Here is a 133,823-nt window from a genome sequence, read left to right as displayed (position 1 = left end):
GATGAGGTCTTCTTTCTTGACGTCATATTGCTCCAAGATTTGGTTCATAATTAATTTGGAATCCCCAAAGATCTCAAGCTGCGCTATGCCCATCTCAATGGCCATTTGTAGACCAATAATCAATGCTTGATATTCAGCTACATTGTTAGAGCAAAGTTCGCTTAATGAGAACGAGTACAGAAGTATCTGCCTTTGTGGAGAAACAAACACTACACCTGCCCCCGCTCCTTCTCGACGTGCAGCCCCATCGAAAAACATAATCCATGGTGGCATTTCTTCAATGTAAAACACATCTTCATCCGGGAAATCATCGGAGAACTCCCAATCAGATGGAACTGGGTGATCAGCTAAGAAATCTGCCAATGCTTGTCCTTTGACAGCTTTCTGTGGAATGTATGCAAGGTCATATTGTTGTAGCAAGACTGCCCATCGAGCTATACGACCCGAAACCACTGGCCTGGAGAGGACATATTTGATCGGATCCGCCTTTGCTATCAAACGGACTATATATGCTTACAGGTAGTGCTCCAGTTTGTCTATGGCAAAGAAAAGAGCGAGGCACATCTTTTCGATGGGAGAATAATTTAATTCAGCCCCATTGAGAGTTCGACTTAGATAATAAAGGGCTCTTTCTTTCCCTTCTTTATTTTCCTGCGCCATAAGAGCACCTAGAGACTTTTCTTGGGCCGCAATATACAACACCAAAGGCTTTCCTGGGATAGGAGCACCTAAAACTGGAGGATTAAGCAAGTACCTTTTGATGAGCGCAAAAGCATTGCTACAAGCCTCATCCCATTCAAAGTGCACATCCTTTTTCATCAATCTATTGAAAGGTTGACATCGACCGGCCAAGTTCGAGATAAATCGGCGTATGTAGGCCAGTTTTCCTTGCAAGCCTCTAAGTTCTCGCAGATTCTTGGGTTCTGGCATTTTCTGGATAGCTTCAATTTTGGACTGGTCAATTTCAATACCGCGGTGCCTTACAATGAAACCAAGAAATTTTCCAGATGTTACGCCAAAAGCGCATTTGCGGGGGTTCATTTTAAGCTGATACTTTCTCAGGCGGATGAACACGGATCGTAGATCTGCCAGATGGTCTTCCCTCTTTTTTGTTTTAACCACCAAATCATCGACATAACACTCCACGTATTTATGAAGTACATTGTCAAAAATCTTTTGCATGGCCCGTTGATAAGTAGCACCAGCATTCTTTAGTCCAAAGGGCATCACTTTGTAACAGTAAATTCCCTTAGGGGTACGGAAAGCTGTAAGCTGCTCATCCTTAGGATTCATTCAAATTTGGTTGTAACCCGAAGATCCATCCATGAAAGATAAAGCTTCATGACCAGTAGTGGCATCAACCATGACCTCAGTGATGGGTAATGGAAAATCATCCTTGGGACATGCATTGTTCAAATCACGAAAATCAACGCACACTCGGATTTGTCCATTCTTCTTTTTGACAGGGACGATGTTAGCGATCCATTCCGGGTACTGTACTTCACGAATGAAGCCTGCTTCAATGAGCTTATTGACCTCGGTTTCTATTTGAGGGATAAGCTCTGGCCGAAAGCGTCTTTGAGCTTGTTTGACTAGGCGCACGCCTTTCTTTACTGCCAAATGGTGTAGAGCAATACTCGGATTGAGCCCAGGCATTTCCTTGTAAGTCCAAGCGAATACATCTTTGTACTCTACTAGGAGCTTGAGGTATCCTTCTTCTTCTTCAGGGGTAAGAAGCGCACTGATGAAAGTTGGCCGGGGTTCTTCAACAGTTCCTAAATTGATCTCTTTAAGTTCATCAACTGTAGCTTGTCCTCCATCTTCCAAGGCTGGAGGAGCTTCATCGACCTCTTCATTGGTTGCTTCAGCATCTGACAGTGTACCTTCTTCTATTGTAATATGAAACGAGGATGATACCTCTTCAATTTCCTCATCATGGACGAGTGACTGACTTGTATGTACAATCGTTCGTCTTTTGACTTTGAGCGATCCTTCAGTGTTGATCTCCAAGGTAAAGTTACGTTTCATGCGTGAAGGAATGCTACTGCGGATCTCATCATTAGCTTTCTGCTTCCCTTGAACGTCAAAGTTTATTGAACTTTGAGACTGACTATCAATAGGCCTTTTCGTTGCCCCCAGTCGATCAAAAACTGATTTATAAGCAAGAGTGCCCCGATTTGGTGTTAAACAAGTTGTATTTAACCTATCAAACACTGTGATTCGTGATGACGAGGTCTCGATGCGATCAAACACTGAGACATGGGGTGAAGAATGATCTTTTCTTTGATTTGAACTTTCGCCAACCTCCACCGTTATGTATTGGGAACTTGAAGGATCGCTTCTTTTCTTGATCCATATCTGAGCTGGTTGTTCGGGAGTATAACCTAATCCGGTCTTTGGGATATGAATTTCATGCCCTTCAAGCCGCATTTTCCTTTGTGTTTTGCTAAGGCCATGCATCTTTTCTCCGGTGGCTTCTGGAATTAGCTTTCCTAAGTCTTCTTGTTTTGAGAAATCGTAGCCTGCTTTGGCTAACAGCCTATATGCCTTTGGGTCGAACCATTCTTTCGTCCGCTCACTTGGTAGAATACCATGCTCTATCGGACTTTGCGAAGACCTCACGAATCCGTTTAACGGCTTCGAAGGCAAAGGGTTTGTGGATGAAGTTAAAGGCATGACATGATTTTCTTTCAATATGGCTACATCCTCCATCGTGAGCTTTGCAGGTCTCCCCATGTCTTTTGTAGGTTGAAGGCATTCCGCGAATGGTGATTGTCCATTCTTGCGATGTGATAATGGTATATACCGGAGGAAGGGTTCTGGGCCTTTCTTTGGGGAAGAAATGTCCTTTTTGGCGATGAATTTAACATGCTCCTTTTCATCCTGTTTACTTTTCATAGACGGGATCTCAATTGGAAGAACTTCACTAAAAATGTCTTCTTTTGCATAAAATTTTGCATCAGCAAAATGAGCTTCGGTTTCTGCAAAAGGCTTTAAATCGGTATTGACCTTTTTTATTCCATTTTGAAAGAACTTGAAGCATTGATGCAAGGTCGATGGCACTATTCCATTTTCATGGATCCAAGGACGTCCTAACAACATGTTGTAGGTCGTCTTAGCGTCAATGACGTGGAACAAGACGTTGCTTTTCAATTCTCCAATGGATAATTCCAGGTGGATCAGGCCGATTGCACGTTGTCCTCCTTGATTAAAACCTTGGATGACCAAACGACTGTGTGATAATTCTTCCATAGTAAAACCCAGTCGTTTCATGGTCATTTTTGGAAGTATGTTAACGGCTGAACCTCCATCAACAAGGATACGCTCGATCCTTTGTTCACGAGCGTAACCAGAGACATAGAATGGGCGATTGTGGGGTTTAGAGCCTAACAATAGATCCTCATCAGTGAAAGTCAAGTTTGGAGAGCATGCGTAACATCCCTGTGTTTGTTGAAGCATATTGGTATGAGGGGCGTATATCTCTGGCTCCTCAAGAGCTTGGGTGAGCACTTCTTTTGGTGATGTGGAGGATTGCAAGGGTTCAACTTCATCGACCTGAGATTGGAGTTCCTCCAAAGATGTCAAGGTTTCTTTTGGATCATCATGGTTAACGTCCTCCTTTTCGTCCTGGATTTCGCAACGAGAAATTGTGTGGACGGCCTCGGCTGAGTCATTTTGAAAGAATTTTCTAGGGAAGAATTCTTCCAATGTGATGAGCTTTCGAGATTTTCGGGTTTGTGTTGAATCTTCATACACTTTTGTTCCTAGTCTCCCTTGCCCCTTATAACTTATTCTTTTTGACCAAGGCTGAATCTGCTTTTGTGCTCTTTTGGACTCTTGGGTGATCAAATGAAGAGGGAATGCTCGTTTCTTCTTCCATCTCTTGCGAACAACCATCGTCCAGCCTTCTTCCTCATCCATCATTGATCTTTTATCATCATTTGAATTATAATGAGGTGCTTTTTGTGAGAGCTGAACTTGAACTGGTTTCAGAGAACCAAACTGGATGAGAGTGGTATTTGCCCTTTGCTTAGTAGTCGGAGACAGAGAACTAGGTAACCCACAAGAAAATGTGACCAGGTTTGACTGAGCAACATCATTAAAATCCAAGTCGATTTTCCTTTCCTTGGCTAGCTTCATGATGAGTTCTTTAAGAACAAAGCATTTTTGGATTGGATGACTTATGATGCGATGATACTTACAATAGTTCGGGTCATCAACTTTTCTCATCTCTTCCGGTCGTTTGCATTCTGGCAATTCAATTAATTTCAACTTGAGCAGTTGTTCTAGCATTTCAGGCATATTGGCGTCTAGGAAAGGATAGACCTTTTGTTCCCATTCCTTAAGTGATGAGCGACGCGTTTCACGCTGTTGACCTCCTTCGGGCCTCTTTTCATTGGCCTTCACATTTTTTGTTGAAATTTTGACTGGGGCAGGATTGACATTCATTGAGTCTTTGATATTACTTTTCGCATTCCTGTCATTTTTCTTTATTTCCCGCCTTTCTTTCCTTTCCTCAGGTACGGGAGGTTTCGTATTTCCATGGCTGGAAATACTTAATTCCATGTCGTGTGCACGAGTTGCCAACTCTTCAAATGTTCGAGGCTTTACTCCTTGGAGGATGTAAAGAAGTCCCCAATGCATGCCTTGGATGCACATCTCTATAGCAGATATTTCAGTAAGTCTATCCTTGCAGTCTAGACTCAAAGAACGCCACCGGTTGATATAATCAACGACGGGCTCATCCTTCCACTGTTTAGTATTGGTAAGCTCCATCATGCTTACTGTGCGTCGTGTGCTGTAGAATCGGTTGAGAAACTCCCTTTCAAGTTGTTCCCAGCTATCGATTGACTCGGGCTCTAAGTCTGTATACCAATCAAAGGCATTCCCCTTTAGGGAACGGACAAACTGCTTTACAAAGAGGCCTCCTTGAGTCCCTGCATTCTCGCAAGTTTCTACAAAGTGAGCAATGTGTTGCTTAGGGTTTCCTTTGCCATCGAATTGCAAGAACTTGGGAGGTTGATACCCATTTGGCATTCTCATGTTATCAATGCGCTTTGTATAGGGTTTGGAATATATGAGAGAACTTGTGGAAGAACCTCCATATTGTGCTCGAATGGTATTTGTAATCATATCCTGCAGTTGTTGGACAGATATTGAGGCCATTGGGGTGGAATGTCCATGTTGAGAAGTGCCTTCACCTCCTTTTTCTTTATCATCCTTGGCATTTTCTCCTTTGAAGGTAAAGCCCGGTGGCTGCTCAGGGCCAAGACTTGATTCACCCAAATCTTGTACCTCCAGCTTGTTCATTAAGGTTGCAATTTTAACGTCCTTTTCTTCAAGTGCCTTTGTGAGAAGGATGACCCTTTGTTCCATTTCAGCCATCTTTTCTTCCATGGTAGAGGTATTAGTCATCATTACTGGCATGACCTCTATAGATGATGGAGAAAATGATGAAATAGGATGAGTTAGAGGTACTTCACTCCTTAAGTTTCTCATCACAGGTGAAGAGTTGATAGAAAAGGTCTTTGTTGGGGATGACTCATTACTGGTCTCCAAATCTTTCGAGGTAGATGAATCTTCAGTGGTAGCTTTCCTATTTGCAAGAAAGTCCAAAGAGATGACAGCAGGAGATTGGTTTTCTTGGGTTGGTTGAGGTTGGAGTCGATCAAAAGCTTTGGATCGACTGCGAGTGATTGGGCCGACATACTCATCAGCACTGGAATCATCAACCACTGATTTTCGGACATTCTTGCTAGAGGCCATTGAAGCTAGTAGCAAAATGATGTCAAATTTCTTTTCTTTTGAAGGAGAAAGAGATGAGAGGCAGAGATGTCCCACTGGGCGTGCCAGAATTTGTAAGCGACTAAATTTCTAGTTTGAAATTAATCAAACAAGCAAAATAGTTTCACAAATGCGAATTTATATTGATGATTGTGTGGTACAATTCTCTGGAATTACAAAAGAGTGATCCTCTGATTCGATCTCCTTGCAAAACTTATTGATTAGATTTATGGTAATGTGGATTTGACTTGAACACAAAATATTCTTCAATTTGGTTGATGGATAGATCGAAGATTACTGAAACGGAATTACAATGAATCTCTGGCTATGAGCTTGTTTAGAAATCCTTTGTTCTTCGCGTTCTTCATGTTCTTCGTGCGTTCTTCGTCTTCGAAGGTTTGTGGTGGAAGTTCTTCGGAGCTTTAGAGGCTTGAATCCGTTGAGCTTCAATGATTTGTGAGTTGTTGATGTTTTCGGACACTTTTGGCTTGATTCCCGTGAACTTTAGGATCTAGGCAGATGATCTGGACGATTCTGCTTCGAATGTTCTTCGATTTTGGGGTTGAAGTTCTTGAAGTTCTTGAAGGCTTTGAGGCTTAATCTTCACAGAGCTTTTTCACTTCTGAATTCTGGTCCTCTAAATGTCTCAGGAAGGCTTCTATTTATAGGAGTTTTGGGGTGGGTGAGTGACACGTGGCGGAGCTTGATTGGTGACACATGTCACAGCTTGATTGGTCCGCTTAAGTCATCGCTTACACGTGCGAGATTGCTTGAGTCATCGCTTACACGTGCGAGGCTGCTTGAGTCATCGCTTACACGTGCGAGGCTGCTTGAGTCATCGCTTACATGTGCGCTGATGCGTGATTGGCTCTTGCATGACACTTGGCAAATTTCTGTTGGCTTCTGAATAGTGGTAGCAAAACCTAGCAGCAATACATGGTGTTCTGTAATTGGCTGTATTTTGTGGACTTGGTAATGTGACGTGTCAGCTTGTGATAGGTCGGGAATTTTCCCTCTCTACAATTGCTACTGTTGTATTTCTTTTGCAAGTTTAGTGTGAAGTTTTTTTTAACCCTTAACTACAATCTTGTTTTAGTAATTTAATTTTACCAATTATTTAGTTTTTATTTGTTGATTGTTTTTCAGGAAGAAGAGGTAAAATTGAAGCCTGTTATTGCATTCGATTGTGGTATGGTCTTCTTATAAGAGTTCTTTCAATGATTTTTAGTTACATCTTGATGTAATTGAGATGTGAAAAGGCTAATGCATTCAGTACTAATAACTGAACGGTTTTATGATTTTGGTCCTTTCATTTCATGGCCTAAAATGTGGCCGTTTCTTTTATTAGTAGATTTTTAGGTTATGGGTCAAATGTCCTTGTCTCACCATCCTTATTGAGTATCTAGACTTGGCTACGTTATATATATATATATATTCCCCCCCCCCCTCTTTTTTGCCAACATGGTACTTTGCAAGGCATTTCTGTCAAACTGAAGGCTTTCATTCATCTATGTCAATTCATGTCTGGTTTCTTAGCCAACCATTTCGTCTGAAGTGGACCCAACTCATTGAATTTTATTTTTTGAGTGCTTAATGTAGCATTGACCAAGTATACTAGTACTAAAAATATAGCTAACATTTGCAAACAGCTAGTTCCAAATAACAATCTAAATTGACCTGAATGACAATAATGTATAAATACTATTATTTAATATGTAACATGCCTTTGCAATTTGACAATTAAATAATTTCTACCATTTTTATTCCTTTTGAATTGATGAGTGAGTTTTGCTCTTGACTTCTTGCAATCTTTTTTTTTTTTTTTTTTTATACTAAAAATACTTGCATAGTGTAAGAGAGTGCAAGATTTTAGATACATCATCTATCAATATATATCCCAAGAGAGAAAGAGAGAGAGAGCTACAACTAGAACTAGAACTACAAGTCTGTTATGGCACGTCTAATTTATCAATATTTCAAACATGAATAAAGCAAGTGCCTTTAACAATGCTTCTATGCATTAGTCTTTCCACTCAATTTAATTGATAATTTTATTTTACTTTGTCATTGTATTTTTTATTAAAAGAAAAAACAACTCAATTCTGACTGTTGGATTTGTTAAATTGCTAGATTAAACATTTGGTGGCTACTGCAATATCTTTAGCATCCCCTGTGGAGCAAAGCAAGGTAGCAACTAGTAAGTTAACCTCTCATCCTCTGACTACGTATGATTAAATTATTAAATAGCTCATGTTTACTGTGGAACAAATGAAAACTAGCAAAATATTGGAGCTTATCTTCTGGTTTGTATATCTTTGTACACCTCTCCCCATTTTAGTTTATAGTTTGTTCTCTTAATGTACTTAGTTTAGTAGTTTCTTCTCTTTTTACATGATTTTGGACGTGAAGTCACCTAATTTACGTCTTTTAAGTGATCTTAGTAGTCTATAATTTAGACTTAGATTTTGTAAGATTAGCAACTCATTGTAAGTTTGAGTTCCTCTTTCTGGGAGTAAACCAATGAATTGCTCAAGGGAGAGTAAAATCTACTTCAAAATACCCTATTAGTATATAATTATATGTCAAATTTTTTGTTGTGGTGAGTTGTTGATTTGGAGCAAGTGGGTGGCTTGCACGGTGATATAAGGTGGTTTACTTTTCATTATTGGGAGTGTTGATTGTCTTGTGAATATTGTGATATTATTGTTCAACTATGTGTGAATTTATTTTATCTCCTCTTAGTAAATTCAAATATTCTACTGTGGTAGGTTGTTGATTTGGAGCAAGCGGGTTGTTTGCACGAAGATATAAGATAGTGTATTTTATTTTGGGAGTGTTGATTGTGTTGTTCCTATTGTGCTATAATTATTGATAATGAACTTAGTCATTCTTGCTGGAATTTCCTTAATAATTCTACCTTTTATGTGATCATCTAAGTTTACTTTTTATCTATTGCTACTTGAGTAATACTCATGCATTGGTGTGTTCAGTGATTAGCCCTAGGCAAACCAAGTATGGATCTAACTTGACTTAGACTAATATTTTTTAGTTTCGTGAACACTAGGTTCCTAGGTGATTGGAGTGGTCTAGCATCTTAAAGCTTTTTCAACATAAGCTATGGAGTCAAATTCAATGCATTCTTGATTATTACCCATGATTAAGTTCAGATTTTTCATCATCGATAAGTATATGTATGGCTTCTTTGAAAGAATGGGCATGGCAATTTATGGTACAAGGACAACTACTTAATGCCCTTGATGAGAGATTGAGGGCTAGAGGTGGGTTTGATGAGGGGAAGATTGAGTTGGATGAGTTAGAAAGTGAGGACATGGATATATATTTGCTCCAAAAAATGAAATCCAAGGATATGTGGTCTGAGTTTGAACAAAATTATGGCTCTTCATTATAGCCAACATTTGAAGATATTCTTGATTATTACCCATGATTAAGTTCAGATTTTTCAACATTTGAAGATTTTTCATCATTAATAAGTATTGTATTTGCTATTGTAAATAATTATAAGTAGATATATTTAATTTGTTGGTTTAATGTGGTATTGTATTTGCTATTGGAAAATATGAATTATGATTCATTACAGGTGTTATAAAATAAGTATTGAAAAATATGTATTTTAGGTACATTACAGGTGCTAAAATTTTTTTTTTAAAAAAAGGACCTATACCAGCGCTTTTGAAAGCACTGGCATAGGTCCTTTTAAATTATACTGATTCACGACCTATACCAGCGCTTTTGTGAGCGCTGGAATAGGTATAGTCTATGCCAGCACTTTCAAAAGCGCTGGTATAGGGCATATGCCTTTCCCAGCGCTTTTGAAAAGCGTCGGGACAGGTCCGTCGACCCTATACCCACATTCACTGCCCAGCGGTTTGAAGCGCCGAGAAAAAAAACGCCGGGATAGGTATTTTGACCCTATCCCAACGCTTTCTAGGGCTATCCCAGCGTTTTTGAAAACGCTGGGATAGCCTTGTTTTTTTGTAGTGTTATGAGGAGACCTTTAGCCTAGTGGTGAAGCCTACAACTGTTAGAATTATTTTGGCCCTAGTTGTTCACTTTGGTTGGTCTTTGAGGCAATTAGATGTGCCTGATGCCTTTCTGTGTGGTGTATTGGAAGAGGAGGTGTACATAAGTCAACTTCCTGGTTATAGAGACCATTCCAAACTTGATCATGTTTGTCTACTTCATAAAGCCATTTATGGTCTTAAGTAAGCTCCAAGTGCTTGGTTTGACAGTTTTACAACTCAGTTGTTCCATCTAGGTTTTCATACTTCTGCTGCAGAAAGTAATTTGTTTATTCTCATTCACTCCTCTTGTGTGGTTTATCTTCTTCTTTATGTTGATGATATTATCATCATTGGCAGCAGTCCTTCCTTTATCACTGGCATCATTAATTAGCTTAGTGCCACCTTTGCTCTTAAGGATCCTGGTCCTTTGAGTTATTTTCTTGGCCTACAACTTGAATACATTCTTAGTGGTATATTTGTTCATCAATCTAAGTATGCTCAAGATCTTCTCATCAAGTTCAAGATGCTTGATTGTAAACCCTGCTCCAATCCATGTTCATCTAATCATCACTTAGTTCCTGCTAATAGTCTAGTTTTGCCCGATCCTACAGTCTATAGGTGTATGGTTGGGGCTCTTCAATATATGACTTTCACTAGACCTGATCTTTCATATGCTGTTCAACAAGCTTGTCAGTTTATGAGTTAGCTCACTTCTCATCATCTTGTTGCAGCCAAAAGAATTTTATGGTACATTAAAGGTTCTTTACAAATGGGGTTTCATTTTCAAAAAGGCTCTCTTGCTTTGTCTGCATATTATGACCTATTGACAGAAAGTCAATTATAGGAATGGTTGTTTTCTTGGGCAATTCTCCAATTACTTGGTCAGCTAAGAAACAACATACTGTTTCTAGATTTTCCACAAAGGCAAGGTATAAAGCACTTGCTGTTACAGTAGTTGAACTCTATTAGTTAAGAATGCAATTGAAGGATTTGGGGGTTTACTTACATCATCCCCCAATCTTATGGTGTGATAATGTGTCAGCTATTTTTTTGGCTTCCAATCTTATTTTTCATGCTAGGACAAAGCATATAGAGGTTGATTATCATTTTATAAGGGAAAAGTGCTGAATCTAGACATGCTTGTTAAGTTTATTTCTACTCATGACCAATTGGCAGACTTGTTCACTAAGGGCCTTCCTACTCCTAGATTTCATGCTTTGCTCACCAATCTAATGGGAGTTCCTCCCCTTAGCTTGAGGGGGGATGTAAAGCTATAGTAGATATGACACTTAGCATTCTGCAAATAGTATTCATTTTGCAGATAACACTTTGGTCAAGTAGTGCAGTATTCAGTGTTGCTAAACGACTTGCAGTTTGCTTGAGGAGTTGAGTCACACGACATGTAGTTCAATAAGAGATGATTAGTGTTAATTCTGTTAAGAGTGAGAAGCCATGTGTCCTATATTAATTGGAGCTTAGAAAATCTATTAGTCTTGATGCGATGGTCATTCCATAAGTATAAGTGCTTGTGGGGTGGGGGGTAAGGGCCGAGGTTTAAGTCTCTAGGAGGGAGTTTCACACACATATACACTTAGATTAGGCTATAGTAGAAATTCTATCTTGTATAAAAAAAAAAAAAAAAAAAATTATCGTTTATTTTACCACACAAAATGCGGGTCTGTACGTAGCTAGTTACATACTATTATATAAAGTAAAAGTAGTTATTTTTAACTACTATATGTTATTTACCAAAAAATAATGCTTGCATTGTTTTTAGTTTTTCTGGTTTTTTTTTTTTTTTTTTGTGAATAACCATGGGTATTGATATAAAAAAAAAAAAAGAAAAAAAAAAAAAAGAAAAAAAAAAAAGGAGAACGAGAATATTTTCTAGATCTCCTAAAAAAAAAAAAATCTTTTTTTTTTTTTTTTTCCCCTAGATCCCTTAAAAATTGTATAGGCCCATCTGTATTACATGAGGCCTAATTGGCTAGGTAGTGTAGAAGAATATTATATTTTCTGGATCACTTAAAAAAGATCTACATTGAGCTCGAAAGTGTCAAAGGTAATTAACAATATGTTTTGAGAGAGAGAGAGAGAGAGAGCATTTTCTTAAAGATTTTAGCTAAATTACACTTGGATTTTCTTAAAGATTTTAGGTAAATTACACTTTAAACCCATAATTTAGGAGTGTAATCATATATATAGTTTTAAAAATAAAAAATTAAATCCCAACTTTTTTTTTTTTTTTTTTTATACAAGATAGAGTTTCTAGTATAACCTAATTTAAAATGTATATGTGTGTGGAGCTCCCTCTTGGAGACTTGAACTTCGGTCTTTGCCCCCAACACCCCACAAGTATTTATACTTGTAGAGTGACCATCATATCAAGGGTGTGCGGTGGTCCAACATTTTAAAAAGTAAAAAATTAAACTTGTCCATTTATGTGGAATTGTGATGTGTTTTGAGTTTAATATGAATTAGAGATTAATTTGTTACTTTTTGAAATCTCAATGTATAATTTATTACTTTTGTAGATATAAGGTTCAATTTGTTACTTTTAAAATTATAAGGTTTGATTTGTTTTACTAAGCATAGACTTTAAAATGTAATTCTCTTCAGGTTTTCTGTTATCATTCCAATTTTATTGGATATCTCCAATGGGTAAGATTAGTCACGGTGATGAGAATCATGAGATTCATCTACATTCAAGGTCAATTTTTGGAACTTGATCGATTTTTCTTTTCTAATTAAAGAAAAACGAGTTGAAAAAAAGCTAGTTGGCCAATTTTTTTGGGGGAAGTTAAGAGCCTGTTTGGCCAACAAAATTTGATCACTCAATTTCCATTACTCAATTTCCATCACTCATAACTCATCACTCATAACTCATCACTCATCACTTATCACTCAATTTTTCACATCTGTTTGCCTTCATCACTCAGTTTCCATCACTCACTATTTTTCACATTATTTGGGGGGCCCACGCCTGTCACGGTGCAGCTTTTTTTTTTTTTTTTTTTTTTTTTTTTTTTTTTTTTTTTTTTCAGTACCCAGAAACCCGAACCCAGTAAAAGAAAAAAAAAAAAAAACCCAGTGAAGAAGACCGAACCCAGTGAAGAAGAAAGGAAAAAAAAAAAAAAAAAAAAACCCAGTGAAGACCGAACCCAATGAAAAAAAAAAAAAACCCAGTGAAGACCGAACCCAGTGAGGAAGAAAGGAAAAAAAAAAAAAGTCAGTTGGTCAAAAGTTGCCGCTGAGTGAGTCCCTCATGTGTGTTTAATTACAAAAGTGTCATTGAGTTATGAGTTATGAGTTATGGAAACTAAAAACACCTTTCCAAAAGGTGTTTTCAGTTTTCATAATTCATAACTCAAAAATCAGAGAATTGAGTGATGGAAACAAAAAATTGGAAACTGAGTTATGGCTTGCCAAACAAACTTTTTTTTTTAGAATTGAGATGGGTCCCACCATTTTTGAGAATTGAGTTATGAAAACTGAGAATTGAGTGATGAGAATTACCAATCCAAACAGCCCCTAAGAGTCAATATTGTCAAATACATTTCTTCTCAAAAAAAAAAAAAACAAAGGTCAAATACCGTACGTATATGACATGCATTTTAGGTTTAAACTAGAGCATTGCCTGAATTGGCCGGCCAATTTCTTTGTCAAATACCGTATACGGCCTTTTATTATTATTATTATTATTATTATTATTATTATACAAATGAATGTAAAGGACTTAATTGAACAGAAGCATGGCTTGAAATTTTCAGTTAAGTGAATATTTTATACATGATAACAAGTAAGGTTGTAACCGTCGGACCAAGTATTAAAAATTCGAGATTGTTATTTTAATTTTATTTTGAAGAAGAGTCAAGTTCAAGCTATTCAAAAAATTAGATTACATATTCAAGATTGGTTCATTATCTTATAAAAAAATGAATTTGTTTACAAGTTACTTGATTAATTTATTCTTTTCTCATATATAGTAAACACTACATCTATAATTTTATACCCTTTCACAAATCTATTCTAAGACTTAATTACTCAATCATAGTTGATATTATATAATTTGAGTTAATTAGAATGATTTTCTTTTATGAATTTATAAAGCTAGATTCACTAATATTACATTGTGTAAAGTTATATATAATTTTTACTATTAAATAGACTATTTATATATTTTCAATATATTACAAATAATAATTTATTATCTTTTAACTTATTTACAAACTTACATTTTTTTGAGAAAAATTTACAAACTTACATAATCTAATATTAAGCACATAAAAGTATATTTTTATACAAGTATACTAAGCTTATTTACGAAAACGTACTATGGTTGATTTTTTTTTTTTCTTTCTATTTCATAATTGAGCATAAACTTTGACTTGGACTTATCTAATTGGAAAATTATTGAATACTCTAAGAGTACTATAAATTCGTATTCCCCCCCTCTCACATGAATTGTGGATCATATCATAAATTTAATTAGTGGAACTTATAATTATGTGAGAGGGTAGAATATGCAATTATAGTACTCTGAGAGTACCCAATAATTACCCTAACTAATTTACTAAATAAGCAAATATAAATACATTTCTCCTAAGCGGAATGCAAATTATCCTTAAACATTTTGATTCATTTATGGCCGTAATAACAATTTGGGCAATTATTCAATTATTGCATCAAACATTCAAACTCCCCCAATTTCACTTGTTAAACTTCACTACCAATGCAGAAAATCCTCCAATTTTAACCAAAAAAGAAAAAAAAAAAAACGGGTAAGCCCTCCAAATGTGAAATGTCACGTCAGTACCAAGGAAATGAATGGGTTTACTAGATTCCATATAGCTTTGATGTTAGTTGTGAGAAAGAAAGTCAATACAAATAGTAAATTAACCAGCAAACAAACAAAAAGTTCAGAAAAACAAGCTGATATATATATTATATATTAATTGGGAGATTGATATTTGAGCAAGGTTTGTCAAAGTCGACCCTTAGTTTTCATATCTTGGCATATATATGAACTTAGCAGTCATGATGGAAACTGGAACCTGTAAGTCAGGCCTTGCCAACTTGATTTTATTTTTGGACTAAGACGTGGTAATTGGACTTTAGGAGGTTAGACGCGAGTCACCATTCAAATCACAGGCTTTTTCAGGAACAAATTTCCTATTGGTCCAGCTCAGCAATCTAGAAACAAGATGAACTTGTTTCTAGATTGCTGAGTTGGATCAATAGGGAAATTTCACATCACAGGCTCTTTCGGAGCATTAATTGTTCAAATTTTAATATCGTCCAAGCTCCTCTATTGACAAATGACAATACCAAAATTCTCATATTCAACACGGCCAATATGTAAGAAAAGTATTGCACATTAATTATGTTCACTTTCCATGAATATCAAAGACATGTGGAAGTCATTGGTTCCTCAAGTTGCTATATATAATAAGAGAAACTAAACCCGTTACATCAATCCAACTACAAACATAAAAAGGAACCACCTAGCTAGACCCTTGAAATTATAGACCAATCCCATTGGCCATTTCAGGTTTGATAATACCACTACTAATGTGACTTATGGGGATGTGATAGTGGATGATGGTGATATTATTAAGGGACGTGCCAATGCTAGGAAGACCAAGAGGTTTAATGTCACAATTGACATTAGCTCCAATGGGGCCACAGATAGTGCAAAACTGAGCAATGAGCTAAAATCTGGGAATTTGACACTGACTGGTCTTGCGAGTTTGAGAGGTAAGGTGACACTTATGAAGGTGATGAAGAAGCGCAAGACTGCAAAGATGAACTGTACAATGACTGTTCAATTGGAAACCAGGGCTGTTCACAATTTGGATTGCGAATGACATGTCTGGTCCTTGAATATATTTTCCTTTTTTTAATAATTTAAATGGCCCTTGGATTCGTGTTGACATAGTCTGGGGTTAATTACTTATTTCTTATAATTTATTTCTTCATTGTAATAAATAGAGCTTAAGTCTCCTAAACTAAACTTCATATTATTTCACTATATATACTTCCCTGTATTATCTCATGTGATGGATTAATTGGCATTTTGAATTGAAGGAAAGTTATTTTCTTACTAGAAAAATCGTACCAAATGTGATGGAGAGTGCTGTTGAATTCTTATCACAATTCACGCCCCCACTTTGACACACAGTAACATAACTCAGTATAGCACTTTGACTGTATGGAAATAAAATTTGCATAGAATCTACACTCTCTAATGAACTACACTAGTCCATGCAATATTAAATTGAAGGAGTATCTTGTGCATCCAATCTGGATAAGGTAGAAGAAACTCAAAGCTCAAATAGTGTAAAATACTACTGCTTGTTTAGACCTATAATTTTAAATAAATGGCTAGATTGCTTTTACCTTACTTAACTAAGTATGGAATAAGAGTAAGTGTAACGCAATAAGGCCGGAACTACTCTAAAGCAAATGCATTTACAATAAACAATGAGAATAAAGTATAAAGAGTAAGGGAAGAGAGATGCAAACAATGAGATAACACCGAGACATGTTATCGAAGAAGAAACTGAAATACTCAGCAAAAAACCTCTCTGTGGCCCTCCAAGCCGAAATGATCCAATAGTAAATAAAGTTGGAGTATAAGGATATCAAAAAGACTTTCCGAGCCTAATCAACTCAATGTACTTGAACCCTTTGAGTTCCAGCTCCCAATGGACTTCACCGAGTCTTGTCTTCACTAGTTATTTGAATCCCGCAATTAGCTCCAAATTGCATCTGCCAATCAATGGCTTCTTTCAATGCTTCCCACATGCACCAAAACTTCTTTTAACACTCAGATTGGGTGAGGTAAGTATTTGGACTAAGAACCTCTCAAGGATTTGTAATTGGAGAGGTAGGAGTAGAGGAAAACTAAAAGAAATTGTGTAGATGATTGTGGGTTTATAATCTCTACCTCTCAAGTGTATTAGGGTTTTTTCTTTAAAAGTCTTCTTACAATTTCGTGAGTAATGAAAGTTTATATAGTGTGAGTAAAGAAATGAGGAAAGCACAATTAAAATCATCCAGACATAGAGTTTCGCAGGTTATTCGCGAGTTGGCCAAGTCACGAAGTGACTCATGAAAATTAGCTTGGCATAAGTCTATTCAGCTTCCAACATGTGCTTCTCACGTGGCCTTTCGTGGGTTGTCCACTAGCGAGCCATTTGTGAGCAAGTTGCAAACTTCACTGTCTTCATAATTCTTCACTAAACTCTCACACTCAACCCTTTACATTAAATCCCACAAACATACAAGGAAATGATTGAACAAAATACAATTAAATTTGACATGGAATTAAAGCTAACAAAAAAATATTTGTAAATTATAACTTTATAATCTCCCCCTTTGGCTATTCCATGACAAAACCCCTAAATAGACTCTAGACTTAAAACGTGAGTTTGGGAACAGAGGCAAAACTCATTTGATCACACCTAAATCTAAAACTTGTACCATATATATCTGTAACCTGAAACACTTGTATATAACAAATAACTTCATTAAGCTTGAGACAAGTAGAAATCAAGGCTTGTATATAGAACAAGTAAAGTGTGATAAAGTAAAACGAATTAAGATATAAACATAAAGCATAGCTTGATCAAACATGAACAACCATTAAGAAATGACTACAATGAACATCTGGACATGCAAGCAATTAAGTGCAATGCAAAAACTAATTGCATGTCCAAAAAGTATATGATGCAATAAAGAGAAACTAAAGCACGAAGGCAATAGATAAACTAAATGCATCATAAAAGTTATAAAAACCAAGTACTAAAGTAAATTGAGCTTTTTAAACTAAAGGATTGAAAATATTTTAGGTTTCAATTACAATTAGCTGTTATCTATAACAGCTCACTGCAGCATCAAGTTAAACATAAAAATCAAATTTTTATTCCACCAATGTCTCTTCTTCTCTATCTCTTTTTTCCTCAAGTATTTTCTCTCTCCTCTCTCACTTCTCTCTTCTTTCTCTCCTGTGCCTTTGTCATAACTCTCTCCTCTCACATGGTGGCTCCGGCTCCAACTCTCTCTCTCTCTCTCTCTCTCTCTCTCTCTCTCTCTCTCTCTCTCTCTCTCTCTGGTGCTTCGTGGGTTTTGATGTTTTTGTTTTTTTGTTTTTGTTTTTGTTTTTGTTTTTTTTTGTTTTTTGTTTTTTTTTTTTCCATGGGTCTGATAGGATTTTGTTTTTGTTTGTTCTTGGTGGTTTGGTGGTTGTGGGTTTGAGTTTATGATTTATTGTGATTTGATTTTGGGTTTGTAATTTGGTTGTGATTTGGTTCTGGGATTGTGATATGGTTTTGGGTTTATGACTTGTTTGTGATTTTAGTAGTTGGGAGTGGTGGTGGCTGGAGGCAGTGGGTGTGGGCAATGGCAGTGGGTTTCAGTTTTGCAGTGGGTTTGGTTTTCTGATGGTGGTGGTGGCTGTGAGTGGTGGGTTGGTTGTTTTTGTTTGGTATAAGAGAGATACACATAGAGAAAGAGAGAGGAAGAGATGCAAATTGAGAATAAAAAAGAATTAAAAATAATAAAGAAATAATATTTTAACGACATGGTAAAAAATATAAAACTTTTAATGTTGGGTATATTATAAAGTGAGTTGTTAAAATAGATAAAGTAGTGTTTTGAGTTGCTAAAAGCTATATGTTTTAGCAATCTTGCTGGAAATGCTTTAAGAAAATGTTCAAAGGTTTTCCTTTTTGTTTAACTTACAACACTTTAATACTGTAAATAAACAGTAAGATTTTTCATATTTTTAATCCACAATACTTATGGAAAACTAAAAGTATGGGTACGTCCAGGGATGGAGCCAAGACTTAGAGTTAGGGGTGGCGATTCTACTGCTAGCTGTGTACGGTGTTTCCGACCTTTGAATCTATCGTTTTACTACTAAGGATTTTTGCTTAAAATTTTTTAAATGGCCAAGTTGTTTGTTTTGGGTAAAATAAATTAATTGGACTTAATTTTTTTATTTTTATAATTGGTAATTTTTGTTGTTGGACTAATTTTTTCGGGCTTGTATATTTTGTTTTAGATTTAATCTATTAATTTTTTATGTTCTTTAAAAGGTGAAAAATGTTAAAACTACAAAATTTTTACAAATTGCTAATGTGGTGAGTGGTTATTGATAAGTAAAAAATGATGCAAGTGTATGAACCAATAAGAATTTACTATCTCAATAGTTTGCATAAACGTTGTAAAAATGTTTGTGACTATAATATTACTCTCAAAAGAATTGATAGCATTATTAAAAGGGGGGAAAGTATAATTTTTTTTAACAAAATTGCTAAATTTAATACCTATTAATATGGTAATATTTTTTTAAAAAAATTTAGGGGGGGCCAATGCCCCCCTAGTCCAATAACAGCTCCACCCATGGGTACGTCAATAGAGAAGCAAATATAGGACAAGCTCTTTATGGTCTTTAGCGAATTCCTTTTACAGGTTCCTTTGATATTGGACATGGGCTCCTTTCTTTTGTAAATGCAATCTTTTTTATTTTTTTTTTAAAGTATTTTGTAAATGTAATCAGTGAAGAAGCTCAGCTGGATAGCTAGGCTTGCTCCTCATCTTGTATTTTTAGCTTTTTAGTTCAAAATGTGAGTAATTTTGTGTGTGACAAGTTGTACGTAATAAACACCATCTAATAATATTTTTCCGTTTCATTAAAAAAAAAAAAAAAAAGTCGTCTAATCAACAGATAGAATAGAAGTTTCTATATATATATATATATATATATATATTTATATAAAAATATCCACATATTTGTAAAGTAAGACCTCAAAAGCTATACGCCAAAGTCGTGCTGATGGGAGAAGACCCTCTAGAAGTCAGAAATTCCAACCTGTGACGACTGACGCGTTCGGTAATAGGCATAGAGTAATGTTAACATCAGTTGAGACTTTATGCACTTGTATCACACTTTCCTGGAAGCTTGTCCCCACAAAAACATGTATTAACATATTTCACTACATATAGTCTCTAACATATAGCTCTCCAACCACAGCCACCAAAAACTCCATTCCTTTCGATTCATACATTATCCTAGAGAAATATTTTTCATATTTTCTTTTTACAAATTAAATTTCTAATCAGTGAAGAAAATGGCTGAGAAGACAAATCAGCAAGTGTACCCTTTGGCACCATCAAATGGGAATCCCAGAAGTGATGAAGAATCCAACACTTTGCAATCCAAGGAGCTCAAGAAAAAGAAAAGGATCAAGTTGGCTATATATATTGCTGCTTTTGCTGTGTTTCAGACCATTTTCATCTTGGTCTTTGCTCTCACTGTGATGCGTGTTAGGACCCCTAAGGTCAGGTTGGGCACTGATGTCACGTTCAGCAAATTGAACACTGACAATAATGAGACATCGCCTTCCTTTGACATAACCTTCATAGCCCAAGTTAGGGTGAAGAACACAAATTTTGGTCCCTACAAGTATGATAGCACCACTGCCAATTTCAAATTCCAGGACGTGAACGTGGGGCGAGTCACTATTCCAGAGGGAAAAGCTGGTCTACGTTCCACCAAAAAAGTTAGTGTCACGGTAAATGTGAATTCAGATGCATTGAAAATCACGTCAAGTAATCTTGGAAATGACTTTAAAAATGAGGTCTTGACTTTGAATGGCCAGGCCAAGTTTACTGGGAAAGTTGAATTGATGTTTGTGATGAAGAAGAAGAAGGCCACAGAAATGAATTGCACGATGGTTATCAATTTGACCTCCAAGGCACTCAAAGATTTGATCTGCGAATGATGACATAATTAAGCTGCTTTTGTTTTGCCAGAAGAAATACAATATGGGACACCTTTTTTATTGCTACTCTCTGATATAGTTTTTTTTTTGAGAATGGACTCTCTGATATAGTGGTTTACCGCTTTTTTTATTATTATTATATATGTGGAGTCCGTGTGAATTTTTAATAATTTGGTATTTAGTTGTATATATAATATATTGATCACGATCTCATGTCATGTGTTCATTTGTAAAATAAATAATTAAAAAAATAAAGTCAAGAAAAAATAAAATAGTGCAAGGGTGAACACCCAAACACCTTGTTCTCAGCTAGTCACGGACTGGCCCCTCGCCTGACGCAATGACTAGCTGAGAACAAGGTGTTTGGGTGTTCTGAGCAAATTGAGTCTTTTATTATCAAATTTGAAAAAGAGAGATTTTCAAAATATTGGGAGGATTCTCCACTTTTGTTTGCCTTGTCAAGTGTCACCATCACTATTACAGTTGCAGTCACCACCACCATAATAGTTTGTGTCATCATTATATGTGGTGTAACTTATAATAGTATTACATCACTTAATAATTTTTTATTGTTAAATTATGTTACATTTTTTTACTTTCTATGATTGTTAGATATCAAAATGATTAGAGATCAATAACTACTTTATATATAAAAATGTTTAAATTTTAAATTTCTAAAATTATATTCTATTAAAAAGTTGTTTAAGAGGCGTAATGTTAATATATATATATATATATATATTATTAATGAATAAGCTCTTCAACGAAGAAATTAGATTCAAACTTTGTCCGCTTTCCCGGCCGCAATATATATCGGCGGTTCATAAATTAAGATAAATAAATAAGTCTCCTGGCAGCCCATGTGTCAACAGAAGCTAAATACTATATTATTTGTGAAACCTAAAATAAGTAGGCTTCATTATGAAGTATGAACTGGTTCCGATTTTGTCAACAAAAATTGCTTTCAAGCATACCGTGCGTTCTCTCTCTCTCTCTCTCTCAAAAAAAAAAAAAAAAAAAAAAAAAAAAAAAAAAGAAAAGAAAAAGGGCATACCATTGCGTATCATGTAATGCAAGAATCACTCTGGACAATTGCAATAAATTGTTTGACCACTTAATTTGCGCACTAACTTTTCTACAGCCTTTCCAATCAATTGGGTCGAAATCCAAAAACTAGCTAGTGCCATCATTGGTTCCTCCAAAAAAAAAAAAAAAAAAAAAAAAAAAAAAAAAACGAGCTAGTGCCATCATTCTTTCAAGCTGTTTCTACTAATTATTCTGCTTAGTTGCCTGCAGTTGTAGAGATGAATTGATCAATGGTGGTGCCCATAGTCGGTTAGGATGACATTTGAATTCTTTCTTATCAATAAAGTGATGTTAAAGATATTATATAGTATTTTACTATGTAGACTTCATAAACTAGTGTGTCAAATTTTAAATATAAAAGAAAAAACGTAATTAAGAATTTAATTTTTTTATATTATATTATTGATTTGATACCCATTAGAGTTACTGCCAGTTTCAATTTATAAGTTTTGAGAGATGTTAAAGATATTACAAATTTTGTCCTAAAAATTATGCAAACTATGTGTCATTGATGGTGTGCATGGGAGATTTCATCTCTAAGCTTTTAGGACAAAAATGTTGACAAGGGATTTTTTAGTTAGAACACTTCATGCAATGTCCAAATACTAAATATTCTCTGCATTTTAAGGACTTTCTTCTCTCAAATGATAAAACATCCGGTTGCTTTTTTTTTTTCCAACACTCACCAAACACAAAAAAGTAATGTAGCCGTTTATTCAATATGTTGTTCAAACAACACCAATCATAATCATTGTTATGCTAATTTGCAATTTTTTATTTAGTTGATAACAATTTTAATATTATATATATATTAAGTGGTTTTAGAAAGTTAGTTATGATTTCAAAAAATGTAAAAAATGCTCCAATCTAATTTGATTTTTTATTTATTTTTATACTAGATAAAAATTCTACTATAACTTAATTTAAGTGTATATGTGTGTGAAGTTATATCCTAGAGACTTGAACTCTGGTTCTTGCCCTCCATACCTCACAAGTACTTATAATTAGATAACCTTTATTCAAAAAAAAAAAAAGGTTAAAATTGTAATTCAACAAAATTCAAAAACAAAAAATTATCAAATAAACTTTTTTCCTAAAAATTAGCATACACTAAACCAAGCAGTTTACTAATTTTCAAAATATTAAATTTTAGCTTCTTAAAAATCCCTTCCCATATAACCTCACTAATAATAGATAAATTCAAACTGAAAGATTAAGGCATCAAACTAAAAAAAAAAAAAAAAAAAAAAGCCTCATTGCACGTGTGGAATGCGTGTGATGAGGCTAGTATATATATATGGCAGGTAAAATATTCTGATCAAATAATCTAGAACTTATTTTTGAAATACAAATTCTCTGTGTCACTTTTTGTGTACCACTCCCCATGGAGTGGTACACAAAAAGTGGTACAAAGGATTTATATTCTATTTTTGTATAATTTTTATTTTATTTTTTTATTTTGTCTTCTTATAAGACAACTACATTTGTCAATAGGTTGTAATATTTATAGATAACCATTTTGTAAGTAAGAACACATATTGTTCTTAGCATTTCATTCTTTCTTTTAGTCTGTTAGGTGGAGGGCGGGTGGGGGGAGTGCACTAGCGAGGTAAATTGAGTTCTAACAAATTTATTGCTAAAAAAATATAATATGAAGTTATGAACAACCAAAAAAAAAATCCAGCTACAATGAATCTGAAAAATAAAAACTAATTAAGGAAGATAAACAGCTTTATGGTCACTCGCAAATCATAGAATGGATCTCCTTTGATGATAAATTGATAGTCATGGTGCAGTTCATTTCGACAGACTTCTTCTTTTTCATTATAAACATCAATTCCACTTTCCCACTAAGCTTGGCATGGCTGTTTAGCATCAACAACCCACTTTTTAAGTCACCTGCAAGATTGGCAGAACTTGGCAAGTCCTTTGAATTCACATTTAGTGTGACACCAACTTTTTTGGTCGAACGCAGCCCAGCCTTACCCTTAGGAATAGTGACTTGCCCTGCAGTCACACCCTTGTACATGAATGTGGCAATGGTGCTATCATATTTATAAGGACCAAAGTTTGCATTCTTAACCCTCAATTGGGTTGTGAAGTTTATATCAAAGGAAGGTGATGTTGAGTTGCCAGTGGTCACGTTGTGGAATGTAGCATCATTGCCCAACCTGACTTTTGGAGTCTTAACACGCATTACAATGAGTGCAAAAACCAAGATGACTATGGTTTGAAACACAGCAAAAGCAGCAATATATATGGCCAATTTGATCCTTTTCTTTCGCTTGAGCTCCTCTGCAGATGTTTTAGAGCCAGACTCTTCATCACTTCTAGGCTCCTTACTTTCTGGTCCCAAAGGGTTCACTTGTTGGTTTGTTTTCTGCGCCATTTTCTAATTCTCTTGGAAACAGTGAACTATCAAGAGTGTTTTTTTTGTCTCTTTGTGTTATAGTTCCCTTTTGTGACAGGAATTTAAAATGAAAAGGATTTTTTTTTTTTGGTGTGGAAATTGTGGGGAGACATGTCTGCCATATATAGGTTAGGACAATGTATGTGATGGAGTGAATTATGGGTTGAGTACTTCCTGTTTAAGTTTACTTAACAAGGTATATTTTTCTCAGTCATAAAACGCGTGTTGGTTGTTATATTTGACTTCTAGATGGTCTAGCAAGTAAGAATTTACTTATTAAAAATTTGAAAGAGGACACGATTCTATTCTTTTTGCTAAAAAACGTGTCGTTTTGCTTCTACAGGATAGAATTGAAGTCTAGGTCTTTTTAATTAATGGAACAACATACGGTATGTGGCACTCTTTACACGGTAACCATGAAATACAGACCTAGCAAACGCTATTAGTCAGGTCGGATTATGGGTAACCTGAATTTTTTCACATGTAAAATAAATAAAAATAGAAATAAGACTAAACGCCAAAAATAACAAAATTCTCAAAAATAGAAGTTAAATATACAGATATTTTCAAAGTTCACATTATCATCATAAAAGAAAAGAAAAGAAAAAAAAAAACACTAAATATTAGGTAAAGAATCCGTCTTAAGTGCATCTGTTTCTATTGAATGTAAACGGTAAAGTAATAATAAATTTATATTACCTAGAAAGATAACTAAAAAAATAAAACTTTAAAAATAAAACATAACATATTATGTAAAGAAGAATAAATGTATATTAATATGAATTGCACTCCAATCTATTCAATGTTAATAATAGATCTAGCGCTAGAAATATTCATATTTGAAATTTGCTATTTGCCATATATATTTTCCCATACCATTTATCCATAGCGCTACATATCCCATTATCCTTAAAAAAAAGTTTAAGAAAAAAGGCATCAAGTTGGGTTGGGTCAACCTGTGTTTACTCCAAGTTAAAAATCTAATTTGTCAGGTCTAATGAAATATTTGACAAGTCCTAAAGCTCGCTACATAGTTATTCATATTTGACATTTGCTATATAAATTTTCCCACACCATTTACCCATAGCCCTTCATATGTTATCCAAAAATATTTTGATGATCTTAAGCTTTTCTAAAGTCCAACAGGAGACCCATATAGTGAGTTTTGAACTAGCTGTAGGCGTATCACATAACTGCTACCTCACTTATTTCCATTCTTTTGAACTTTAAATTGTCTGTGGTTTTCAATGTGTTGTTCACTGATGAAGCATAATTGAGATTATATAACCAAAAGTTGCATCCTAGACCCCAAATCCTGTTTCATCACAAAATCTAATATGAGACTACTAGATTGAAAAAGAAGTTCTATAAACTCATACAGATTAAAATGAATCCATACCAAGAAATGGCTACAAGACGCTACTATTTTTGTCCTTTTGAGCTATAGGTTCTCTCAACTTCAATTCTTATGCAATTTTTCAGTGTGTATATATATATATATATATATAGTCAAATTTTGCGCCATGTGTTCCATTTAAGTTTTTAAATTTTTGTACCAAGTAAGTTAATTTTATGTAGAAAACTAGAAGTCCAATATAAATAAACCATAAAAAATCTAATCATATATATAACCCTATATATAAAATTAGAAGAAGAGAGAGTTTGAATGATTTTACTTTTATGAGCAATTTTTTTGTGTAAATAAAAATAATTCAAATTTATAAATCATTTATGTAATACTATAAGGACAAGACTTAGATACAATACTTAAATGCTGTTCCTTAGATTGTCCTATATTGATTAAGAGAATGTGTTGTGTGTAGTATAACTTGCCCCACTATCCCTTAAAAGTTACTATGACTTTTAAGTGGAGTTGTGGTGTGCCTTTGTGTTATAACCCATTTCTTTCTCCCTTGTGTGTGTGTGTTTGTTTCTCAAAAAAAAAAAAAAAAAAAAAAAAAGATGTAGGCTCCCTTTTTAAGATTCTGTCATGTGTATTTTTTCTCATGGGATGGAAGTATATTTTTTAATTAAGTAGCCACATGATTGAGTTTAAGGAACAACATTTAAACTACTATATCTAAGTTTTGTCCATACTATAAATATGTATGGTCCATTAATAACTAGTTAGAAACATATATATATATATATATATATATATATATATTATATATGATGTGTGTATGTTAACTGCGGTTATTTTTAATCGTACAACATCACGAGTTATATAAAAGAAATGCCTTTTGTGCCTGCAAATTAAAATTCTGAGCATGAGTGTATGACTATTGTCTCTCCCTTTATTCTGGTGACTATCAGTGACAGTTATCTCAAGTTCACAACTTATAAAACTTCTGTATTAAATGAAAGACCTATATTTTGGTTGGCTTAAACTTCAAGTTCGTCTTTAACTACATTCGAGTAATTAATTTCCTAGAGGCTTGGAGGACCCTTTATGAAATGCTATGTTATATAGTGTAGGTACTCAGCCAGCATCATATTCTATATAAAAAAAGAGATTATCAAAAAGATTCTATAAAAAAATATTTTGATTATCATATTCTATAAAATACTATCTTAGTTTCTAAATCATTACTATATTGTGCGTCCTTGGGGTTTGTTATCTTTGAGAATCGTTATTCAAGTACCACATTGATTGGAAACAAGAGAGGAGAGCCCAACGCATTGTATAAAGCAGGCGCAAGGCACACGGAGTAACATACTTACCTGGACGGGGTCAATGGGTGATCAAAAAGGCTCATGGCCTAGGTTGGTGACCTCCATTGCACCTAAAGGAGGGGTGCCCGCCTAAGGTCTTCCCAAGTGGAAGATCCTACGTTATTATTTGTTGCACTGGGGGCCTGCGTTCGCGCGGCCCCTGCCTAATTTTAAACTAAAATTTGATCTCAAGTTAGTATTCGGATGAGTTTGGGTAGTTCAGTATCTAACAAATGGATGAGCCAGGAAGCAAGGGATTTGGTGACACACCTCATCTGGGGTGCACAAATGAATTGCCGTAAATGGACATGGTCATGGTCATGGTCAAGTCATTTGATGATTTTATTTTTTAGAAATTGCTTGCGTGATGTTATAATTTTAATTTTTAGACAATGGTGTTATAACTTTTCTAAAATTGCTATTTATATAATTTTTCAGAAATTGCCCACATTGCACTTGTTGTTTGTATCCCCGGTACATTTGTCCGTGTGTGCTTCTGAGCATTTGCAGTAGTCAATATAGGGGAAATGAAATTACTAAATTAGTGTTTCAAATTTTAATTTCAGGGAAGGACCGGAATTGTACTTATCCAGTTATCCCATTATCCCAAATTTACCCTTGTCAACTAAATTATTGTGTACTCCTGGAGTACCATAAATGCATACTCCCTCCTTTCACATGAATGGTGGGTCTCACTGATTAAATTCATGGTGGGACCCATCATTCATGTGAGAGGAGGGAGTACGCATTTATGGTATTCTGGGAGTAGCTAATAATTTTCCGTCAACTAATACATGTAATAATGTAAAGGATCCAAAAGTAAACAGTACTTCTGACATTCGAACTCTTATGCCACAATTACGCATTTCTATATCATTTCAATCTAAATTAGGCTTGAAATTTAATAGTTTTAAACCTTTAACAGCAGTAGTTTTTCCTTTTCCTATTCGGATAAAAGAGAACCTGTGGTGGGCAATGTGCATCGTAATATAAGCTTCAGCGCTTGATTACATTTCTATATCAACCGCGTTAGAACAAGTGCTAAGGTAAGCTAGATCGAATAAGATGCTTTGAGCTAAATTCGAAATGACCTTGGTATAACTCATCCTGGCCCAGTCTGCTTCCCTTTTAGATGGACAGTGCTTGTTAAACACAATGTTGGACCCTTTCAAATAAGCAGAACTGACCCAATTATGTTGATTTTATAATAAAACAAAAATATCTGTCCAAGTTTTCTATAGTAAACTAATTGGGCCATATTTCAAAGCTTTTGTTACCGCTGTTGCTGTCCATGGACCTAGAACCCACTTGATTAAACCAACACAACACTTTGTGTTTTGTTTTTCATGGGTTGATGATGGATTGAGTAGTTTTGTTTATTTTATTATTATTATTTTTTAAAGCGTAGGTTGACTCAAAGAGCTTGTGTTGAGAAAGTGCTAACCCATTATTGACATTCTACTCACGCTAAATTATGATATGATATAAATATAACTAACATAGGATCAAATTACACCAGGCCAAACTTAGCTCGAGGAGCACACACTTATAATAGCAGAGCTAGACCTTAGCTTTACCATGACGATGGTCAACTTAAATGTGAGAGTAATAGACATGCTTCCTAAAAGGCTAAAATCTTGTCATTACAACCATTACCCTATAATATATATATATATATATATATATATAGACAAAATTGAAAGAAAATTCAATTAGATTTTAAATTGGAATTTAATTAGAGTCTAATTTTGCGTCATGTGTCTTATCTAAACAAAATTTTAAAATTTTTGTGCTAAGTGAGTTAATTTAGTGTAAAAATTGGATTTTAATTAGAGTTTAATTTTGTGCCACGTGTCCCATCTAATCTAATCTAATTTTTTTTTTTTTTTAATTTTTTGTGTCAAGTGAGTTAATTTAGTGTAGAAAACAAAGAGTCCAATATAAATAAACCTAGGTAATATATATATATATATATATATATATATAACCAAAACTTAGAGAAAATTGGATTAGAATCAAAATTAGATTTTGCCTTTGTTAGCTTTTCATACAAATTACATTGTTTAGATTTTTACTGTTATTTATTTATATATTTTTTCTAAACTAATGACTATATTTTTTATACCGTTTATATTTAGATATTTTGTATGTGAAGATTGTAACAAAATATAATTAAACTAAACGATTCTATGCACCCATTCCGATTCAATTTAGGAGATACTATTGAACCATTTTATTCTTTTATTATGTGTTGTATTCAGTAGAATTTCATGAACATTGATAGTGAATTGATATTTATATGTAGTGTTCAATAATGATTTTCAAAATTATATATATATATATATATATATATATATATATATAACAACAATGCAATAAGAAATTTGGTGTAACCAATATTGATAAGGTGCAAACTCGTCAGTCTCAAGAGGCAGATGGAACTTCCCGTTGGCGTCTGATTTTCTTCAAGAAGGATGGTCACCGGTGTGGTGCCTGCCACAACGTCTCCGATGCCAAAGTTAGAGTAATCAAGATGTTTATAAAATTGGCAGTAAGAAGTATATTTTCAGGATTGTAATCTCATACCTTATGCTGCGAAATGTGAGAGTCTTATACCTGTGAGCTAGATTGCTAGCCGTTGGAGTGTAAATGCTCTTCTTTCATAACGCTTCAAGCCTAATTATGGGGCTTTTATTAGTCCTCAACGGTCTGCTTTACTGGCTTCGTAACTGCCCAGGCTATTTACTAGCACCATTGAATGGCTTTCATTTCCTCGTCGATGACGGTTTGTTCGTCATCAAGGGGTATCCTCGTCATTGCTGTGTCCTCGTCACTACAACGTGTTCTCGTCGATCCCATCAATTGCCCCCGGGTTCTATGGTCGTCAGTGTCGTGTCGTGAGGACCATAGAAGGTGAAAAGTTTTGTTCGTTGAGTTGTCTGTGACGCTTGGGGTTCCGCTTCGAATTTAATAAGGGATGGCGGCGTGGCCACGTGGCATCTGCTAATTGGGGGTATTAATGGCATGCCTCTTAGGTTTCCCGCTGCTTTTCAGTTTCCTTGAGTTTTTGGGTTTTAAAAAAAAAACTTTTCCTTTCCTTTATTCCAATTTTTCCCTTTTGTTTTGTTTCTGCTATCACCCCGATCTCCTTCCGGTGCCTCTGCCTTTGTTCCGGCGACAAATTTCTCCGGTGACATATCTTTCTCCGCCTTTCGACTGTTCCTTTTTCCAAGGTACGTTGTTTCTTCGATCCCTTGGTTTATTTTCTTCACGAGCTCTTTATAAATTCCTGATTTTTCTTTTGTCTTTTGTTGTTTTTGGGTTTGGGCGTTTTAGGATTGGGTTCCTTTTTCATGGTTAGTTCTTCTGAGGTTTGGGTAGCTTGCCCCTCAGTTTCTTTCTTTTTCGCTCGCTTAGGGGCGGCCTTGGGTGTTTCCGGGGACTTTTTTCCTTTGATAGGGGATTTTCTTTTTGAAGGTAGTGGGTTGAGTGTGGTTCTGGGGGAGCTGTCTCCAATTTTAGGCCGGTCATTGGCTTGGTTTGAAAAAGAGACGAGGAGAATGTCGGAAGTGAGGTCTAGTGAGTTAGACACCGGGCTGTCGTCTAGCGGTGGTCTGATCGAGGGTGATACAGCCGTCTCTACCCCTCGTCAAGTTAGGGCTTTTTATGCCCTCCACGAAGAGTGTGGGCTGGACGCTGATACAGTGGCCAGGTTTAGAGATAGGTTCCAATTCCCTGCACGGGTCCAGGTTCGTCGGCCTGGTCCTGAGGATCGAGCTTGCCATTTCTTCCCAGGTGAAGTGTGCTTCTACGAGGCTGCTTTTACCTCCGGGTTTAGATTTCCCGTCCATCCCTTGGTGATGGAGTTACTGGATTACTTTGGCATTGCCCCCGGGCAGCTCATACCGAACTCCTGGAGGATAGTCATTAATTGTATGGAGATTTGGCTGGCTGCCAACGAGGATTTGATCAAAGTGAGTGAGCTCGTCCATATCTATCGTTTGAAAGAGTCAAAGGAGTTCGGGTATTACGAACTAGTCCCTTGGACGAGGAGGACTAGAATCGTTAAGGGTCTAGCCTCGTCATTCAGGTATTGGAAGTCCCGTTTCGTTTTCGTGTCAGGGGATGACTTTGAGACCCCTTCCAGTGAGGCTTGGGGTGACATCCCAAGGTTACTTCGTCGGTGGGGAACCCCAAATTTAGGTGCGTCTATGTTCCTTCTCGTCTGTTTATATATATATATATATATTTTTTTTTGTCTTGCATGTTTGGTCGTCATTAACCACTTACTCATTTCTTTGTGCAGTAAAAAGGCGTCCCAAGTTGAAGAGCAAATACCAGGAACGTCTTCAAAAGTCAATCGAATACTCCCAATCGATTGAGAGTTGGGACGACCTTCTGGACCCGCGGACACTTGCCTTCTACTGTTTGGGCGCGGATCCGTCTCCCTACGTTTTGCGCAGCATCAGCATTGAGGAGAAGAAGAGTAAGTGATTTGCTTCGTTCAGCCTTTAATCACGTATTTTTGGATTTCTTAACGCCCTTTTTTTTTTTTTAGAGATGACTACCAAATTCAACAAGGACATGTATGCCAAAATGAGAGCGAAGAAGGACGAACCCTTGGCCAGCATTGGCAAGAAAGTAGTTCGCGTGACGGGGAAGGGTTCGTCCGCCGTGGATGCTACTCCGATTGCCCCGGGGGTAGAGGGTGTCCGAGTAGCTTCTCCTGCCAATTATGTCGAGGAAATCCCCACTCCGTCATCAAAGAGGCCGAGGATATCAGCCAAGGACAAAGAGAAGGAGAAAACAGGCTCTTCCATATTTGATGACGAGGGTGTGGCCGTAGAGCGGGCACACAACATTGTGAAAGCAGAGGAACTGAAGGTCTTCTCTGGGGTTCCTGTCAATGTCGTCGCGAGTCAGCATGTCCACAAGATAATGCAGGGAAGGCTGTTCACAATTTTTTTCTTGGTCTCTACTTTTTCTTTTTCTTTTTTTTTACTGACGTTCTTATCTTGCTTCGTCAGGTGTTGGGGGAGAGCCTCCATCTGGCTTCTGAGTGTCTCACTTAGGAGGCTAAGGTGGCCTCCTTGACTTCTAGGATGGAGGCTCTGGAGAAGGAAAATTCAGCTTTGAAGAAGGACCTTATACAGTCGATGGACGAGTCTGCTACCTTGAAGGAGAAGGTCAAGGCTCTTAACTCTGACTTAAGGGTTGAGCGTCAGCTGAATCTGGAGAAGGACGATCAACTTCAGGCGACCAAGGAGAAACTGAAGACAGTTGCTGCCAGGTCCGTCGAGGCTTTTCAGCAGACGGAGGAGTATTCCACTGTACTTTTCAGTTGGTACTTCAAGGGATTCGAACTCCTCCGTCGGTACCTCGTCAAATACCCCACAGGGGTTGATCTGCCAAGTCTAGATCTAGAAGTGGTGGATCAAGTGATGGCTGCTGACGAGGCTGCCCAACCTTCTGCTCCTGACAGTGATGCCCTTGCCGCTGACGATGCTCCTATCGCTGAAAACACTCCGGCTGCTGCTGATACTGTTACTGACGCCCCAGACGCCCGAGCTTGATCCTTAGGAAATTTATCACTTATATTTGCCTATTATGTTTTAGGCCCTTTTTTGGTGATGTATAAAATTTTTTCTTTTTGTTTCCCTTTTCAGAACAATATTTTTTTTTTGGTCCTGTTATGAGAACAAGGATAATTGCCCTATGTTTTTGGGCCTTAATGTTTTATCTGCTTCTGTTGTTACATTGCTATCTATGTTTGTGCACATGTGCTTGATTTAGTATAAACTTCTTGGCGTACCTTGTATTGAGCTGGTACTTAGTGCAAATTTCTTGTGATTCGCTTGTCATCCTTTATCTTTTGTTGTAGATGTTTTTCCTTCTTCTTTTTCTTTCTGCTCTTTTTCTTGCTGGTTCGTCAGTGTCCTTGGTTCGTTCAGTGGGACTTTGCTATTTGCGTGTCCCTCGTCTGTGATTTATATTCGTCTTGGCGAGATCTTATCACTTAGCCTTTTTTTTTTTTTTTGGCTTTCATCCTATTAAGGAATCTCGTCACTTATGGCTTCGTCAGTGATTTACATCCGTCTTGGCGGAATCTTATCACTTAGCCTTTTTTATGGTGACTTGCATCCTATTAAGGAATCTCGTCACTTATGGCTTCGTCAGTGATTTACATCCGTCTTGGCGGAATCTTATCACTTAGCCTTTTTTATGGTGACTTGCATCCTATTAAGGAATCTCGTCACTTATGGCTTCGTCAGTGATTTACATCCGTCTTGGCGGAATCTTATCACTTAGCCTTTTTTATGGTGACTTGCATCCTATTAAGGAATCTCGTCACTTATGGCTTCGTCAGTGATTTACATCCGTCTTGGCGGAATCTTATCACTTAGCCTTTTTTATGGTGACTTGCATCCTATTAAGGAATCTCGTCACTTATGGCTTCGTCAGTGATTTACATCCGTCTTGGCGGAATCTTATCACTTAACCTTTTTTATCTTATTCGTTGGTGTTGTCGTTAGTGACATACACTCGTCAAGGTGTGCTCTTGTTAGTTTGACTCACAATTAACTGGACCTGTCTGCATGAAGACATCAAGGGATAAGAAATTTTTATTGATTCAAGAGCGACTGCCTTGGTCTATTACATTTACTGGTGGTACTTTTTTAAATGCTCAATATTCGATGGTCGAGGGAGCCTTTGTCCGTCCATGGTTTCCAGGTGATAACTTCCTTATCTTGAGTAGTGAATGACTCGGTAGGGACCTTCCCACGTGGGACCTAGCTTTCCCTGGGTAGGGTCTTTAGTTGCCATGGTGGTCTGGCGTAGGATGAGGTCCCCTATCTCCAGGCGTCTCAATTTGACCCGTTTGTCATAGTATTCGGCCATTTTCCTTTGATTCTTAGTCATCTTGCTGGATGCGTTGACTCTTACTTCGTCTAGACAGTCTAGGTTCATTCGTAGTTCGTCGTCATTGATCTCTTTGTTGAAGGTTCCACGCCTGATACTTGTGACCCCTACTTCGACTGGGATTACTGCTTCTGTACCATAGGTAAGCCTGAAGGGGGTTTCTCCCGTTGGGGTTCTGGCGGTGGTTCTGTAAGCCCATAGGACATTTGGTAATTCTTCTGGCCAGGCACCTTTCGCATCGTCCAGTCTGGTCTTGATAATCTTGAGCAGCGTCCGGTTCGTCACCTCCGTCTGTCCGTTTGCCTGAGGATGCCCTGGGGATGAGAACTGATTCTTGATCCCAAGGTTTGAGCAGAATCCCCTGAAGCCTTGACTGTCGAACTGCCTTCCATTGTCTGATATGATCGTCGAGGGAATCCCGAACCTGCATACTATGTTTTTCCACATAAAGTTCTGGATCCGAGCCTCAGTGATCGTTGCTAGGGCCTCTACTTCAACCCATTTTGTAAAATAGTCAATATTAACAAGAAGGAATTTTACCTGACCTTTACCTTGGGGTAGAGGACCGACGATGTCGATTCCCCATTGTGCAAACGGCCACGGGGAAGCTATGGTCGTCATTCTCTCTGCTGGAAGCCGCTGCACATTCCCGTATCGTTGGCACTTGTCGCACCTTCTGACGATGTTAGCAGCATCCACCTGCATGGTTGGCCAAAAGTATCCTGCTCTTACCACTTTGTTTACCAGGGATTTGGAGCCGGCATGGTCGCCACAAATTCCTGCGTGTACCTCCTCCAAGATGTACTTGGCCTCTTCTTCGTCGACGCACTTCAAGTAGGGCATCGAGAAGCCCCTCTTGTACAAGACGTCATTCAGGATCGTGAATCTGGCTGCCCTCTTCTTGATCTTTCTGGCTTCTTCGGTGTCTTGAGGTAGGTGCCCATCCTGGAGGAAGGATATTATGGGCGTCATCCAGGTGTCTGTGCTTTGGATGGAGAACACCGCTACCTCTTCAATACTCGGGTGTTTCTGGATCTCTATTGCCATATCTGTGCTCGTCTCCCTTTCTTCTGATGACGCTATTTTTGATACTTCGTCGGCTCCAATATTTTGGCTTCTTGGTATATGGACGAACTCCACTGTGTCGAACTCTTGAGTTAGTTGCCTTGTCAGTTTAAGGTATTTCTGCATCCTTTCTTCCTTTGCCTCGTATTCTCCACTGACCTGTCCGACGACCAGCCTTGAATCACTCTGGATCAGCAATTTTTTGGCACCAAGAGCTTTCCCAAGCCTCAAGCCCGTCAATATTCCTTCATACTCGGCTTCGTTATTGGTGGCTGGGAACTTCAGTTGAACCCCATATTTCATCACTTTTCCGTCGGGGGTGGTTATGACAACCCCTACTCCCCTTTTCTTTTGGGCTGACGAACCATCTGTTTGTATCGTCCATTTATCAACTTCGTCTGTAATTCCATCTTCGTCTAGCAGAGTGAATTCAGCGATGAAGTCAGCCAGAGCTTGCGCCTTGATAGCTGCTCTTGGATGGTACTCGATATCAAATTGGCTGAGTTTGACTGCCCATTGGACCATTCTTCCTGCTGCTTCTGGCTTGTTCATTGATTTCTTAATTGGTTGATCCGTCATCACAAGGATAGGGTTTGACTGGAAATACGGTCTGAGCTTGCGCGAGGCTACTATAAGTGCAAACACGATCTTTTCAATCCTTGGGTACCTGAACTCAGCTCCTTGAAAGGCTTGGCTGACGTAGTACACCGGGAGTTGCTTCTTGCCTTCTTCTCTAATCAAGGCTGCGCTTACTGCCGAGGCTGACACTGCCAGGTATAAGTATAAGTTCTCCCCTCCTTTGGACGGGCTCAAGAGAGGTGGACTGCTCAGGTATCGCTTCAGCTCTTAGAACGCAGCTTCGCATTCGTCGGTCCAGGCAAAAGCCTGCTTGAGGGTTTTGAAGAAGGGCAGGCATTCTGTGGCCCTAGAGACGAACCTGTTCAGGGCTGCTATCCTTCCTGTAAGTTTTTGTACGTCCTTGACGGTCTTGGGTGAAGCCATGTCGATGATAGCTTGTACTTTCTCTGGATTTGCTTCTATTCCTTTCTGGGAAACCATGAATCCCAAGAATTTTCCCGAGGCTACTCCAAAAACACATTTGCTTGGATTCAGCTTCATCTGGTGTTTTCTCAGGGTTGCAAAAGTCTCCTCCAGGTCGTCCAGGTGAGCGAGCTCTTCCTTGCTCTTGACGAGCATATCGTCTACGTATACTTCCATGTTCCTGCCAATCTGTTGGCTGAACATTTTGTTTACCAATCTTTGGTACGTAGCTCCAGCATTTTTCAACCCAAAAGGCATCACCTTGTAGCAGTAGAGTCCTTGACTTGTGACGAAGGCAGTCTTCTCCTGGTCTTCTTCAGCCATCTTTATCTGATTGTACCCTGAGAAGGCGTCCATGAACGTCAGTAGCTTGTGTCCGGCGGTGGAGTCCACGAGCTGGTCTATCCTTGGTAGAGGGAAGCTGTCCTTTGGGCATGCTTTGTTCAGGTCGGTGAAGTCTACACACATCCTCCACTTTCCGTTTGCTTTCTTTATCAGGACGACGTTAGCGAGCCATTCTGGATAATATACCTCCCGGATGAATCCAGTCGTCAAGAGTTTGGTTACTTCCTCTGCTACTGCCTGATCTCGTTCTGGAGCGAAGGTTCTTCGTCGCTGCTGAACGGGCTTCCTGCTGGGGTCCACATTCAGCCTATGCTGGATGACTCCTGGAGATATGCCCGGCATGTCCTCGTGACTCCATGCAAAGACATCTAGATTCCCCTTAAGGAATTTTATGAGCTTCGTTCTCATCTCGGGGCTTAGCGTCGTCCCTATCCTGGTCGTCTTGTCCGCATTTCCTTCTACCAACTCTACTGTTTCCAGGGCTTCCATCCTGTTCTCCTCTTTTTCTTCAATCGTTCACGTGTGGTTCTCCTTTTTTGCCAGTACGGCCTGATAGCATTCTCTTGCCAGGACTTGGTCACCCTTCACTTCACCCACGCCGCTGTCTGTTGGGAATTTCACCTTCAAACAGTAGGTTGACGTCGCCGCCTTCCACTTGTTTAGGGTGGGCCTCCCAATGATGACATTGTAGGACGAGGGACAGTCTACCACCAGGAAGTCTACTTGTTTGGTCAACTGCAATGGGAAGGTCCCTGCCGTCACTGTTAAAGTCACTATTCCCCTGGGGTAGACCCTGTCTCCACTGAAGCTGACGAGCGGAGAGTCAAAAGGACGGAGCCTTTTTGGATCTAACCTCAACTGCTGGAAGGCTGGGAGGTAGATGATATCCGCGGAGCTCCCGTTATCAATAAGGATTCTTCTGGTATTGAACCCTTCAATATTCAGTACTATGACCAGGGGATCGTTGTGAGGCTGCTTTACTCCCCTGGCGTCCCCTTCATTAAATGACATGTCTTGGTATGTTCGTCGGTGCTTGGACGGAGGCATGGTGTGGACGCTGTTCACTTGTCTGTGGCATGCTTTTCTGAGTGATCTAAATGATCCTCCTGAGGATGGTCTGCCCGCGATCGTGTTTATCTCCTCGATCACTTTGCGTGGTGGCTGGGACGGATGGTCGTCATCCCGAGTGAAGGGTTCATGTTGGGTCCTGTTGTCGTCTCTGAACTTGCTATGTTCTCCTTTCTTTACATATTTCTGTAACTTTCCTTTCCGTATTAATTCCTCTATTTGTTCCTTCAGGTCTCTGCGGTCGTCTTCTCCTTTGGATTTGTCCCCTAGTCTGTCAGTATCTTTTATGGCAGCTAGAGCGTCTTCCGCGTTCATGTACTTTTGTGCCTTCAGGAGCATTTCAGCCATTGTCTTCGGGGGGTTTTTTGCAAGAGAGGCCACAAGATCTCTGGATCTCAACCCCGCCTTGAAGGTCGTCAGCTGCACCTTGTCATCAGCTTCGTCCACTTCCAGAGTTTCTCGAGTGAATCGCTTGACATATGACCTCAGGGTCTCCTTCTCTCCCTGTCTTATGGTGAGTAAGTAATCTACTGGTCTCCTTGGGCGTTGGTTCCCTATGAAGTGGCGCAAAAAAGCACTACTCAGCTGATCGAAGTTGTCTATGGACGAGTTTGGCAACTTAGTAAACCATTCCCTCGCAGCTCCTTTGAGAGTCGTAGGGAAGGCGACACAATATCTCGTCAGGTGGCTGCTGGAGACCCAGAGTCGTCTTAAAGGTATTAAGATGATCCTGAGGGTCCTTGAGTCCGTCGAATGGCTCTAATTGAGGCAGGCGAAACTTTGACGGCACAGGGCAATCAAGTACTGCTGCAGTGAAGGGCGAATCTGTAGCCCTTATCATTTTGTCTACACTCCGGTCCATCTTTTCTTTGATAGCGCTCCTTAGTTCGTCCATCTCTTTCCTCATTTCCCGAAGAAGATCTGAGTTCTGCTCGTCCGGAATGGTTGGTCTCCGGGGGTTTCCCTCTGCTGGCTGTCCCCCTCTCCCTCTGTGTTACCCTTGGACCGGTTTTCTTCCTGTTGAGCTTGTTGAACCTGCTGGAGCCGCAGCTTCATTTCCTGGTTCTGTTTGGTGAGTTCTTCAATGGTGGCTGCAAGGGCCTGGACTTGCTGGGCCAAGGCTGCTGAGTCTGGGTTGGATTCCATCTGAATGTATCGGGTAGATGGGAACTACGCTCTCAGATATGAACCTGAAAATATCGTTCCCACAGACGGCGCCAAACTGATAAGGTGCAAACTCGTCAGTCTCAAGAGGCAGATGGAACTTCCCGTTGGCGTCTGATTTTCTTCAAGAAGGATGGTCACCGGTGTGGTGCCTGCCACAACGTCTCCGATGCCAAAGTTAGAGTAATCAAGATGTTTATAAAATTGGCAGTAAGAAGTATATTTTCAGGATTGTAATCTCATACCTTATGCTGCGAAATGTGAGAGTCTTATACCTGTGAGCTAGATTGCTAGCCGTTGGAGTGTAAATGCTTTTCTTTCATAACGCTTCAAGCCTAATTATGGGGCTTTTATTAGTCCTCAACGGTCTGCTTTACTGGCTTCGTAACTGCCCAGGCTATTTACTAGCACCATTGAATGGCTTTCATTTCCTCGTCGATGACGGTTTGTTCGTCATCAAGGGGTATCCTCATCATTGCTGTGTCCTCGTCACTACAACGTGTTCTCGTCGATCCCATCAAATATCATTAAAATTACAAGGAAAAATCATTTTAATACATTCAAATGTCCTCGTCGAACTAATGTCCTGTATATTTAATAACTCAAACTAACATCAATGACACTACTACAATTCATTATTCTTATGCGTAAACATTAGTTTCATACTAGTTATCATAATAATAAAAATTAGTATAACAATCCCTCATAATTGAAAAATTATACAATATTCTGGAAGTACAATAATATTATATTTCCTCCACTCATTTGAATGGTGGGTTTCAACATGTAAAACACATGCGTGTTTGAAAAAAAGCTGGAATAACTCTTTAGTGGGTGAATGCATACATGGGTGTTTTCGAAAAATAATAACTATATTATGAAATGTGTGTATGCCGCTGCTAGCTCACATGGGTGAATGCATACAACCACTCTATGAGATATCCGGTCCTGTAAAAACTGCAATTGTGACAAGAACGAAGGTAAAACTATCTCAATTCTCAACCAATACTAGTGGCTTCATCAATTCCTTCTGAAATGAAGCATCTAATAGACTAGTTAAGAAATTAGACACGTATTTATAATGGTAATCTCAAAAATCACCAGTTCTGCCTTGGATCACACTATTAGATTGATAAGCATCAGTTATAAGCCCGATCATATATGAATAAATTTACGAATGATAAGCAAATAGAAAAGAAAAAATGTCCAAAACGTGGGATCCTCAGCAACTAGAGTCGCTAAACTTCAATGGTGCTGCATAATCATAGAAAAAGTTAATGCATAATAATGTTATACATGTTGGGTTTTGTGGAGCCTAGTTATATTTGATCCAGTTGACAACCCGACCCGATTCGAATAATGTTGCGTGGTTTTTTAATGGGAGATTTTTTGAGACTTAGTCCATGGGCCTCAAATCTACAAAAGATTGTTTACTTTGTCAACTATAAAAGTTGAGTATGTTGTAGCAACTGAAGCTGGAAAGGAGATGATTTGGTTACATGGCTTTTTAGATGAATTGGGTAAGAAGTAGGAGATGGGCATTCTACACAGTGACAGTCAGAGTGCAATTTTTCTTGCCAAAAATTTGGCTTTTCATTCACAGTCGAAGTATATACAGACAAAATACCACTTTATCCATTACCTTGTTGAAGATAAGCTGATAATACTTGAGAAGATTTGTGAATCTAAGAACTTGGTAGACATGTTGACTAAGGGTGTTACTATTGAGAAGCTAAAGCTGTGTGCAGCTTCAGTTGGTCTTCTAGCTGGAGGATAGGAGGATGAGTTGCAGGGATGAGGTATTGTTTTTGGAGGATTGCGGTTGATGTTGGTGATTGAACTAGTCTCCAAGTGGGAGATTTGTTGGGTTTTGTGGAGCCTAGTTATGTTTGATCCGATTGATGACCTGACCCGACCCGAATAATGTTGCGTGGTTTTTTAATGGGAGATTTTTTGAGGCTTAGTTCATGGAGCGAAGGTTTGGGCCAACAAGCCCAAGCCGTGAATATTTTTTGGCCCGTTTTATAGCTCATTGTGAATCCTGTGCTTAGGATGTAGAAAATGTTTTTGGTGATTAGGGTTTGTGGTTGCCGTTTTTTAGAATGAGAAAAACTGTATTGCCGCAGTTTGTATTTTTCCATGATAATAGTGAAATCCTTGTAACTTTGTGGATGGAGGCAAATTGCCGAATCACGTGAATACTATCTTGTACGTGTGATTATTTTTCCTTTAGCGTGTGTTTTCTCTATTTTGTTTCTCATAAGTTAGGGAATTTTGGGTTAATTCCCTACAATACACAATGGTGAAGCCATGAATTTTTATTAGGGGTGCCAAACTAGTTATAATAAAACTCTCAATTCTAACCCTTAACTATGTAAAGTTGTACCTTACATTCTTTCATAGTTCCAAATCATTAATAATTAATTTTGAATTATTTTTTTTAACAATCTTTCATGGTACTAAAATTTTCTCATAATCTATTATTAATACTTTGAAAACATAAATATTACTAAAATTTTTAATCTAAGTATATATCCTTTAATATTTTTTTTAAAGAGTACATCGGATGGTCTCAATATCTTTACAGTAAACTATTGTGAAATATAACTAAAGATTTTCTACCACTAAAACGTTTACCAATACTTGATGAAGTAGTTGATAATAAGTGACATAATGTCACTTTCACACGAACTAACTATATTTTCTCTACATACCACACGTGATAAATTTAGAGCTGTAATAAAAATTATGATACAAAAATTGTATCCCAAGACTTTTAGTATTATATAAACTAGTCGCTAACCCGTGCGATGCACGAGAAACTTAATAACTAAGTTCTAAAATAGTGTTATTTATTTATTTTTAAGAATGTTAAATAATACATGAGTATTTATAGAAGTTCAAATCTCTTAAAACACTATACCAATATGAGAAATACAATTGCTTTGTTCTACCCAAGTACAAAGTTAAAAACAACATCTAACTTTGTATAACTTATTTGTACCTTTAGTTAACAACCTCAAACTATTGGTAGGCATCCTATGTCTATTATCAATTGCATCCTTTCTTTCATGACTTTAAGGTCTCTATCATTTTTTTTTTAAAAAAAATCCCTTCTATTATTCAGCCTGTTTGCAAAATCTTGGTAATCCTAGTTGTTTATTCCTTGTTCTTGTCATCATCAATGTTGCTTAAAAAATCACATTTAGGAGTATCATTTGAAAAGTCATATATGGTGCAATTAGTAAACAGTAGAAAGGGAGCACAACATGCAAACACAAGAATACTTAACATATCTTTATATAAACTACATCCATTTAAATAAATAAGAAAACATATTAAAAGAAAAACATTGAGGACCTTGAACTTGGTGAACTAAGGTCACAATGTTATTACATATAATGTTATTCATCAGCCCTGTCTTAGTCTTGTGTGCACTGCAAGCATCTAATTGGTCATTAGTAGAAACTCCATCTCATGTAGACCAGGCATAATAAAAGTATACATCCTTAGTCTCGTGCCCTTTGAAAGGCAAGAGAAATACAAAAGAAGCTCACCAATGCAATCCCTTTCAGCTTAACTATCAAAAGAATAAAAGTTAGCCAACCTTAAGCTAAACTCTCTCAATTAAAATAGGGGAAACATCGATGTGATATTCCTTTTTGTTAAAAAGAGAATAAACAGAATAAATATTCCAAAGTAAAAACTAACCTCAAAGATTCCATGCCACTGGTGAGTAGTATAATTAGTCCAGTTCATCACCAATCAAAATGAAAAGCCGTTTTTCTCCTTAAAATTCATAAGCTGCAATAAAGTAGTTGTTATACATTCTCTAAACCCTGCATATTATAATCTATTGTAAATTGGAAAGAGATATATTCTCCTAGAGATTGAAGATATGATGAGAGGGAAAACTATTATCAAATTTGATGGAAATGAAAAAGAATATCATATCATTCTTAGGTAAAACTAAAATGTACAGTTTTTTGGATAGAAATTTCATGGTGTGAGCCTAAGAAGGGACAACTTGAATATGAAGAAAATAGTCCTCTTGCTAATACTAATTAGCCAAGAAGGTCATATCATCATATTTTAAATAACCCCTCCTTAGTCCTAATAAATCCAATTCTTAAGGCCTTTGTGCACAATAAAGCATTTTGAACTCTAAATGTAGGTTGTAGCTTCACCTCAAGTGAGAACTTGAGTTTAATATTGATCTTCAATAGCTTCTTTTCTTTAATTATTGTCATATTATGTAATTTATTTTTCTGTTTTTTTTTTAATTTTTTTTAAATTTTTTATCTTAATTTCATAAAATAGAGTAGCCATTGGGAGAACCCATGGTCTTAAAGAGACAGTGCAAAAATAGAAGAGAGTATATTATACCCTTTTTATACAATGCATATGAAAATTTGAGTAAGCATTGAGTATATATGTCCACTTATTAAACCTGAAAAATGGACATTGTACAAAATCAAATTGTGGAAAAAGAACAAAAAACTAATGTAATTCATCAAACAATTTGCATTTTCTTTTGATTTGCATAGAGGGTTTGAATCAACAACAAATTCGAACCAAAAACCTTCTAGATGATGGGAATAAAGTTGAGAATAATAATGTGTTAAGAGAGTTATAAATTGGATTAATTGAGCAAACAAATTCCAAAAAGAAATTTTAAAAAGAAAAGAGAAGAACATATTAGAATCTGTGCAGGGAAGACTTCCTGTTGTAGGCTTTCGTGAGAAGAGACCTATGTTTCTTGAAAAGCAAAAAAGAAAGAAATTCTGAAATAAAGAAAACATGGAAAACATATAGGGTTTCAAAATGAAGCACAAGAATGCCTTCATTTTGTTCCATTAACAAAGTAGTAAACTAATCGGAAAAGCCATTCTGAAGCTTCCATAGACATAAAACCATATTTATTAATTCAATTGACATCTGTAAGGTACAAAGTATATGTTCTTAGATGAATTAATTAGTATCAATATGCTATTAATAGTTCCCAAAACCATTCTTTGTTCTTAAAGGGAACAAATATGACAAAGAAATTGGACTTGAATAAAACAGGACACGTAATTTTTAAAAATCAATTAAATCTTTGAATCAGTTTCAATGCTTCATTACACATCACTAAAACTCTCAAAGTTCATAGTTTAATGCATAACTTAATAGGAGATTAGGAGAAAGAGAAACAATAAAATTTGATAAAACAATACCTGCAGTTGTGTTAAGACGTATATCATTGATTGAAAAATAGCCTTCCTCATCTGCTTTGCTCCATAATTGGTATTCCTAATAATTGGGAATTGACATGCAAAAGTAAAATCTCTTTCAAATCTGGTTTATTGATTTTTTTAACATTCGAATGGCAGATGAAGGAAGTTCAAAATTATGTCCTTGAAAATTGCAGGCCATATAGGGGGCGAGAGTGCAAGGGGCAACAAAGATAATTGGCATTGATACAAATGAGAGAAAAAAAAAAACAAAGGGAACAACTTTTGGAATGACTGATTTTATAAACCCTAATGATAATAATAAATATATTTCCTAGCTAATCAAAGAGTTAACAGGTGGATTGGGTGTGGATTATTGCTTTGAGTGCATTGGGGTTCCTCCCTTGATCAATGAAGCCTTCCAAGCCACAAAAATGGTTCGTATCTAAATTCAAATTTACATGTTCCACTAACCCGTGCTAAGCTAAATCAGATGTGCTAAAAAACCTAGATAGCAAAATAAAGCAAAACTTTTTTTTTTTGATAGGTATCAAAATAAAGCAAAACTTGAAGGTAAAGCAAAACCTATAGGATTGTTGTCAGATTTTGACGGTTGGGATTCAATACTATCACTTTCTTACAAAACCTGTAGAATTTGATTTTCTATGAGTGTTTCCTTGACTTCAACAAAAAAGAATAGAGAGAAAAAGGGGTTAGGAATTGAAATCCCTAAATTGATAGAAAAACCTAATTAAAAACGAAATCTTTAAATTGACAGAAAAACCTAATTGAAGACAATAGGAAAAGAGATTATTCATAGATTAATACAGAGATATCGAGAGAGAATGCTCTAATATGGGGGTCGGGTCAGAGATTGAAAACATTGGCTCCCGTGGTCGTGCCCTTGCAAGCTTTCTGTGAAATAGCTTGGATTTGCATTTGAGAGAGTGTAGAGGTTCTACATTTGGTAAGTCATTTCGAAAAGAGAGGTGTTGGCTTCGGTTTTGTTGAAAGGAGAGGTTCTATCCTTGCACTATTGCTTTAGTTTCAGAATTATATCGGGTTTGCTTCGAAGAACTAAGGGTGAGAGAGAAGGGAAGAGTATTTGGTTTGACAAAGGAGAGTATATATATTAAAAAAAAAAATCAAATTAAAAAATTAAAAAAAACAATGACGTGGAAAATTGTGGAGAGATTTAAGGCTTCGGTTATATATATATATATTGATAAAATAGAATAATTTAATATAAAATAAAATAACCTAAGTATGCGTGTGGGTTAGGATGAAAAATGAAAATTATTTAACTATTTAGTTAATTGTTGCTACTATTTATAGATCTCACTGCACTTTTTAGCATTATTTATGAGTTCTACTATACTATTTTAACTAATTTTTATTTTTATCTACAGTACTTTCAGCAATAATTTTTCAATTTCAACAAATTAAACGGTATCCAAACACACCCTAAGTTACTAGTACAAGCAAGTTGCAAACAATTAAATGCTTTTAATCAAAGAAAAGAAGGTGTTGGAAACCACTAGAGTGTAAAAGTAAAACATATAACACAAACACATGGAAGAGATACCAAAGGAGCCCAGCGGAGGCTAGATTTGCATCCTCATTTGCAGATTTCCAAGTATTGACCGGAGCTCATTGGATGGCAAGGACCAGCGGCAGAATTGAGCTAACAACAAGAGGCGGCGGTGTAAGGTTTTTTTTTTAGTAAACAGCAGCTATGAGAGGTATATAAGGATTTTCTTGTGTATTTGGATTTTGGAGGAGTGTTGGTTTACATTGAATAGAGTCCTAATTTTGAAGGGTCAAATACATATTTTTTTGGAATTTTTTTTCAAATTTGTTCTGAGTGTTTTCTAACCCAGTTTAAAAAGTTGAATTTTAGGAATAATAAATTAATAATCTAGTATTTATTTCCTAAAAAATCTTGGGGGGCAGGAAGTCAATTTTTTTGTAAAATTTTGGATTATTTATCATTTTTTTCCACTGTTAATGGAAATTTTCCAAAAATTGGAGCTGCCATTGCCCCCCTAGCCCCCTCCCTAGCTCCACCCCTCGTCGTACACCAAAAATCCCATTAGTGACCTCAAAGTCTACGAATACCTCTAGAAGCGTAACAAGTCTTTGCTTTCAATACAAAATTCATTCATCTTGTTCTTGAAGGGAGAGACCATCTAGAGAAGTCAACAATCCCACGCTGAGACACGTTTCCTGAAGAAATATATCTTTAACTTAGTCAGATTTTCCAGGAAGCTCTAGTTGAATTATTAATCACTCATCAGAGATCAGACATATATAAAAAGTACCTATTTGCTGCCATTTCCATAAACCACTCCAAGCATCCTAACGTTCCCCTTTTACACAAAGAACTGGCACAAAGAAATAGAAAAGAACATTTGTATTCACAAGTTGCAGAGCAGAAAAATGGCAGAGAAAATGAACCAGCAGGAGTACCCATTGGCACCAGCAACTAGGCAGTCCAGAAGTGATGAAGAGTCTGGCACTTTAAGATCAGAGGAGCTCAAGCGAAAGAAAAGGATCAAGTTGGCCATATATATTGCTGCTTTTGCTGTGTTTCAGACCATTGTCATCTTGGTGTTTGCACTCACTGTGATGCGTGTTAAGACCCCTAAGGTCAGATTGGGCACTGATGTCACGTTCCAGAACTTCAGCGCTGGTACCCAAGCATCACCTTCCTTTGACTTGAGCTTCACAACCCAAGTTGGAGTTAAGAACACAAACTTTGGTCCCTACAAATTTGATAGCACCATTGCCACGTTCATGTACCAGGGTGTGACAGTGGGGCAAGTCACTATTCCTAAGGGTAAAGCTGGGCTGCGTTCGACCAAAAAAGTTGGTGTCATAGTTAATGTGGATTCAAATACCCTGTCAAGCACTGCTGGCCTTGGAAGTGAGTTAGGTGCTGGTGTATTAACTCTGAACAGCCAGGCCAAGCTTAGCGGGAAAGTGGAATTGATGTTTGTGATGAAGAAGAAGAAGTCCGCCGAAATGAATTGCACGATGACCATTGAAGTGTCAACAAAGGCGATCCAATCTATGAGTTGCGAGTAAACATGTTTCTTTTTGTTAAATTCTATTTTCTTTTTCTTTTGATTTGCTGGATTTGTTGTTCTTATTATAAATTTATGATTTTTGGGAGTGCTGGCATTGTCACAATTTACTATTAGAGAATACATTTTTTCTTTCTTTTTTCCTTTGTGTAAAACACCAGAGCTTTATAAATATTTATAAATGATAGGAGCTATAAATCATATACCTTCGAAATATATACTTTCAAGATTGATGATATATCTCCACGAGAGATCCAAATTATCAAATGAGTGATAACAAAATCATCGTTAGAGTGAATCATATTTATAGAGTGAATATGATTCAAAAAATGAATCGCAAGCCATTTATAGAGTGAATCTCTCAATTTAGTATAATGTTCCAATCACAATTGACAAAGGAGGCAAAAAGCTTGATGTATAACTAACTAAACTGAAATGATTGGTGAATAACTTGAGTGAATCTAAGCCCAATAACTAATAAGTAGTATAGATAATAATGGGGTAAGACAAATGTAAGTTTCATGATAATAAATATTTTACAAAACATGTTATAATTGGGGAATTGACTATTAAACTCTACATTGTCATTTTTATTAATAATATGACAACAATAATTGAAATAATGTTGCACAGAGTTTCTCCAAATAATTCATTATGAAACTGCATAGTATGCATTGTGAGCCATAACATGACTAATTATAAACAGGAAAAGAAAACCCAATGCCACATGGTAAGTCATCACATAGCTAGATGGAACCAACGTCGCAAAGACACAATAACCACAGGAAGACGGAGTTCAATAATCGTCACATAGACGAGGTGATATCAAAAGGCTGAAGTATTAGGCTAGCTAATCACTAGGTACCATCATGACTCAAGTATTAGGCTAGGTAATCATTGGTTCAACATGGTCCTATAATCCAATGTGGAATTGTGGATTACGTTAATTTTCCGATCAAGATAAGTTAAGATTTAACATTTTTAGAATTTCCAAATAATCCAATAAATTCATGAAATCGATTATCCAAATTATTAAATAAAATATGCTCATATTTTACAAGATAATAAATCACGCATTTCTCCTTTTATATATATATATATATATATATATATATATATTAACATATTGCATTTTTTATATATCGATAAATAACAACAACAATACAACATTATATTTTTTTTAGAAGTCATGATATGAATGATGGTCCAAAATTTGTTTTAACTATCAATTCATCTTATGAACAATTCGTTGAAAGTGGAAGAGTGAAGAAGGAATTATGAAGGAGACTAATTTTGAGAATTTTGATGCAGTTCCCTCAAGTGAAACGATCACATGTGCAAATAACTCAAAGTACAGGCAAACATTCTATCTAATATGTTTTATGTGTATTGAAAAGTTAATTTGCTCAAGCAAAATTGCTGACAAATTAACTGTAATTTGCAAAATTATGTTAAAAAATTGGCCAAAATGATTGATTTCTATTCCTAACTTTCATCAAAAGTGCCTTTTAAAGGTACACTTTCACTGGGATCTCTTAATAGTTACCTCAAGTGGACAACACAAAAGGCACGGCCAATCAAGTTATTAGGACCATCACCATATACCTTGGAACCTAGAAACAAAAGGTTCAAGCAATCAAGTCTATTAAGAATGATGTATATAACAAGATTTTACCTATCACAATTATCTAACAGTTGAAAAGATCCACTAAACCAAATTAAATGTCTTAAAATCTAATCCCATTTGCTTGGGGTCAAGGACAGGCTCCCATTTGGGAGTCCTGACAATAACACTAGAACTGACAAAGAATATAGCACTAAATCAAAATGTCTTAAGGCACCACTTTTTTTTAATAAGCCATCTTAAGGCACCACTTTAAACAATTTACATTTTGTGAGAATAAACAATTTCAGACTTATTGACCTAATTAAGGGGGATACTTGTACGGCTTTCTTGGTCCCTCATGTCATGCCTATCACAATATTGTTAGGTGTTAACATTACAATGCGATCATAAAAATAAATAAATTGTTGAACTTTCTATGTTTACGCTATACAAAAATTATAAGAAATACTCCTAATCTTCATTTTAAATTATAATTAAACCTACAGTTCTACCCGTGATTTATTAACCTTCAGTCTAATCTTTATAACTATATTCAATCATATTTTTCTCTAGAAAAAAACTATATTCAATCATAATTAAGTAAGAATGATGTCATGGCAAGTTTTGAGACTATATTGTTATTATTATTTTTCACATTTGGCTCATGTTTATTGTTGAAGCCAATGATGAAGATCTTTGATGGTTGACTGAAATGCAAGTTGATAATAAACTTGCTTGTGTCGAAATTCATGAACTTGGACGGTCTGAGGCTTTTATTTATTTATTTATTTATTATTATTATTGTTGAAGAGTATCATTTGATTTCCCACATGGTACCCAAGGAATATGGCGACAAAAAGCCAACGTTTTCCTCTAAGCTTAATAAAATAATCTCCTTTTTTTTATATATTAAAATATATACTATACATTAGTAATAAAATACTCCTATAGAATGATGCCCCAAAACTTCAAAAGTCCTTTAGCAAAACGAATTACAGCATTTTCATTCAAAACAGTCTGCCAGTCTTCCCGAAACGAGAGGCTATCTAGATTCTACACGTCAAAAATCTCACGCTGACTCTGATCAGCCGCGTTTGATGGCTTCTCTTTAGTTGCCACACACAGTAAGCTCTAGTTTCATTATTAATTCACTCCATCAGAAAAATTGTTCGAGCCTTTTATCGATATATAAGCACCCACTCTGCTTCCATTTCTACAAACTACTCCAAGCATCCCAATTAACACCTTTCAGAGAAGGAAGTAGCATAAAGAAATAGAAACAAGCTTTTGCATTTGCTGTTCCTAGAGAAGAAAATGGCAGAGTATGGCACTTTGACATCAGATGAACTCAGGCGAAAGAAAAGGATCAAGTTGGCCATATATATTGCTGCTTTTGCTGTGTTTCAGACCATTGTCATCCTGGTATTTGCACTCACAGTGATGCGTGTTAAGACCCCTAAGGTCAGGTTGGGTACTAATATCACGTTCCAGAACTTCAACACTGGAACCCAAGCATCACCTTCCTTTGACTTAAGCTTCACAGCCCAAGTTGGAATTAAGAACACAAACTTTGGTCCTTACAAATATGATAGCACCATTGCCACGTTCATGTACCAGGGTGTGACAATAGGGCAAGTCACTATACCTAAAGGTAAGGCTGGGCTCCGCTCGACAAAAAAAGTTACTGTCACAGTTAATGTGAATTCAAATGCCCTGTCAAGCACTACTGGCCTTGGAAGTGAGTTAGGTGCTGGGGTGTTAACTCTGAACGGCCAGGCCAAGCTTAGTGGGAAAGTGGAATTGATGTTTGTGATGAAGAAGAAGAAATCTGCCGAAATGAACTGCTCCATGACAATCGATTTGTCATCAATGGCGATCCAATCTATGATTTGCGAGTGAACATAAAGCTGTTTTGCTTCATTTCTTTTAATTCTATTCTTTTGATGGATTTGTAATTTTTTCTTCTTCTTATAATTATTACCATTTTGTGGGAATACTTGTATTGACCACGATTTACTATATGAGAATATATTTTTTTTTTCTATGGAATGATTTAAGCATGAAGTAACCGGATTTGACAAATTTGGAAAATTATTAGGACTAGCAGAGTATATATAACAACATGCTAATCTCTCGTGATGAATTTCACCCTAAATTTAATAATATTGCAGCCTAATTGAGAGTTAGTCAGTTAGAGCATCTTGAGCATCCCTAAATTTTCACCCCAAATTTAACTGAAAGTTCAAAGTCCATTATTATTTTTTTTTTAAGCTTTCCACTTTAAAAAATAAAATAAAAAACTCAGCCACATCTTTATTATTTCTTAGGTGCGGTTTGGATTGGACTGAAAATGGCGTTTGCATTTTGTCTGCGTTTTCCTTTTTTTTTTTTTAGTCGCAGTTGTTGACTGAGTCAGCAGTGAACAGTGTATCTGTGCACTGTTCACAGATTCACAAATTCTACTTTTCAGCCACTTTTTCATTAAAAATGGGTCCCACGGCACTATTCACACATTTAAAAATTATTTTGCTACAGTGTTTTCAGTTTCAGCAAAAATAAGCTCAATCCAAACAGACCCTTAATTTTATTTAAATATTTATTATTGGTTAGATTCAAAATATATATATATATATATATTTATTATTGGTTTTTTTTTTCTTATTCTCCCAAATTTCTCATCCTCTCTCCCTTTTACTCTTGTTCACTCCCCCTTGTGCCAGTTCTCTTTTATCTCTTGTGGGTTATGTGTGTCTCTCACTCTCTCTCATCACTCCCTTTCCAAACCTTGACAATATTGGCAAGCTCAAGTCACCATTAATTAACACCACTTGAGGCCACCAAGATCTGAGTCAAAATCCCCAGTATAGAAATGGCGTTCTCATTGTCAACGTCAAACACCGAGGTTAGGGATCCTTCTTGTGGTCAATCTCCATCAACCATCATGGCGAAAACATCTCACCATTGCCAATGACCTCACTGCTTTTCAATAACCTCACCATTGCCATCCTCGCTCGCAATTAATATCGAAGAAGATCATTGGACAAGAACAAGGCCTCCATTAAGCTCGATGATGACGAAGATGTGAGTTTAATAAGGATCGACTCTTTGGTTAGGCCATTTCTTGTGACTGCTAAAAAATGCCCCAAAATTTTATGTCAATAAATAGTTATACTGAAAAAATAATTAATAAAAAAACTGCTTTGATGGATTTCTCTCTCTCTCTCTCTCTCTCAACCAAGTGTCCTAGAAGGCCTTCAAAATGTGAAGTATATCATGGTTTATAACTCCAGAGTGACGGATTGATCAGGTGCAATTCTTAATTCAAAAAAGTTAAAAAAAAAAATAAAAAAAAAAGTAAAGAGTAAAAATTAAAAAGGTAAAAAATGAAAAAAAAAAAAAATTGTAAAAAATTAGAGTAAATTGCAATCCGGTGCAATTCCCGCACCGGATCCTAATCCCCGGAGCGATGACCTCGTTCTAGAATCCTAGTGTACTATATAATAAGTCTACGCTTCCTATATTAATAAGCGGAGTCTACGCTTCCTATAGAAGCTAGGCTAGCTAGCTGTTAACCAAAATTTCAAAAGGCGTAACATTAGTGGCATTTCCTTTCAAGTTTCAATAATTCTCCTAATAAAACAAGAAAGCATCTAGAACTAGAAGTCAACAATCTCACGCTGATCGGCGTTTGTGGGCTAAATATATATATATATCCTTTTTAACTTTGCCACGTTTTCGAGGAAGCTCTAGTTGCATTATTATTTCATGAATAACGTTAGAGATACAAGTTATTTTACAAAGTATTAATATGGTGGGTGATTTTTAATAATAAATCAAAAAATGATATTAATGGTAGGTCTATCATACAAAACTGTCCTAACCATATATATATATATATATATATATATTAAAAGTTCAAATTCAGAGAAAATTCAATTAGATTTCAATTGGATTTTCAATTTTAGGTCACATATCTTATTTAATTTTTAATTTTTGTAGAGATACAAGTTATTTTACAATTTCTTTTTAAAAAGTATTGATGTGGTGAGTGATTTTTAATAAATGAAAAAGTGATTAATGGTGGGTCTATCACACAAAACTGTCCCAACCATATATATATTAAAAGTCAAAATTTAAAAAATATCCAATTAGATTTCAATTGAATTTCCAATTTTAGGCCACGTATCTCATCTAGTTTTTAATTTTTGTACTAAGTGAATTATTGAGTGTAAAAATCGAAAAATTCAAATCTAATAGATTCTAAATTGGATTTCAATTAGAGTTCAAATTTTTCGCTACGTGTCCATCTAATTTTTAATTTTTGTGGCAAATGAATTATTGTGTGCAAAAACCTTGAAAAAGTCTAAATCCAATTAAATTCTAAATTATATATATATATATATATATATATATTAGAATAGAAACAATTTAGGTATTTTTTCTTAAGTTTCCCTCTTAAAATTCTGTCATGTGGTTTTCTTCTCATTGATGGAAGTGTATTTTTAGTTAAGTACAACTGCATAGCTGAATCTTAGGAGGAGAGCCTAAGAAACAACACCTAAGTACTGTACCTAATTTATGCCTTTTTATAAATTATATATTTTAGAAATGAATATATAGTTTAAAAAAGGCTAAATTGCAAAGTACACCCCTAACATATGGGGGTGATTGAATTTTACACCCCAATGTTTCAAAACTTTGATTTTACACCCCAACGTTTGGTTCTATTAGCAAATCACACCCCCGGTTAGATTTTGCTGTTAACGGCCAAGTCATTTTGCTGACGTGTTTTTTTTTTTTGCCAAATAAGCTCAAAATGACACAGTTGCAATGGAAAGGATGTGATGACTTGACACATGCTAAACGACATCGTTTTTCCCAAAGAGAAAACAAACAGAAAATCTAAAAATCCTAAATCTAAACCCACGAACCAGCCCTTAGCTCCCTAACCCACGAACCAGCCCTCCCTTCCTAACCCTTATGAACCCAGACCACCCATTGGCTCTGCAACCAGCTCCTTCATCGTGAACCCAGACCACCCATCGGCTCTGCAACCAGCTCCTTGCATCGTGCACCACCAAGACCTTACCAAGCTCGAACGCAATGACTACTCTATCCTCTAGAGGCACAAGATGGGCCTCAACAAGTACGGCCCAGCAGTCTTCGGGCTCGGCCCATCCTCGGCTTCCGAATCCGGAGTCGGGTCGGGGGAGGAGGCCTAAGCCGCGGAGAAGAGCGCGTTCGATGAACTTGGAGAAGGCGGCGAAGATCAAAATCATAAAGGATGTGAGAACTTTCACGGATTTGGGGTTGAAGGAGGCCAAAGAATTGGTCGAGAAAGTCCCTGTGGTGTTGAAGAAAGGTCTCACCAAAGAAGAGGCTGATCCCATTCTCGCTAAGCTCAAGGAATTGGGTGCCACTGTGGTATTGGAATAAAGATTGATTTTTGTTTTGTTTGTTTTGTTTGTTTGTTTGTTTGTTTGTTTTTTTTTTTTTTTTTTTTTTTTTTTTTTTTTTTTTTTTTTTTTTTTTTTTTGTTTTGTTGTTTGTTTGTTTGTTTGTTTTTGTTTTTTTTTTTTTTTTTTTTTTTTTTTTTTTTTTTTAATGTTTAAACGTAGAATAATGGTTGTTCTTAGATTAATGAGAAATGAGAAATTCTGGGGTTTTTTAGGAAGGGAAGCGTTGGGTTCGTGGGTTAGGGAGCTAAGGGCTAGTTTAGATTTAGGATTTTTAGATTTTCTGTTTGTTTTCTCTTTGGGTAAAATAGTGCCGTTTAGCATGTGCCAAGTCATCACATCCTTTCCATTGCAATTGTGTCGTTTTGAGCTTATTTGGCATAAAAAAAAAAACACATCAGCAAGATGACTTGGCAGTTAACAGCAAAATCTAACCGAGGGTGTGATTTGCTAATGGAACTAAACGTTGGGGTGTAAAATCAAAGTTCTGAAACGTTGAGGTGTAAAATCCAATCACCCCCAAACGTTAGGGGTGTACTTTGTAATTTAGCCTTTAAAAAAAGTGTAAGCTAATACCATGTATAATTTGAACAGTGTAATTATAACTATTTTTAATTGTATCCGTGCATATGTATGGAGTTACACAATAGTTTACAAAATTGAGAAGCCTTATTTCAAAACTCTCATCTGTGAACGTAATTGTCAATGGAGGCAGAGAAGGATAGTAACATTCGTGTTGCTTACTTTTACTACTAAAACTTATTGGTTGAACATTTTCACAAACACCTGCCATACTTAAATATTTGAATTTCTGACAATTTGAACAATGTCTCAAGAAATTATTGCACTATTATACCATAGGTATACGGTGGTTGTCTACAATGAGTGTGAGGGGCGTTTTGGATTAATGTGAAAATAATTGCTATTTACTTTTTTTTAATAAGTAAAAATGTTATGAAAACCTAGATTCTAGTTGATTTCTCTTTAATCCAAATTCATTAACTTGATTATTTAAATAAGTTATTTAATGCATTCTAGTTTTGTAAGTAATGAGCACAACCATATCACTAATGTTAAATGCACCAGAAAATAAAGAACACACGTGATATGATTACAAAGGAAAATTCCAATAAGAAAAACCTTTGAGGGGTTTATCAATCACAACCCAACATAATGATTTACTAAATAGAATGCAAGTTTACAATATAAGAATATATTGATCGAAACATTGCTACCTATAGTATAACTTGCTCACGTTACCACACACCTTGATTGAAGTAGGTTCTTGCAACAGCTTCACTTTAAGCACTTTAATGTTCTTCAATATGATGTTGAAGATGATGCTCGATACAAAATTCCACCACAAAAAAACTGGTTTTATAGTAGCGTTTTTTCCCCCTGATTTTGAAAACTCCCAGTATAGGTGACCTACTATGGCACTTTTAGTAACTACCACAATAGGTTGACTTATTACGGTAGTTTAAATCGGGCGCTTTAAAACTGCCACTATAGGTAGCCTACTATGGTGGTTTATGAAACCACCACAACAGGTTGAATTATTACAGCTATTTCCAACCCTCGCTTATGGGGGCAATCGCCCACAATGTGGGTTATCCCCTTGACTTTCGTTGGGAAGTACGTCTTGGTCTAGGGTGGACCATGACGGATGGTGTAAATAGAGTCACTACCTAGTTTAGTTTTAGGAACTATGAATATAGTGCACTTTCGTGGAAGGACTGATATTTTACTAGAGCACGTGTTCGGAGTTTAGATATAGGGATGGGAAAGCGTTAGACACCCACTATAGGCAATATTATAACCTCCGTAATAGCTCATTAAGTTGGGACTTTACTTCAAATTTTATAGACCTATTACGATAGTTTTAAAAGCATTGCAATAGGTTTCGACATAGTAAATGCCTATTACGGCAATTTAAAACCATTGCAATAGGTCAAATTTTCACCACAATAGGTTTAACCTATTCAGACTTAAAAATTTTAATCCCCACTTCTTTTTTTAGCTTCCCACTTTATATATATATATATATATATATATATATATATTTTACATAATTTCTGGCATCCACCCTCTCTCTCTCTCTCTCTCTCTCTCTCTCTCATCCCACCACCAACCTCCATTGTCCACGCTGCTGCCAACTACCATCCATGTCGTGGCTGTCGAAAATGACATGGTAGGTCTTCTTCCTTTCCCCCCCTTCCCCTTCTCCTTCTACTTCACCCATCTCCTCCACACCCTTTTGGGTCTCCCTTTCGCCACCACCATGGCCACTTCCCCTTAACCCACTTCCCTCCTCCTCTTTTCTTACTCAAATCTAACCCCCTCTCCTCCAAAATCTCAATTCCAAAAATACTACCCAAAACCTCAGTTTCTACCCAAAGCTAGGTAAGTCTCTCTCCCTCTCTTTTCTATTTTGTAGTTAAATTAGTGTATATATTTTTAGTTAAATTTGTGATTTTTTAATTCTGATTTTGGTTGAAGTTTGGTTTGGATTATGTGTATATATTTGTTTCATTATTAGTTGATTGTGTGGGTTTTTTTTGTTTTTGTTTGTTTGTTTGTTTAATTTTGGTTAAAGTTGTGTGTTTCACTGTTTTGCAATTGTGGGTTTCACTATTAAATTAGTACTAAAATATAGATGGAAATTGCATTCTAATTAAACGGGAGATTGTAGAGAGATAACATAATTGGTAATAGATTTTTTTTTTTTTTTTTACAAGGTTTGACGATACTAACTATTCTTAAAATAACGTTTGTTAATCTTAAAACTGACAACTTCATTTTAATGCAATATGATAAATTAGTAATTGTCAAAAAAAAGAAAAGAAATTAAATTGGTAAAAAATGATAAGTTTTATCATGTAGCCATTATTTCTAACACTATAGAATACTTCTAATAATATTTAGCTAGCTAATGTGGTGCAATTATTAAGCTTATATTATTATAGCAATGGATAAGAGTTTGATGGACAAGAGGAGGAATTCCCAAGAATATGTTGATGGAGTTAAACTATTCCTGAATTCAAGTGGTAATGGATTAGTCTTATTGTGTTATTCTTTAGTAACATTGTTGTTAAATAAACTTATTGTTGTGGGTTTATTATATTTCAGGATGGTGATGATGCGGATGACCATTCTCTAGTTGCTGTAAATTTATCATCAGGGGGATTCGCATTAGGAAATATGTAGCTGATGGGTTTTTTTGTTCTACTCAATATATTTTAAAGTTTCAAACGTTGATATATATCAAAGTTGGAAACTTTATTATAACATTCTAGACATTTGGAGTGTATTCTTTTGGGCATAACTATTATTATAGTAAAAAATTTTATTTTGGTATCCTAATCTTAATTTGGTAATGTATATTGCGTGCATAAAAAATTATAGTTTAAACTAGATCAACTCTTGTATTTAGCATGTTATTTTATATAGCTATAAACAGGTTGTGAAAGCAAAAAACAGAAAAAATTTATGTGCCTAGGGAAAAAGAAAAATAAAAAAGAACTATAGTAGCGGTTTTGAAACCGCCACTAAAGGCTATATTAGAAAAATATAAAAATGCTTATAGTGGTGGTTTAAAACTGCTGGTATAGGTTTAACCTACTATGGTGATTTTCAATTTCTAAAAAGCATCTTTATAGGGTTGTAAAACCATTGCTAAAAGCTATATTAGAAAAATATAAAAATGCCTATAGTGGTGGTTTAAAACCGTTGGTATAGGTTCAACCTACTACAACGGTTTTCAGTTTCTAAAAAGCGCCGCTATAGGGTTACAAAACCACTGGGACCTAAACTGACATTTTTCAAACTACTAGTGTAGCCATGGTTGTCAAAATCCCGATCTAGATCCTACGATCCTACGATTTTCTATCCCACCTGCTCAAAATAATTTGTATCTTTTAAGGATCTTTGCGATCATTCGGGATCGATAGGATAGTACAATTCTGATGATCCCAAATGATCCTAATTTTTTATAATCTTCTTTAACTTGACAGAAGGCTCAGTTGGACTCAAATGAAAAATAACATCCTAATAGTGTCGCGTTTTGAGGTTTTAGGTCTCTTTAAATGATGCTTACAAATAAATGTAGGTAATTACATCAAATGGATGCACATTTTTGGTTTTTGTGAATGAATGTATAATTTATGTAATTATTTAACATATCAATATGTTTTTTTCCTCAAATAATGTAAGATATTACGATCCACGATGCCACCTCCCCCCACCATCCTACGTAGAATCCTGATTTTGACAACCTTGGGTGTAGCTCACCCTGGGCTATTATCACACTTATTGGCTAGCGGTTGAAAGTGCCGACATTAAAAATGCCGAGATAGCCCATTTGGATCTATACTAACACTTTCTAGACTATGTAGCGGTGCTTTAGAAATGCTAGCATATGTCTGTATTTTTGTATTTTTCTTGTCACATAGAAGTCGTAGCAATGTCTCCTTAATTCTTCACATTCTCTCTAAGTACATGATGACCTTGGCAAGCCTTTAATATGATCTAAGTGACTATGGCACGAATTCCAATGGACTAAACATGCATGTGAAATTGAATTCCAACCGTTCAATTGGTTGACTGCAGTTGAGCTATGTATTGATCTTTAACGAAGTTTAATCAATCAAGCTAGCAGTCGAGGCAACAAACTCAACAACTTCTTGAGCAGTCTTTCAAGTCTTCAATAGAGATATTCATTCACAATTTAAGATACTCCAAACACTTTCATCTCAAGACATACTTTAGACATGTTTTGTATATGGGTTGCCAACACTCAAAGACACTTAATCCTAATGTAAAAAATTAAATGTTAATTATAATTTTCACTCCTTAACTATTGATGTCGCGGAAGCCTAATGAAAGCACACACAATACTTTCTTGATAGAATAGAAATTAAACTATTAACTTCTGGGTGTAAACCTTGAATCCATGAGGGTTTTTTCTAAATCCACAAGGATATAAACTGGAATCCACCAGAGAAAGAATTTGACAAAAGTCTGTGTTTATTGAAAAAATAGTCTAATTTGCCTCTAACAGCTACAAAACATATAAATGCTAAGAAAAATGTTTGAAATCTTAATTCACACTAATTACACGATTAGTTGACAAAATAATGAAAATTTTCAAAAATGGCAAAATTGAGTTAAATGCAAAATTATAAATTACTGACTTTAAGGGTCGTCCCAAAACAAGCAGTACTTTATTTTGACTTTTGAGCAAAAAGTTATTAAGGAAACAAAAATTATTATAAACGGCAAAACCGCAATTTTCAGGGTCTAAATGAAGAAATTCACTATTTTCGAGGGTATTGTGTGGCAAAGCTATGATTATTGCTTAGAATGCCATTTCGCTTCATGTTGCCAAATTTCACGCGATTCTGACTTCGAAACCATGATTTCTACTAGTGCATTTTTGCCTTATGCGATAATTTCAAACACGCGTGAGAGTTTAGGAAGGTCATAGCGATTTGTTCTCCATCAACTACCCTTAACTAGAAGGCAGTTATTTTAGTCATTTTAGTATAGAATGTCAAAGATACCGGAGAATCCTAGTTTTCCTCAAGCAGCTGAAAGTCTTTTAGCAAAACGCGTAGCAGCATTTCGTTTAACTAGTTCTGAAATAAGAGAGCACCTCGTCAGCAATTGCACGCTGAGGCGCGTTTGCCACATTTTCCAAGAAGCTCTAGTTGCATTATTAATTCACTCCATCAGCCAAATTGTCCGAGCACTATATATAACCACCTAATCAGCTACCATTTCCATAAACTACTTTCAAAAAACTAACTAGCAAGAGAGTAAAGAAACAGAAAAAGCTTTTGTATTCACTGTTCCAAGAGAAGAAAATGGCAGAGAAAACGAACCAGCAGGCATACGCCATGGCACCAGCAACTAAGCAACCCAGAAGTGATGAAGAGTCTGCCACTTTAACATCTGAGGAGCTCCGTCGAAAGAAAAGGATCAAGTTGGCCATATATATTGCTGCTTTTGCTGTGTTTCAGACCATTGTCATCTTGGTGTTTGCACTCACTGTGATGCGTGTTAAGACCCCTAAGGTCAGATTGGGCACTGATGTCACGTTCCAGAACTTCAGCGCTGGTACCCAAGCATCACCTTCCTTTGACTTGAGTTTCACAACCCAAGTTAGGGTTAAGAACACTAACTTTGGTCCCTACAAATTTGATAGCACCACTGCCACGTTCATGTACCAGGGTGTGACAGTGGGGCAAGTCACTATTCCTAAGGGTAAGGCTGGGCTACAATCGACCAAAAAAGTTGGTGTCACAGTAAATGTGAATTCAAATGCGCTGCCAAGTACTACCAATCTTGGAAGTGAGTTAGGTGGTGGGGCCTTAACTCTGAACAGCCATGCCAAACTTAGTGGGAAAGTGGAATTGATGTTTGTAATGAAGAAGAAAAAGTCAGCCGAAATGAACTGCAGTATGACTATTGATTTGTCAGCGAAGGCGGTCCAATCTATTATTTGCTAGTAAACATAGAAGCTGTTTAATTTCATTTCTTTTAATTCTATTTTTTGAATGGTATTGTAATTGTTTTGTTCTTCTTATTATTATAGTTGTTTGGAAATATTTGTATTGACCTTTATTTACTGTGAGAGAATTAGTATATATTTTAGCAAAATTTAAATTTACCGTCTATAAATTTAAATTTGGTGAATTCTCATTTTAGTTCTTTTATTTTTAAATTTTATTATTTTCTGTCCGTTAACTTTTAAGGATGCCATTTTAGTCTTTTCATTCAATTCTCATTTGAAAAATGTTGTTAATCCTCTTAAAATAATATCTTTTTTTTTTTTTTTTTTTGGGATGTTATAATGATAATATTGTCAAAATTAATGGTGCAAAACAAACCAAATTTGACAATTTTTTTTTTTGGTATATGGAATGATATATTCAGTACTATATTCGTAAAGTACAAGACCACCATGAAAAACAAACCAAATTTGACTATCAGAGTATAGCTCACATGAATGTTAAATTTGGTAAGGGACAATAAAAAGGTAGGCAGAGAATCTGAGATTCTGTTTCCCACACCTGAAAAATAACTGACAGCTTAATCCCTCTCTATCTTTTTTTTTTTTTTTTTTTTGCTGAATAATCCCTCTCTATCACTCACACAAATACACGGGCTCACATATTGGAATGGTGGCCTTGTACTCTACGAATATAATTAACGCACCAGCATTGAAAAATCAAAAACAAAAGGAAAGAATTTAATATAATTATAGGATTTTGTTCGCGGATGCTCTAAAATAATTTTAAAATTTTTTAATAGGAAAAGAAAAAATAATTGATTTTAATAACAGTCATAATTAAAAGTAGTATTCAGTTAAAATAATTTTCATCAGCTAGCTCCTCAATAGCACCAGCAGTAAAAATGGGGATGCAAAACTCTCGTCAATGGTAGATATGATCATATGAGACGGTCTAGCTCTATTTCAAGTGAGGTTGACGTCACAAGCTCATCACTAACGCATACTATCTCTTCAAGATTAGGCTTAGCCTTGTTGGATTTCTTTGTCTTAGACTCCGACGTTGTTAATTGTGACTTTGGCAAATGGCAAGGGATTAGAACTTAGAAAACAGGTACAGGTTTATGTGAATTCTTTTGTTCTCTCCACTAGTGACCCGTTGATTGAACCAATGATCTATTAATCCAAAGGCTAGCTACACCAGATCAAGTTCTGTTTTGAACATAATAACTAAACTAAGGCTTTGTTTCGTTAGAGTGATTATAATGAGGATAGAAAATGGTAGAGAGATAATAGTACGTTTGTGGTTATGTGGTGGAGGGTGGAAAAATTGAGTGATTTAGGTGGGGGGTTCTCTCCTGCCTACTAAAACACACACTTCTTAGTCAATTGTATAATGCGTACAGGTTTGTTTTTGTCTATTAAATTATCATTATTATAGAAATGTTTATCTTTGTTGTTTACTGTTATACGCGTTTGTCTTGAATTTTTTTTCTAAATAACAATAAATATTAAAAAATTTAGTTAATTGTCACATTTTAAAACAATTTTGAAAACTAGCATCTCGAGTGTCTAAAACTCGAGTTCCAAGATAAAAATCGAGTTTTTAAGTCTCGATTTGTAAGTGGATTACGTTAAAGTTGGAAAAAAATCAGGCTGAAAATCGAGTTTTAAAAACTCGATTTCCATTAATTGAAAAAAAACGCCGCTATAGGTCTGTAAAACGTCACTATAGATCTTAAAAACGCCACTATAGGACCCCTAAACCTGTACTTATAAATTTTTTGCAGAAAAACGCCGCTATAGGGCTTTAAAACGTCACTGTAAGGCTTAAAAACGCCACTATAGGTGAAATTTTTTTGCATGGAAATCGAGTTTTAAAAACTCGAGATCCAAAACGAGTCTTTTGGACTCGAGTTATAATATGGATCTTGAGTTTCTAAAACTCGAGATGTTAGTTTTCTTAATTATTTGAAAACGTGCCTAACTTACTATTTTGAATGGCTGAAGGAATCTGATATGCACAATTCCTCCGTTTGTCTTTGTCTTTGTCTTTATTTTTATTTATTTATATATTGAACGTTTGTCTTTGTTGTTTTTGTTGGTTGGCTGTTTTTTTTTTTTTTTTTTTTTTTTTTTAAAAATAATGAAGTTATCTATATACAATTTTTTAATACAAATATAATGCACAATTTTTTTAATCTAATAGGGACATGAGAGTAAATTTATACAAATTCTATTTTCTCTCATATTACTTTTCTCTTTAATCAAATAAAATAGTTTTTCATCCCTCCACATTTCCATTTCTCTAACCAAACACAAATGAGAAAAAATTAAATCTTTTCTATCTTCCAAATTTTCCATCATCTCACTATTTTCTATTCTCTCACTTTTTTATCACTCCAATTATCCGGACCCTAAATGGCAAGTAATTTATTATGATGACATGAAAAATCAGGATTACTTTTTTTAATTTTTTTTCCTCGTTTCACTAATCTTTAGTGCTCCACAAGTAGGGTCCGGCTCCCCTTCCATTAAATTTCCTCTCATTTTGTCCCATTTTCAAAAGGATGTAAGACACTGCACAAGTAGGAAATCTATAGGTATGGAATAAGACATGTCAAATAACAAATATACAAGTTCTAATCCAATTTAACAATAGTTACCCAACATATATAAATAGACTCCTCACTTAGTCATATTCTCTGCTTCCGTGCTTACAATCCCACATAAAATAAAGAAAAAAATTCCTGCCAAAGTACAATTTCAAAAACATAACATTGCTTGAATTTTTTAGCAAGTCTATGATAATTTTTTAGCCGCTAACAGTCTACGGTTTTAAGATCTGACTAGCAATTCTTAGTTCTACAAGGATTTCAAGAGGTGCTCCATCATTCCTCACATTATCTCATTCTGTTAATTTCTTTATCTTTATCTTATTTTTTAATTTGTTTTTCTAAGTGTTCAGCTGATCTCGGAGAATGAAAATCGTGAATTCATAATTTGATTTAAATTTAAGTTGGGTGATGGAAAGAACATATTTCTTCGGCATGACCACAGGCATCTCGCTAGTCCCTTAATTCCAAAATATGGGTTTAAGGTCGTATATGATGCTATAAGTAATTTTCCAGCCAAAGTGGACACGGTGCAGCCACGTGAGCTTAGAGAGAAATCTCATGTGATGGATTGAGGGAAACTACTCTGGTTCAATTGATCATACCCAAGCAATGCTTTCATAGGGTGGTTAGCCATCAAAAATAGGCTGACAACAAGAGATTACAAGGCTAAATGGAGCTACATACTCGGGGGATTTGTTGGTCCCTAATATGATGACAGTCCTGTTAAGGTGGTGATCACTAACGTACCTAAATAAAGAAATTAACTGTGCGGCAGATTTTGAAGAAGACCGAAAGATTGTGCTTTAAATCACTGATTGATTGTGCTATTTTTTGGTATCTAGCTTGGGTCTGTCTTGGTTAAAGTTGTTCTGAGGGGTTCATCTCTAGTTTATTGTAGTCCTTTTTGACCTGTTTTGCTGGTTCATCTCTAATATTCACTGATTTACTCTAAAAAAAAAATAAAAAACTAAAAAAAAATAATGTTACCACAGAAGAAAGAGATAAACGCCACAAAAGTCTACGTTTTCCTCTAGAAGCTTAATAAAATACTCTTAAAAGGACCTTAAAAAGTCCGTTACCGTAAGCAAAAGGACACATAGCAGCATTTCCTTTAAATAAAATATTGATTCTTTCAAAAACCTGGGACCATCTTCTAGACGTCACTATTCAACCACCCTAAGACGCGTTTGTTAGCTGCATTATTAATTCACACTATAGTCCTATTTGAATACTATTTATTTGTTGAAAATTGAAAATTTATTATTGATATTATATAAAATAATTTTTAGAGTGTAAATAGTACTGTAGGACCAAAAAATGTATAAATATGTGCATTTTGTTAAGTTTGGTGGTCCTATGAATAATGTCGTGAGACCCTAAAAAAAGCCAAATGCACTGAAATAAGCATTTAATGCTATCCAAACTCACACTACTCTGCTTCCATTTCCACAAACAAATCCTAGCATCCTAAACTTCTTTTTCAGAGAAGAATTAGTATCAATAAACAAAAGAAAACTTCTCCATTCACTATTCCCAAAGAAGAAAATGGCTGAGAAAACGAACTAGCAGGTGTTCCTTTTCTCACCAGCAGCTAAGCAACCCAGAAGCGACCAAGAGTTGTTGTAAAATAGCGGAAGCTCAAATTACCAAGATTAATTGTGAAAATATTTTAGGCAGTGAAAGATTTTCAAACTAACAATAGGAACAAAGAAAATTAATCCAAAAGAAAATAGACACAAAACACCAAAAATTACGTGGTTCAACAATAACCTACATCTACGGGTGACGTCAAACAAATTTCACTATAACAAATTTGGGATAATACAAATTGGTATAGAAGCACTCTCACAAACCCAAATCTCAAATACACCCTAATAACTCTCTCTCACAAATACAAAACCATAGGTTCACAAATACTAAATATGAATATCAAATACCAAATACTAAATATGAATTGCGCACAAACCAAAGAGAGAGTCACAAATTAAATCCAAAAGTTGCAATACACCAAGAGAGAGCAAATCACCAAATTGCAGAACCAAAACCATGTGGCAACAAACCTCTCTCACTATTCCAAATTGCAACCTACAAATATCAAATAACCAAACCAAGAGGAGGCCTCTTTTTCTCACACCCTCTCATCTCTTTCTCTCTAATTTTCTGTAGTAGCAATATACTTATATAGGAGACTTGAGTCGGCTAGTATATCCAAAATCAAGAAGGACTAGACTTCTTTTCCACACACAAAAAGAGAATTGATAAGCCTAAATCCCAGGGTAGAAGGATTGAACTAATGGAATTAGACTTTAAAGACGAGGTGACCAGAAGAGACGATATAGTTGGTCTAACAAAACTGGTAGACGAATCCACGACTCGAACGGAAAGATAAGGAGACGGATAGACAATTTTAAGTGAACGGATAAAAAGGAGACGGTCTGTTAAAGCCACGTGTCACCCTTATGGCATCTACATGGCACCCATGTGGCATGGGTTGTCTCCAAGGATTTTGGTATGGAAATGTCTTGTGCTTCATGCCCCACCATAATTATAGGAATCTCTGTAAGGAAATAATCTTGTAAATTGCGAATATTAATGAAGATTGAAAGTTCAAATAGTGTAAAAACATCCTTGAACATTCAAGCTTTATGTCAAACAACTAGTGTGCGGAAAATGAACAAAAACTATAAATATAGAATTGGAAAAACTATCTAAGCCAAATTAAAATCACAACCCACAGCAGATAATAAAAGACAAAGATAAAAGGGAAGGAAGATGCAAACACAAAGACAACATGCGATGTGTTATCGAAGAGGAAAACGAAGCCCTCGATGTAAAACCTCTCCGCCGCCCTCCAAGCGGTAAACAATTCACTAAAAAATGTAGTTGGGATACATGGACAGCAATAGACCCTCCAAGCCTAATCTACCCAGTGCACCTAAACCCTCCAAGCTTCTTGCTCCAACGAGGTTGCGCCGAACTTTTTTCTTTTCTAACTTCCCGGATTCCGCTACTTGACCATAGCATCAACCAATGTAGATTGGTTCCTTCCTAACTGCTTCCCAAAACACCAAAACAGCCCTCTCACAGTAATGAATATGGTGAGAACAAGGTTTTGGTAAAATGCCTCTCAAGGGTTTGACAATGGAGAGGAAGAGAGTTGAGAAATTTGAAGAGACTCTAATGTATAGATTGTAGGTGAATCAATCTTGTTTTACTCTAGGGTTTCTCTTTCAAAATTCTCTCTAGAAGCTCTCATTCATTTGTGGGTATAAGGGGTATTTATACTAAGGTGAGAGGAGAATATGAAACATCAAGTTTTTCAAAATAGGGGTGGCTCGCGGTTTGGCCTCGCAACTTGACTGAGTCGCGAGATCCAGTCGCGGGATAATCGTATGGCCAGTTGTCATGTTTTGTCCTGTAGTGCTCCAGCTAGCATGACTGTTCACCTTCTGGCATGTGTGCTACATTTGGCGGCTTGCAGCTGCGAGTCACTCGCGAGATCAAGCCGCAAGTCTCTGTTTTCTTGCACACTCTTGAGCAATCAACACTCTATCTCACTCACTACCCTTACAACAAAACCCACCTAAATACAGGATTACTAAATACTGAAATACAAGTAAATTTAGTACGGAATAAAGCTAACAAGATGGTTGATTAAATTCAACCTTACAAAGATCTTCCCTACAAGGAAATACCATCTCTACCAAGAAATTAAGATTGGCTCTATACTACTATAAAAACCCGAAAACCCTCACAAATCAATGTACGCGTAATTTTTCTAGCTCTAGCACTCTAAAGTTGTAGAAATTCTCTCTAACTTAACCTTTTGAGGGAATTTGGCCAGTACTACACCGGTACTCTCTACAAGGTCTTTTTTTATTTTTTATTTTTATTTATTTTTATTTTTTATGTTTCGCAAGTTCTGTTTAGAGCTCGTAAGGATTGTGCAGCTCACTGACGATTTTTGGCATCATCAGTTGGCGCAATCTGTGGGGAGAACGAGAAAACAAGCCATATTACCACTTCCCAGACAAATAGTTTTAAGGTATTCGCTCGATGGCAACCAACAACAATAACATAGATGAACCACGCATTACTGCCCTTGAAAGACAAGTACAGACTCTTATCGCGGCTATAAAACGCCTTACTAAGCAAAACCATGACCTAGAGGAACAACTACGCAGAAGGAACGCGGGACCCAACAATCATTGGGAGGAGCAAGAGGGTACTAGCGTTGAAAGAAGGGACCAAGAAGGACCAGAAGACAGCAACACCCTGAGTAGACAAGAGCGACAAGACACCAGCCGTTCATCCGTCGCAGATATGGCATCGCCATACATGGTTGCAAAGATGTAGATGATGAAGGAACGGATGGACTTCATGATGAATGCCTTCAGGGGACGAGTGTCAAATGACCTTGACGAGTTGGTCCACTAGACAGATTTGCCCTTTACTACACTCGTCACTTCATTCCCCCTTTGGCCAAAATTCTGTATGCCACAGATAGAAGCCTACAACGAGTCAAAGGATCCTTTGGATCATCTGGAGCCATTCAAAACCCTTATGCATTTACAAGGTGTGGCAAACGAGATCATGTGCCGAGCCTTCCCAGCTACGCTGAAGGGTCCCGCAAGGGTATGGTTCAGCAGATTGACGCCCAACTCCATCAGTACCTTTAAGGAGCTAAGCGCACAGTTTGTCTCGCACTTTATCGAGGGGCACAGGTATAAGAAGTTCACTGCGTGCCTGATGAGCATCAAGCAACGGGAGGACAAGACGTTGAGGTTTTACATAACTTGCTTCAACAAGGAAGCCCTCTCGATAGATGAAGCTGATGACAAGATACTTGTTGCTGCGTTCTCCAATGGATTACAAAATGGGAAGTTTTTGTTCTCTTTATACAAAAACGACCCAAAGACCATGTTGGATGTGCTTTATCAAGTCACTAAGTACATGAACATAGAAGAATCGCTACTAGCTTGAGAGGAGAAACCCAAGAAGAGGGAAAGACAAGAGAATAAACGGCATAACAGGGGAAGGAAGATGACCAGAACCCGAGACCGACGAGAGGATAGGAGCTCCAAACCCCCCACTAGTAGGTTCTAAAACTTCACCCCGCTGATTGCCCTGATCAATCAGGTCCTGATGCAAATCAAGGACGACATGGCCTTGACATGGCCTGGCAAGTTGAAGGGAGATCCCAGTAAGGAGTCTAGAGACAAGTATTATCGTTTTCATCAGGATCACGATCACGACACATTTGAATGCTACAACTTAAAGCAACAGATTGAAGCCCTAATCAGATAAGGAAAACTACAACGATTCATCAACAAGGAAAAGGCAGACCCACCATAGGAGCAAGCAACAAGAAGGGATAATGAGCGCCCAAGCCACCCCTAGCAGACATAAGGATGATTGTAGGGGGCACCATAGCTTCTAGTTTGTCTAGAAAGGCACATAAGACTTACCTAAGGATGGTTCAAAACATCCAGCTGACATTTTCGTTCCAAAGATGGCACGGGTCAACAACCCCATACTTGGGTTCTTGGAGGAAGATGCTCGACGTTTGCACCACCCACACGACGATGCACTCGTTGTTAGCATACAGGTAAGGGATTACAATACTCATTGAGTCCTAGTTGATAATGGAAGCTCTGCTGATATTCTCTATTACCCGGCATTCCAGCAGATGAGAATCGAGAGAGAATAGCTCGTACCTACCAATAAACTGCTCGTTGGGTTCGGAGGAATGAGAGTATACCCCCTCGGTGAGGTCACATTGCCTGTGATGGTTGGTGATTGCCCTCAACAAATTACTAAGGATGTTACACTCCTTGTTGTTGACTGTTTGTCTGCTTACAATGCCATATTAGGCCGTCCTACCCTCAATTTGTGGAAGGTCGTAACTTCGACCCATCACTTGCTGATCAAGTTCCTCACTGAGTATGGAGTAGGAGAGGCATGTGGAGACTAAGTGGTAGAGAGTGAGTGCTACATAGCAATGTTGGAGATGGGCGACCACTTACAGACCATGAGCATAGAAGAACAACGGATAGTTGCAGAGCCCGTTGAAGGGTTGGAAGAGATATTCTTTGATGACTACAAACTTGAGCGAACGACCAAGATTGGTACCCTCGCCAGCCCACCAGTCCATCAAGCACTCATGACATTCCTAAGAGAGAACCAAGATGTCTTTGCTTAAAGCCACGAAGACATGCCCAGGATTAATCCTTCGGTTATGGTTCACAAGTTGAATGTATCATCCTTTTTTCCCCCTATCTGACAGAAGAAACGGATGTTTGGCTAAGAGCGAGATAGGGCTAAAGTGGAAGAAGTTCACAAATTGCAAGAAGTAGAGTTCATGGTGATGGTCAAGAAAGCCAATGGAAAGTGGGGGATGTATGTAGACTTCACGGATTTAAATAAGGCGTGCCCTAGAAGGATGCCCAAGCCTATGTCAAAGCTTATGACAAGTGCTAGAGGTTCAGCAACATCATCAGACAGCTAACGAAAGAGCTCACTCCGATGACGGCCCTATGGCCTTTTGCTCAATGGGGGTTGGACATCATGAGCCCATTCCCAATAGTAGTAAGGCAACTAAAGTTCCTAGTAGTTGGCATAGATTACTTTACCAAATGGGTGAAAGCTGAAGCCCTGACTACTATCACGAAGAAAAACTTATGAAGCTTTGTCTAGAGAAACATCATCTGTAAGTACGAGATCCCTAGAGTCTTGGTTTAGGACAATGGAAAGCAGTTTGACAATGGGCCGTTTAGGGATTTTTGCACATAATTGGAGATCAAGAATCACTACTCCTCACCTACCCACCCTCAGGCCAACGGAAAAGTTGAGGTCATGAACCGATTCTTGCTCAAGATCATCAAGACTCGGCTCGATGGGGCAAAGGGCATATGGCCAGACGAGCTGCTAAGTGTACTATGGGCGTACAGGATGACAGGAGAAACACACTTTTGACTAGCATACGGGAGTAAGGTCATTATCCCCGCTGAGGTCAGACTCACAAGCTACTGGGTGGAGAACCATGATGAGAGTAGAAACAACGAAGCCATGCACTTACAGCTGGACCTAGTGGACCAGGTCAAAGCAATAACCAAACAAAGGTTAGCATGATACCAGGACCTCATGGCCAAGCACTACAATTCCAGGGTCAGACATAGAGACTTTCAAGTTTGAGATCTCATCTTGAGGTAAGTAACGGGCGCTACAAGAGATCCCTCCCAAGGGAAGCTAGGACCTAATTGGGAAGGACCCTACAAAATCACTTCGTGGCATAGGAAAGGCACCTATCACCTGGAGACACTAGACGGACAAAAGTTGCAACATCCATGGAACACTGAGCACCTAAAGAAATACTACCAGTAGATGAAGGCATGCAGACCACTCCTCATTTCCAGTTTATTTCATTCTAGTTGTATTTATTATCTACAATACTGTTTAGCCAAAGGTTAGCTTTTTATTTTTTCAAAACAATTTTGCTTATGCACACGTTTATCATAATAAGAGGAGCTATTCAGAAATATCATACGCATATATACATCCCTACACGTCTACAATCAAATCCTTAGGTGGACGGATACATCCTAGGGGATGCCTTAAAATTTATACAAGTCCATTAATGGACGGATACATCCTAAGGGATGCCTTAAAATTTATACAAGTTTATGAATGGACGGGTGCATCCAATGGATGCCTTGCAATTTATTAAAGTCCATTAGTGGACGGATACATCCTAGGGGATGCCTTAAAATTTATACTAAGTTCTTAAGTGGACGGATACATCCTAAGGGATGCCTTGAAATTTGCAAAGTCCTTAAGTTGACAGATACATCCCAAGGGATGCTTTCAAACTTTTTAACTCCTATAGGGAACGGGTATGATTGACATTCAAATTTTTATTTTATTTTATTTTATTTTAAGTCCACAGGGTGAACAGACAACAACGCGCGATATAAGTCCCCCCAACGGATGGATATAAGCCAACGTCCACAAAACTACTAAGTCTATGGACAAACAAACAAAAGATACAAAGGGTCCAACATCTCTAAGTCCATAGAATGGACAAGTGAAAATTATCCTACACATGATGGATCCCAAAAGGGAACGGGCAGGTGTGTTTGATACCACCTAACCTTTACATGGACATTGGAATATAATGACAGAAACATGTTCAAACAAGCAAGTAAAGCGACGGATATAAAAAAAGATAATGGATAAAAAGCCTATGGAAGGCAAATTTTTACATCCAAAGCCCAAAAACTGTGGGCAATGTTAAAAATTGCATAAATATTTTTCTCCCAAAGATTTTTACAATAGAAACAACAAAAGAGGAAAAAGAAAAAAGAAAATAATAAAAACTTCAAAATCTATGGCTGGTCAACAAAGGCCTCCTCGTCCACTACTTTCTCCGCTGGCTTGGCCTCTTCAACTAGACGACTTTCATCACTGACGGATTGAGCTTGTCCTTCCTAGGGAGCAGCCCCTCTGTCACCATGAACGTCGGGAGTGGGATCACCTTCAAATAGCTCGTCGGTGTCTCCAGATTCGATGGACCTGGCTGGGGTCTGGGCCACGTCATCCAAGGAGACCCAAGACACATCCAAGTTAGGAAAGAGAGCCTTGACCTGACGAAGGCACTCATTGAAGCCGTCAGCGTAGCAGCCACTAAGTTTAGAGAGTAAATCGTCAGAGTTACAAAACTCCGTCTTCCCGTCCTCCTTGGCCTGGCGAACTTGCTTCCTTAAGAAGGAGATCTCACCTTCCTTATCTTTGAGTACCTTCTTCAGCACCCTAGTCTGAGCCTTCGACTCTTCCAAAGCCTTCCTTGTCACGTTAAGTTTTTTTACTTGAACTTCCCACGAGGCTTTAAGCTCATTCTGCGCAGACTCGGCCCTCTCCTTTAGTTGGTCAACCAACGTCTTTTGGGCCGTGCAACCATCCATTAGCCCCTTCATCATCAGCACCCCCTGTAAGAGTAAAACACAAGGTTAGGATTGAAGGTAAAAGAGAGACGGAAGAAAAGGAGGACGGATACACACTTGAGCCAAGCTGAAGAGGCCCATCTCCTCTATGGCCTTAGTTGCATGGTTGCCTAAGTCCTCGTAATTATCGCCCTTGATGACGGACGAGAGCTGCCTGATGGCGTATCGCGAATCCTCGCGGAGGAGGACTAGGCACTTCTTAAAAACCGGACCTTGGGCCGTCATTAGGCCTTTCCCTTTCCCAAGATGGGGAGGAGGAGGCAGCTTAGTCATCGGAGGCGTCTCCCCGACGGTTGAACCAATCACCACCTTTGGCTTTTTGGCGAGACAGTCAACTTTGTCCGTTGTCTTTCTTTTAATGAATGGCTTTAATGGACCCGTTCCCTTAAGGGGCACACCCTTCTTGTTTCTTCTTCACCTGCGTAGCGGCTTGCTGACGAATGTAGGCCCTCCTCTTACCGTTTTCAACAATTTCTGCACTAAAGGGGACGAAAAGAAAATGTTGGACAAAAATTACCAAAAAAGGAAACAAAGTTAAACAAGGAATAGGCAACGGACTCACGTTTACGTGCTTGTTTTTCGTAATGAGGGGCAATAGCTGTAGGCTTGGGACCCTTACAGTACTAGTGCAGGGTGTCTAAGGTGATGAGCTTTTGCCACGTCCTCTCTTTTAAAGAGATTTTGAAGATCCTCTCCAAAAAGCTCGACTGCTCAAGGTTAACCTTTGGAAGGTCTTGAACTACAATAAGAAATGGTTAGATTAAAAAGTAAAACTAACAAAATAAATAAATGGGCAAATTTAAACAAGCAGAAGCCTACCAAACAGAAGGATTATACCCCAAGTTCTATTAACAAGGGGCATGTTCTCCTGTTCATCTAGATGGCACATCCAGTTGTCCCCCTGGATGAAGAAGTACCAGTTCTTCCAGTTCTTGTTAGAGTTAAAAGTCTCATACACTAGCCTAAGCGACGACTTCCTTGGGAGGAAGTTGTAAATGCTCATTGACTTGACAATCTCGAAGCGACAGTAACAATGGAAGAACTCCTCCACGGTTAGTTGATGTCTCCCTTTAGTGAGAACCCCATATAACACCTTCGTACTAAGGAAGATCCTCCAAGCATTCAGAGCAATCTGGATGACGACTAGTCCTAGGTATTAGAGTAAGTGACGGTGGAGAGCACTCAAAGGCAGTTTTGTTAGGTTTTGAGTTTGTAATGTTGGCAAACCATGACAAACCATGACAAAACATGACAAAAACTAAGTCTCATTAGTTTAGAATGGTCTACATTGAAGCCCAAGACAAAAAAACTCAAGTTTGGGATAAAAACAAATGAGTTACAAGCTAGTTGGTTCAATCGATCGAAAGACAAGCTCGATTGATCCAAAATCGCATATCAGCAAAATCAACAAATGTAAAAAGGCCATAACTTATTCATTTGAAGCCCAAATCGCGAGCCGTTTTTCCCAGTATTTAAAGGAAATTATAAGCTAACCCTAGGTGGGGTTTTGAGAGTTTTTTAGAGAGATTAGAGTGCATCTTTTGCCTCTTTTGTAGATCTAGGGTTTTGTACCCAAAAGCTCTCTTATGTTTTTACCCGTGTTATTTCTTGAAGAATCTCAAGAACCGGTGTTGTAGAAGTTGCTGCCTTCTCTTGTCATCAAAGGTGTTGATGATCTAAACCTTCAAGGGTAGTCTTGGAGTCACAAACAGGAGAGTTTGTGTTGCTAAACCTTTGAGTGGGATCTCAAAGTCACAAACGTGGGTGTTTGTGTTTTGCAAAGGCAAAAGAAAGAAGGAGTCTCTGGATTCGGAGCTTGCTCGTGATCGTGTCAGAAAGTTCTATTGGTGGGTAGTAATAAGAAGTTGAACGTGGGGGCTTGTAAGTCTTATTGTATGAACTTTGATTCTTTCTAGTGGATTTGCTTTTTTCCTTGAGGATAGCTAGATTAATTCTTCCCCAGGTTTTTTACTATTTTGGTTTTCCTGGGTTGTCGTATCGTTGTGTTTATTTTCTGTTGCTATACATTGATATGATATATTTGTGATAACCTAGATTTGGAATTTGGACTAAGTAACAACTTGGCTAATTATCTAGGTTAATCCAATTGTGTTTTTAAGGGATCTAAAAACCATCAAGTGGTATCAGAGTGGTTTGCTCTTCTGTTTTAGATCTTTTGATCTAAGAGCTGATCCTTGACCCCTGTTGTCATGGATAATTTGAAGTTTCTTTTTTATCATGTTTCTGCTCATGCTTCTGTTGATTTTATTGATGCATGTGAAAATCTTCGTATGAAATTATTGAAATCTATGAAAATTGTTAAGAAATTCAAGGAAGAGTTAAAATTGGCTAATCTTGAAAAAGAGGAATTGATTGTTAGATTAGATGAATCTAATAAAAAGAATGAATTTTTGAGAAATCAAATTTCCTCTCAAGATGAGAAGATGAAAAGCTTGGAACAAAATTTAGTTGAATCTAAAGTTAAAATTGAAAATTTGACTAGTACCAAGCCTGCTGTTGATAACAGAAGTGTTTCTGTTTCTCTTAAGCCTAAAATTGAGAAAGTTTATATCCCTCCTTTTAAGAGGAATAATAAAGAAAAAACTTATTTTGCTAGGTTAGACAAAGGTAAAAGTTCTGATGTAGACGTTGAAGTTTCTAAACCTAAGTCTAAACCTATTGTTAGAGAGCATAATAAATCTGTTTTTGTGCCTATTTGTCATCTTTGTGGTGTTGTTGGTCATATTAGACCAAATTGTTCTTTGTTGAGGCAAAAACCAAAATCTGAGACTAGATTTGTTTTTAGGAATATTGATGTTCCTAAATTTGTTTTTGTTTGTCACTTTTGTGGTGTCTCCGGTCACATTCATCCTAATTGTCATAAACTGAAATTTAAGCATTCTGTGTTTCAGTCTAGGATTTGTGATGATATTTCTCCTGCCATAAGTCCATATAAATTATTTCATATTCTTTTGAAAAATTTGAGCTTGTTGGCTTGTGAATTCTGTGTTTCAGTCTAGGATTTGTGATGATATTTCTCCTGCCATAAGTCCATATAAATTGTTTCATATTCTTTTGAAAAATTTGAGCTTGTTGGCTTGTGAAAGGAATTTGCAGGATTTCAGTCTTTCTCAAAAGGTTAGTGTAATCCCTCAAATACACTCTGCTTCACATGGATTTTCACCTACAAAGCCGAAGACTCGTGCTATATGGGTGAGAAAAAATTCTCTAAGGTGAGTGTTGCTGACTTGTCCCTGATTTAATTCTTTCAATTGTTTCTGGACATGTTTTGTTTTTTAATTTTTTTTATTAAAAAAAAATCCAAAAAACATTGAAAATTTTCGAAAAGACAAAAATATTTTATTTTGTGCCTTGTTTTATTTTTCTTGAGGATTATATGAATTATGATATCTCTCTTGATTTAGAACATGCTTGACATTGTAGAGAAACATGAATAGTATGTATTATATAAGTGCTAAGCTATTTATAATTTTGTATGAGTATGTACTAGTTTGTACATGTACTCATAGGTTAATTAAGAAATTGATATTTCTTGTTTGTGTACCATCTATAGCTTAGTTAAGCACTGTTATGCATTGCATTTGCATTGTTCATTTAGCATAATGTGTGCTTTTTGTTTTTGGTCATAAATATTTTAAAAACCAAAAAGATTTTTGTGTTTTGTATTTCACATCTTGGATTTATAATCAAGGATTGACCATATTATTTTTACATAACAAGTTTGTGTACCTTGTTTAGCTTTGATGAGCTTACTTATTACACTTTACTAGTTGAAACTTTGTAGTGCATGTTGTGTGGGAGATGTTTATAGTTTTTGATCACTTTGTCTTGATCTTAAAGTCACATATCTTTGACTGTTGAACTTGAACCTTTTGAGAAAGGCATAAATAACCATCTCACCACTGTTCACTAGCTAATCATGAACACCTTAGTGCATATCGTAAGATTTTGTGCTCGAGAAAGTGTAGTACATGCACAAAAAGAACATAAGGTGTAGCCTCGGTTTAAATGCTAAAATTGGTGTGTACATTATTAGACTTAATGTTAAATCTATCAAATAAAATTGGTGTGTACATTATCCTGGCTATTTTAATAAGTTTCTGAATAATTAAAATTTGTGTGTACAATATGAGGCAAAATCAAGAAACTTACATGATTGCAAGCTTATGATCTAGGAGATGTGAGACTTATATGATGTAACTCTTTAGGTGATAGTCTCTTTCAAATTCTATGTGATGAATTTTGTAAACTTTGTGATTGATTTCTATTTACATATCACATCACATGTATCTCAAGTTTTTGCTAATTGCACACACTACACAAATTACTCTTTGCAAAACTTGGTACATTAGGCCATCCAAGATTAAAGTTCCTTGATTTTGAAGCAAAATGTGTTTAAAGTTTGAGATTTGAGGACAAATTGATTGAAAAACTTGTTTTTGGAAGATCTGGGTTGAATTCTAGTGTTTTTGAAAAATTTTAATCTCATACTCATGCATTTCATTCATGAAACACTATGCTCTGAGGAGTTTCTACATTAAATTGCTCTGTTTTTTTAAAAAAAGATTGATTTTTTTTTTCTTCAGATTTTCGGTTTTTGACCAAATTGTTCATGTATAATTTATTTTTAGGATTCACATGCATTGCATTGATTTTTGTATCCATCTTGCAGTTTTGCAGTCATATCTCTCATTGTTTTGACACATAACATGCATACACTTTGCTAAATTGGGTACTCAATTTGATTTAAAAATTGATTGATTAATTTTTGAGTTATGTACTTTCTAGTATATGCTATTTTTATGTGTGAATTGTAGAAAATTATTTTCTTAAGAGATATGATGGATAATCAATGTGCAAATATTTTCTCTACTCATGCAATTGTTTATGGGTCACATAGTGTCATGTTTGCATTTATTGAAAGAGAGAATATTTTTCTTCATATGTATCATTAACTTAGTTTTTAAGTTTGGTTTATGTCTTTTTACTTTTCCCTTCCTCCTGAATTTTCCCCAAAACTATTTTTCCTAAAACTTATTTTTGTTTTTCCTATTTTTATAGGGGGAGAAGCTTGTTTTTAACCTTTGTTGTTCATAGGGGGAGTTGTCTCTATTTTCTATAGAGTTGAATTGTTTTGTGTTCCCTTAATTCTCTATTTTCTCTTATTCTCTGTTGCGTATGTTTTCTGTTGACCTTCTAATTGGGTTGTCTTTGTTAATACTTGACAAAAAGGGGAGAGAGATTTAGATGAGAATCTATGGGAATGCTGTTTGTTTTGTTTAGGGGGAGTTGAAATTGTTTTTTGAAAGGGGGAGAATATAAAAACTTTTTGATATATTTAACTTAGGGGGAGAGTTAGAATTTACTTTTGTTTTTTATATTCTGTTTCATATTATTGTTTATATGTCTTTCTTTCCACACATGCAGTTATGTGTATGTTGAATGTTTCAGGAAAGATAGGTACATTTTGATCAAGACCTTCTACCTCTTATTGGCAACTTCTTGGTTAGGAGTCTTAGATTGGAATTTGTGATGTATTTAGGCATTTTATTGTATATGGGCATTATGTTGTATGTGTGTTTTGTCATGGATTGCCAAAGGGGGAGATTATTAGGTTTTGAGTTTGTAATGTTGGCAAACCATGACAAAACATGACAAAAACTAAGTTTCATTAGTTTAGAATGGTCTACATTGAAGCCCAAGACAAAAAACTCAAGTTTGGGATAAAAAAAAATGAGTTACAAGCTAGTTGGTTCGATCGATCGAAAGACAGGCTCGATTGATCCAAAATCGCATATCAGCAAAATCAGCAAACATAAAAAGGCCATAACTTATTCGTTTGAAGCCCAAATCGCAAGCCGTTTTTTCTAGTATTTAAAGGACATTATAAGCTAACCCTAGGTGGGGTTTTGAGAGTTTTTTAGAGAGATTAGAGTGCATCTTGTGTCTCTTTTATAGATGTAGGGTTTTGTACCCAAAAGCTCTCTTATGTCTTCTACCGGTGTTATTTCTTAAAGAATATCAAGAATCGGTGTTGTAGAAGTTGCTGCCTTCTCTTGTCATCAAAGGTGTTGATGATCTAAACCTTTAAGGGTGGTCTTGGAGTCACAAACAGGAGAGTTTGTGTTGCTAAACCTTTGAGTGGGATCTCAAAGTCACAAACGCGGGTGTTTGTGTTTTGCAAAGGCCAAAGAAAGAAAGAGTCCATGGATTCGGAGCTTGCATGTGGTTGTGTCTGTAAGTTCTACTGGTGGGTAGCAATAAGAAGTCGAGCATGGGGGCTTGTAAGTCTTATTGTATGAACTTCGATTCTTTCTAGTGGATTTGCTTTTTACCTTGAGGATAGCTAGGTTAAATCCTCCCCAAGTTTTTTACCGGTTTGGTTTTCCTGGGTTATCATATCATTTGTGTTTATTTTCCGCTGCTATACATTGATATAATATACTTGTGATAACCTAGATTTGGAATTTGGACTAAGTAACAACTTGGCTAATTACCTAGGTTAATCCAATTGTATTTTTAAGGGGTCTAAAAACCATTAAGTCTAAATTCTGCGTTGAACATTTTCTCATACACCCCGACGTCATCAACACCTTGGTAATAGCACTTTTCAAACTTAAAGGGTAGACAGATGGGGATGTCATCGGGGATCTAGTATCTCTCCTATAAGGTGTCAAAATATTTTCTTTTAATGGTTAAGTTAAAGTCGTTGACCGTCCACATGAGGGGAAGAACGAACTTCCTAAGGCCGTTAGGGCCAATGACGAATCTAATAGGAGATTCAACGTTCTCAATGTTCTCCTTGCCGTTTGAGTCTTCATTTGTACTACTTTCTGACCCATCCACATCCAAATCCTCCTCAGAAGATGAGTTGGCAGATGGGACCCTTTCCGGATAAGACGCGCTAGTGTCATCTTGACTTGACAAGTACACCTCATCGTGGCCCGCTTCTTCGCGGACACACGATTGTTCACTCGACGCTTCATTAGATATTATTACACCTACAAGTGACGGGTAAACTCCTAAGACACTACAAGTCTATATACGCGACAGACATATAATACTTAAAAATGAATGAAAATAAAACATATGAGTATAGGATGAAGAGCACTTACAGGTGTACGATGTAGAAAAGAGAAGGTAGCAATGTGGTGAACGGATGTACTGAGGTGACGGAGTACTAAATTCTTGCCGATGATGGTAGCACTCTGACACTAGGAAATGGTTGCAAAGAGTAGAAATGAAGGGGAAAGGTGACATATATATATATATATATATATAGAGAGAGAGAGAGAGAGAGAGAGAGAGAGAGAGAGAGAGAAGGGTGCAGAAGACAAAGTGATGCTTTGATTCGAGTAACTGGCCACTAAAATTTCGCTACGTGTCCCACAACATTTATGACTTTCAACTACCCTCTCAATCAAAGCACGATTCCCAATAACTAGCTGAGGCCGTCACCCCATGTGTTCGTCTGGCGTATCAAGCAACGAACCCATGGAGTGGGGGGCAGTTGATAGGGGTAAATCCTAGGGTAGAAGGATTGAATTAATAGAGTTAGACTTTAGAGACGAGGTAACCAGAAGAGATGGGACAATTGGTCTAACAAAACTGGCAGATGGATTTACGACCCGGATGGATAGATAAGGAGATGGATAGATACTTTTAAGTGAACGGATAAAAAGGAGACGGTCTGTTGAAGCCACATGTCACCCTTAAGGCATCTACATGGCACCTATGTGGCATGGGTTGTCTCCAAGGATTCTAGTATTGAAATGTCTTATGCTCCACACCCCACCATAATTATAGGAATCTCTGTAAGGAAATAATCCCGTAAATTGCGAATATTAATGAAGATCTTCCTTACAAGGAAATACCTTCTCCACAAAGAAATTAAAGTTGGCTCTATACTACTATAAAAAACCACAAAACCCTCACAAATCAAGGTACATGTAATTTTCTCAACTCTGGCACTTTAAAGTTGTAGAAATTCTCTCTAACTTAACCTTTGGAGGGAATTTGGCCAGTACCACACCGGTACTCTTTGCAAGGTCTTCTTTATTTCTGTTTCGCAGGTTTTGTCTAGAACTCGTGAAGACTATGCAGCTCACTGACAATTTTTGGCATCATCAAGAATCACTCCTATTCCAAAAATAATTCCAAATCAAGTAGTAGACTTTTAATAGAGCTTGATAGCTTCAAATAACAGTAACCCAAAAGGAATAAAATTCCTTTATTATCCAAATCTAACAAGGAGTTGAACTCCTAGTTCAAGCCATATTCTACAAGAGTCTTGTACTCAGACTTCTGAGGAGCTCAGGCGAAAGAAAATGATCAAGTTGGCCATATATATTGCTGCTTTTGCTGTGTTTCAGACCATTGTCATCTTGGTGTTTGCACTCACTGTGATGCGTGTTAGGACCCCTAAGGTCAGGTTGGGCACTGATGTCACGTTCCAGAACTTCAACACTGGAACCCGAGAATCACCTTCCTTTGACTTGAGCTTTACAACCTAAATTGGGGTTAAGAACACAAACTTTTTTCCCTATAAATTTGATAGCACCATTGCGACGTTCATGTACGAGGGTGTACCAGTAGGGCAAGTAATTATTCCTAAAGGTAAGGCTGGGCTGCGTTCTACCAAAAAAGTTACTGTCACAGTTAATGTGAATTCCAATGCCTTGCCTACCACTACCGGTCTTGGAAGTGAGTTAGGTGCTGGGGTGTTAACTCTGAACAGCCAGGCCACGCTTAGTGGGAAAGTGGAATTGATGTTTGTGATGAAGTAGAAGAAATTCACTGAAATGAACTGCACCATGACCATTGATTTGTCAACAAAGGCGGTCCAATCTATGATTTGCGACTAAACTATTTTGTTTAGCTTCATTCCTTTTAATTCTATTCTTTTGATGGATTTTTAATTGTTTGTTTTCATTATTGGGAATACTTGTATTGACCTCGAATTACTATGTGAGAATATTTTTTCTTATGAAATGATATATACAGTTCTATATACTCCCTACCATACCAATAAAAGCAAACCAAATTGCACAAAATCGGAAATTGATTAGGACTTTTACAATATATATATATATATATATATATTTTTTTTTTTTTTTGAGAAGGGCTTTTACAATATATATGAACCTTATAAAATCTTAGTTCCAAAGGGGAGGTGGATCCACAATAAATTTAATTAGTAAATATATTGTTATATAATAAGAGATGAATTAGTCATTGAACTCCCAAAGCTTAAAAAAATTACTCCTTTTTTTTATTTTTTTTTTATGGTTTTTACTTTTGTTAATTTAATATGACATTTTCACACTTACAAAACAAACCACTATCTATCGATATACTACTAAAATTTGGTTTGACATTTTTCACAAACACCTACTATACTATAACGATAAACTGGTTGTGAAAAAAAATCCTAAATTTGAAATCTCAATATTCTGAAACTCCAAAATCAATCAACCAAAACAAATGGTGAACCCATCAAACCGAAATCCAAAACAAAACCATCAAAATCCATACCATCAATTTATGCTTATCTGGTTCAATTTCGTGTTGTTCGAGTCTACAATATTTGTCTACGATGAGTGTGAGGGGTATTTCAGATTAATATGAAAATAAGGGTTATTTACTTTTTTTTTTCCGTAAGTTTAAGTGTTAGGAACAATCTAGACTCTGGTTGACTTCTTTTAATCGAAATTCGACAACTTGATTATTTAAATTAGTTATGCAATGGATACTAGTTAAGAAGTAATGGGCACAACCGTATTGCAAATATTAACTGCAGCTGAAAATAAAAAAAACATGTGCGATATGGTTACGAAGGGAAACCCCTAATGGGAAAATCCTTTGAGGGGTTTATCAAGCACCTCCCAACGGAATAATTCACTAAGTGGAATGCATGTTTACAATAAAAGAGTATATTGATCCTCACATTATTGCCTACAGTATAACTTGCTCACGTGACCACACAACTTGATTGAAAAAGGTTATTGCAACAACCTCACTTGGAGCACCATAATGTTCTTCAATATGATGTTGATGATGACACTCGGTACAAAACCCTTGGCACACACAAGTCGAAGCAATATCTCCTTAATTCTTTGCGTCCTCTCTAAGGACACAATGACTTAGGCAAGCCTTTTATATTATTAAAGTTATACTTTTTACATAATATTTTTGTTGGCTGTATTCCATGATAAAAAGTATTGTAATTTCATTAATTTATTTCCTTGTATTTTGTGGGATTTAATGGTAATGAGATTAGTACTAAGTTGGGGAAGATTGCACAAGAAATCCTTGTAATCTCTTCTGCATCCCCTTCCTATTTTCATACCTTGAGAGGAGATTGTACCCAAACACAACCCACACCCATGCTGAGTGTAGAGAGTGTTTTGAAGTTTGGAAAGCATTGGGTCTTTGCCAAAATAAGCCGGTGAGGCTTGTAGTGAAATCAGGTGGTATTGCGGGATCTGGGAAGTTAGTGAAGACATGACTCAATGAAGTTCGTTGGTAACTAGAGTTTGAAGGGCTTAGGTACTTTGGGTAGATTAGACTTGGTGGGTCTTTTTGGTATTCTTGTACTCCAAATTATTCACTAGTAGATCATTTCGGCTTGGAGGGCCTCAGAGAGGTTTCTATGCCAAGTTCTTCGGTTTTCCTCTTTGATAATACATTGCATGTTATCTTGGGTTTGCTATCCTTTTCCCTATTGTCCTTTACATATTTGCCTTGCACTTATATGTTCATCCATGCAATTGTTGAATGCTTTGATTGATTAATTCGCTAATCACGTATATTCCGCATTAAATGTGTTAAGTATAAAATTAATTAAGCTGTAATTAGAAATTGGGGGTCTAAACTAGCTTTAGCATTTGTAATATTGGCCTTTCATATATGATCTGAGCGACCATGACACAATTTCCAAGGCTTGGGCAAAACATGTAAAACTGGATTTTAGCAGGTTGATTGCTTAACTGGAGTTAAGCTATGTATAATGTATTGAGCTTTAATGAAGCTGGATTAATCAAGCTAGCAATCAAGGCAACAGAATCAATAGCTTTTTGAGCAGTCTTTCCTGTCTTCAATAGAGATGTTTAATCACAATTTGAGAGACTCAAATGCTTACATCTTAATACATACTTTGGACATGTTATGGATATATGTTGCCAACACTCATAGACACTGGAGCCTAATGTAAAAAATAATGGTTAATTACATTTTCCACTTCTTAACTACCCTCAACTAAAAGGATGGTATTTTAGTCATTTCGTTGGGTCTTAACGGAAAAGTGGATGACATGGGCCTATCTACTTGTTTCCAATATTTGAAGGAAGTCATTGTCAATGACCCGATATAGGTAAATAGTTTAATAGTTTTTCAAACTTTTGGGTACGGCGTTGTTTACCTGAGTATGGATTTTAATTTTTTTTACTAAAACGTTGTCGTATTGGATTTTATTTAAAAAAAGCACACACACAAAATGGCACTGTTTGGTTCTAGGTTTTCAGATTTTCCTACCTATAAATACACTCTATTCTCTCTCATAAGACTTAACTCTCTCTCTCACTCTCACCTCTCGCCTCTCGCCGGACTGACGACTCGTGTCTGAGCTCGCATCGGCTCACCGCGAACAGGCACCCATAGTCACCGGTAAGCCATCTTTGCGTCTTGGGTATCTTGTTGTTTTTTTGGTTGTTTGTAGTACAAACTTTACATGCTGGCTACTGAGTTTATGTTTCTTTGTGAATGTTTGCCTTACATGGTAACATGGGTTTGTGTTTCTTGTTATTCTTAGTGTCTTGGGTTTATGTTTCTTGTTATTTTACATGCTACAAACATTGTACTTTGTTTTATGAGAAAACAGTCAAAACACATTGGTCTTGATTTGTTGATAAGGTAAATAGTAAAGGCGATAAGGTATTAGACATTTAGTTAGCATTCCCATTTAACTTATTTAAGTGCAGTGAGGGTGAGTGGGTGATTCTAGACCCACCGACTCTATTTTCTCCACTTTAATGAGTTTCTCTGTTTTTAACTTTATAGTTTATATTGCGAGGTAAAAACTAAAATGAAAAAAATTAAACAAAAGGTTGAGATAGTTAAAAAAAAAAAAAAAAATCTTAAATTGATCTGAAGATTTTAGAATCCCAACAGAACAAGAGTCCATGAAAATACAAACCTCAAAACTTCATATAAATAAAAGAATAAACTCAATCTAACTTGTCCAATTAATAACAGAATCCCTTTTTTTTTTTTTAATGTATTTTTTTTATGGTAAAGCAGGTGAATACTGATTCAGTATTGCTGAATAGTAAGTGTCTAAAAAAATGTTAAAACCAACCAAACCGATTAAACCGAGCCGACCAAACCGCACCGCTATAGGTTAGAAAACCGACCCTAATCGGTATGCATCGGTTTTAATTAAGAGAAAACCGATCCCTATCGGTTCGGTAACAAATTTGAGAAAATATCAAACCGACCGAACCGCGCACATCCCTAAATTAGCCAAAGTCTTTTTCACAAAAGGCGTGGCATTATTTCTTTCAAATCGTTATCTTGAAATAAGAGGCCATCTAGAAGACTAGAACTAGAAGTCAGCATTCCCACGCTGAGGCGCGTTTGCCACATTTTCCGGGAAGCTCTAGTTGCATTATTAATTCACTCAATCAGACAAAATGTCAGAGCACTATATATAAGCACCTAATCTATTGCCATTAGCATAAAGTCCTCTCTCAGAAAAGGAACTAGCATAAACAAACAGAATAAAGGTTTTGTATTCACTGTTCCAAGAAAAGAAAATGGCAGAGAAAACGAACCAGCAGGTATACCCTTTCATACCAGCAACTAAGCAACCCAGAAATGATGAAGAGTCTGGCGCTTTAACTTCTGATCAGGAGCTCAAGAGAAAGAAAAGGATCAACTTAGCCATATATATTGCTGCTTTTGCTGTGTTTCAGACCATTGTCATCTTGGTCTTTGCTCTCACTGTGATGCGTGTTAAGACCCTTAAGGTCAGATTGGGAACTGATGTCACGTTCCAGAACTTCAGCACTGGTACCCAAGCATCACCTGCCTTTGACTTGAGCTTCAAAACCCAAGTTCGGGTTAAGAACACAAACTTTGGTCCCTACAAATTTGATAGCACCATTGCCACGTTCATGTACCAGGGTGTGACAGTGGGGCAAGTCATTATTCCTAAGGGTAAGGCTGGGCTACGTTCGACCAAAAAAGTTGGTGTCACAGTAAATGTGAATTCAAATGCGCTGCCAAGTACTACCAATCTTGGAAGTGAGTTAGGTGCTCACGTTTTAACTCTGAACAGCCATGCCAAACTTAGTGGGAAAGTGGAGTTGATGTTTATAATGAAGAAGAAGAAATCAGCCGAAATGAACTGCACTATGACTATTGATTTGTCAACAAAGGCGGTCCAATCTATGATTTGCTAGTAAACATAAACGCTGTTTAGCTTTATTTCTTTTAATTCTATATTCTTTTGATGGATTTGTAATTGTTTTGTTCTTATTATCATAATTGTTTGGAATTATCTGTATTGACCACAATTTACCATGTGAGAGTTAGAATATATATTTCTTTTTGGCAAAAATAAAATTTATACTAAATTTATTACCACAATTTATCATTTTAATACAATAAATTTAAATTTGGTCATTTCATTCCGTAAATTTTTGATGTTATCATTTTAGTATTTTCATCCAATTCTCATGTGAAAAATGCTGTTATATCTTAATATGACATTGTTTTAAACTATTTTTTTAATTTTACAAACGTGAATAATAAACAACAATTTTCAAACGGTTGTAGAAAAAAAATAGTGAAATAACAACGCTGTCAAAATTAAAGAACCAAAATGGTAAAATATATTTAGATCTGATGGACTCACGAAATATAGTATGTACATTACATTTATGCCTTTTTTATAATTAAAAATGGAATAATATATACACTATAATACGGTACTATACTCTATCGTATACTAACACAAAGAAAAACAATAAAAAATTGAGTAATTTAAAAAATCATTAAGACTATTAGAGTATATTGGTGAAGTACATACTTAATCTGTCTATGTCACGTGAAGATATTCTCTTTACCACACCCAAAAAAAAAAAACAACATCAACAACAACTACTAGTAACTTTACCCCTCTCTCACACTTGATCTTAGCCAAAAGGCCGAGAAAGGTTTGTCTCTCTTTTGTCACACACGATCTTAACCAAAAGGCCGAGAAAGGCATGTCTCTTTTTTGTCACACACATACGCATATGGTAATGAAACTATTACAAAGTATTTTGTTTCTATTCTACAATGTTCATTATTAATCCACCAACAATATATGAGAAGAAAATCTGTTAGGTTCTAAGTACTTAGGAACTAATGTATTAGAACTCTAATTTGTATTGTTGGCAAACCATGAGCAAAACAGGTTTTATAGTCTTGTTTAGACTTGCTCAAAGTGAATGCGTTTTATGTTAAGTTGGAATTGAGTTGTTGCAGAAGTTATAGTATAATTCTACCTGGCTCGATTGATCGAGAATTAGGCTCGACCGATCGAAACTCGAGCAGAATGTTTTTCTGTAGAATTTTCCAACTTAGTCCTATGCCCATATGACGTGTAGAGTTTTATGTTTTGTCTTAAGTATAAAAGAGAAAACCCTAGCCACGTTTTAGGTTGCTCCTTTTGCTGTGTGTGTGAATCTTTTGTGAGATCTAGAGGTATTTGCCTTCACACATACTTAGGATTATCAAGAAGGAGAATTCGACTCAAGAACATGATGATCATTCAGTTGCTATAATAAAAACTTAAAGATACAGAAGCGGGAGTGCTTGTGTTTGCTGGAGAATCTAAAAAAGAAGGAGTACGTGGTCTCGGAACTTGCATGTGATCGTGTCAGTAATTTTCTACTGGTGGGTAGCAATAGGATGTTAGTGGTCTAAATTGCTATTGTAAAACTTCGATTCTTTCATAGTGGATTCAGGTTTACCTTGAAGATAGCTAGGTTAAATCTTCCTAAGGTTTTTACCGGTTTGATTTCCTGGGTCATCATATCTTTGTGTTCTTTATATTCCATACTTTGCATTGATATGATTATATGATTGTGTTAACGTAGATCTAGAATTTGGACTAAGTAATCACTTGGCTAATTAACTAGGTTAATCCAAGTGTGTTTTAAGGGGTCTAAAAACAAACAAGTGGTATCAAAGCAAGTTGTTCTCTTGTTGAAGATCTTTTGATCTCTGAGCTAATCCTTGACCCTTGTTGTCATGGAACACGGACACTCTTTGGTTATTCCTCCTCACATTGATGAGAATAATTATGCTTATTGGAAAGTAAGGATGAAAGCATTCCTGAAATCAATTGATGAGAGAGTCTGGAACTCCGTTGAATATGGATGGGAGAAGCCTACTACTCCTGCTAGTGAGTGGCAAACTTCTTAGAAAGAAGCAGCAGCCTTCAATAGCAAAGCTATGAATGCAATTTTTAATTTTGTTTTTATGGAGGAATTTAAGAGAATCTCTAATGTTGAGGTTGCTTATACTGCTTGGAATATCCTCCAAACTGTGCATGAAGGTACAAAGGCTGTCAAAATTAATAAGTTGCATCAATTAACATCTAGATTTGAGAGTATTAGGATGTTTGATGAAGAATCCTTTGATGAATTTTATGCTAAACTTAATGACATTGTTAATTCTGCATACAACTTGGGTGAAATTTATGATCAACCTAAAATTGTTAGGAAGATTCTTAGATCTTTAACTGAAAACTTTAGACCTAAAGTGACTGCCATCATTGAGAGCAAGGATGTGGACTCCATCCCTGTTGATGAACTTGTAGGATCTCTTCAATCCTATAAGTTAAACCTACCCAAAACTAGCAAATCCAAATCAATGGCCCTTAAGTCTGTTGATGATGTTAATGTTGGTGGATTTGATGATGAGCTCTCTACTACAGAGATTGCTTACGATGCTAAGAACTTTAAGAATTTCCTTAGAAACAACAACAGAAGGGGAAGAGGTAAGAACACTGTTGAACCTAAAAATTTTAGGAAGAATGAGCCCACTAAGGTTAACAACACTGAAAAACCTAGAGAAAAAGTAGGTTAATTTTCTAATAATTCTATGGGTCCTCAATGTTTTGGATGTCAAGAGTATGATCACATGAAATCTGAATGTCCTACGTACTTGAGGTCTAAGAGTAAGGCTATGGCTGTAACCCTTAGTGATGATGAAGTTTCTAACAATGAGTCTGGTAGTGATGAGGATGGAAACTTCATTACTTTCACTACTACTACTGTAGTTGATGAAAGTATTGCTATTGAGGAGAACCCTTCTGATGGGGAACTCTTTGAGGATGCAGATTTACAAGAAACCTACAATAAACTTTGCAAAGTTGCTGCAAAGGATGTCATGAGTGTTGAATTAGGCTTAGAGAAAATTGTATCTCTTGAACTTGAAAAAAATAATCTGCTTGTGAAATTGTTTGATGCTAATGAAGTGTTGAATAATGTGAAGACTAAGAACATGCTTTTACTTGATAAAATTAAGAATTTGGAACTTGAATTATCTGTTGCTAGAGAACAAACTAATAGGTCTGCAAGTTCCAAACTTGATCACATTCTAAGTGTTCAAAAGTCCCCCTGTGATAAAATTGGCTTAGGTTTTGTAGAAAACATCTTTGTGCCTGCACCCCATTCCACAAACTTGGTTCCTTCTTCTTCTTTCGAACTCTCTGTGAGTGATGTTGTCAAACCCTCTGTGAGTGAGGCTAAATTTATAGAAGTTACACCTCTTAGGAAGATTAGGGTTGATCTTCATGAGTCTAAACCTAAGGCTCCTAACCCTCCTAAGGGCAAGACACACGATAAGCCTGCATGGATTGTCATTTTTGTGGAAAGTCTGGGCACATTCGTCCAAACTGTTATAAGTTGCAAGCTGCTAAGCGAGCAAACAAACCAAAAGTACCTGTGCCTCAAGCACAAGATCCTATGGTACTTATTGGTGAATTGGTAAATGCTCTAAACCTTTGTTCCAATTCTGGATTTGGTAGTCATTCTCATGTGAATAAGAACTCCAATGCTCGAGGAGCATCTAAAAAGTTTTGGATGCAAGAGGCTCAATCTAAGTGAGTCTTTCTGACATGGTCCTTGTGCTTCATTGCTCTACTCTTTGTGACCATTGCTTTTTGTTTTTTTTTTTTTTTTTTTTTTTTTTTCCTAGGATTTGCATTGCATTACATTCATGCATTTCATTCTAGGTTTTTTTTTTTTTTTTTTTTTTTTTTTTTTTTTTTTTTAATAATAAAAAAAAGAAGCAAATTGTGTTTTGCATTTATTTTCTTGGTTATTGAAAACAAGGTTGGTCAATTTATTTTCACATAACATGTTTTTGTACCTTATTTAGCTTAGATAAGCTTATTTATTACACTTTACTAGTTGAAACTCTGTAGTGCATGTTATGTAGGAAAGATGTTTGTAGTTTTTGATTACTTTGTCTTGATCTTGAAATCACATTTTATTTTTCACTGTCGGACTTGAACCTTTGGAGAAACGCATAAATAACCATCTCACCACTGTTCACTAGCCAATTATGAACACCTTAGTGCATAGCATAAGATTTTGTGCTCGAGAAAGTGTAGCACATGCATAAAAAGAAAATAAGGTGTAGCCTCGGTTAAATTGCTTAAAATTGGTGTGTACATTATTGGACTTAAAGTTAAATCAATCAAATAAAATTGGTGTGTATATTATCCTGACTATTTTAATAAGTTTCTGCTAAATTAAAATTTGTGTGTACAATATGAGACAAATCAAGAAACTTACATGATTGCAAGCTTATGATCTAGGAGATGTGGGAGTTATATGATGTAACTCTTTAGGTGATAGTGAATTTTGTAGACTTTATGTTTGATTTCTATTCACATATCATCTCACATGTAACTCAAGTTTTTGCTAGTTGCACACACTACACAAGTTACTCCTTGCTAAACTTTGTACAGGTTATTGTGTGTTTTTGGTTTGACCAACCAAGTTTGAAAAATTCCTTGAGTTTTATGCAAAACATATTTGATGCTTGAGAATCTAAGGAGAATGGTTTGAAAATCTTAATTATGGGAGATCTGGGTTTAAAACATGTGTTTTTGAAAAGAATTTCATCTCATACTCATGCATGTGTTTCATATAATTCAATGTTTTGAGGAGTTTCTGCGTAATAATGTTGTATTTTTCAAAAAACTGATTTTTCCATAATTTCAACCAATCGAACCTGTTTTTCAATCGATTGAAATTGCGATTAAAATTTGCTATGAGTCTCTGTCTATTTCGATTGGTGCTCGATTGGTGTTGGATCAATCGAAGCATTTTTGACTGATCGAAAATCATATGGAGAGTTTTTTAAAATCTGAGTTTCTCACGTGTTCATACACTTTTCAAAACTTTTCAAACTCTCTCTCTCTATTCGATCGGTCTAAGGCTCCAAGCAAGTTTTTTTGTCGTTTTCCTCCATAATTTTTGCAAGGTTTTCCTACTACAAGGCCAGTAAGACTATTTTGCCCCTTCTTTTTCATTTATTTTTTGTTTTCATGCATTAAATCATGCTTTTTGGGGAAAATTTTGAACCTCTTAGCTTTCGGGTTTTTTTGTTGATTCAAGCCATATTTCTTGAAATTGATCAATGGGTTTTTGTTATAAGTTGTTATATAACTGATCTTGATGGTTTAATTTGATCAATTTGATGGATTGTGAGAAATTGAAATTTCTAGGGTTTGAATCTACCCGATTTGGGGTTTTTGTTCAAATTGAGTTTAATTGATGAAATTGGCTTGTTGGATTGATTAATTTGATCATTATAAAGTATTTTCTAACTTGTGTGATGATCAATTGGTCAACTTTGTACAAATTGAACAAGTGGTTTTTCAAAAATTTGGGATTTTTGTTATAAACTCTATGCTCAAGCCAATTTTGTGATTCTAAACTTAAATTGAACTTGTTATCACTGCATTAGAGCATGCATCATGACATTTATCTGTTCATGCATCATATAGATTGTTATTTCTATATTTTTTTTTGGTGCTAACTTGCAGTCTGCCCTTGGTTTTTCTTTTGTTCTTTTTGGTTTTTTTTGTGTGCCTTGTCCTTACCCTAGCACCATGACTAAGATCACTAGAGCCAATAGGAAAGCCTCCACTTCTTCTGATCCATCTTTTGAGAGTGATAGGTTTCCGAGCTTGAAAACCCAAGAATTGTTTGAGACACTAAACCTTAAAAGATAGATCTAGCCATTAGAGCTAATTTTGAGCGTTGGGGTTGGTTGCCTCTTTTGGATATCCTCCTCTTACTACCCTGATTAGAGAGTTCTACTCGAACCTCTCTATCCACATCTATGATTCCAACACTTTAGTAAAGAGTTGGATATGAGGTGTAGAGTTCATCATTACTTCTCGTGTAGTGGCTGATGCTTTTAGGGTACCCGTGGTCCCGAACCCTGTTTATCCTTATGAGTCTCCTCCCTTAGATGACATCATGTCTTACATCACTGGTTCTTCTATCCGGTGGGGTTCTGATCCTTGGATCACTTCTGCTGAGCTCACTGAGACTACCTATCTTTTCTTTAGGCTAGCGTGTCATTCCTTGTGGCTTATCTCTCATCTGCACACCATTCCTTTGGAGCGATGTGCATTTTTGTATGCTCTTGTTACGGATGCTCCTATTTGTTTTCCTCAGCTGTTTCTTCATTCTTTGAACGAAGTTCATAAGAGTTCCTCTACCGCTCATGCTCTTTTTCATCTTGTTTTCATTCATAGGATCTTGCTATTTTTAGGTTTAGATGACTTCCCTACTTCTGAGCCCTTACACATAGTAGCTCCCATAGGTGCCGCATTTCTTAGGCAGAGGGCTGCTCAGTTGAGACCAAGCTCTAAACGCCCTAGGGTTGAGCCTTCTGGTACTACACCCCCTCCTTCTTCTACTACACGTACTTCTTTTGGTGAGGTGTCTGCTGATCCTGTAGATGTTGCTGTTCCTCCACCATCTACGTCGGATGACTTTGACATTCGTTGTACGTTGGAGACTGTCATGACCATTCAGGCAGCTCATGGTCAGCTTTTGGTGGATTTGCTTGATGAGATTCGTGCTTTGAGAGCCGATTTGGAGCATCTTCGACGTTCGCCTTCACTGCCTCCTTTTGATGATGGATTCTGATTGCCTTTTGGCATTCCGTCACAAAAATGGGGAGTATATTTGAGGATTACTTTGTAGAGCAGATTTTTGTTTTCGGGGGAGTTTTTATGTTTTGGAGCTTATGGAGTTATTTAGATTGTATCTAGGTGCTTCATTGTGTATTTACATTTTGTTTTGGCTCTTGATGTATTTTTTTTTTATTTTTTTATTTTTTATTTTTATAGGGGGAGATACATTGTTTATGTTTATATGTTTCTTGTTTCATTGCTTATTGATTTATATTTATGAGTTATTCATGATATATGTCTTTGCTTTGTGTTTTGTGAAGTCAAGGATTTATTTTTGTTTTACTTGTATTTTCCACACATGTGTTTATGCGTTTGTTGAGTATTTCAGGAAATATATAGGTTGATTCAATCGTGCTGTTGTTTATTCTTGCAACTGATAGATAGTAGTTAGGTTGGATTTGTTGTAATGGGCATTATTTTTGTAAAGGGCTTTTCTTTGTAAACTTTGAGCATTTTAGTTTTTGTTTTGTCACGGATTGCCAAAGGGGGAGTTTGTTAGGTTCTAAGTACTTAGGAACTAATGTATTAGAACTCTAATTTGTATTGTTGGCAAATCATGATCAAAACAGGTTTTATAGTCTTGTTTAGACTTACTCAAAGTGAATGCCTTTTATGTTAAGTTGGAATCGAGTTGCTGCAGAAGTTATAGTATGATTCTACTTGGCTCGATCAATCAAGAATTAGGCTCGACCAATCGAAACTCGGGTAGAATGTTTTTTTGCAGAATTTTCCAACTTAGCCCTAAGCCCATATGACGTGTAGGGTTTTATGTTTTGTCTTAAGTATAAAAGAGAAAACCCTAGCCACGTTTTAGGTTTCTCCTTTTGCTGTGTGTGTGAATCTTTTGTGAGATCTAGAGGTATTTGCTTTCACACATACTTAGGATTATCAAGAAGGAGAATTCGATTAAAGAACTTGATGATCATTCAGTTGTTGCAATAAAAGCTTAAAGATACACAAGCAGGAGTGCTTGTAATTGCTGGAGAATCCAAGAAAGAAGGAGTCCGTGATCTCGGAGCTTGCACGTGGTCGTGTTAGTAAGTTTCTACTGGTGGGTAGCAATAGGATGTTAATGGTCTAAGTCGCTATTGTAAAACTTCGATTCTTTCATAGTGGATTCAGGTTTACCTTGAGAATAGTTAGGTTGAATCCTTCACTGGTTTTTACCGGTTTGGTTTCCTAGGTCATCATATCTTTGTGTTCTTTATATTCCGCACTTTGCATTGATATGATTATATGATTGTGTTAACCTAGATCTGGAATTCGGACTAAGTAATCACTTGGCTAATTAACTAGGTTAATCCAAGTGTGTTTTAAGGGGTCTAAAAAAAAAACAAAATCAAATAAAAGAAAGAGTTTAATCTTAATTAAAATTAGTATGGAACTCAGAACAATAATTTTCATCAAGCTAGCTCCTCAATACTATCGAGTCAATAGAACAAAAATGGAGAAGTGAAACTCTCATCAATGCACAGCATGTCAAGTAGTAGATATGAGAAAAGGGGCATTTGCAAGTGACTTTGAATTATTTAACTAGCTAATATATATAGGCCAAAATGGGGATATACCTCTTTCGCCAAAACTTTCTAGCAAAATGCCCTTTATCTGAAACTATTTAGGGGTATGCCCCTGTTTTAAACTCGATTTTCTAAAAATTAAATTTCAATGAAAAACTCGATTTGGCGAAGATCGAATTATAGGCAATCAAACTTTAAAAAAAAAAAACAAACAAACAAACAAACCAACATGTAAAGGAACAACCTTCCAAATCAAGTTTTTCATTGAAACTCTATTTTCTAAAAATCGAGTTTCAAAATAGGAACATATCTCTAAATAGTTTTAGACAGGGGCATTTTGCTAGAAAGTTTCGACGAAAGGGGTATTTTACCATTTTAGCCTATATATATATATATATATATATACACACACACACACACACACTACCATTTAAAGGTTTTCTCTAGTTTGAATTCCTACTTTTAGATGCCCAAAGTACTTTAAAATCTAACTGTTTAGAAAACTTAAATGATAAGGTTAGACATGTAAAATTACTAATTTAAAATTTTCTAAAGCAGTTTCTTCCATCTAGACTCCTCCCTCCTCCATGTATTGCAACACTTCCATTATTGAAAAATCAATAGCACTCATAGACTATTCGAATCACGATCACAACTTCTAAGATATAGACCATTCGAATTAGTGGTATTTGTTCAAACATTCATAAAAATGAAAATCTACCGAGGCACATAATCATGAATCCAAGATTTCCTCACCTCTCCCACTTGGCTAAAACATCATATCATTTCGTGCCCAAATTTCATTGGAAGAATATCTAGGTTTTTTCCTTTTGCAAATTCCATTTGATTGGATTAAGATCCTTTAGAGTTACTAGAGTACTCTACAACGTGGAGTTCTTTAAATCATCACCCTTCCTTTAAATTAAATGTTCAAGAGGCTGCCACATCATCAATCCAATTATATCACCTTAAATTAATCTTTCAAAACACAAAAATTTATTCATATCCATCCTAAATGTTGTTCAACTTCTAGATTTAAAAAAAAAAAAAAAAAAATTTCTGGACCTAGCTCTGTTACTTTTTCTTTTTTCAGAAAACTCATCAACTCAACGACAATAATCATTAAAAAATTTTGCATTTTTCCTCCCCATTTATATCTTTTAAAACCAATTAATAATCCAATCATTTTTCATCAAAATCCTCTTTTAAAAATGAAATAAAAATCCAATCATATTTCATCATGTGATTTTTTCAAGCGTAGCTTGCATCTGGAGTTGTTGGATTGTGATCTTGAGCATCGGTTCTGAAACCATTAGAAAACGTTTGCCTCCCTAACTGAACCGAATTTCTCAAGCAATTTTCTTATTTACAGTTTCATCTTTGGGAGGATTAACCATCCAGCTGTTGAATTTAGACTCCAGTATTAGGATTTGCTTTGGCTTGGGAGTCCACCTTAACATTTACTGGTTTATTTCTTATTTACTCAATGGAGGCAAGGATTGTTTTTGCCCCTTTGGGTTGGGGATTATTCTGGAAGAAGAAAAGTAACATAGAAAAGTTAAACTAGAAGTTCAACAGGTGCAATGTTTAGGATAGATGAAGTGCGTTTTTTGTGTTTTGAAAGAATAATTTAGGGTTGTATTTTTGAATTGCTAATGTGGCAACATCATAACCATTTATTTTAAAGGAAATGTGAGGACTTAAAGAATTCTACATTGTAGAATACCCTATAAAGTCCAGAGAATTTGAATCTTATTTGTCCTTATTTATGAATTGTGTAAAACTGTTTATATAGAATTCCAAATTTTTTAGTTAAATAAAAAGTAGGAAGAGTCTCTAAATATGAGCGTAGCATGTGCAAAGGCTAGTATGTGTTATGCAGAAATTTTCTTGTGGACAGGGATCATCTCTTCTTTGACTGTCCCTTTGTTAGGAGGATCTGGGATTAAGTAATGCAACTTTGCCTTATCTTTGATGCTTTTTATAAATGGGAAGATCGGGTAGATTGAGGGAGATCACTACTCGTCTGAAAGGTAACAGCTTGAGCGTGTCTATTTGTAAATTGGCATGGTGGTTTATTGTCTATCTGTCACATCAGGCTGCAAAGAAACGCAATTGTTCATGTTGGTTCTGTCTGGAATGAGGAGCTGATATTGAAGAAGATCAAAAGAGGCATTATAGCTCGGCTGGAATGTGAAGAAAAGTACAAAAATTCTTATTTAAATATTTGATTGATAGGTGCTATTTTTTTGGTTTCTAGCTTTGGTCTGCCTTGGTTAATTAGTGTCTTTTCCTCTCTATCATTTGCTCTCATAGGATTGTTTTGAAGGGTTCTTCCCTGGTTTGTAGGGGTCCCTTTTGACTCGTTTTGATGGTTAATAATATCAACGCGCCTATGACCACACTCAAACCAACTCCCAATTTAACTGATTTACCAACTCTTACCAAAAAAAAAAAAAAAACTGATATACCAACCCAAAAAAAAAAAAAAACTCTTTAAAGAACAATAAAAAGTCCGTTTCCTTTCAATCAGGACGCATCGCAACATTTCCTTACAATCAGATATTCCTTCATTCCTAAGCAAGAGACCATCTAGGCGTCAACAAATCCACCCTAATTATAAGACGCATTCGGTGGCTGCACTATTAATTCACACTATATATAAGCACTTACTCAGCTGCCATTTCGACAAATAATTACTCCAACTATATATATCCTAAACCCCTTTCAGAGAAGAAATTAGAAGAAAACTTGTCTATTCACAATTCTCAAAGAAGAAAAATGGTTGATCGAGCGAACCAACAGGTGTACCCTTTAGTACCACCAGATAGCCAAAGTAGAAGAAGTGATGAAAACCTTGAAGACTCTGGCCCTTTAATACCTGATCATGTGCTCAAGCGAAAGAAAAGGATCAAGTTAGCCATATATATTTCTGCTTTTGTTGTGTTTGAGATCATGGTCATCTTGGTCTTTGCACTCGTTTTGATGAAAGCTAGGACCCCTAAGATCAGGTTAGGCACTAATGTCACGTTCCAGAACTTCAAAACTGGAACCCAAGCAAGACCTTCCTTCGACTTGAGCTTCACAGCCCAAGTTCGGGTTATGAACACAAACTTTGGTCCCTACAAATTTGATAGCACCAATGCCACCTTTATGTACCAGGGTGTGACAGTGGGGCAAGTCACTATTCCTAAACATACGGCTGGGATGCGTTCGACAAAAAAAGTTACTGTCACAGTTAATGTAAATTCAAACGCCCTGCCATCCACTACCAAACTTGGAAGTGAGTTAGGTGCTGGGGTTTTAACTCTGAATAGCCATGCCAAGTTTAAGGGGAAAGTGGTGTTCATGTTTTTGATGAAGAAGAAGAAGTCAGCCGAAATGAACTGCACAATGACCGTTGATTCGTCAACAAAGGCGGTCAAATCTATGATTTGCTAGTCAGCATAATGGCTGTTCGGCTTCATTTCTTGTGTTTCCCCCAAAAAAAAAAAAAAAATTCATTTTTTTTTCTTTTGTTTGAAATATTTACAATATACTACTAATCACGCAACTAGTATATGAGAAAGTGTCAATTAAGATAAAAACTTCTGTAATTTTATCATTTTATAAGATTTGCAGTTTGTTCTTATTATAATTTTGTGCGTATACTTATTTATTGACCACAATTTAATATTTGAGAATATATTTTCTGTGAGAATTGATAATTTTTTTTCCATGTCAAATAGTTTAATATCAAAATGTCACACATACCACCAAAAAAAAAATAAATAAATAAAAAAAAATAAAATAAAAGAGAAGAAGAAAGAAGAGAGAAAAAAAAAAAAAAAAAAAATCTTCACCATAGACTGAGAGACCAATTTATCTACAAACAACCAAGAACTAAGGGACTAAACATAAACGTAGATCCCAAAAAAAACTTGTTAGTGATTTAACATAAACTCAGGTTATCATTTGTTACAAGTTACAACAATAAAATCTGAATGCTCTAAAATGTGTGAAAACACAATAACTATTTAGACCTCCAAATAAAAATTACGGCTCGATAGATTTTACTCTAACTTTACTAAGTGCAGAAAAGAGTAAATGCGAATGTATAAATAAACAAGCTACTCTAACCCATATTCATAATAACACAGTAGTAAAATGAAAGGTAAAAGAGTAGGGAAGAAAGATGCAAACACAAAGACAACACATCGATGTGTTATCGAAGAGGAAATCGAAGTCCTTGGCGTAAAACCTCTCCGTCGCCCTCCACGTGGTAATCGATCCACTAGACAATCAGTTGGGATACATGAGTTAGCAAGAGACCCTCCAAGCCTAATCTACTCGATGTACCTAAGCCCTCCAAGCTCTTACTCCAACAAGGCTTCTCAGAATCGTGTCTTGTCTAGCTCTTCGGATCCCGCAACAAGCTCCATTTTGCATCTGCCATCCTTGGCTTCTTCTAATACTTCCCAACAGCACCAAAACCTCACTAAACACTCTGAAAGGGTGTGGTAAGTGTTTGGGCTATCAACCTCTCAAGGATATGAAAATGGAGAGGTAGGAGTTGAGTAAAATCCACAAGCAATTGTATAGAAGATTGTGGGTATAACAATCTCTAACTCTCAAGGTTTATGGCTAGTGTTTTCTCTCAGAAGCACTCCTTAACATTTGTGGGTAATGTGGGTATATATAGTGTAGGTACAGAAAGTGTGCATCAGATAGGACAATCTGGTAAAACAGAATGTTTCGCGAGTGTCTCGTTGGAAGGCCTTACCCGTGAGCTACTTGCGAAACACAATTGTCTCCATCTTGTCCTGACTCTTCACGTTCTAGTCATATGCAGGGCACATGCATCATTTCGCGGGATGCTTAGTCGCGAGCTACTCGTGAAAACTCTTCAGTCTTCAATTTGCTTGAGTCTTCACATTCTTTCTCTCTTACACACAACCCTTACAATTAAATCCCACAATAAATACAAGGTACAAAAGATTGAATAAAATTACAATCAAATTTGGCACGGAATAAAAGCCAACAAAACACATAGTTGTAAATTACAACTTTACAATCTCTCCCTTTGGCTATTCCGTGACAAAACCCCTAAAACAGACTCTACACTTGAACGAGAGTTTGGGAATAGGGGCAAAACTCACTCACACCTAATCTAGAAGCTATGAAGCACTTGCACATATATACCTGTAACTTAAAACACTTGCACACAAACAAAACTTTCATTAAGCTTATGACAAGTTGAATACATGGTATGTACATGAGCAAGTAAAGTGCGATCAAGTTTGTAAACACTATAAAACCTATAAGAACATCTTGATCAAACAAGGTCAGTCATTAAAGAATAACTACAATGAACATTTAGCAAGTAAATGCTCATCTGGACATGCGATGCAATGAAAACCAATCACTTTGATCAATGCATGTCCAACACACAACCAATGCAAAATACATGAAGTATATGCATTTAGGATACAGGATCCTACTAGGGTACACGTGTGAGGTACTTAAGACATATTAGCAATATCTTAAAAGTACCAAAAAAAAAATGCTACAAAGCATTGAGATAAACAAAAATACTGAATATAAAATTGAAATTAAGAACAATGTACGAAAGCTTTAAACGAAAGCAGTAAAGACTGTAAACAGATAGCAATTTCTAGCTTCTCCTCCCCCTATCAACAACACCATCTCCCCCCTTTTGTCATGGAATAGCTAGTCATGTTCTTCTAGCTTCCTTTGAATTTGGTCCAACTGAGTCTGGAGAGATGTGAACTTTGTGTCGAAGCGAATGTGTTGGGAGTGCATGATAGTAGCTAGTCTAGATATTTTGGTGTTAATCTCTTGAAGTGCAGCCATGATGCTGTTTAGCTGTTCATTATAAGCATGGAAGGTCGAGCTTGAACTTCCCATAGTGGCATGACCTTCTTGCTTGGTACTCTTCTTGGTGTGACTCATACTTGCATGAAGAGTACGGATGTTAATTGGACTTGGCTTTGGGTATGGGCGTTCATCATCCGAGGGATGCACACCTTTGAGCTTCAAGATTTTTGAGATATGGCGGCAAAAAGGAAGATAGTTCCTTGAAGCAATTCGTTCAATCGTTTTTGCCAAGCTATGGAAAATATGAGAACACATCAATCTCTTCGTCAGTGATTAGATCATGCAAGAATAATGCTTGACCAAGATTCATGTACCCGGTGCTTGACAACGGATAGAGATTGCTAAACATGATCATCGTGAGTAGCTTTAATTCGGGAGATAAAGAGGCCACACTAACTGACTTCCCATTGGATGAGAACTCCAAGTTATCTCCTAATGCTTCTCGAAGAACCTCCTCATTCGAATTCAGTTCATCATATACTAGTGGTATAGGTAATATTGGCCGGTTGATGTGTAGGATTTCTACCAAGTAGACGGGTGTAACTGAGAACCTCTTCCCTCTAACCTAGCACTTGAGCTCCTCTCCTTCAACAATGGCATTGGCATAAAATTCTTTCACCAAGTTCTCATATGCATCATCAAGATTGCAGAGAAGAAAATTCCAATCCTTGGTGGCAAACCATTTTGGAATATTGGTGTCAAGGAGAGATGGCTGGTCAACAACTCTTTCAACCAACAGTGGAGCCTCTTGAAAGCAGGTCTCATAGGTCTGAAATGTAGCATAAGATCTGAACTTGTCAGGCTCATACACTCCTGTTGAAGATCGAGTCCTCTTTGACCTAGGTGAAAGGTCATCAACATCAATCACAGGCTCTTTTCCTTTGCTATTGCCTCCTTTCACAGCTGATGTCTTAAACGGAGACATTTGCACATGTATAAAGAAAGCACAGAAAGGAAACAGGTGCACAAACACAAAAACAAAACACAAACTTGATTAGATTCAAGTTAGTCCAAAAACATAAGTATAAAAACTTAAAACGAAACAAAAACACAGGTAAAACAACATGCTGAAAGTGCTTAACAGTGTAAACATTAGCAAAATTAATGAATATAGCAACTGTGCATATGTGTGCATGTGTGTGCATGGTGTGTGCTTAGGTGATGCATGGCATGGCATTGTGAGGCACAAAATGGGCAAAGTGTGTAAAACACACACCCAATGATCAAAACATGTCAAGCATGTTCAATCAAGGGTAAACCCAAACATTGGAACTCATTTGAGTCCAATACAATACAAGAATGTCACATGAGCATTCTATCAAACAAATAGCATGCAATAGTGTACAACATAAATGAACAATGCATAAACATGATGAAATCTGCCTCACTGCAAGCTTAATATGCCACACGAGGCTAACACAGATACACAAAGATCAAATGGGACTCAGCCTAATCAAAATTTTGAAAATAATTTCACAAAAACATGAACCCCAACCCATTTTTGAAAAAATTCCCAATTTTGGAAACCCTAACTTAATTTATGCATAATCTAAGATAAAAGAGAATAAAATGTTTTAGAAAACATACCTTGAAGATGAAAATGCAGAAAACAAGCTTGAGAGTGAAGGGGTTTTAGTGAAAAATGACTTTGGGTAGAGAGGGGCTCGAGAGAGGCAGTGCGAGGGAAATGAAGTGAGTTTGAAAAAACTATCACATCTGCTATATAAAACTGAAAACACGCATTTTTCACGAGTTAGGCAGTCATGAGATTAGTTGCGAAAAGCACAGAAGTTTTTGTGAGAAGCTTTTAGTTGCGAAATAGTCACGCTAGCCTCTGTATGAAATTGAAAAATTTCCAGTTTTCGCCTAAAAAACATTTCGCGAGAAGGGTTTAGTCGCGAAATACTCATGAAATAGTCGCAATACTCTCTATATGAGATTGTGACTTTTTACCCTTAAACACTTTTCGCGGGAAGCTCTAAGTCGCGAGCTTTTCGCGAAATTGCCTCTGAACCAGTTTTTGAAGAAAAACACAATAATGCATTTTGACAAAAACTAAAAGCATGAAAGTATAAAAACACTTTCAAAAACATATAAAACACTCAAAAATCTTTTTGGTTTTGATCAACAAGTAATTGAGCATACACATCACATTTGAACATGTATAATTACACAAATGAGACAAACATTAGTTGAATCGAAGTTTGTATGTTGTGGGTGAGTATCAAATGTGAAATAGTCCTTAGACCAAAGTGAAGCTTTAATAATCAATTCAATCAATATTGAGAGTTAGCCTTTGGCTTTTTGAGCACCATACATTTCAATACAAAAGTCACTTTTCCTTTTTCCTAGTCAAATACTAGTATGTGCGACATACTTTTACAGCTCATAATCTCTTTTTCATTTTGAGATTTACATTTGGTGAGCTCTATTGCAAAAACATAAAAGTAAAGGTGGAAAGATATATAGGCACAAGTCTATGCAAGTATCAAGACCATCAAGACTGTTGACCAATCATTCATGACAAGCTTGAAGATCTATTTACAACAACCATACATAGTTTTCAAAATTTCTCCCACAAAGATATATGTGCATATATAACAAGTTAAGCTCGTAAATGCTCTATGCCATTAGTATGAAGGTACTAAGCTAAACTCACATGTGATATACACAACACAAGTGATCAAAATTTTTGAAGATTTTCTAATTTTTATGGGTTTTGAATTTTTTAACACACTAAAAAACATAACAAGTAAAGTAAGATCAACACAATGTAGAAACATTAAAAGAAGAAAAAACAAGCACAATTTTAAACCCATGATGGAACGATAACAAACAATACACAATCAATCAAAGTCACAAAGCATAGGAAGTATTAATACATGGACATGTTGTAATGCTTATGTATGAGTACCCCTCTTCACCCACACGGCACATGTGTTTGGGGTGATATCCCTAAAAGATTGGGTACGAGTGTTGTGGCTTTCAAATCTTCTGTTGAAGCTTGCCAAACAATTTGTGAATGCATCAATCATTTTCATCACATCCATCACTCTAGAATCACCATCTCGACCTCTTGATTGCTCAACAGCCCAATTCCTTTTCTCATTTCTTGGTCCTCTTGACCTCTAATCATTTGCATTGTTCAATGCTCTAAGCTTATGACAATTTGGTCTGGTGTGTCCTTGAAGTCCACAATGATGGCAGAAATGTTTTGTTCTCAGACCTCTTTGTGATTTTGGAAGTGATTTCCCTTTGTCTTTAGACCTGACCACGGATTGGTTATGAGGCTTATTCAACACCTGTTGGTTAGTCACATTCCTCTTCTTCTCCGACTTCACTTTCTTAGCCTTTGTGGTAGCTACCAATTGTTCTTTGGCTTTCATAAACTTTACTTCCTTGGAGATATTGACAACCGAACTACTCTCTCCAGTATATCCCAATTCGGTTCTGTTAGAGAAAGGTTTTTGATGAGAAAGGACTTCAGCAAGCTTCTTAGAGGAAACTTGCTCTACTTTAGCGTTGGCTTGAACCACCTCAAGCTTAAGAAATTTTATCTTCAAGTAAGCTTCAATTAGCTTTCCATTCAACGTCTCTATTTCACATTTGGCCTCCTTATATCGCATTAGAAGATTTCTATAGTTCTCCTCTGACTTCTTCATCTTTTTAACGGTTGCCGTAGCCACCCTTGTATATTCTCCTGACTTCTCAATGAGGGAATTGTAGTTCTCTTGAAGTCCCACTGCACTTTCATCTTCCTCAACATCAGATTCTTCAACTACTCCCATTGATTCCACCTCACTATGCTCCCCAAGCTCTTCTACAAGCAAACTTAATTCATTTGAAGACTCACCGGGAGCAATAGTCATAAAAGCGGAGAAATTCCCTTCTCCATAACAGCTCTCTTCCGAATCCAAATTGGAAGAGTTCGAATCACTAAGAGTTGTAGCATACACCTTGCCATTCATTCTCAAATAATTGGGACATTCTTTCTTAACATGTCCATGTCCATTGCACTCAAAGCAAGTGATTCCTTAAGTAGACTGAGACTCCTTCCCATCTTTCCTTTTAAAGTCCTTTTTATCCTTTCCAAAACTTGGGAATTTCCCTTTCTTAGATAATTTTCCATTGTTCTTGAATTTTAAGAATTTTCAAAAATTCTTTACAAGGTATGAAACATCTTTCTTGACAACATCCTCATCCGATGAGTCGTGAGCTTCTATCCTTTCATTAATCGTCTTAAGAGTAAGGGATTTGCTCTTACTTTGTGAGGGCAATGACATCTCATATGTTTGAAGTGAGCCAATTAGTTCTTGAACTTTGATATCATCAAGGTCCTTGCTCTCTTTAATTGCTGTAACTTTTGCACGGAAGCTCTCCGGCAATGATCGAAGGATTTTCCACACTATTTTTGAGTCCTCCATTTTCTCACCCAAGTTGAACTTACCAATAACCACCTCATTCAGCTTGCTATAGAATGAGTCAAATGGCTTGTCCTCACTCATTTTCAGTTCCTCAAACTGAGTGGTCAGCATCTGCAACTTAGTGTCTTTCACTTTCTTTGTTCCTTCATACGTGGTCTTCAATATTTGCCAAAAAAAATTGCATTCAAAGCTTTACTGTTAGCGTTATCTGCCGCAAGGGCTGCCTTATCCCAAATGGATTTAGCAGCCTCTAGCCTAGTCCATCCAACATCCACCGCATCCCAAATGGTTTCATCCATTGAACACAAAAATGCCCTCATCCGAACTTTCCAGAAGGCATAGTTGCTACCATCAAAATATGGTGGAGCATTTAGAATTTGAGTCCGGTCCATCTCACATGGGGTCAAGGATCGCACTAAGGTAATTAAACCACAGCAAGTGCACCTGCTCTAATATCAATTGAATGCTCTAAAATGTGTGAAAACACAAGAGTTATTTAGACCCCTAAATAAAAATTACGGCTCGATAGATTTTACTTTAACTTTTACTAAGTGCGGAAAAGAGTAAATGCAAACATATAAACAAACAAGCTACTCTAACCCATATTTATAATAACACAATAGTAAAATGAAAGGTAAAAGAGTAGGGAAGAAAGATGCAAACACAAAGACAACACAGCGATGTGTTATCGAAGAGGAAACCGAAGTCCTTAGCGTAAATCCTCTCCACTGCCCTCTAAGCGATAATTGATCCACTAGACAATTAGTTAAGATATATGGGTTAGCAAGAGACCATCCAAGCTTAATCTACCCAATGTACCTAAGCCCTCCAAGCTCCTACTCTAACAAGGCTTCTTAGAACCGTGTCTTGTCTAGCTCTTCGGATCCCGCAACAAGTTCCATGTTGCATCTACCATCCTTGACTTCTTCCAATACTTCCCAATAGCACCAAAACCTCACTGAACATTCTGAAAGGGTGTGGTAAGTGTTTGAGCTATCAACCTCTCAAGGATATGAAAATGGAGAGGTAGGAGTTGAGGAAAATCCACAAGCAATTGTGTAGAAGATTGTGGTTATAATAATCTCTAACTCTCAAGGTTTGTGGCTAGGGTTTTCTCTCAAAAGCACTTCTCAACATTTATGGGTAATGTGGATATATATAGTATGGGTACAGAAAGAGTGCATCAGATAGGAAAATATAGCAAAACAGAATGTTTCGCGAGTATCTCGCGAGAAGACCTTACCCGTGAGCTACTCGCGAAATACAGCTGTCTCCATCCTATCCTGACTCTTTGCATTCCAATCATGTGCAGAGCACATGCATCATTTCACGGGATGCTTAGTCGCGAGCTACTTGTAAAAACTCTTTAGTCTTCAATTTGCTTGAGTCTTCACATTTTCTCTCTCTCACACACAACCTTTACAATTAAATCCCACAATAAATACAGTGTACAAAAGATTGAATAAAATTACAATTAAATTTGGCATGGAATAAAAGCCAACAAAACACATAGTTGTAAATTACAACTTTACAAAATCAAATATCAATTTGGCGCCAAATCATCCCAAAATATGAAGATTTATAGTATGCAGTCAACACGTGCTAGAATTTAAAATTTGTCAACTAATTATTATGTTAGTACATAAACTTATTTTAGTTTATTTTATTTTATTTCAGAGTTGTTAGGTTCTAAAAGTTTAGAACAATTGGCAAATCGTGAGTACAAACTTGTCTAGGTATAGATCTTAGAGTCTATAGAGTGTATTGGACAATGCTTAAGGTGTTACAAGTCAAAATACAAGAACATTCAAGCTGTAGAAAGAAGAATTCAAATTTTTTGAAATCCGACCGATTGAAAATTAGATCCGACTGATCAAAAATTGTAGACATGAAATTTCTGCAGAATTCTATTTCAACCCAAACTCTGCTTAAACGTTTTGGGTTTTGAGTGAAACACTTCTGGTATATAAAGGAAAACCCTAACTACATTTGCAAAGCTTTTTAGAGACTTTAGAGGTGCTCTTGTGAGATCTAAAAGGTATTGTGCCTTCTTCTTTCAAAGTCACTACCGGAAATCATTCTCATATCATTAGATTTGGTAGATCTAAAGTTGCTGCAACAAGATCAACAACTGATGATGATCTAAACCTTTAAGAGTGGTCTTAGAATCACAAACTAGAGAGTTTGTGTTGCTAAATCTTTGAGTGGGATCTCAAAGTCACAAGTAAGAGTGCTTGTGTTGGTGTAAATCCAAGGAGAGAAGGAGTCTGTGGATTCAGAGTTTGTACATGGTCGTGTCAATAAGTTACTACATGAGGTAGCAATAGATTTAGTGGATTTACTTTACCTTGAGGATAGCTATGTCAAATCCTCTCTAGGTTTTTATTTTGAAACAGTTCGTTTCATCGGTTTTCCTAAGTCATCATATCGTAGTGCTATTTATTTTCCTTTGTTTTGCATGATATGATTTATTTGTATTTAACCTATATCTGAATAATTAATCTAAATAATCACTTGGTTAATATATTAGGTTAAACAATCTAGTTTAAGGGGTCTAAACGAACAAACAAGAGTCATGTTAATGCATAAATTAAGCGGTTAAACATTTTTGATTCCCTTGTCCGCAAATGATGCTTACATTACATTCAATGGGACAATTCAGGTTGAATGTATTTCTGTTGGCAAAATCAGAACCATTTTTATCAAATTTTTTTTCTTTTCTTTTCTTTTTTTTTGGATGAACTGCACATAATTAATTTGTACCACCTATAGAATTGTTTTTTTATTTTTTATTTTTTTTTATTTTTATTATGGGAAATACTTTCTTTTTATTCATTAACTAAAATAGAAATAACATCATGAAATAGTGCATGTAAAAACATTAAAAAATGACTCATAAATCATTTAGAGAGCATGTCTCCCAACTTATTTTAGCACTCCAATCACCACTAATAAAGAAAGCTTTGAGTAGTATTTTATACATTGGGAGACTCCTGATATAGTACTCCTAAAATCACCTGAATTTTTTACTTATTATAATAAACTCACGGTTTCTCGTTGTTTTTGGAGATTGTGTGTAAAATGTGAGCATTAAGAGATGTGCACTAAACATTTCCCTTTGACTTACTCCTATTATAGTAGGAGTCTCCCAACTAGGTTGGGTAACCACTAACTTCACAACTCAAGGGTAAAATATAAAGAGCTCATAGCAGGTTTAACATATTTAATATTATAGCATATTTTCAAGTAGTTTCATAATAACTTTCAACAACCAAATTTTCAAAATTCGTTGTTAATAAGATTTTATATCAATTTCCTAAATAACATAAACAAAGAAAAAGCACCTTTAGAATTTCCACACAATTCAATAAATTCATGAAATCCATTATTAAATGATAAAATAACCAAAGCTAGTCATCTTTTCTAAGATAACAAATCATGCATTTTTTTCATTTAGGTACTAACATGATGCATTTTTTTCATAAATCATTAAATAACAAGAACAATTCGCATGGTACTTTTTATGAAAACCATCGTGTGTGTGTGTCCATATATATATATATATATATGAGTAATGTTCCAAAATGTGTTTTTTACCTTCAAATGCGGTATGCAAAAATTATTATTTTTCTATGGTATATATATAGATCGAGAATGTAATATGTGTTGGATAGTGTGGTGAAATAACCCACAATATGGATGTTGAATTGAGTGGCCAAATTACCTACAATATGTATGTGTGTAATAGTCTTAAGAAATTACCTTACGCAATATTGTACATAAAATAATTATTATTAATAAAATTATTTGAATAATGGAATTGCATGTTTGGCCATGATTGGTTGTGTGGTGTTTGACATGGTCAAACATGCAGTTGAGATTTCTCAAGGATAATGAGTTGTGAGTGAGGGCACTGAGGTGGATAAGAGAGTTGATTTTAAGAGACTTTAATGTTGAAGTACTAATTTATATGAACTAAAATGAACATTGGCAACTTTTATGATTCTTTAAATATCTCACTTGAGCTCTTTAGATAAAATAACCACACAAAAATCCTATAGAGTGAAAAAACCAACTGTAACTCAAACACTATTTCACTCTTATCTTTCCATTTAATTATACGTTTTTGAATATTCATTGTTTTTACTAATTAAGAATTCTATTTCAATTTTACTTCAATGTGTGAGGTAATCCTACTATGGAAGTGGAATATATAATGAAAAAAAAAAAATATTAGGGTTGAAGACAAATTCTGAGAATCTTGCCCAAGTTAAATTCAATTCCCTCGAGCAAAACGATTGTGCACACAAATGACAATCAAAGTACATGCAAACTTTTTTCTAACATATTTTATGTGTACTGAAAATTTTGTCCAAATGAAATTGTTGACTAATTAACTGCAATTTTCAAAATAATGTAGAAAAATGAGCCAAAATGGCAAATTTCTATTCTTAACAACTAGTAACTTTTCTAACACAGAGTTTTCAAAGTTATGCCTCATAACAAGTGACCTTTCAAAGGTACAATGCATTGGTATCTCTCTACAAGTACCTCAAGTGAGCACCTCAAAGCCAAAGAATCAAGTTATTAGGTCCATAACATTATACCTCAGAATTTAGAAATACAAGAATAAAGCATATTGAATAATGTCTATTATAAGAGTGCGCCATCACACTTATCTCCTATATATAGGTATATACAAGGATAGGTTGTAATAATGTTGTTTGAGTTTAGAGAATATTGTTTCATAAAGTGAAAATTCAGGTTCTGGAATTTTCGAAGTGAAAATTCTGATTTAAGCATTTTTGATCGGTCAAAGCTTTGGCTCGATCGATCGAAATGGTAAAGAAAAATTCCTGGAGCTTCTGCTTGATTTGATCACTAGTCAATTCCTATTCTTGATCGATCAATCAAAAGAACATCTTGATCGATTGAAACTTGAAAGCTGAATTTTTTGCAAAATTTTTCTAGTAACTGTTCGGAAAGGTTAAAGAGGTTTCAAGCCTTGTGAACAGTTTCATGAAACATTTTAACTCTCTATACGTGCCTTTTGATGAAATATAACCCTATGGGTATAAATAAAGGCTTATGTTCACTTGAAAAATAAGTTAGAGAGAAACACAAGAAATCCCGTGGTTATTCTCCAGAATTGCTATTTGTAGAACCTAACGTCTTGGTTATATCTTGGGGACAAATTTGTGATAACCCTTTAGCAACAATAGTGTGGGGGGCAAATATTGTCTGAGGAAAACAATATTGTGCCTCCAAGTTATCTATTTTCTCTTTGTCTTTTGTGTTAACCTTGTTCTTCAATTATTACTTTGTATAATATCCCTAATAATCTTAGACAATATTTCCTACGATGGAAGGAACAAGTGATGTTTCGGCATTGAAGATGTTGAATCATGAATTGGTGAAATTGGATCACTTTGATGGAACCACTTTCTCTCGATGGAAAGACAAGATGAAATTCCTACTTACTGCACTCAATCTCTTCTATGTCTTGGACCTGAATCTGATGCTTTTTCCTACTGCGAGTGACGAAGACACTGATGAGATAAAGGCGCAAAGAAAGAAATGGGAGGAAGACAAACTGATTTGCAGAGGGCATATTCTCAATACTCTTTCGAATCATCTCTATGATCTCTACACATCACTAAAGTTACCGAAGGAGATTTAGAATGCTTTGAAAGCAAAGTACAAAACTGAGAAAATAGGTACGAATAAGTTTATCATTCAAAAGTATTTTGATTATAAAATGCTTGATAATATCTCAGTTTTGGATCAAGTGCATGAGTTACAAATTTTGGTCAATAAACTCTGTGATTTGTCAGTCAATATTCTTGACTCATTCCAAGTGGGTGCAATCATTGTGAAACTCCCACCAAGTTTGAATAATTTTAGGATGAAGCTTCCGCATATGTCAGAAGATCTCACTTTAGAACAATTCAGACAACATCTTTGAATTGAAGAGGAAAGTCGGGTTAGAGATGTGACTAACACCGATTCTAAAGTGAATGTGAGCAATGTTCAAAGTGGGAGTTCGAGTAAGACCAATAAGCACTTGAAAGTGAACAAAAGTGGGAGTGGTTTCAAAATAATCCCAACAAAGACAAGAAGAACTGGGCATGTTTCCATTGTGGAAAGAAAGGTCATTACATTCACGAATGTAAACTCTTAAAAAACAAGAAAAAGGATGAAGAAGGCAATGCCATTGAAACGAATGTCATTGAGGACATTGTTGCTATGATGAGTGGCATACATATTGATATGATCACTAAAATTCTTATGGCTGTGATTGCAAATCCTTTTGATCGATGGTTCGACTCGAGTGCAACGGTGCATGTGTGCGACAACGAAGAGCAATTCAGGACTTATGACAAGTCTTCCATAGAACAACAAGTGCTGATGGGCAACCACAATAAAGCAAAAGTTCTTAGAAAGGGCATTGTTGATGTGAAAATGAGTTCTGGCAAGATGCTAATCTTGACCAATGTTTTTCATGTACAATATTAAGAAGAATCTTATGTCTGCCAATTTGTTATGTAAGAGTGGCGTAAAAGCTATACTTGAATCGGACAAGTTAATCTTGTCCAATAATGGGATATTTGTAGCAAAGGGATATATTACTGATTGCATATACAAACTAAGTATTATTAATAAAGAAGTTTTTGGTTGTGCTTATTTTGTTAATTCTTCATATTTGTGGCATGCTAGATTAGGACATTTAAATTTCAAATATTTGAAGTTTATGTCAAAGCATGGTATGATTTCATATAAGCATGATGATGAAAAGAAATGTGAAATTTGTATTCAAGCAAAGATGACAAAGAAACCTTTTTCTAAGTCAGATATAAATTCTATTATGCTTAAACTTGTACATTCTGATGTATGTGAATTGAATGGTGTATTAACTAGAGGAGGTAAAAGATACTTCATTACATTCATTGATGATTTCTCTAGATTTACATATGTGTATTTAATGAGAAATAAAGATGAATCTTTTGACATGTTCAAACGTTATAAAACTGAAGTATAAAATCAAGGATATGTTGTAATAATATTGTTTGAGTTTAGAGAATATTGTTTCATAAAGTGAAAATTCAAGTTTTGGAATTTTCTAAGTGAAAATTCTGAATTAAGCATTTTTGATTGGTTGAAACTTTGGCTCAATCGATCGAAATGGTAAAGAAAAATTCCTGGAGCTTCTACCTGATTCGATCGCCAGTCGATTCAAATTCGATCGATTAAAAGAACCTCTCGATTGATTGAAACTCGAAAGTTGAATTTTCTGCAAAAATTTTCTGGTGACTATTCGGAAAGGTTGAAGAGGTTTCAAGCCTTGTGAACGGTTTTATGAAACATTTTAACTCTCTATACGTTCCTTTTGATGAAATATAACCCTATGGATATAAATAGAGGCTTATGTTCACTTGAAAAATAAGTTAGAGAAAAACACAAGAAATCCTGTGGTTATTCTCCAGAATTGCTATCTTTAGAACCCAACATTTTTGTTGTATCCTGGGGACAAATTTGTGATACCCCTTTAGAAACAATAGTGTGGGGGGTAAATATTATCTAAGAAAAATGATATTGTGCCTCCAAGTTATCTATTTTCTGTTTATCTTTTATGTTAACCTTATTTTTCCGTTATTACTTTGTATAATATCCCCAACATCTCCAAATTGAATAGATCCCGTGTACCAAATTGAACATCCTAAAGCCCACTACTATTAAAGTATATTTGGTAAACTGTAATAGTTATTGTAATGTGATAATTATTCCTATAGTTTAGCTATTCAGTTGTTTGATTATATTTTTATTATAGAGAATAATCATTCTTTATGAATAGTTATTCTTTAAAATGAGGAATAATTATTCATCTCTAAAAGAGATGTAATAGTTATTTCTTAGTAGGTATATTAATTTCGATAATTAATATATTTCTAAATAAATAAACTTTTCATATGCACATAACAATTATGAAAATAAAAAATTCATAAAAATAACTAATTTCTCTTTCAAATCTAAAAAATATTATTTTTTAAGAAATATAATTATGAGTAAGATATTCCTAAAATATATCTTAAGTTTGATTTAAAATGCTTTCATTCTATTGTTTTCTGGATTTTATTATTGTGTTGTCACTAAACAAATGAATAGTAATAAGTATTACATTACAGCATTTTGTATTCCTTGTAATATCTATTCCTATTTCTATGTAATTACTATTACAAATTACAAAACGTGACCTTAGCTTGGGTTCAAGGACCTACTCCCGTTTGGGAGTCCAGAAAACCACAAGATCTAGAGAAATCACAATGAACGTAACATTATCAAAGTGTCTTAAGGCCCCACTGCAAAAAACTTTTGCATTTTGCAGAATGCACTAATTGATATTCACTGACCTAATTAGAGGGAAGTACTTAAGTATTAACATAAGGATATGATCCTTAAAAACAATTGAAAAAGAAAAAACGTTGAGTTGTTTATGGTTACGCTACGCCAAAAAGAGTGATTTTATAATTAGTATTCGATTAAGTCTGTCAACACATGTTAAATATTTTACATAATTTGGTCTTTTTTTTTTTTTCCAAAATTAGTCTAACCTTGATTAAGGAGGTTGGTATAGTGGTACCTAACACTTCATAATAACCATGAGATCTATTTGAAGGAAAAAAAAAATGGTCTAAGAATTTTCAATGTTTATTTTTAAATTTTCATAAATTTTAAGTGGACCTAGCATTCGAATAGTGGCCTATTGATGCAACATCAAGTGGCTTTGATACCAATTGATGCAATCAGTGTACATAGGGGTGTGCATCGGTTGGGTTGGGTTGGGTCGGGTTAAGTCTGTCAACACATGTTAAATATTTTACATAATTTGGTCTTTTTTTTTTCAAAATTAGTCTAACCCTGATTAAGGAGGTTGGTATAGTGGTACCTAACACTTCATAATAACCATGAGATCTATTTGAAGGAAAAAAAAAAATGGTCTAAGAATTTTCAATGTTTATTTTTAAATTTTCATAAATTTTAAGTGGACCTAGCATTCGAATAGTGGCCTATTGATGCAACATCAAGTGGCTTTGATACCAATTGATGCAATCAGTGTACATAGGGGTGTGCATCGGTTGGGTTGGGTTGGGTCGGGTTAAGGGGATTTTTTGACTCAACCTATCATAGTGGGTTAAACAAAATTCAACCCAACCCACATGGGTCGGGTTGAAACCATGGGTTGGAAAATTTTTTTTATTACTATTATTATTAAATTGAGTAGAAAAAAAATATATCACACCTGTCAGCTAACTTGATAAAGAAAATTATACATTAATATATGAACTAATATTTCAACTTAGTTATACATTAATATATGTATTAATATACATTAATAATGGCTTTTATATAGGATAGGAGGAAGAGTTGGTTATTTAAAAAAATATATTAATTATATAATATATTTTAAATAAGTACTCCCTCTATCCTAGTTTGTTTGTCCTCTATTCCATTTTGGGATGTTTCAAAATATTGTCTTGTTTCTAAAAGTAAAAATTATTAATTTACTAATATTTCTATTATACCCCTACTTTATTTTCAAAACTATTTGAAAAGAAAACTAACAAATATTTAAACAATCAATCTAATTGGGGCATCTTTTTAGTTGCCTCATTAAGAATAACTCTTAAAAAAAAAAAATCTAATAAATTTATTTAAGGATAGTTTTGTAAACTTATACATTTTTATAAGGTAAACAAGATAATAAATGATATTTCTTTAAAAAGTTTGATTTTTCAAATAGGACAAACAAATTGGGACAAAGGGAGTATTAAATATATGGGTGGGTCAGGTCGGGTTTTGGCAGGTTTGGAATTTCATGATCCGAACCCAACCCGACCCGCTATCCAAAAAATTTTTGTAACCCAACCCAACCCACCAAGCCCTAAAAACCAATCCAACCTGGCGGGTTGGGTTGGGTTGGGTCAGTTTTGGTGGGTTGGCTGCACACCCCTAAGTGTACACATGTAGAAGCTGAATCTATATCACATATATATTAACTACAACTCTTCCACAAAACCTAAGTTTTTCAAGAATTTTAGGCTAGCAAAAGAAAATTTTACTAATAACAACTAACTTTTTTTATACAAGATAGAATTCTATTCTAGCCTAATCTAAGTGTATATGTGTGTGAAACTCCCTCCTAGAGATTTAAACCCCAATCCTTTCCTCTCACACTATACAAGCACTTATACTTGTAGAGTGACCATCGTACCAAGAGTGTGCAGTAGTTACTAATAATAACTAACTAATCACCTCCTCATTCGAAAGAGTATTTATAGGAAGAGATTTCTCTTACTCCTTTTAGAAAAAAAAATAATAATAAATAAATAACAAAATCTTACTTCTACTAGAGAAAGGAAAATAACTTAAGTAGGAAAAAAAAATCATCATAAAATCCTAATTCAACTAGCAAAGGAGAAACAACATAAAATATTAAAAATTATTTTCCCCTCAATCAACCATTCTGCATCACCTATTGGTTATACCAATAATTCATTAATTAGCCCAAAACTTATACCGGATCGAGTTCCAATTAGGGCTTAACATTTATACTCAATAGTAAGTAATTATTATGAATGACTAGTTGGGGCTATGTTACTCAATTTCCCACTATTAATGCGCTATGACATAGTTTCAAACCTGTTTATTTTGTCTATATAGTTATTCATATTTTATTTTCTAAATACAAACTGTCACACTGTTTAATTATTTTAAATAATATGATAATCTATACATTTTTTAGATTTGAAAAATGAAATGTAACCAAGAAATATACCAACCTTGTGATGGAGACTTTCCTTCTCCACAAAGAGTGTATGTTTTTCCTCTAGAAGCACAATAAACTACTCTTAAAATGAAGTACGGCCACAAAAAGTCATACGAAAACACATAGTTAGCAGCATTTCCAATCGATGAAATATTCGTTATTCCTGAAATGAAAGACCTTCTAGTGGTGAACAGTCCCGCCCTGATCCGCGTTTAGTGGATGATTTTCCCGGAAGCTCTAGTTGCAATTTGCATTATTCACTCCATCACACAAATTGTCCCATCACTCTATATAATCACCTACTCTTCTGCCATTTCCACAAACAACTCCAAGCATCCTATACTCCTTTTTCGGAGAAGAAATTAGCATAAACAAACAGAGGAAAACTTTTCTATTCACTTTTCCCAGAGAAGAAAATGGCTGAGAAAATGAACCAGCAGGTGCACCCCTTCGCACAAGTAAATAAGCAACCCAGAAGTGATGAGGAGTCTGGTACTCTGACATCTGATCAGGCGCTCAAGCGAAAGAAAAGGATCAAGTTGGCCATATATATTGCTGCTTTTGCTGTGTTTCAGACCATTGTTATCTTGGTCTTTGCACTCACTGTGATGCGTGTAAAGACCCCTGAGGTCAGGTTGGGCACTGATGTCACGTTCCAGAACTTCAAAACTGGAACCCAAGCATCACCTTCCTTTGACTTGAGCTTCACAACCCAAGTTGGAGTTAAGAACTCAAACTTTGGTCCCTACAAATTTGATAGCACCATTGCCACGTTCATGTACGAGGGTGTAACAGTAGGGCAAGTGACTATTCCTAAAGGTAAGGCTGGGCTGCGTTCTACCAAAAAAGTTACTGTCACAGTTAATATGAATTCAAATGCTCTGCAAAGCACCACTGGTCTTGGAAGTGAATTAGGTGCTGGTGTATTAACTCTGAACAACCAGGCAAAGCTTAGTGGGAAAGTGGAATTGATGTTTGTGATGAAGAAGGAGAAGTCCGCCGAAATGAATTGCACGATGACCATTGAAGTGTCAACAAAGGCGGTCCAATCTATGAATTGCGAATAAATATAAAAGATATTTAGCTTCCTTTTGTTTTTATTCTATTCTTTTGCTGTATTTTAAAATTATGTGAGGATACTTCTGTTCACCACGTTTTAGTATATGTGAATATTTTTTTCAATGTAATATATATATATTTTTTTTATAATATAGAATGTTTTAATAACAAAATATTGCACATACAAATACAAATGAAAAAAATATTATTAGAAGCGGACGTCATAAGTTGAAATTCTCAAAAAAGAAAAAGAAAAAAGAAGAGGACAAATTGAATGGTCTACTCATTGACCATACACCCATTACCTCATGTACGTACAACGATACTGTAAACACAAAATTTCTCAATTGCAGAAAATCAAACAATTGAAGAGAAATATGGTTTGCAAATATAAATTTGTATTGATGTATAATGAGTTCTGTAAGCTCCAAGGATGGACTTGATGGGCCAAACTACTATTTGGGCTCACAATCTATTTATTTGGTGGGTCTGAGTATCCTACCTTGGGTTGTCCTAGGCTAAGGGACCCAATGCAAACACTTTTCTCTCGTTTTCTTAACGTTAAATCCTCTCTCTCTCTCTTTCTTTCTTACTCTCTTCTTTCCCTTAGAATTGCATCCCCCAACTATCCATTCATTTCTCCTATTTATAGACTTCGTTAATGGGGTGATCATCATTATCTTCTCCCTTAGCGCAAAGAAGGGTCCAATGTCAATGAGCTTAAGTGGGTTTTTTGGTACGAGTGGCCTTGGAAATGGTTCCCACTTCAGTTAATGTGTTCAGCAGCGAAGTTTCCTAAGGTTCTGCCGGGCACGTAAATGGTGATGTGTCTAGGCGATGTGACCGAGCATGTGCATAGTTACTGGGAATGGTTTCCCGAGCATCCTGTGAGAAGGGCGTATGCGATCCGCTTTCTAAGTGTCCTGACAATACTCAGTCCACGTTGGTGGTTATTCGTGGGTCTGGGCCAAGGCCTTTGTCGATGTGAAGATTAGATCCTTCACCCATATCATTGATTTATGGTCCAAGGCCAAATATGAACTTGGGCATTTAGGTGCCGTACAATTTCTATATGAAAAAAAAAAAAAAAAATTGCATAATTTGTTATCTTAGAACACATGATCAGCTTTGATTTTATCATCTGATAATGGAATTCATGAATTTATTGAATTGTGTGGAAATTTTAAAGGTGCTTCTTCTTTGTTTATGTTATTTAGGAAATTGATAGAAAATCTTATTAACAATGAATTTTGAAAATTTTGTGAAAATTTGGTTGTTGAAAGTTATCATACTTGAAAATATGCTATGAAATTAAATATGTTAAACCTACTATGAACTCTTTATGTTTTACCCTTGAGTTGTGAAGTTAGTGGTTACCCAACCTAGTTGGGAGACTCCTAGTGTAATAGGAGTAAGTGAAAGGGAAATGTTTAGTGCACATCTCTTAATGCACACATTGTACACACAATCTCCAAAAACAATGAGAAACTGTGACTTTATTATAAGAACAAAACTTACATACAGTATCTTAGATGTTGTTCCTTAGGTTTTTCTTATAAAATTCTGCCATGTGGCTACTTAATAAAAAAAAAATACACTTTCATCCCACGAGAAAAAATCCACATGAAAAAACTTAAGGAACAACATTTATGTATTGTACCTAAGTCGTCATGCACCTGCATAACTTTAGCTAGCAAATCTGCAAAGTTCACAGGGGGTGGGGAGGCAGCATGGTGAGCCCATTGGAAAGAGCCCTATACAGCTTCAACTTCTTTACATGACCATAGTGCATGAATCTGGTCATCAGGTTGAACCTTGGAAATCTCACAGATATCATTCGGGATAATGTGTCATCGATGAAGATTAGCCATTGTTGGCAAAGCATTGTTACATGCACACCAGGCAAAGTGCTTAATCTTATTTAATACTCAAATTTCATAGCCCTTTCCAAAACTACTTATTTGATGCTAGATTAGAGGTACAATTCTGTAGGAGGTACAAATTAATTATCTGCAGTTCATCTCAAAAACAAAAGGAAAGAAAGAAAGAAGAAAAAGAAAAAGAAAAAGAATTGTTAAAATTGTTCCGATTTTACCAATAGAATTGCATTCAACCGTGAACCGTCCCATCTATATATAAAATAATAGGTGAAGCAGAGAGAAACTCAAATTGCAATTTCAAATTAGAACTCTAATTTTGTGCCACGTGTCCAGATTGCAATTCCAAATTAGAACTCTAATTGTGTGACATATGTCTAGATTTATGTGAGGACTACACCAATTTCAATAATTTTGTGCCATGTGTCTTAAATTATTTGTTGGTGCCAAAAATTCCAATGTCCATTCTGAATTAATCACTTGATTTGTCTTGGACTTGCGAATAAGCATTATGGCCTCAATAATAATATTTACCAATCTCAATACAATATTTTCAATCTCAATATAGTATTTATGACTATATGATCTTGAAAGAAGAGAACGTTTAGGTCGATTTCCTTTATATATCATCTATAATCATCATATATATATATATATATATATACACACACACATAACCAATACTTTCTCTCACAAACAATTTTCAATTCAACCTATTCTAAATATCATTCTTCGCCAGTTACAGAGTTTTGAGTTCTCTTCCAAGGTTTACCTTTTCTCTGCAATCTTTTTATTTTTTTATTTTTTTATTTTTTATTTTTTTTAATGACATCTATCAGTTTGTATGTACACATCACTTTAATGTTTGCAATTAAGTGGTATTGGGTATTCCCGTTGCATAGCATGTGCGTAGGATATTCAAACCTTGGCTCGATTTAATGTTGAAGTGAAAAGTATTTTAATAATGAAGTTGGAATCATTAGTGGTATTACTGGCTTTTGATGGCTATTAACATCAATATCTTAATTTTGTACATACTCTTGGATGGGATAGTTTGATAGTTTGAACTTTGAAGTGGTTGTATTTTCAGGAAAAATTAGTGTTTGCAAATAGGAAATAAGCGTGAACTTCAAACTCAGGAGCAGCAAGAAGAGAGGTGTGAGAATGTTTCCTGTGTTGGGTCAGAGTTCTTGTCCATTAGGAATTAAAAAACTACTCTCTTTTTTCCTAGACCAAAAGATGTATATAGGTACTTCATGTTTGTGCTGCTTTTAAGATTGACTTTTTTGATATAATTGGAAGGCATTGTATATGAACTTCTTAAAGCAATTTTCTCTTCTCCTAAATGATGTTGTGGACATATTTTTGCTGAGATAAAAGTCCTTATATGTTCCTTTCATACTTGGGATATCTACTGCGCTACTAATCTATTAATGTTGCAGCTAAGAATTTGACTCAATTTGCAATTCGTCAGAGTTAATGTTGCATCTCTAGAGCAATTTCCATTGTTAAAAGATGTGTTTATTCACATTCTCTATTGTATTAACATTTTTATTTGATAGTTTTAGCGCACCAAAAAAAAAAAAAATTATTTGAGGCTCAAGAGACAAACCCGAAAATGAGTAAAAGAAGCAAAGGAAGTACATTGTTCCTAATTTTTCTTGGAGTGAAAAAGTCTATGGAGTAAGATCCATTGGCTTTGATTTGTTGTGTGCTTCTTTTATTTTGGAATCAATAGATTAGTTGGTAGTGAATTTGGGTTTCGTTTATTTTTGTATACATAGATCTGTATAGTAGTAGAAGATTGAAAATAAATGACCTTTGGATAACCACTCTACACCATGCAATCTTCATGACTAGCCTAGCAATTAGGATGCCCAAAATGCAATATAAATTAAGTATTATATTTGTAAGGACCAGATTTGAGTTCCTAACCCACTATGTGTGTTAGGTTCTAAAGTTTAGGACTTTATGTATTTTAGAACTCTAATGTGTAATGTTGGCAAACCATAATCAAAACAATGTGTTTAGAGGTGTTTAAAGCTAGCTCAAAGTTGTATGTCAATGTAAAGTTGGAATCGAGTGGAAAGCAGAAAGCAGTATGGCTTTCGGCCTAGCTCAATCGATCGAAGCTTAGACTCAACCGATCGAACGTCGGGCAGATTGCTTTTCTGCAGATTCGTCCAACTCAACCCTATGTGTTTAAAACGTTTTTAGGGTTTCTTATTTGTCCTAAGTATAAAAGGCAAACCCTAGCCACGTTTTAGTGTTGCTCATATTGCGGTTTGTGTAAATCTCTTGTGAGATCTAGAGGAGCTTTCCTTTACACAAACTTAGGGTTTTCAAGGAAGAGACATTCTCTAAACCTTGATGATCAAAACAGTTTCTGCCATTAAAACTTAAAGAATACACAAGCGGGGGTGCTTGTAGCTGGTGGAATCCAAAGAAAGAAGGAGTCCGTGGATTCGGAGCTTGCACGTGGTCGTGTCAGTAAGTTCTATTGGTTGGTAGCATTAGGAAGTTGAGCGGGGGTGCTTGTAAGTCCTTTTGTATGAACTTCGATTCTTTCTGATAGTGGATTCAAGTTTACCTTGAGGATAGCTAGGTCAAATCCTCCCCAGGTTTTTACCGGTTTGGTTTCTTGGGTGATCATATCGTGTGTTATTTATTTTCCGCTGCATTACATGATTTAATCTTTATTATTTTGATAACCTAGACTTGTTAATCTGACTAAGTAACAACTTGGCAAATTAACTAGGTTTAATCAATTGTTTAAGGGGTCTAAAAACTGTTAAGTGGTATCAGAGCGGGTAGCTCTTTTGTTGTTGATCTTTTGATCTTTGAGCTGATCCTTGACCCCTGTTGTTATGGAACACGGACACTCTCTAGTTATTCCTCCTCACTTTGATGGGAATAATTATGCTTACTGTAAAGTAAGGATGAAAGCCTTCCTGAAATCCATTGATGAGAGGGTGTGGAATTCCGTTGAATACGGATGGGAGAAGCCCACTACTCCTGTTAGTGAGTGGCAAACTTTTCAGAAAGAAGCAGCTTCGTTTAATAGCAAGGCTATGAATGCGATTTTTAATGCTGTTTCTATGGAGGAATTTAAGAGAATCTCGAATGTTGAGATCGCTCATACTGCTTGGAATATCCTCCAGACTGTACATGAAGGCACAAAGGCTGTCAAAATAAATAAACTGCAGCAATTGACTTCAAAATTTGAAAGCATTAGGATGTCTGATGATGAATCTTTTGATGAATTCTATGCTAAACTGAATGATATTGTTAATTCTGCTTTTAACTTTGGTGAAATCTATGATCAACCTAAAATTGTTAGGAAGATTCTTAGATCTTTGACTGAAGACTTTAGACCCAAAGTGACTGCCATTACTGAAAGCAAGGATGTGGACTCCATCCCTGTTGATGAGCTTGTAGGATCTCTTCAATCCTATGAGTTGGATCTACCCAAAACTTCCAAATCCAAATCAATGGCTCTTAAGTCAGTTGATGATGTTGATGGTGGTGGATTTGATGATGAGCTCTCTGCTACAGAAATTGCCTATCTTGCCAAGAATTTTAGAAATTTTCTCAGGAATAACAATAGAAAGGCAAGAGGTACAAACACTGCTGAACCTAGAAATTTTAGGAAGTATGATCCCACTAAGATTAACAACAATGATAAACCTAGAGAAAGAGTAGGTCAAACTTCCAATAATTCTATGGGCTCTCAATGTTTTGGATGTCAAGGGTATGGACACTTGAAATCTGAATGTCCAACCTATTTGAAGTCTATGGGTAAAGCTATGGCTGTAACCCTTAGTGATGGTGAAGTTTCTGATCATGATTCTGATTGTGATGAGGATGGAAACTTCATTGCTTTCACTGCTACTGCTGTAATTGATGAGAGCATATCTGTTGAAGAGAACCCTTCTGATGGGGAACTCTCTGAAGATGCAGATCTTCAAGAGGTCTATAACAAACTTTGCAAAGTTGCTGCAAAGGATGCTATGAATGTTGAATTTGGCCTAAAGAAAATTGAATCTCTTGAGCTTGAAAAGAAAAATTTGCTTGTTAAATTATTTGATGCTAATGACCTTTTGAACAATGTGAAAACTGAAAACATGCTTTTGCTTGATAAAGTTAAATCCTTAGAACTTGATTTATCTGTTGCTAGATCTGCTAGTTCTAAACTTGATCAAATGCTAAGTGTTCAAAAGTCATCTTCTGACAAAACTGGTTTAGGTTATGTTGACAGCATCTGTGTGTCCGCTCCCCATTCCACTAAGTTTGTTCCTTCATCTTCTTCCTCTGAACCTTCTGCGAGTGAGATAGTGAGTGATACTGTCAAACCCCCTATGAGTGAGGTTGCTAAACCCTTAGAAGGTTCACCATCTAGGAAGATTAGGGTTGATCTGAAAGAATCTAAGCCTAAGAAGCCTACCCTATCTAAGGACAAGACACATGATAAACCTGCATGGGTATGTCATTTTTGTGGAAAGACTGGACACATACGTCCAAATTGCTACAAGCTGCAAGCTGCAAAGAGAGTAAACAAACCAAAAGTACCTGTGCCTCAAGCACTTGATCCTATGGTACTTATTGGTGATTTGGTAAAGGCTTTAAACCTTTATTCTAATCCTGGAGTTGGAAATCATTCTCAAGTGAATAAGAACTCCAATGCTCGTGGTGCATCTAAAAAGTTTTGGATGCAAAAGACTCGACCTAACTGAGTCTTTCTGACATGGTCCTTGTGCTTCATTGCTATACCCTTTGTGACCATTGTTATTTGGTTTTTTTTTGTCTCTAGGATTTGCACTGCATAACATTCATGCATTTCATTCTAGGTGTTTTTATTTATAATAATCATAAATAAAATAAAAATAAAAATAAAAAGGAAAAAGGAAGCACATTTTGATTTTGCACTATTCTTCTTGGTTTTTGAGAACAAGGTTGGTCAATTTATTCTCACATAACATGTTGTTTGTACCTTGTTTAGCTTTGATGAGCTTATTTATTTGCACTCTACTAGTTGAAGATTTGTAGTGCATGTTGTGTGGGAAAGATGTGTATGGTTTTTTGATTACTATGTCTTAATCTTGAAGTCATATGTTTTTAAATGTTGGACTTGAATTTTTAGAGAAAGGCATAAATAACCATCTCACCACTGTTCACTAGCCAATCATGAACACCTTAGTGCATATCATAAGATTTTGTGCTCGAGAAAGTGTAGCACATGCACAAAAAGAACATAAGGTGAAGCCTCGGTAAAAGTGCTTAATTCTTGAAATTTAATTGGTGTGTACTATTAGGCTTGATGCCAAACTCACATAAACTTAAAATTGGAATGTATATTATGAGGCATAAATACAAGAAAATTACATGATTGCAAGCTTATGATCTAGGAGATGTGGGAGTTATATGATGTACCTCTTTAGATGATAGTCTCTTTTAAAATTCTGTGTGATGAATTTTGTAGACTTTGTGATTAATTGCTATTCACATATCACCTTACATGTATCTCATGTCTTTGCTAGTCGCACACACTACACGAGTTACTCGTTGCTAAACATTGTACATGTTATTGTGTGTGTTTATGGTCTGACCAACCAAGTTTTTGCAATCACTTTGAATTATGTGCAAACTAAATTTGTTGCTTAAAAATTTGTGAAGAATGCAAAATTTTGTTTTTGGGGATATTGGGTTTAAAATTCTTGATTGGAAAAACATATCATCTCATACTCATGCATTTTTGGTCTTAAATTTTAATGCTTTGAGTCAAATCTTTTTGTTTTTCAAAAATTGTGTTTCTCCAGAAAATTTGGTGAGCCTCTGCCTGACTCGATCGGTCCATCCTGTTTTTCGACCGATCGAAATTTTTAAAAATTTTAATTTTTTTAAGAGAGGGAGCCTCTGTCTGTTTCGACCGGTCGATGCTGATTTTCGACCGATCGAAACTCGTGTTTCTGGTTTTTAAAAAGGCAGAATAGGACTTTTTCAAAGTCACTATTCAATTTTTTTTCAAAGTTCCTCTCTCTCTCCGCATTGGCACTTGGCTCCACCATCAATTTTTGTCGTTTTCCTTCAAGATTCTTGCTGGGTTTTTGTCTTTAGAAGCCGGTAAGACCTTTTTTCCCATCTTTTTCAAGTTTATTTCTTGATTTCATGCATTTTTCATGCATTCTCATGTCTATTTTCGGCACTTTCAAAATTATTGGGTTTTTGATGATTCAAGCCAATTCTTGTGTAATTAATCAATGGGTTTTTATGCCATGATGTTATATTAATGTTCCCTATGATTTAATTTGATCAATTTGGTGGTTTTTGAAAAATTGAAAATTCTAGGGTTTTGTATTTGATCCGAATTGGGGATTTTGTCAAATTAGGTTTAAATTGATGAAATTGGCTTCTCCAATTGATGTAATTGGTCATTATTATTGTTATTCTATCATGTACAATGATCAATTCGTCAATTTTTTAAAAAATTGATCAAGTGGTTTCTTTAATTTGGGGTTTTTGTGTTAAAAACCTTTATGTGCAAGCCATTTTTATAATTTGAATCTTTTTGACTCAATTCACTGCATTAGCACATGCATCATGACATTTTAACTTGTTCATGCATCATATAGGTTTTGATTTGTTTTGTTTTTGTGCTAACTTGCAGTCTGCCCTTGGTTTTTGTTCTTTCGCTTTGTGTTTTGATCCGTCTCTTAGCACCATGCCTAGGAAAACTAGAGCTAATATGACCACTTCCACTTCCTCTGAGTCTCCACCTAGAGTAGAGCTGTTTAAGAATGATAAGTGTAGAGAAGCCTATGACACCTTGATCTGTAGGCGTAAGATCTGGTCTGAGCGAGCTGTTGTGTTAGATGCGCTTGATCCGGCCATTAGGGCTAACTTTGAGTCTAGGGGTTGGTTGCCTCTCGTATAGATAGATCATCCACCTCCGACCACCCTGATTAGAGAGTTCTATGCGAATCTCTCTTGCCACATCTATGATTCCAACACCCTTGTTAGGAGTTGGATACGAGGTGTAGAGTTCACCATTACCCCTCGGGTGGTGGCTGATGCTCTAGGGGTGCCGGTAGTTCGGGATGCTGTCTATCCCTATGAGGAGTCACCCTCTTTAGATGTAGTCATGTCTTACATCACTGGGTCATCTATCCAATGGGGTTCTGATCCTCGGATCACGTCCGCCGAGCTTATCGAAACTGCTTATCTCCTTTTTAGGATTGCGTGTCATTCTGTGTGGCCTATCTCTCACTTCCACACCATTCCTTTAGAGCGATGTGTGTTTTTGTATGCCTTAGCTTCTGGAGCGTCTATCAATTTTCCTCACTTGTTCCTTCGTTCTTTGAACGAGGTTCATAGGAGTTCTGCCGTAGGGCATGCGCTGATTCATCCTATTTTCATTCATAGGATTCTGCTCTATTTGGGTTTAGATGGTTTTCCTTCGGGTGAGCCTGTTCATGTGATAGCTCCTATAGGTGCCACCTTTCTTCGTCAGAGGGCTGCTCAGTTGAAGGGTCCTCCTTCTCGTCCTAGAGGTGCGTCGTCTAGTAGTGTTCCCCCTCCTCCCTCTTCTACAGGTACAGATACTGCTGAGCCTTCAGGTACTGCTGATGCTGCTGTTCCTCCACCGACTGCTACGTATGATTCAGACATTCGTCGCACGTTGGATCATCTCTTGACCGTTCAGGCGGCTCAAGGACAGATTTTGGTGGACGTGCTTGATGAGATCCGTGCCTTGCGTGCGGAGTTGGCGCAGTTTGGACCACCTCCCTTTTGATGATGGATTTCTTGTGTGCCCTTTGGCATTCCATCAAAAAAAGGAGGAGTACTTGTAGAGTTTGCTTTCAGGGGGAGATTTTTGTTTTTGGTTGGAGCTTGTGGAGTTTTTAGATTGTATCTAGGTGCTTCACTGTGTACTTAACCTTTTTTTTAGCTCTTTCCTTGTTTTTGATAGATATTCATGTTAGGGGGAGTTTTGTGTTTTTTGTTAGTACTTTATTTGTTTTTGTTTCAAACTGCTTATTGATTTATATTCATGAGTTATTCATTGATATATGTCTTTATTTGTGTGTTGTTTGAATTCAAGAAGTTATTTTGTTTACTTGTATTATTTTATTATACAGGTTGATTCAATTGACTACACTTGCAACTGATGGATAGTAGTTAGGATTGAATTTTTGTTTATGAGCATTATTTTGTAAAGGGTTTTTTCATGTTGTAAACTTTGAGCTTTTAAGTTGTGTTTTGTCACGGATTGCCAAAGGGGGAGTTTGTTAGGTTCTAAAGTTTAGGACTTTATATATTTTAGAACTCTAATGTGTAATGTTGGCAAACCATGATCAAAACAATGTGTTTAGAAGTGTTTAAAGCTAGCTCAAAGTTGTATGTCAATGTAAAGTTGGAATCGAGTGGAAAGCAGAAAGCAGTATGGCTTTCGGCCTGGCTCGATCGATCGAAGCTTAAGCTCGACCGATCGAACGTCAGGCAGATTGCTTTTCTGCAGATTCGTCCAACTCAGCCCTATGTGTTTAAAACGTTTTTAGGGTTTCTTATTTGTCCTAAGTATAAAAGGCAAACCCTAGCCACGTTTTAGTGTTGCTCATATTGCGGTTTGTGTAAATCTCTTGTGAGATCTAGAGTAGTTTTCCTTTACACAAACTTAGGGTTTTCAAGGAAGAGACATTCTCTAAACCTTGATGATCAAAACAGTTGCTGCCATTAAAGCTTAAAGAATACACAAGCGGGGGTGCTTGTAGCTGGTGGAATCCAAAGAAAGGAGTCCGTGGATTCGGAACTTGCACGTGGTCGTGTCAGTAAGTTCTACTGGTTGGTAGCATTAGGAAGTCGAGCGGGGGTGCTTGTAAGTCCTTTTGTATGAACTTCGATTTTTTTCTGATAGTGGGTTCAAGTTTACCTTGAGGATAGCTAGGTCAAATCCTCCCCAGGTTTTTACCGGTTTGGTTTCTTGGGTGATCATATCATGTGTTATTTATTTTCCGCTGCTTTACATGATTTGATCTTTATTATTGTGATAACCTAGACTTGTTAATCTGACTAAGTAACAACTTGGATAATTAACTAGGTTTAATCAATTGTTTAAGGGGTCTAAAAACTGTCAATGTGGATGGACCAACAGCAAAACTTTTATCCCTATTGAAAAATATATGGATTTATTAGAAGGTAGGAATGTTTTTTTTTTTTTTTTCCTATTCAATTACCGTTTCAAATTGTATAAAACTATTCCCTTTTTTGATTTGGAAAATTATGATTCATTCATTCATTCTGTTCTTTCTTTGCTGAATTTATTTGTATTAAGGAACTATCATTTTGTATGTGAATGTTCTACTTTATGAAATGAGCAGTACTTTTATGATTTCTTCTTTTCATTTTGCTTTGTTACAGTGTGAAACTTGGAAAAAATTTGTTTGTTTATATGTGAATTTGATTTGGTATTTGATGTTTACTATTAATTAAAGCCATTTTTTTTTTTTTTTTAATTTTGTTTATGAATTCATGGTGTTGAATGGGAAGCCAAGTCCAAAGAAGAAGAAGAAATTGTCAATTCTTCCCCCTTTATCATATCTCTTATTTGGTGTTTTTGCTTTTCTATTGATTTCAATATTTGTTTTATATTGAAATATTAAGTGCCTTTTCTTTTCTCTCTTTTACTATGGATTGCCTGCATTGCCATTAATTTTGTTACTGACAATAATTCCAATTTTTGTATCTTTTTGGTTTCATATGTTTGAAGAAATGTCGATGAGAAGGGTTAACAAGAAAATTGATAATCATGTCAGTTGAATAATCCCAATTTTTTTGTTGGTAAACCTCATTGATAAATGGGTTTTCGGAACAGATAAAAATTGTTCATGTGTGTTTCATTAGATTTATTGCAAAAATGAAAGTAGTGACATGTAATCTGTCTCTATTGTTGTTGGGCATGGAAAACACAGATTGACTATGCTTCAACCTCTCTCTCTTAAGGATTTTCCATTATCTATTTTTGTTTTTTTCAAATCAATTTTTTCCATGGTTTCTCAATTCCCATCAAACTATTCGAAGAAAGGCTTGAATTGAATTTTTGGTCAATTGTTTCTTAATTTTGATTTTATTTTAAGGTGAGTGGAAGAAAAGGCAAGCAGATATAGAAGCTGTCTAGGAAGCCAAACGTAAGATAAAGCTTAAGAGATAAAGCAGCACGACAAGAATTAGGCCATTGTGACTGAACATATATGAGGTAATGTTTAGTACTGTGTAGTGCCATGTTATTGAGATATCTGCAACTGCATAAGAATTGTATTTTCTCATGTAATCTTGATGTTATGAGTCTGATTTTGCGTTTTAGATCCTCTTTATGATCATCAATGACTGATTAAACAACTCAGAAAATTTTACCCACTAAATGCAGGTTATAAGAGTTGGGATAGTAGCTTGATGCCAGATTAGCAAGTGAGGGAGACAGAGGAGAGTGAAGGAGAGAGAGAGAGAGAATAAGAAAGATAAGAAAATGCTTTAGATTACTACACCAACACTGCCCAATATGTATATTTCTAAAATCTATGTGTTTTGAGTAGTTGATAGGCTAAATCTAGAAAATTTAGAGTACGTTTTATGGAATTTCTCATAGAAGCTTTATTGTTTTCTAAAATAAATTTGTTATCTGGTGTGTATTTCCCTATTTGATGCATAAAGCTAAATATTATAAACAATTATTCTTTTTTCCTTCTATAATGGTTTTAATCAGATAAGAATGATCTTATTTTGTAGTTAATATTTTCAATTGTAGATTAGGAGCTGCATTCTAAAGAATTATGTTCTTCCATCGTTTATAAAGACAAACCATGTCATCATTTATGACATTAGTAATAAAAACAATTGATTGATATTGATATTAATTCAAATTTTTATAAATACTACCTTACCTTATGACAATAGTAAGCTAGAAGTTTAGTTTTTATTTTATTTGTAAATTCTTACAATCATGGACCAACAAAATTAGTGATATGCTATTTGCTCCAAAGTTAACATTGATAGTATTATTGATGTGTAGGTGTAGAAAAAAGTTTTAAACACCCCAAAGTGGATATGGTAGGCAAGATTACCATCATGCAATTGCTGCTGAAAAGCTATCAAACTTAAATCCTTTTGTAAGTTTTTGCTTCCTTTTAATTTCCTTCTTCTATTTGATTTGTAAAAAAAAGTTGGGATTGTCAAATGATCATCGTCCCATTTTTGTTATATCTGTGGCCTTTTGTAATTTCCTGTCACTGAATTATTTAAAAAACAAAGTTTTGAATGTGTTTATATCTATAATTATTTATAGCTATGAATTTATTTCCTTATGCTCAACCTTTAACATTCTGATGTAGAGAGTTATTATAGTTCTTTATTTGTATGGATCATATTGTTTGAGTTTTGTATTTTGGTTTATTATCATTTACTGCTTTCGTAATTTTCTACTATGTTTTGTGCCTATGAAAAACTTTTTGAATAATTTGGTGGGTTATTCCTATGAAAAGCATGATAACTAGGAATTTTGAACTATTTATTGATTATCTAGAAAACACAATTAGATATATACAGATAAGGAAGCATTTCTTAGAAAGGAAAATTAGAGTTTAAATGAGAACCCATATCCAAAAAAATTGCTACTACCAGTAAAGTTTTTTTTTTTTTTAATGGGTTGCAGGGCTAAGAAAGCTATGAGTTATGACACAAACATGAGTTATGAAAACAAGTTTGAGTGATTGCTTACATGTGAAGAGTATTAAAATAAAACAATGCTTGAGTGGGTTACCTAAGAGATCTCAGAATTTAGTAAGAAGAAGAGTGCTAATTTTGAAAAAAATTGAGCATATCAGAAAAAATGATGTGGTGTTTGGCTCAGTTATTGTGGCTGTGATTTACTTATTTGTTCATAGTCAGGATTGTCCAATATATTTTTGAAGAAAGAAAGTATAGAAAAGACAAAGACAGGTTGAATGTCAGAGGATTCAAGTGAGGTTTGACATGCATTGTAAAACAGTTGGTGATGATTAGCTCTTTTTTAGTAGGATTTCTAGATGTTTCTTGCATTTATAAAGCTTGCCAAAGTGGTGAACGAAAATTTTTAATTATTAAAGTAGGAAGTAGTTTTTTTTATAAATGGGTGTTAATTTTGAATGGAGTTTCAATGTAAAGAAGACATGTCTGTAGTTGGGTATGACGATAATGATGATGGTGGTGGCAACAATGTTCCCTCATCGAGTAGTTTTTTCATTTTGTTATCGCAATTTTTTATCGAAAGCATTGTTTTTTACCCTAAAAAAAATCTGATTGTGATTTTTTTTTACCCAGCTAGCCTGGATTCTTTATCTTAATACTTACTTACATATCATTCATGTTGGGCTGGCTGTGTTTGGTTTCTGAAATACTGGAGTAATGTAATGTAATGTAATATTGGATTGGTTTTGATTAAGGTATTTGGGTTAGAATTTATTTTGTTTTGGGTTATTAACCAAATCCAAATTAGTTTAGGTTGTAATGAAACTGTAAGTGGTGTGTCAGTATAGACTTTTTTAATATTAAATAATCACATAAGAACTATTAATTATTGTTATTAAAATTCTATCAAATATCTCCTGATTATCAATAATTTAACTTGCTTCGTTCATTGAACCAAAATTTCTTTTTCGAAAATTCTGCTTATTAGTTATTGATGCAGTTCATAAAAATACTATAATTCAATCATTTATAAATTTGATTGTGATAGTTATCTACGTATTTAATTTGAAATTCATACTAGGTGTTATTTTTCACATGTTGCTCCTCTTTATAATTTGGTTTCCTATGTTCTTTCTATTTCGTTGTTTACAAGTTCTTTAAGGGCTTCTTTTTTTAATTATTTTTCCTGGGGTTGTGATGTAAAGGTCTAAGAGTTCACAAATCACAGTGATTGAGGCATGTAATTGCGTTACAATGAATATCATAATTTAATGGTAAGTTTAGGGATTTTCCCCTTTTCTATTGATTTTTAAAAAATATATATATTCAAACATGTAATAGAATGCAAACTTGGCAAAGAAGCAGGAAATTAGGAACAATGGGCATTTTGTTCTTTGAAACTTATTTCTCTGCATCTTGCCATCCTATATCTATGGTAAGCTTTTTTGTAGCACGCATTATTCTTTTGATGGACAATTTCTACTTGAGCATAATTTGGTTTTAATGCTCATTTGAGAAATTTGAAATTTGTAAATTCTATTAAATAGTTTACTTGCTGCAAGTATTTTGATCTCTGCTAATTTCTATGTTTTGTGTCATACTATGTGCTTTATATTTTGTTTCTAGAAGGACACCATTGTAACATATGATATATATTTTTTTAATTCTATAAAAGATAGTTGGAGTTGATTTTAATTGGAGTAATATTGTATTTTATACATAGCATTCCTGCAAGTAGGACAAATGAGGGGCTGTACAACATGCCCTTGCACTAATATATATTTTACTATGAAGGATACTTTGATTAACATTTTCTTTCATTTTTTTCCCTCTTTTTTATATAGGTTTGGGAAGAGTTTTAGACTTCCATTTTCTTCTCTTTTTTTCCAGCTAAAAATACTTGCCTCTTTGTAGTAAAAAAATTTCAGCTGAGGTTTTGGACTTTCTTTCATCAAAAGCCAGTGAGTTAGGCAGCTTAGATTTGGTGCAAATGTGAGTTGGGTGTTTTGTCATTTGATGAGTTGCCTTGAATGTGTTTGATTATAGTTGTCAATTAGAATCACATTAGAGTTTTGAATGAGATTTACACTATTTTGACTCAAAAGAATAAAAAACTAAGCCCTCTCTCAAAAGTCTTTTTAAAGAATAGAGAATGCCAAGAAGAAATCTACACTTGACCATAAATTAGGATTTAATATTGGATTATTTCAATGAATTATGTAGACTGCTTAATCTATCCTTTGGAATTGTTTTCCCAATTTCAGGCTTCTTTTTTTTCTTCTTTCTTAGGTAAACAATATTGAACTTCTTCTTTTCTTCGTTTGCAGCTTCATCTTGATGCCAAACTCAGGATTTAATGTCGAAATCAAAGTTTGAGAGGGAATTTGCAGCTTGAAAGTAGATGGATTTATTGCATTTTGTACGTTAATAGCAATTTCCCATTTTGATTTGCAAGGACATTCTCACAAATTTAGAGACTACTACGTCCCTCTTGGCAGATATGTTCTGAGACTTACAAGACTTACAATGAATATAAAGCATAATATTAAATTTGTATCAGCAAAAATGATGTCCTCACACACTTTATATATAAAAGAAACTGAGGAAACATGAATTTTTTATAGTTATATTTTTTCAGTTTCTTTCATTCCTGTTGTAACAAAGAGACAGAACTAAGTTAAACATGTAAAAGGTAAAATTTTATTTGAATATTCATGTTTTATCAATAATTGTGTTGTGTCTATTGCTATGAAACAAATTGCAGAGCTTGGAAAGGGTGCTCATTTCATCTTTGATTACTATGTTTTTAGTTATTTTAATTTTTCGATCAAGTCAATATAGTGTATATAATTGTATTGTGGCTGTTTGGATCAGTTATATATTTGCTTGAATGCATCAAAATTTTCCTTATAATGTCTATTGAATTTTGCGTAAGAATTTGTATCATGACTATAATGTAGTAACGTCAAATAGGCTATTGTTTTCTTCACATCATCTATTGAGTATTTTTTTTTTTGGGAGAAAATCTTTTGAGTAGTTGAATGCATGCTTAGTTGCTTAATGGAACACTACGGAGTTTTACCCAAGAAATATGATGAGTTAAAACACTTAGTTTTCTGAAATAGTATGACATGGTTCAGATATATAGATCTAACAATCTAAATTTTCCTTTCCATTTCTTCTCCTCTCTTCCCTTTTGTCTTTTAAAGAAACATAATGATATCAAATTCTTATAACTTTATTTTATATATATATATACTTCTAAGTTTTGTTAATGAAATTTTTTGGTTAATAATATGAATTTAGACTTAACTGAGCCTTTTAAATATGAATAAACTCATGATTAATAATATATTCATTCCCGTGTGGTAGCACGGGTTACATACTAGTTGAATATAATGTAAGCATCATTTTCGGACAAGGGAATCATAAATGCTTGACTGATTAATTTATACACTAATTAACATGACTCTGAAATAAAATAAAATAAACCAAAATAAGTTTATGCTCAAACATAATAATTAGTTGACAAATTTTAAATTCTAGCACATGCTGATTGCATACTATAAATCTTCATATTTTGGGACGATTTGGTGCCAATTTAATATTTGATTTTATTGTTAACTTGTAACAAATGATAACCTAAGTTTATGTTAAATCCCTACCTAGTTTTTTCTGGAATCTAATTCGGTCCTTAATTAATGATCCTGCTTGGTTGATTGTAGATGAATTGGTCTCTCAGCCTATGGTGAAGATTTTTTTTTTTTTTTTTTTTTTTTGGCATGTGTGACATATTGATATTACTATTCAATATGGAAAAAAAAAAAAAATTATCAATTCTCACAGAAGATATATTCTCAAATATTAAATTGTGGTCAATAAATATGTATATGCACAAAATTATAATAAGAACAACAAACAGCAAATCTTATAAAATGATAAAATTACAAAAGTTTTTAACTTAATTGACATCTCCTCATATACTAGTTGCAGCAGTTTATTGTAAATATTTAAAACAAAAGATAAAAAATTGAATTTAGATTTTATTTATTTATTTATTTTGGGAAGCAGAAGAATGAAGCTGAACAGCAATTATGCTGACTAGCAAATCATAGATTTGACCGCCTTTGTTGACGAATCAACGGTCATAGTGCAATTCATTTCGGCTGACTTCTTCTTCTTCATCACAAGCATGAACACCACTTTCCCCTTAAGCTTGGCATGGCTGTTTAGAGTTAAAACCCCAGCACCTAACTCACTTCCAAGTTTGGTAGTGGATGGCAGGGCGTTTGAATTTACATGAACTGTGACAGTAACTTTTTTTGTCGAACGC

At 35.7% G+C, this 133,823-nt stretch overlaps 9 protein-coding genes, 2 non-coding genes and 1 pseudogene across 11 annotated transcripts; 11 read left to right on the top strand and 1 right to left on the bottom strand.

Moving 5' to 3' along the window:
• Positions 1-19,822: 19,822 nt before the first annotated feature.
• LOC115977884 (late embryogenesis abundant protein At1g64065-like) lies at positions 19,823-20,735 on the top strand. Its single transcript, XM_031099912.1, has one exon. The coding sequence runs from the start codon at positions 19,943-19,945 to the stop codon at positions 20,594-20,596; it is 654 nt and encodes a 217-aa protein (XP_030955772.1). The 5' UTR covers positions 19,823-19,942; the 3' UTR covers positions 20,597-20,735.
• A 2,637-nt stretch (positions 20,736-23,372) lies between these two features.
• Positions 23,373-24,161, bottom strand: LOC115974315 (late embryogenesis abundant protein At1g64065-like). Its single transcript, XM_031094606.1, has one exon. The coding sequence runs from the start codon at positions 24,069-24,071 to the stop codon at positions 23,421-23,423; it is 651 nt and encodes a 216-aa protein (XP_030950466.1). The 5' UTR covers positions 24,072-24,161; the 3' UTR covers positions 23,373-23,420.
• A 2,647-nt stretch (positions 24,162-26,808) lies between these two features.
• Positions 26,809-26,971, top strand: LOC115978457. Its single transcript, XR_004088737.1, has one exon. It is a non-coding gene; the product is annotated as a U1 spliceosomal RNA (small nuclear RNA).
• Positions 26,972-30,367: 3,396 nt separating this feature from the next.
• Positions 30,368-31,915, top strand: LOC115963320. The gene is made up of 4 exons (XM_031082291.1): positions 30,368-31,010; positions 31,114-31,293; positions 31,366-31,751; positions 31,835-31,915. Exons 1-4 carry the CDS (start codon positions 30,368-30,370, stop codon positions 31,877-31,879), a joined length of 1,254 nt encoding a protein of 417 aa, XP_030938151.1. The 3' UTR covers positions 31,880-31,915.
• Positions 31,916-45,723: 13,808 nt separating this feature from the next.
• LOC115978396 (late embryogenesis abundant protein At1g64065-like) lies at positions 45,724-46,811 on the top strand. The gene has a single exon (XM_031100416.1). It carries the CDS (start codon positions 46,064-46,066, stop codon positions 46,709-46,711), a length of 648 nt encoding a protein of 215 aa, XP_030956276.1. The 5' UTR covers positions 45,724-46,063; the 3' UTR covers positions 46,712-46,811.
• Positions 46,812-48,995: 2,184 nt separating this feature from the next.
• On the top strand, positions 48,996-49,087 carry LOC115978472. The gene has a single exon (XR_004088748.1). It is a non-coding gene; the product is annotated as a small nucleolar RNA snoR20a (small nucleolar RNA).
• A 456-nt stretch (positions 49,088-49,543) lies between these two features.
• On the top strand, positions 49,544-50,215 carry LOC115974318. The gene has a single exon (XM_031094610.1). The coding sequence runs from the start codon at positions 49,631-49,633 to the stop codon at positions 50,213-50,215; it is 585 nt and encodes a 194-aa protein (XP_030950470.1). The 5' UTR covers positions 49,544-49,630.
• Positions 50,216-59,550: 9,335 nt separating this feature from the next.
• On the top strand, positions 59,551-60,396 carry LOC115978086 (late embryogenesis abundant protein At1g64065-like). The gene has a single exon (XM_031100111.1). It carries the CDS (start codon positions 59,637-59,639, stop codon positions 60,279-60,281), a length of 645 nt encoding a protein of 214 aa, XP_030955971.1. The 5' UTR covers positions 59,551-59,636; the 3' UTR covers positions 60,282-60,396.
• Positions 60,397-79,142: 18,746 nt separating this feature from the next.
• On the top strand, positions 79,143-80,785 carry LOC115963315 (annotated as a pseudogene).
• Positions 80,786-83,529: 2,744 nt separating this feature from the next.
• On the top strand, positions 83,530-85,476 carry LOC115977842 (late embryogenesis abundant protein At1g64065-like). The gene is made up of 2 exons (XM_031099867.1): positions 83,530-83,585; positions 84,219-85,476. The coding sequence occupies exon 2, from the start codon at positions 84,734-84,736 to the stop codon at positions 85,379-85,381; it is 648 nt and encodes a 215-aa protein (XP_030955727.1). The 5' UTR covers positions 83,530-83,585; positions 84,219-84,733; the 3' UTR covers positions 85,382-85,476.
• Positions 85,477-96,435: 10,959 nt separating this feature from the next.
• Positions 96,436-97,228, top strand: LOC115974556. The gene has a single exon (XM_031094966.1). The coding sequence runs from the start codon at positions 96,495-96,497 to the stop codon at positions 97,152-97,154; it is 660 nt and encodes a 219-aa protein (XP_030950826.1). The 5' UTR covers positions 96,436-96,494; the 3' UTR covers positions 97,155-97,228.
• Positions 97,229-115,163: 17,935 nt separating this feature from the next.
• Positions 115,164-115,906, top strand: LOC115974768 (late embryogenesis abundant protein At1g64065-like). The gene has a single exon (XM_031095280.1). It carries the CDS (start codon positions 115,256-115,258, stop codon positions 115,904-115,906), a length of 651 nt encoding a protein of 216 aa, XP_030951140.1. The 5' UTR covers positions 115,164-115,255.
• Positions 115,907-133,823: the final 17,917 nt, after the last annotated feature.

This window comes from Quercus lobata, chromosome 2, assembly GCF_001633185.2.
Source record: "Quercus lobata isolate SW786 chromosome 2, ValleyOak3.0 Primary Assembly, whole genome shotgun sequence".
In the NCBI taxonomy this organism is placed as follows: domain Eukaryota; kingdom Viridiplantae; phylum Streptophyta; class Magnoliopsida; order Fagales; family Fagaceae; genus Quercus; species Quercus lobata.
Note: the sequence above shows the minus strand (reverse complement) of the source record. Positions and strands in the feature narration are given on the sequence as shown.

Coding starts and splice junctions, on each gene's coding strand:
- LOC115978086 (XM_031100111.1), top strand. CDS start 59,637: ATGGCAGAGAAAACGAACCAGCAGGCATACGCCATGGCACCAGCAACT.
- LOC115977842 (XM_031099867.1), top strand. CDS start 84,734: ATGGCAGAGAAAACGAACCAGCAGGTATACCCTTTCATACCAGCAACT.
- LOC115974768 (XM_031095280.1), top strand. CDS start 115,256: ATGGCTGAGAAAATGAACCAGCAGGTGCACCCCTTCGCACAAGTAAAT.
- LOC115974318 (XM_031094610.1), top strand. CDS start 49,631: ATGGCAGAGTATGGCACTTTGACATCAGATGAACTCAGGCGAAAGAAA.
- LOC115977884 (XM_031099912.1), top strand. CDS start 19,943: ATGGCTGAGAAGACAAATCAGCAAGTGTACCCTTTGGCACCATCAAAT.
- LOC115974556 (XM_031094966.1), top strand. CDS start 96,495: ATGGTTGATCGAGCGAACCAACAGGTGTACCCTTTAGTACCACCAGAT.
- LOC115963320 (XM_031082291.1), top strand. CDS start 30,368: ATGTCGGAAGTGAGGTCTAGTGAGTTAGACACCGGGCTGTCGTCTAGC. Junction 31,011..31,113: donor GTGGGGAACCCCAAATTTAG/GTGCGTCTATGT, acceptor TTCTTTGTGCAG/TAAAAAGGCGTCCCAAGTTG. Junction 31,752..31,834: donor ATGTCCACAAGATAATGCAG/GGAAGGCTGTTC, acceptor TTGCTTCGTCAG/GTGTTGGGGGAGAGCCTCCA.
- LOC115974315 (XM_031094606.1), bottom strand. CDS start 24,071: ATGGCGCAGAAAACAAACCAACAAGTGAACCCTTTGGGACCAGAAAGT.
- LOC115978396 (XM_031100416.1), top strand. CDS start 46,064: ATGGCAGAGAAAATGAACCAGCAGGAGTACCCATTGGCACCAGCAACT.